Source organism: Giraffa tippelskirchi, chromosome 13 (genome assembly GCF_054371585.1).
Source record: "Giraffa tippelskirchi isolate mGirTip1 chromosome 13, T2T-mGirTip1v1.2.pri, whole genome shotgun sequence".
Lineage (NCBI taxonomy): Eukaryota > Metazoa > Chordata > Mammalia > Artiodactyla > Giraffidae > Giraffa > Giraffa tippelskirchi.
The window spans coordinates 16,170,952-16,292,847 of NC_137287.1; the positions used below are offsets into that span (position 1 = coordinate 16,170,952).

The following is a 121,896-nucleotide window of genomic DNA, read 5'->3' on the forward strand; positions in this document are numbered from 1 at the left end:
AACTTTAGGCCAAGGAAGATTAAGTTCTTTTGAAATATAGACAGCATTGATTTTTTTAAATAGCGTTAGGTCCTGGGCTTCCCAGGTGGCCCATTGTGGTAAAGAACCAGACATGGGTTTGATCGTTGGATCTGGAAGATCGCCTGGAGGAGGGCATGGCCACCCTTCCCGGTATTCTTGCCTGGAGAATGCCGTGGACAGAGGAGCCTCGTGGGCTATGGTCCATAGAGTTACAAAGAGTTGGACACGACAAGCAACAGCACTTTCGCATACATACAGGTCCTTTGATCTCAGAGCTTTGGGTATGATGATGCAGACCAAACAGTTGGAGCTTAATGAACATGCTTTGCATATTTGCAAAGGATTTTACCTATGAAATGAATTTTTATCACTAGAGAGTATTACAATAGTACAGAAGGAAAACCAGTAAGCTTTTATTCAGAGTTAAGGCACAGGGAGTTCCTGGTGGTCACGTAGTTGGGATTTAGCATTCTCACTGCCATGGCCCAGATTCAGTCCCTGGTTGGGGAACTGTGATACCACAGTGTGGCATGGTGGAAAAAAACAAAAAACTTATGGCATAAATCTTTTGGCCAAGGGAAAGTTTTAATCCAACTGGAAAATTTATAAACTATTACTAAAATGTAGTCAAACCTTTTAAGCATTTAAAATGAAATTTATTTGTAAATGTTTATAAATGTATAAAGTTTGAAATAATTTGTCCTTGTCATTTGGCTTAATGTAAGTATTAAAGTCTGGAGACAGTTTCGGGCATCAAGTGGGTTAAACCCACTTCGAGGTAGCCAGTGTTCTTTTTCTCTTTGGGCTGGGGGTACATTTTGTTGTATTGAGCAGTTTTGTTTTTTAAATTCAGAATTTTTATTAATCATTTGTCATAAGAGAGGAAAGAAAGGTGGAGGAAAAGCAGCCAGTCTGAGAACAGCAAAAAAATGTTTGTACTTTTTTTTCCCTAAGCACTGATTTTAAACTGATTAGTTGGTTGCTGATAAAAAGACTCATCTGGACAGAGCAACTAGTACCAAAGAACAACTGTGTTGCTTATGGATTCTTTGAAAAACCTCCGAGCTCAGTTGTGAAGCAGCATGACAGGCTGTTTCTGTCAGTAGTGGCCTAATTAGCATCTCTATATTCTTAAACCAGGCCAAACCTTTCCCTTCATAAGAGTTTCTTGGTGTGATATGGTAACGGACCTTGGTTAGTAGCCTGGCAGATGCAACTACTTTGTAGTCCTTGCTCTGGTGATGGTTATAGTCAACCATAGGTCATTCTTGTAGAGTGCAACTTGGACCCGGGTTTAGGTGGAGAAAAAGAAGTTCTTGGGAGGGAAATGCCTCAGAGGTGGAGAGGGGGCTGATCTTTCTTCTTCTCCTGTGTCTCTTGGCAGGGCCCCCACCACAGAGGAGGACAAGAAGGCGGCTGAGAAAAAACGGGAGGACAAAGCCAAGAAGAAGCACGACAGGAAGTCCAGGCGCCCGGATGAGGAGGAGGAAGACAATGAGGGCGGCGAGTGGGAGAGAGTCCGAGGTGGAGTGCCCCTCGTTAAGGTGAGGATTTGAGAACTAAAATGAATGGGGAACCAGTCTGAAAGAGCATGCGGGTGCCGTCCAGGTCGGATTTGGGAGAAAAGTTAAGGCAGCCTGCACATGATAATGTGTGTGTTATCTAGGAAAAGCCAAAAATGTTTGCCAAGGGAACTGAGATCACCCACGCTGTTGTCATCAAGAAACTGAATGAGATCCTACAGGCACGAGGCAAGAAAGGAACTGATCGGTAAGATTCGTGGGCCTGGGCTTTGTGATTACAGAGTGAAAGCTCATTTTCTCTTGAGATAACGGGGGTGGAGGTTGGTGGGGAAATAGAGCTGTTTGGGGAAGATCTGTGTGTGGCTACAGTAGAAGGAATGAAGTAGTTGGAATACTCCCGGTCCGTTGTCTGCTAGTTGCATTCCCTTTGACTTTAAATCAGTCACTTAACCTTTGGGGGCTGTTTCCCCATTTGTAAAATGGGAGTAATACTCACCTTCTTTAGTTGTTCCTTGACTAAAGAGGATGGTAGATTGTTTGCATTATTCCTGTTTCTGTTTGGGATTTATGAAGGAGAAGCAAGTGTATAGGTGATGAGGCTGGGGGTGGGTGTTGGAAATAAGGTTGCCTTGCTTGTCTGAAGAGGACAAGAGGAAGCTTTTTAATGTGTCTCCTCCTCTTCACCCAATTCTCTCCCCCTACAGTGCAGCCCAGATTGAGCTGCTGCAGCTGCTGGTTCAGATTGCCTCTGAAAACAACCTAGGAGAGGGCGTCATCGTCAAGATCAAGTTCAACATCATCGCCTCTCTCTATGACTACAACCCCAACCTGGCCACGTACATGAAGGTTAGAGCAATACCGAGCATCCCAGGGTGGAGCTGGTGGGTCATGGGAAGGGGCCTCGTGTCTCAGGACTCGGGCTGAGGAAGCAGGCTGGGTGGTTGAGGGCCCCTGGATTCCTGGGGAAAGGCGCTTGGGAGGCATCTGCTCGTTCCACCTGCACACCTGGACTGCCTTCTCTTGGCAGCCTGAGATGTGGCAGAAGTGCCTGGACTGCATCAATGAGCTGATGGACATCCTGTTTGCAAACCCCAACATCTTTGTTGGAGAGAACATTCTGGAAGAGAGTGAGAACCTGCATAACACAGACCAGGTAAAGAGGGGATTCGGCAGCTAACTGGAGATGTGTGTGTTGTCTGCTTTGGGAAGGCCCGTTAGAGACAGAAGGGTTGAAGGCTGGGACTGGAATCTAGACTAATTTATTTCCTCCTTTGCCTTCTCTTCAGCCTCTGCGTGTCCGTGGCTGCATCTTAACTCTGGTGGAACGAATGGATGAAGAATTTACCAAAATAATGCAGAACACTGATCCTCACTCCCAAGGTGAGCTTGAGCAGGCGTGGGCATCAGTGGGAAGAAAAGTACAGGGGTTAAAACGGAGGATTGTACTTAGAGTGTTTGGGAAGCCAGCCCTTCCTTATCCCAGCATTCACACCGCAGGGCCTCTTTAAGATACTGGACCCCACTCCCACAGCTTGTGATTCAGTAGGTCTGGGTGAGGCCTCAGATTTTGCATTGCTAACATGTTCCTAAGTGGTGATGCTGTCTGCCACTTTGAGAACCATTGGGGTATGATCTCTGTCCACTTGTTTGGCTTGGATGCGTTAGGCTGTAGGATGGAGAAATACAGGACATTTACACGGTTAAATGTGAGTGTCCACCTATGCCCGCCAAGTAAACAGTGTAACTATGAATGAGAAAGCCTGCGGCGTTCATGCTCATGAAGCTTACATTTTGATGCTAAAGAAAGGCAGTTCTACAAAAAAAACTGAACAAGGGACTTCCCTGGTGGTTCAGTGTCTTAAGACTCCGCACTCTCAGTGTAGGCGTTCTGGGTTTAAATGGTCAGGGAACTAGATTCCACATGCCGCAACTAAGACCCAGAACAGCCCAATAAATAAATTTTTAAAATGAACCAGTCGGTTGTAGATACCGTAAAAATTCAGATCAGGACCTGTAACAGAGGATGACACAGGTGGTGGCCGGCTTGAAATAATGCTTGACGAAAGCATCTGTAGGTAGGGCCCATTTGAGGAGCGAGCTGAATGAGGAGGATGGGGAGTTATCGGGAGGAGTTAGCAGAAGAGAGTGCCTGACAGAAGGCTTGGAAAGTGAGCTTAACATGTCCCAGGAGAGGATGATGTTTTGATCTCACAATGGGTGCACTTTTCTGATGGGTACAGAAAACACAGCTTGTTTTCTGTACCCATGTCATCATTGGATTGATGGGGGATGTGTGGTTGGGGAGGCCTGGGTGCCTGGCTAAGCGGAGGGTGGGTGCTTTCCCTGCCAGAGTACGTGGAGCACCTGAAGGACGAGGCCCAGGTGTGCGCCATCATTGAGCGTGTGCAGCGCTACCTGGAGGAGAAGGGTACCACTGAGGAGATCTGCCGCATCTACCTGAGGCGCATTCTCCACACCTACTACAAGTTTGATTACAAGGCCCATCAGCGGCAGCTTACCCCTCCTGAGGGATCCTCAAAGGTGAGTGCTCGGCCGCAGTGTCAGAGGGCAGAGGGTGTGTCCATTGGTTCTGCACGTCTGTTGGGACTTGATGGCAGATCTCCTGTTCCCTGGGGACTGTCAGGTGGAGCAGAGATGGTAACCCCGAGGGACTAGGATGAGGCAGGATGGAGTCTCGTCTTTGGTTGCCGAAGCCAGAGCCATTTAGAACCATTATCGTTGCCATATCTCCTCCTCCAACAATATCTCCCCACCCCCACCCCTCCAGTCTGAGCAAGATCAGGCTGAAAATGAGGGTGAGGACTCAGCTGTGCTGATGGAGAGACTGTGCAAGTACATCTATGCCAAGGACCGCACAGACCGAATCCGCACGTGCGCCATCCTCTGCCATATCTACCATCACGCTCTGCACTCCCGCTGGTACCAGGCCCGGGACCTCATGCTCATGAGCCACCTGCAGGACAACATTCAGCATGCAGACCCACCAGTCCAGGTAAGATGGCAAGGAGGCGCTCTGGCCTTGGGAAGACCAGGCTGGGTGCCTATCCTGTCTGTTCAGGCAGAGTGGCTCAGTTGGATTAGCCTCTTGTCTGGCTGATGCAGATTCAGGGAGACACTTGGTTCTTCCCAGGTGCCAGCATTCTTTGGTTCTCCTGCACGGGGCTTCCCAGGTGGCACAGTGGTAAAGAATCCACATGCCAAAGCAGGAGACAGGGGTTTGATCCCTTGGTTGGGAAGATCCCATCAAGAAGGAAATGGCAACCCACTCAAGTATTTTTGCTTGGAGAATCCAGTGGACAAAGGAGCCTGGAGGTCTGCAGTCCATGGGGTTGCAAAGAGTCGGAAACGACTTAGCAGCTGAACAGCTTTGTCAATATTTAGTGTTGTTGGTCTTTTCAGCTTTGGCCGTAATAGATGTCTAATGGCATCTCGTATCAGTTTGTATTTCACTGATAACTGTTGAAATTGACTACTTTTTAAGGTTTATTGGCCTTTTATATTTCTTTCATAAAATGTCTTGTCAACTCCTCCACCCCATTTTTTAAAAGATTGTTCATCTTATTGAGTTGTAGGAAATCTTTATATATCCTGGAGATCGGTCCTTTGTCAGATAAATGTTTTTCAGATACTTTTTCCAGTGTATGGTTTTCCTGTTCACTTTTTTAACCATGTGTTTTGAATGTATGTAGTCAAAATATCTGTTTTTTCTCTTATGGTTATTATTTTGGGAATTCTGTCTAAAGAAACCTTTGCTTACTTGCAATGCATAAAGATATTCTTTTTTTTGTTTTTGGAAGTTCTTATGGTTTTAGCTTTCACATTTAGATTGCAAATGGTATGAAGTCAGGGTCAGACTGTATTCTTTCCCCATTGTATTGCTTTGGTGCCTTTGGAAAACCATATGAAAAACTACATGACCTTTTAAGTGTATTTTGGGGCTCTTTATTCTATTCCATTTCTTCATCTTTTTGTCTTTCCTTATGCCAGTCCCATACTGTCTTGATTGCTGTCCTTTTAGAGTAAGTCTTTGAAGTCAAGCCATATGACTCCTCTGACTTTGTTCTTTTTTTTAAAGAATGCTTTGAATGTTCTGTGACATTGCATTTCCACATAAGTTTCAGAATCAGCTTGTCAATTTGCAAAAATGCCTGCTGAGATTGTATTGAACCTGTAAATCAATTTTGGGAGAATGGACACCTTAACAAGTTTGAACCTTTCAATATGACAAGTTATCTCTTCATTTAATTTCTACAACTTGTCTGCAGTGTCTTATGGTTTTCACTGCAGAGATACACATCCTTTAAAAAATTATTCCTGAGAATTTTTATGAATTTTGATGCTTTTATAAATGTAATTTTTAATTTAGTTAAATTTTTTATTTTGGCTGTGTGGCTTGTGGGATCTCAGTTCCCCAACCAAGGATTAAACCTGGGCCATGGCAGTGCAAGCACCTAACCACTGGACCACCAGGAAACTCCTCTTAATTTCATTTTTTCATTGTTAACTACAGGTATTTAAAAATATAGTTAATTTTTTTACGTTTGGCCTTGGATCCTGCCATTTTGCTAAATTCACTTTTAGCCTAGCCCTCTATATTCAAGGATTCAACCAACTGCAGATTGAAGACATTGTGGGGGGAAATCCAGAAAGTTCCAAAAAACCAGAATTTGCCTTAACTGGTAATATTTACAAAGCACTTATTGTATTAGTTGTTATAAGTAATCTAGAGATGATTTAAATTATTTGGGAGGATGTACCATGTATATGGATTTCCCAGGTGGCTCAGTAGTAAAGAATCCGCTTGCCAGTGCAGGAGACAGGGGTTCGATCCCTCTGTCGGGAAGATCCCCCGGAGGAGGAAATGACAACCCACTCCAGTATTCCCTGGTGGCTCAGACGGTAAAGCGTCTGCCTACAATGCAGGAGACCTGAGTTCGATTCCTGGGTTGGGAAGATTTCCTGGAGAAGGAAATGGCAACCGACTCCAGTACTCTTGCCTGGAAAATCCCATGGACAGAGGAGCCTGGTAGGCTACAGTCCATGGGGTTGTAAAGAGTCAGACATGACTGAGCAACTTCACCAGTGTTCTTGCCTGAAAAAAATCCCATGGACAGAGGAGCCTGGCAGGCTGTAGTCCATACAGTTGCAAAGAATCAGACAACTGAGGTCTTAACACACTGTAAATATACAAATACTCTTGTCATTTCATGTAAGAGACTTGAGCATCTGCAGATTTTGGTGTCTGTGGGGGATCCAGGAACCATCCGCCACGGACACCGAGGGGCAACAATATTTGGTCTAGTATTTTATAGATTACTTAAGATTTTTTACTGAATCATGTTATCTGCACATGGGAACAGTTTTATTACTGTACCAGTCTTTCTGACTCTTTGTTTTTAATGTCTCTTTTACCATATTATAATGATTCAAATCTGTAATACTTAGTGCTGAATAGAAGTGAGAGCAGCCATCTTGCCTTGTTCCCAGTCTTAGCAAGGAAGCAGTGAACATCTCACCATTTAAAATAATGTTAGCTGTAGTATTTTTGTAGATAGACTTTCTCAGATTGATGAAGTTCTCTTCTGGTCCTAGTTGGCTGGGAATTTTTGTCCTTAATAGGTGTTGAATTTTATTAAAATCTTTTCCTCTATCTATTGAAATAATGCACAGTTATTTTGCCATTATTCTGTTTATATGGTGAGTAACCATGATTTTAGATTTTTAAACCAGCCTTTCTTTCCTGAGATATATCCTACTTGGTCTTGCTGTGTTATCTCTTTTATATATTGCCTGGATTCTGCTTGCTAGTGTTTTTTAAGGCTGTTTGTGTTTAAGTTCATGACTGATATTGATGTTCATATTTTTGTTGGTCTTTCCCCCCTACCAAAATCTATACTTACATTGCCTATATATCTTAATTATTGACAAGTCCATCTTTTCAACTGCTTAGGCCAGAAACCTTGGGAGTCATCCTTGATTCTTATTTTTCTCTCATATTCCACATCTTATTCCCCAGGCATTTGTGTTGAAAATCCATATCTGATCACTTACTGTGACTTCCACTCCTGCCCTCTGGTCTAAGCCACTGTTAGCTTCCTCATCTCTCTTTCTACTTCTGCTCTTACATCTCCTCAGGCTGTTCTTAATAAGCAACCAGGGTAATCCTGTTAATAAAGTCAAATTATATCACTTTATTTGCTCAAAACTTTCCTGTAGTTTATCATCTTAAAATCTTTAACATGGCTTACAAGGTCCTGTACTTGCCCAGTTTCTGATCACATCTTTTACCAGCTCTAGCCATATGGAACTTGTTCCTTGAATATATCTGGGACAGTTCTTCCAAAGGGCCTTTGCACTTACTTTTCCTTTTTCTAAAATATTCTTCTTCCCTCAGATATTTGCATGACTTGCTCTTTTTCTATTAGGTCTTTATTTTTAAACATCACCTTCAAAATGAGGCCGTCCCTAGTTATCCTACATAAAATTGCAAGTTGCCACCACTGCTACCACCACACAAACTCCCTTCTTAACTCCTCTGCTTTATTTTTCTCTTTAGCATGAATCACCACCTGTGTGTTATGGCTATTTTGTCCTCCACACCCCTATTTCTAGAGTGTAAGCTCCATGGAAGGGGAGGACTTGGTCTATTTTGCTGTCTGTCCTAGCGCACAGCATAGTCCGTGATGTCTTTTGTATGTGTGACGATTGCCTTGTGGCTGTCACCTCTGAGTGCATCGCCCTTCACTCCTAGATCCTGTACAACCGCACCATGGTGCAGCTGGGCATCTGTGCCTTCCGCCAAGGCCTGACCAAGGATGCGCACAACGCCCTATTGGACATCCAGTCAAGCGGCCGGGCCAAGGAGCTTCTGGGCCAGGGTCTGCTGCTGCGTAGTCTGCAGGAGCGCAACCAGGAGCAGGAGAAGGTGGAGCGGCGCCGGCAAGTGCCCTTCCACCTGCACATAAATCTAGAACTGCTGGAATGTGTTTACCTGGTGTCAGCCATGCTCCTGGAGATCCCCTACATGGCCGCCCACGAGAGTGATGCCCGCCGACGCATGATCAGCAAGCAGTTCCATCACCAGCTGCGGGTGGGCGAGCGGCAGCCCTTGCTGGGTGAGTGGGGGGCTCTAGTGCAGCAGACTCTGCTCGTTTGTTCCTTCACTACTTTTGATCAGAGAATTAAGAGACGCTAAAGGGAGTAACTTTCCCGCAGGATGGTTTAAACTTTCTGTAACCTGATTCCAACAATATTTTTAAATTAGTGTAAACTTACATAGTATTGCCTGGCACTAGATGTTTTATAAATAATAATTAATTTTTTTCATTAGTAATAACCCTATGATGTAGATACTATTATGACCCCCTTTTTCTTGATTAAGGAACTGAGGCACAAAAGTTAAGTGACTTAACCAGGGTAAACACAGCTGATATGTGTCTCTCTGACGTTTTCCTTTTTCATGCATGTTTTTCAGCTAATTAACTAGACCCAGGGCATTAAGAGTCTAGCATTGGCTCCTTTGATTACTTTGAAAGATCCAGTCACTCAGTCCAGAGGTTTATTCGATTTCACTGGGAAAAGAATTTGAATTGTGTCCTTCCTGTGAGGCTGGTGCATGGAAGGACTTGGTGAATGAGCCAGGCTTACTGCCCACAGCCACGTCCCCTTACACATTTGCTCTCTGCCAATTATGTGTGTGGTCATATTAAGTCCATGTGCATTTGGGGCAAATTCTGTTTGAGCTCTGTAGTGGTGCTTTGTTTTTTTTCTAATTGGAAAATTTCCGGTGAAAATCTGTGTGTCCAGCACCTCTTAGGGCTTCTTGGTTCATTCCCCGCCTCTCTCTACTACTGCCTGCAGTGAAACCAAAAGTAGAAAACAACTGAGATGTTAGACTCTTTTAGGTCAGTGAATCTTGTAAGAGTCTGATGAAATCTATGGACCGTTTCCTAGGAAAAGGTACATAAGGGTGCACACAGCGATTTGGCAACATTTTCAGGGAACTGACCAATCCCCTGAGGCATGTCATGGACTGATTTAGTCTAAATAAATTTATTCTGATACTAAGTGACTTGTATAGTCACGTGGCTACTTAACCGAGAACAGGGAGAGTCTCAGTCTGGCTGTTGGCTCTCCTGGTCTGGGTTCCTCCTTAAAACAGTGCTTGTGGGTGCAGGAGCCCTTGTCCCAAGTTTCCCTAGTTCCTGCCTCATTCCCAACCTTTCAGGCCCCCCTGAGTCCATGAGGGAACATGTGGTTGCTGCCTCCAAGGCCATGAAGATGGGCGATTGGAAGACCTGCCACAGTTTTATCATCAATGAGAAGATGAATGGCAAAGTGTGGGACCTTTTCCCAGAGGCCGACAAAGTCAGAACCATGCTGGTTAGGTGAGCTGAGAGTGAGATCCTAGTGGGGGGCAAAGAAAAGACTGGTTGGTCTTCTCTCTGACAGTCTCCCCTTTGTCTTCCTTCTCCCCACAGGAAGATCCAGGAGGAGTCACTGCGGACCTACCTGTTCACCTATAGCAGTGTCTACGACTCCATCAGGTAGGATGGGCCCTGGGGAGGCACGGGAGCCCCAGGTTGTGGTCACGGGTTCTCATTGCTCCCTGCTCTGGGCCTTCTTTCTCCCCAGCATGGAGACGCTGTCTGACATGTTTGAGCTGGACCTGCCCACGGTACACTCCATCATCAGCAAGATGATCATTAACGAGGAATTGATGGTGAGGGCCAGGGGTGGCACCAGGGCAGGTGGTGTCATGGAGAGTTCGGCATGGAGGCGACTGATCTGACCCTTGCTCTGCCTCCCTCCTGTCAGGCCTCCCTGGACCAGCCGACACAGACCGTGGTGATGCACCGCACAGAGCCTACCGCCCAGCAGAACCTGGCCCTGCAGCTGGCCGAGAAGCTGGGCAGCCTGGTGGAGAACAACGAGCGGGTGTTTGACCACAAGCAGGGTACCTATGGTGGCTACTTCCGAGGTGAGTGAGTGCTCCCACCCCCTGTTCGCTCTCAGGATCTTGGCCCCCTTCCTGCCCCTTCATTGGCACTCACCACCTCCCCTCCCCATCTCTCTCCTGCAGACCAGAAAGACGGCTACCGGAAAAATGAGGGCTACATGCGCCGAGGTGGCTACCGCCAGCAGCAGTCTCAGACGGCCTACTGATGACTTGACTTTTATCCCCAGTGCCCTAGACCATTCACCCTTTAGGTCCAACCACACTGCATTAAAGGTCTGTCATTCAAGGTCTGTTTAGAGTTATTGCAGTTCCTGCTTGTCCACATGTTGCCAGAGGTGTGTTGGACGCATTTATTTGCTAATTATGTTTCTGAGTTTCTATCACGTGACAGGCACAGGGCTCAGGATTCAGGGTAGACTTGGGCATATTCCTGACTTCATGAGCTTGCTGCTCTTTGACATTTGGCAAAAAATCGTAAAAACATGACAAGTTACAACAGGGTTTAGTTTGTTTTTTTTAAGGTGGTGGAAGTATTAAATAGGATGTGACTGTGGGCCATAAAGGGGCTTCCCTGGTGGCTCAGACAGTAAAGAATCTGCAATGCAGGAGACCTGGGTTCGATCCCTGGGTTGGAAAGATCCCCTGGAGGAGGGCATGGCAACCCACTCCATAATTCTTGCCTGGAGAATCCCCCTGGACAGAGGAACCTGGCGGGCTATAGTTCATGGGGTCACAAAACACAAAGGGTCAGACACGACTGAGCAACTAAGCACAGCACAGCATGATGGGGCATAAATGGCAGGGACAACATAATGGAGGCAATAGTAATGGACATTTCAGGTGGATGGGTGGTGGTTCACAAGGCAGGGAAACGGGAGAGTTAGTCTAAATCTGTGTGGGGATAAATGTGATAGGCCTGTTATCAATTTAGTCTTTGTGTTCAGAAATACAAGAAGAGCAGGGATGCAGAATGGGCTTTATAATGAGGTTGGTTTTATAAATGTTGAGTTTGAGGTGCCTTTGGGACATAAGCAAGGCAGTTGGAGATTAAGTGTTTGCAATGCATATTAATCAGACTATAGGCTAAGGCTGCTATAACAAAGAGACTCCAAAACAGTGATTCAAAGAAAATAGTTTACAGTCCAGCGATAACCCTATTTTATAATTGGGGAACTGACATTAAGTGATTTGTTGGAGATCACATAACAAGGCAATGAGGTAGATAGATGCACAATGAGGCAACTTGACTCTGTGATCGTAGCTCTTAACCACTGTACTTAGTGGTACTTATATTTCTGGGATGGGCAGCATAGAGGAGAGAGCTAATGACTAAACTCTCAAGATGGGAGTGGTAGGTGAAATGGAAGCCAGGGAGACATGTGGCCACAGAGGTAGCAGAACCAGAGAGAAAGGGTAAGAGAAAGGCTGAAGAGTACATCTCTATAGACAAGGCTGCCCTGTGCTAAATTTGGCCAGCTTAGCATCCTTGGGCAGAAGGTAGAGCCATTGTGTTGCCCATTTCCAGGAGGTACCTTTCCATTTTCCAGTCTAGAAGTAGTAAGCATTGAACAGTGTTGTCAAAGCTTTTTCTGTCTGGAACTAGATGGTAGATATTTTAAACTTTGTAGATTTGTCACATACACCTTTTTTCTTTTGAGCAACTCTTTAAATGTATAAAATCCATTCTTGGCTAACTGTACAGAAACAGTCCATGGACCAGGTTTGTCCCAATCCCTGCCCTACAAAGTTATTGGTGCCTCTTGGAATTGTACCACATGGCGTTATTGGCAGAGGTCTAGAATACGTTCCACATGGTTTTGCCTCAGCCTTACCCTTGTGGAGGGAGGCAAAACATGGCTTGTACCAATGCATGCCCTTCGGTTTTGGTGAGAAGCTCAAATTCACAAGTCTTTTTTACAATTTTCTAGAGTTCATCAATTTTCCCAAGATGAGTTACTTGAACAAATCTAGCTGAAACAATAGTCTTATGAAAATAAGGTCAGATTTAAAAGTTTTTAAGATACTAGCAGTATTTTAAGCAAACCTAGAGGTTAAAAAACAATTTTTATTAAAAGAAACTCCAATTAGAAATATCTCAAAAGTGTATTCAAACAAATCTGGATGAAATAAGAATGCAGCAATTTTTGTGAAAGTTAAGCTGATTCATAAATTTTCCTATTATGAATTTGAGACAGACATTTTTGTGAAAGCAAGCTCCACTTCACACTGTTCTCTGATGTAACTTTCTAGCATCGGTTTGAGCAAATTTAGATGGAAAACAATAATGGCTCTTGTGAAATTGTGTATAAGCACAAACTCATGAATTCTCAATAGATGCTTCCTAGCTTCTGGTGCTGGTCAAGAATTTTTTTTTTTTGGCAGGGTGTAGGGGTGGGGCACACGAAAAACAAAGTTCTGTGGCATGTGGGATCTTAAGCTCCCCGACCAAGGATCTAACCCAAGTCCCTTGCATTGGAAGCACAGAGTCTTAACTGCTGGACCACCAGGGAAGTCCCTGCTGGTCAAGATTTAAATCCACTACAGCATATCTCCAATTGATTATAACCAAAAATTGGAAAAAACACCAAAAGTTAACCTGAGGATTCTGAAAAATAAAAGCAGATTAGGGAGGGGGAGTCAAAACTTACATAGTCCCTGCAGGGCTGAGTTTCCTGGCATTTTTCCTTTTCATGACTTTCACCTCTGACATGTGGCTGCAAAACCCCGTAAAAGAACCCAGCATAGCTTTGACCAGAGGACCAGAAAAAGGGACCCTGTGAGCTGGAGAACATAATAGAAAATCTCACTTCTTTTTTCCTTTCCTGGTCCTTAAGGGCAGGCAAATTTGCAAGGCTGCAGCCAGTTTAGCTCTGACAGCTAAAACTGTTACCTTCTGGGCAGAGGAACCAGGAAAGGGGGACTCTAGACCGAATAAGGGGAATCACCATTCTATTTCTCCCGTTCTGGCCCAAGTATGGCCCCATCGTAGAGCTACAGCTGTTTTGGTGGCATAGGCAGCTAAAAGGTCTAAGGAACCCTATCTTTCTGACAGATTAAATTGCCTGCTAAAACAAAAATATTCTTGAGGGAATTTAGAATCTAGAGTCTCACAACATAATCAAAATGTCCAGGAGACCATCCAGAATTACCATGTAACCAGTTCTCAAAGGAAAAGTCCATTGATAGATGCCAGCTATTAGTACTGCATGAAATGAATAAGTGGATGGAGAGAGACATTTTTTAGCAACAAAATACAAGCAAACTAAATCCAACAGCATGTTAGAAGGATTATACACGATGATCAAAAGGGCTTGTTGCAGAAATGCAAGCATGATTCAGCATAAGAAAGTCAGACAATGTACCACATTAATAGGACAAAGAAAAACTCATGTGAGCAGTTCAAATGATGCAGAAAAGGCATTTGACAAAGCAATGCCCTTTTGTGATAAAATGCTAGAAAACTAGGAATAGAAGGGAATGTCCTTTACCTGACAAAGGGTATTTATGAAGAACTGACAGCCAATATCCTCTGGTTAAAGACTGAAAGTTTTTCCACCAAGATCAGGAACAAGATAAGGATACCTACTATCACCATTGCTTTTGAACATTGTACTAGAAGGTTGAACCAAGCCAACTAGACAGGAAAGAGAAACAACATCCAAATTGGAAAGGAAAAAGTGAAATATTCACCGATGAGGTGATCCTATATAGAAAAAATTCCAAAGAATCCACAAGAAAACTACTTGATCAAATGAATTCAGCAAAATCACAGAGTACACAGTTAACACAAAAGTCAGTTGTATGTGCATCAAAAGACACTACCCACAGTGAAAAGGCCACCCACAGAATGGGAGTTACTGCAAAATCATATATCTGATGAGTTACTATTTAGAATATATAAAGAACTCTTAAAAAACAACAGCAAGATATTTAAGTGAGGACTTGAAGATACTTCTCCAAAGAAGGTAAACAAATGGCCAATAAGCGCATGAAAAGATGCTCAACATTATTAGTAAAACTTTAGGGAAATGCAAATCAAAACCACATCAAGATACACCTTCACACCCATAAGGATGGCTGCTATCTCATAGAAGGTGAGGGTGTGAGGAAATTGGAACTCTTCTATGTTGCTGTAATAGTAGGAATGTAAAATAGGCAACTGTGGAAGACAGTTTGGTGGTTCCTCTGAAAGCTAAATGGTTACTGTGTGATCTAGCAGTTCCACTCCTAGGTGTATACCCCCAAAGAATTGGAAATACCGAACTCAAAGTGATGCCTGCGCACCATTGTTGGTTCAGCATTGTTCGCAATAGCTAAAAGATATGGATAAACAAAATGTGGTATATGGTTGAACCTTGAAAATATGCTAAGGGAAAAGCCAGACGTGAACAAATAATCCTATTAGTCCTCCTACATGAGGAATCAAGAATGGGCAACTTCATAGGGGCTGAAAATAGAGGTTTTCAGAGGCTGAGGCAGGGAAAACAGTTACTGCTAATAGCTAAAGAGTTTCTGTTCTGGGTGATGCAAGAAAAAGTTTTGGAAATAGATTGTAGTGATGGTTACATAACATTGTCAGTGTATTTAATGCCACTGAATTGTTTACTTAATAATGGTTAAAAAGTACCATCTTTTGTACACCTGTTGAAACGACCAAATTACAGACCACTGACAGCAACAAATGCTGGCAAAGATGTAAGCAACAGGAAATTGGATTCATTGCTGGCAGGAAAGCGAAATAGCACAGCCACTTTGGAAGATAGTTTTGGCAATTATGTACAAAACAAAACATTCTTACCATACCATCCACCAATCATGCTCCTTGGTATTTACCAAAGGAGTTGAAAACTTACCTCTACACAAAAACCGGCCCCTGGGTATTTAGAGCAGCTTTATTCATAATTGCCAAAACTTGGAAGCAACCAAAATGTCCTTCAGCAAGTGAATGTATAAATTGTGGTACATCCAGACAAGAGTTTTTTTCAGCACTAGAAAATGAACTATCAAGCCATAAGAAGGTGTGGAGGAAACTTAAAATACATTCCTAAGAAGGAAAGTTTTTACGTATTGTATGATTCCAACTATGTGACATTCTGTAAAAGGCACAGTTATGGTGACTAAAAAGATCAGTAGTTGCCAGGGATTGGGGGAGACGGAAAAATGAATAGATGGAGTATAAAGAATTTTTAGGGCAGTGAAACTATTCTGTGTGATACTGTAATGATGAATACATGTCATTAAACATTCCTCCAAACCCACAGAACGTATAACATCAAGAATGAACCCTGATGTAAATAATGTGCCTTGGGTGATAATGATGTATCACTGTAGGTTCATCGATTATAATAAATGTACAGGGGGTGAGGGGATGCTGATAGGGAGGCTGTACATGTGTGGGAGCAAGGGGTATATTGGAAATTTCTGTACCTTCTGCACAACTTGGCTGTGAACCTAAAGTTGCTGTTAATGGGAATTCCCTGATGGCCCATTGGTTGGAACGCTCTTCTCTGACTGCTGAGGGCCCAGGTTCAGTTCCTGGTCTGGGAACCTAGAATCCCACAAGCTGTTCAGCATGGCCAAAAAAACCCACAAAAAACCCAGAAAACCCATAACACCTCATAAAAATATTGTTTATTTGGTTTTACAGTAAACTTCATCTTATGTATACTTTACCACAATAAAAAAATAAATCAAGGGCCTAAATGTAAAACTATAAAATTTTTAGAAGAAAACAGTGGTCGGGAATCTTTGTGACCATGAGTTAAGTAAAGAGGTATTAGATATAATACCAAAAGCATACTTCAAGAAGAAAAAAAATGATAAATTGGACCATCAAAACTGAGAACTGTTCTTCAAAGGTTGCTGATAAAGAGAACGAAAAGACAAGCTACAGACTGAGTGAAATTTGCAAGTCATTTATCTGACAAAGGACTTGTATCCTGAATATATAAGGAACTCTCAAAACTCTTAAGAAAATTACCCAACCTAAAAATGAGTAAAAGATTTGAAGAGACACTTCACCAAAGAAGCTATATTGATGGCCAATAAGCACATTAGAAGGAGGCTTAATGTCATTGGTTATTACCATGAGATAACCACTGTATACCTAATGAGAATGTCCAAAATTACACGGACAGTAATAAGTGTTGGGGGGAATGTGGAGGAGCCGGAACTCTCCTACACTGTTGATGGAAATGTAAAATGGCATAACTACTCTGGAAAACAGTTGGGCACTTTATCTTAAAAAGAGTTAGAAGACAGAGATCTCAAGAGGTTTAGAGCTTTGAGGACACGCATTCGTAATACTTTCCATGGTTTGTTTGCCTTCCCTGGGCTGGTGAAAACCCTGTGGATAGGAAGGACAGAGAAATGTGAGAGAGAGCAGGGCCTGAACCTGGCCTTGGTTCCTCTGCCGCCGCTTCTGTGTAGTTGTGATCTGGGGTAGGTTTCTCTCAACCTCACGGAGCCTCAGTTTCTCCATGGCTCTGTCACTGACACACTGACAGGATCTTTAACAAGATCTGTGATAGTATGGTTGTAAAAAGCTATTTAAGCATGAAATATGCTATGCTATTATGAATATCGGAGTTTTTGGTACTTCCTTGAGGTCATACAGCTTTTAAATTTAAAAGAAATGGGACTTCTCTAGTGGCACAGTGGATAGGAATCCGCCAGCCAGTGCAGGGGGCACTGGTCCAGGAAGATTCCTCATGCCTGGAAGCAACTAAGCCAGTGTGCCACAGCTACTGAGCCCGTGCACCTAGAGCCCATGCTCAGCAACAAGCCACTGCAATGAGAAGCTCGAGCTCTGCAACAAAGAGCAACCCTTGCTGTCAGCAACTAGAGAAAGCTTGTGTGCAGCAATGAAGACCCAGCGCAACCAAAAATAAAAATCTATTAATTTTTTTAAGAAGCTAGGTAGTTCATTAAAAAATAATAATAAAACATTAAAAAGTAATGCAAAAGAAATGTGTTATGTTAGAACTTGAAGGGATTTTCAGGTGTTGTAGTTAATTCTGACATTTGCCAAATAAGTAAGTTAAAATACAATGAGAGCTATTTTCCCAAGGTCTTTTGCATCCATTTGTGTGTGCTCAGTCGCATCCAACTCTGCGAACCCTTGGACTATGGCCCGCCAGGCTCCTCTGTCCAAGGGATTCTCCAGGCAAGAACACTGGAGTGGGTTGCCATTTCCTTCCCCAGGGGATCTTCTGGACCCAGGATTCAGATCCATGTCTCTTGCGTCTTCTGCACTGGCAGGCAGATTCTTTACCACTGCACCACCTGGGAAGCCCATAACTTGTAGCAGGAAGATAACTTGGGGCTGTGTTTCTTTCCCATACTAAAGGGGGAGAGAATCATGGTGTGAGCATTGGTGGGAGTCACATAGGGATGTGAGGCTTCCCACGTGGCTCAGTGGTAAAGAATCCGCCTGCCAGTGCAGGAGACATAAGAGACCTGGATTCAATTTGTGGGTTGGGAAAATCCCCTGAGGAAGGAAATGGCAATCCACTCCAGTATTCTTGCCTGGGAAATCCCTTGGACAGAGGAGCCTGGCAGACTACAGTCCATGGGGTCTCAGAGAGTCAGACACGACTGAGCACAAGTTACCGATGCCTCTCCTGGAATCTCGGCCACGATTCCTGAGCTGGCATCCCTCAGAAAACAAGCAGATTTCCCCACCCTTGTCTTGACACTTCTCGACCTAGGAAACAAATTCTGGAGCCTGAAAATGAGCATCAGCCTTGTTTATGGTAGAAAGTAGCTACAGAGCCCAAACATTTGATCTGAAGACCAAGGTAACGTGTCTCGGACCGGTAGAGAGAAAGACTGGCCATTTAAAAGCTAAGGGCGTTGCTAACAAATGTCAAGCCACCACTTGGGTTCCATCCAGGCTGTGGGGCTGTGGGAGATAGGGAATGTGGTAGGAAGGGGCATGTAGTCTATAGGTGTGGCAGACCCACCAATAAACATGCAATCCAAGTGATACGTCAAAGGAAACACTTTGACTATAAAAGTCACTCTTGCTTATTGTAGGAAAGTTGGAAGACACGAGAAAGTATAAAAACAATAAAATCACCTATATTTAAAAAATAAATACCTCCCACTACCTAGAGGAAATAAATACTTTAACATTTTAGTGCCCCTTTTTTCTGTCATTTCTATATTAATTTACTACTGATTGGGATCATCCTATATAACTCTCCAGTGAGTGGGGTGGACCAGCAGGAGGGGCTTGGTACATCCATGGGTGTGTTTTCTTGGCCTCTGGATAACAGCAACTGGATCTTTCTAGGGGAATTTCTGACCTGGCTTCTAGGATTTCTGCTCTGAGTCATGTTTGCATTTTTTTTTTTGGCTTGAAACGTGGGAAATTCGTTCCTGACCAAGGATCAAACTCACACCTCTGTGCATTGGAAGCTTGGAGTTTCTTTTTAGATTTATTTTTCATTGCACTGGGTCTTCATTGTTGCACACGGGCTTTCTGTAGTTGCAGAGCACAGGCTCTAGGCACACCGGCTCGAGGGCTCTGGAGTGCCGGCATTAGTTGCCCTGTGGAATGTGGAATCTTCCCAGACCAGGAATTGAACCTATGTCCCCTGCATTGGCAGGTAGATTCTTATCCACTGTACCACCAGGGAAGTCCAAAAGCTCGGAGTCTTAACCACTGGACTACCAAGGGAGTCCCTGAGTCACAGTCTTTTTAACAGGAAAATTTCTTCCCTGAGACCTGGGTAACCACTTCTGGGAATGATGTTTCACTTCCCAGTGTCTTACCAGGGGTCAGGAGAGAAACACCCCTTCACTCTAGTCTAGGGATCATAAGACTGCCTACAGGGACCAGTGATAAGTAAATAATGCAATGAAACAAGATAATGAGAAAGGCAATAGGGAATGGTAGAAAGGTGACAAACGGGAGAGCTTTACCCTGTATCAGGAGGCAGGCCTTCAGAATATGGACCTAGCGTTGCCAAAGCTGATTTTTCAGGATAAGCAGAGATTTTCATTAGGTTCAGCCCCAGGGCTCTCAGTTTGTTGAATTCTGCTCTCATCGTGCAGTTAGAATTAGTTAAGCATTCAGCCACAATTTATTGAGGCTTTCACTCATGGCTTTGTGGAAGGCACTGGGGCTGCATTCAGTAAATGTCATACATTTAAACAGTCATTTTTGGTGCACCTTCTCTGTGCAAGCCCCTGATCTGGGCCCTGTGGATACATTACTCTCCAGAGACCAGGGAAAGGAAGAGCCACCCTGGGCTCTGGAGAACAGATCTGTAGTCAGAAAAGATGAGAAAGATGGTCAGGACGGTCCAGACAGTTGTCACAAGCAAGCCTTAGGAGACTTCCCTGGTAGTCCAGTGGTTAAGACTCCGCCTTCCAATGCAGGGGACGAAGGTTTGATCCCTTGTCAGGGAATTAAGATCCCACATGCCCCCAGGCCATGACAGAGAGCTCACTCACCACAACTGCTAAGCCCTCATCTGGCAACTACTGAGCCCTTGTGCTCTAGAGCCTGTGCACCACAACGAGGACCACAGCCAAGAAAACAAAGCAAGCCTTTGGTTCCCTCTTTAGGACCCAGGATCCCCTCAGACCCAGCCACCAGGCCCCAGATTCCTCTAGTCTGAATGCAGAAGAGTCAATTTTGCTGCCTTTCAGTCCTCACTCTGAACTGACTTCCTTTCTTGACCCAGTGTCTGTCCTCACCTTCTGTACCACTTGTATTTCCCCAGGGGGCGCCATTCCTTAACAAACACAGCCCAAGACCCACTTTGTATATTATAGAGGATACTGTGCAAAAGAAGGGCGATGCCAGCAAATTTGGAAAACTCAGCAGTGGCCACAGGACTGGAAAAGGTCAGTTTTCGTTCCAATCCCAAAGAAAGGCAATGCCAAAGAATGCTCAAACTACCGCACAATTGCACTCATCTCACACGCTAGTAAAGTAATGCTCAAAATTCTCCAAGCCAGGCTTCAGCAATACGTGAACTGTGAACTTCCAGATGTTCAAGCTGGATTTAGAAAAGGCAGAGGAACCAAGGATCAAATTGCCAATATCCGCTGGATCATCGAAAAAGCAAGAGAGTTCCAGAAAAACATCTATTTCTGCTTTATTGACTATGCCAAAGCCTTTGACTGTGTGGATCACAATAAACTGTGGAAAATTCTGAAAGAGATGGGGAATACCAGACCATCTGACCTGTCTCTTGAGAAACCTGTATGCAGGTCAGGAAGCAACAGTTAGAACTGGACATGGAACAACAGACTGGTTCCAAATAGGAAAAGGAGTACGTCAAGGCTGTATATTGTTACCCTGCTTATTTAACTTCTATGCAGAGTACATCATGAGAAACGCTGGGCTGGAGGAAACACAAGCTGGAATCAAGATTGCCAGGAGGAATATCAATAACCTCAGATATGCGGATGACACCACCCTTATGGCAGAAAGTGAAGAAGAAGTAAAGAGCCTCTTGATGAAAGTGAAAGAGGAGAGTGAAAAAGTTGGCTTAAAGCTCAACGTTCAGAAAACTAAGATCATGGCATCTGGTCCCATCACTTCATGGGAAATAGATGGGGAAACAGTGGAAACAGTGTCAGACTTTATTTTTTGGGGCTCCAAAATCACTGCTGATGGTGACTGCAGCCATGAAATTAAAAGACGCTTACTCCTTGGAAGGAAGGTTATGGCCAACCTAGATAGCACATTAAAAAGCAGAGACATTACTTTGCAAACAAAAGTCCGTCTAGTCAAGGCTATGGTTTTTCCAGTGGTCATGTATGGATGTGAGAGTTGGACTATAAAGAAAGTTGAGTGCCGAAGAGTTGATGCTTTTGAACTGTGGTGTTGGAGAAGACTTTTGAGAGTCCCTTGGACTGCAAGGAGATCCAATCAATCCATCCTAAAAGAGATCAATCCTGGGTGTTTATTGGAAGGACTGATGTTGAAGCTGAAACTCCGATGCTTTGGCCACTTCATGCGAAGAGTTGACTCATTGGAAAAGACCCTAATGCTGGGTAGGATTGGGGGCAGGAGGAGAAGGGGACGCAGAGGATGAGATGGTTGGATGGTATCACCAACTCGATGGACATGGGTTTGGGTAGACTCCGGGAGTTGATGATGGACAGAGAGGCCTGGCGTGCTGCAATTCATGGAGTCGCAAAGAGTCGGACACGACTGAGCGACTGAACTGAACTGAACTGTGCAAAAGAAAGCTGAAGTGCTTATAGTTAACTGAGGCAAGATAAACTTTAAGGACAACACAAAAAATGGTTTTAGAGACAAAGATGTTATTTTATAACATAGAAGGATACTATTATGGAGATATAAAAGTTAAAAACATATAAGCACCTAATATTAGAGCCTCACTCTTTGGGCAGGTTCCCAGTTGCTCAGTGGTAAAGAACCCATCTGCAAGCGCAGGAGACTCGGGTTTGATGGCTGGATCGGAAAGATCCCCTGGAGAAGGAAATGGCAACCCACTCCAGTATTCTTGCCTAGGAAATCCCATGGACAGAGGAGCCTGGTGGGCTACCTGGGGTCACAAAAGAGTCAGACACGACTTAGTGACTAAACAGCAACATTAGAGCCTTATCAAGCAAAAACTGACAGCATTGAAGAGAGATATAGACAGTTCAGCAGTAATAGTTGACAACTTGGAAACCTCACCTCAGTAATGTATAAATACCTAGGCAGAAGATTAATAGAAATAGAAGACTTGAACAACACATAAGCAACTAGGTCTAACAGGCATCTATAGAACACTCTACCCAACAACAGCAAAGTAAATATTCTTTTCAAGTTTATTTGGAACATTCTTCTTTAGAGAACATATGTTAGGCCAGGAAACAAACTTCAGTACATTTAAAAAGGCTGAAATTACACAAAATATCTTATCCACCCATAAAAGAATTAGAGGTCAAAAACGGAAGAAAATTTGGGAAATGCACAAATACGTGGAAATTTAAGACCACGCTTCTGAAATGATCGATGAATCAAAGAAGTAATTACAAAGGAAATTTGAAAGTACTTTAAATGAAAGCAAAAATATAACATACCAAAACTTAGGGAAATCATCAAAGTCAATACTTAGAGGGAAATTTATAGCTATAAATATTAATATCTATATTTAAAAAAAGATCTTAAATCAACAAGCTAAATTTCTACCTTAAGAAACTAGAGGGAATTCCCTGGTGGTCCAGTGGTTAGAATGCCATGCTCTTACTGCCAAGGGCCTTGGGTTCAATCCCTGGTTGGGGAACTAAGATCCCACAAGCCATGTGGCTTGGCAAAAAAATAAAAAATAAAAAAATAAAAACAAGGTGACTAATTTCAAGTGATTTTTCTTACCTCTTGATGACTTAACAGATGTTGCCAATACTGTTTAGTTCATGTTGTTAATATGAGGAATTGATGAGTTTTCAGTAACTCAAAATTAGTCTCTATGAATAGCCTGTGTGAAATAACTACAGGTAAGAATATTTGCGGGGGAGCTTCCCTGGTGGCTCAGATGGTAAAGAATCCGCCTGGAATGCAGGAAACCCAGGTTCAATCCCTGGGTTGGGAAGATCCCCTGAAAAAGGGCATGGCTACTCACTCCAGTGTTCTTGCCTGGAGAATCCCATGGGCAGAGGAGCCTAGTGGGCTGCAGTCCATGGGGTCACAAAGAGTCAGACATGACTGAGGGACTAAACCACACACCCAAGACTATTTTTAAAGAAACTGAGAAAACACTAATTCAGTACAAATGACATGGAATATGCTAAGATGTGTTATAAATGATACTGGTAAAAATATTTGGAGAGTAGAAAAAGCCTTAGTTGGATAAATTCAGAAGGCTTGTGAAAATGTGAGGTATTTAAAGCCTGTAATTATTCACTGTGTTATTCATCAACAGATACTTTTCAGAAGTTTTTGAATCTGTTACATGATATGGAACTAGCACTGTCTATTGTGAACTTCATTTGCTCCTGTGGACTTAGCCATCATGAATTTTTGCTAGAAATGGAAGCTAAATATCCTGTCTTAACCTACCACATGGCAGTTTGATGTCTTAGCAGCGCTAAAACTTCATTGTGATTTTTTGAACTCGGGATTTAGATTGAAATTTTTCCTGAATGGAAATAAGCACACTCAAATACTGCTACCCGACACTGAATGACTTTAGTAACTAGCTATGTTGCAGACTTGACAGTGTTTATTAATGAATTAAACCTAAAATTACAAAGCAGAATAGCACTTATATACATACATTATAATGTTGTAAAGTAATTTCAATGACAGCATTGTTGGAATCACAAGTAATGTCAAACTGCATTCTACAGACGATGTCAAAAATTAAAACAAGAAGCAGAAAGATCTCCATTCTCACACCAATTTGTAAGAGCAGTTGTTTTGCAAGCTCAAACTATAGTTTCAGCAGCATATTTTAGGACTTTAATATGGGCAGTACAGAGGAAATTTCCGTATTTCAAAATCCATTGAACTGTGTGATTGAGGGAATTTCACGTAACCTTCCATTGGCAGTGATCAATCTGCAGTATTGTGACATGCTAAAAAGAAAATAATGAGAATTTTTTTTAAAAAACAAATATCAAGAGAAAACTCATAACAGAATTCTTCTGTACAATTCGTGCCTTCCAAATGATGAATATGCTCAAATAGTATGCTTATGTACTGATATCTGTATTTGGCAGTACCTATCTGTGTGAAATACACAGATTAAAAATGCCATTACAGGGACTTCCCTGGTGGTCCAGCGGTGAAGACTCTATGCTGCCAACACAGGGGGCCTGGGTTCAATCCCTGGTCAAGGAACTAGATCCCACATGCTGCAGTTAACGATCTAGCACGCTGCAACAAAGAAGATCCCGAGTGCTACAACTAAGACCCCGTAAGGCCAAATGAATACATATATCTTTATAAAATCTGAATTAAACATAAATATTTGTGAAAGATTTTGATGATAGAGAACACTCACTTTGAACCCCAATTAAAAATGTTACACAAAAAATTCCATTAGTAGACTTGATTATAAAAAGTGTACTCAATTAGTGTTATTATATTTTTAATCTGACAAGTAAAAAATAGTTTTTCTCTCTCATTACACAAGTACCTATAATATCCTCATTTCTGCCTGTTGTCCCACCAATGCCTAAAATATGTACTATTTGGTTCTTTACAGAAAATGTTTGTCAACTCCTGCTCTAGAAAATGCAAACTAGGACTTCCCTGATGGTCCAGTGGTTAAGACTCTGTGCTTCCACTGCAGGGGGCACGGGTTTGATCCCTGGTCAAGGAACTATTAATAAGATCCCAAATGCCAAATGGCACTGGTTGGGGGGAGGGTGCAAAAGCAAACAATTTATAGTGACCTGAAGCAGATCAGTGGTTTTGGGGGGATGGGAGAGCTTGGAGAGGGGCAGGTGGGAGAGATGATAGAGGATCACAAACTTTTGAGGTAATGGATATGTTCACTATTGTGATTGTGATAATAGTTTTATGGTTGTATACATATGTCAAAACATACCAAATTTTGCACTTTGTACAATTTATTGTATTTTAATTATACCTCAATTACGCTGTTTTAAAAATGAATTATTTGAGTTGATGAATTACAATGATAGTTAAATTCAGTTTCACAAATTTCTTACATGTGATTCTGGGCACTGTTTGGAAAAGAACTGGATCCTAAACTTGGAATGTTGTTGTTCTTTAGTTGCTCTTTTGAGACCCCATGGACTATAGCCTGCCATGCTCCTCTGTCCATGTGATTTCCCAGGCAAGAATACTGGAGAAGGTTGCCGTATCCTTCTCCAGGGGATCTTCACGCCCTGGGGACCAAACTCGAGTCTCCTGCATTGGCAGGCAGATTTTTTACTACTGAGCCACTTGGGAATCCCTATCAATTACAGCCTCATGACCAACTACAGAAATGACAGTTGTAGAAGCTTCGCATATTTTCTCTTCCCTTAATATATCCACATGTTTATTTGTATATGCTAGCCAATTTCTTTTTCTGTCTTCATTTTTATTTTTATACAAGTTGTTGGGGGTTAACTTTATAGTTAGTGTTTAGGTAGTAGAATATTCTGGAGGATTGTGACTTTGAGGAGTAATTCATATAATCAGCAAGTTATACAATGATGTTTCCCTCCTTTTAGGCAACGGGAAAGAACTTCACTTGTATGAAGGCTAGCTGTATTTTATATTGTGAAAACAGTGGTATGGGTGCCCTAATGTGTTTAAAAAAAAAAAAAGGAGGGGAGTAAACAAAAGCTGAGTAGCCAAAAAGGTGGCTACGTTGATTGTTATCAATGTATTACCTCTCAGTTTCAAATCCACCCTTCATTGCTCTGGTTGTGGGCGTATAATAGACACTTCATTAATGCTGATGCATAAGTGAATGAATGAATGAGAAACGGGATGGACTAGACGGTTATCGCTGGAAAGAAGAAATAGTTTTGGAATACAGAAGTGAGGAGATAAGGGACATGGGTATGAAGTGAGTCCAACTAAAAGAGAGCTGGAAAGGTTGAAGGAGGAGAGAAGGTAGAAGTTGGCAGAGAACCAGAAAAGAGGAAGCAGACAGAAAAGAGAACAGAAGGCACCTGGGGAAGTGAGTGAAAAAAACTCTAAGTCAGCCTGTGGCCTTTTGGGCTTGAGAGACAGGAGGGCACTGCAGGAATGAACTCAGGTCTGAGAGGCAGAAGAGGGTGTTCATGGAGAAAAGTCTGGGCTTCAGGACTGGACAGGGAATGTTCCTGAATGTGGGTTCACCCAGCCAACATCAAAGAGAAACTGGACAGAGATTTGGTGGATACTCAAGAGAGGGGTCATTTCTAAAGGATTTGAATACTTAGCTAGGGGAAGGGCTTTCTCCTTGGAATAAGTGAGTAAGTTTCTGGGGAGAAGAGTCTGCTCCAGAGGTTTCAGGAAACTGACTCCATTTTTTCCATCCTCCATGGTCAGGAGACTGGCGACAGGGTTTTCAGGGTGATGATGAACCAGAGGGATACTATCGGGACCATTTTGCTGAGCATCACTGCCCTGGCTGTGTGATTTTCTACATCTAAAGAAGCACGGATGTATCTGGGGTAGAGAAGGAGCAAGGTGAAGAGGCCAGAATGAGACAGGAAATAAACACGGCCACCACGATGACATGGACTGAGAGGTTCGGGGCAACCTTGCTGCCTTTCTTGTGGAAATCCTGGGATTCTAGACAGGGAGAGGAGAAAATTAGGCAATTGTTTATTTTAAAAAGTTTTAAATTTATTTTATTTTTGGCTGCCCTGGGTCTTCATTGCTGCGCATGGGCTTTCTCCAGTTTCGGTGAGCGGGGGCTACTCTCTAGCTGCAGTGCTCAGGTTCTCATCGTAGTGGCTTCTCTTGTTGTGGAGCACGGGCTCTAGGTGCTCGGGGTTCAGAAGCTGCAGCACATGGGCTCAGTAGTTGTAGCTCTTGGGTCCTAGAGCACAGACTCAGTAGTGAGGCGCATTCCATGGCATGTGGAATCCTCCTGGACCAGAGATCGAACCCATGTCCCCTGCATTGGCAGGTGGATTCCTATCCACTGAGCCACCAAGGAAATCCCAGGAAATTGTTTCTTTTGAAGGAGAAACTACTCTAGCATCCTTACATATCCCAGTCTCCAAGATCTGAAAAGCAGCAGATGGAGGGGACAAGGAAGAGATGCCACAGAGAACTGAGTTCCTGTCGTTGCAGTGGACTTGGAAGCAGAGTCCCTATGATCACATCGGCTGGAGCTCCCAGTGCTGGACCCCACAGTTCTCTGGATTAGTGGAAGGTGAGGGAGAGATGAAAACATGATAGGCAAATACTGAAGTGCAAAGCCCAGGAAAGTGCGAAGGGATTGGGGGCCAGACACTGCAATGGGAGAGAGAGAGATGGGTTTTGAAGAATGGAGAGGTTCCTAGAAGGAGATGGAAGGGGTGAGCTTGGATTTGTGGGAGCAAATGAGCTCAATCTTTGAGGCTATGTTCAGGACAGAGATAAACAGGAGAGATTGGTCAAGGGAGACAAAGAGAGCCAGATCCTAGAAGTGGAAGGAAAGAGATGCTTTTTTTAAAAAGTTAATTAATTTGACTGCATTGGATCTTGGTTGTGGCACACGCCATCTTTCAGTTGCAGTATGTGGGATCCAGTTCCCTGACCAGGGATCAAACCTATGTCCCTCGAGTTGACAGATTTCTAACCACTGGACCACCAGGGAGGTCCTTTTTTTTTTTTTTTTTAATTGAGATCTCTGGGAACACTAGGATACATCCCTGACTGGCAGAAGTTGGTTGAAGCTGAGAAGTAGGCACCCCTTTTAGATAGGGAACGTGCTTTCCAGTTTAATGGTGCCTCTTTGCTTCACTCTGTTGTATCACCCATCTCATACAGGAATTTGAGAGTGGGATCCTTCCTCTAATCTAGCCTCTCCTTTTACAGATTGAGATGGGGGGGGGGGCCCAGAAGTCCAATTACCAGCCCTTCATTAGTGCTAATGAGACAAAGGCAGAGCCAGAACTCTTGTCTCCTGGGACATACCCTTTATTTCTTCTGCTACCAGATGCTGCCTCTTTTGGGGAAACATTCAAGCCTTTGTGAAGGAAAACTTCCTCTGTAGGATGTGTCAGGGAGATGTAGTCGAGTTTGGACTTAATCATAATGAATGTCTCTTGCTGCCCCAACCACTCTCTTGACAAGTCTTAAGGGGGAATATGGCCTCTTTGTTTGGTATCAATGGAGTCAGGTAACCCTTGAATCTCAAACTGGAATTGCTTCCCAGATGTTGTCTTTGTTTAGTCACTCAGTCATGTCCGACTCTTTGTGACTCCATGGACTGTAGCCCACCAGGCTCCTCTGTCCATGGGATTTCCCAGGCAAGAATACTGGAGTGGGTTGCCATTTCCTTCTTCAGATGTTGCCAACCCAGGGATGGAACCCACATCTCTGGCTTGGCAGGCAGATTCTTTACCCTGTAACCTTAACTTCCCAGATATACTTGAATAAAATGCAGTGAACACTGGGGCACTGCCTAAGGACTCTCATGAGCTACAAACTCCTCACCTAATTCATCAGTTTATGAGTGTTTAGTATATATAATTAGATGGTTTATTCTCACTCCTTTCCCTGACTTTAGGGGTATCAAATAACTTTACTTAATTACATGTAAATTCATTATTTTTAAAATAATTTCAAATTTACAGAGACATTAAAAGGCTACTGCGAAGAACCATAATGTTTACCCAGATTCACAAACTAACATTTTGGCAATTTGCCTCATCATTTTCTCTGCGTGTGTATAAAGAATATCTATAACTTGAATTATTTATTTTTTGGCTGCACCACATGGCATGGGGGAATCTTAGTTTTTCAATCAGGGATCAAACTTTCACCCCCTGCCTTGGAAGCACAGAATGCTAATCACTGGATCACCAGGGAAGTCCCATAACTTGAACTATTTAATAGTAGGTTGCATAAGTCATGTTCCTTTGCCTATAATACACTTTAACACATCTACAGAGTTAACACAATTTAGGAAATTTATCTGCATGTAGCACTTCATAGTCTATATTCCAAATTAATCAATTTCCCCAGTCTTTTATAGCAGTTTTGTTCAGGATTTAGGCCAGGATCAAGTAATTCATCTAGTTTTTAGTCACTTTAGCCTCTTTTAATCTGAAACAGTTCCTCAGCCTTTGTGTTTCATGCCATGGACAGTTTTGAAAAGTACAGTCATTTCTACATTTCTTTTTTTCTCAGCTTTATAGGCATGTACATTTATACGTTAACAGTACGGATTCATGGGTTCTTCTTTTATTCAGTGAGCTATGCATGCGTGCTAAGTCCCTCAGCCGTGTCCAACTCTTTTCGACTCTATGGAATGTAGCCCGTCAGGCTCCTCGGTTCATGGAATTCTCTTTGAAACCCCATGGACTGTAGCCTGCCAGACTCCTCTGTCCATGGGGTTTTCCAGGCAAGAATACTGGAGTGGGTTGCCATTCCCTTCCCCAGGGGGTCTTCCTGACCCAGGAATCGAACACACATCTCACGTCTCCTACATTGGCAGGCATGTTTTTTACCACTAGTGCCACATGGGAAGCCACCAATGAGCTATAATCACTTACTATTTTTATTTGTTTTAATGCTCCACTTGTGCCAGATTTGTCCTCTTCAAGATGGCTGCTATGGCTCTTTGATGCCCTGATAAATGTTTTTAAACTTTATTATATTTATTATTTTTGGCTGTGCTGGGTCTTTGTTACTACAGGTAGACTTTCTCTAGTTGTGGCAAGCAGGGGCTATTCTCTAGTTGTGGTGCGAGGGCTTCTCATTGCAGTGGTCTATCGTTGCTGAGCAGGGGCTCTAAATCACACGGGCTTCAGCAGTTGAGTAGGTGATGCACGTGGGCTCAGAAGTTGTGGTGCATAGGCTTAGTTGCTCCATAATGTGTGGGATCTTCCCAGACCAAGGACTGAACTATTCTCCTGCATTGGCAGGATTCTTTACCACTGAGCCATCAGGGATGTTCCAATAAATGTTTTTAGCACTTACTTTCTTCAAGGATCCCTGGTTTGTTTCTGTGGGATATTTAGAAAACAAGATCTGGGAACTTCTGTAAATATCAGTGTATCTATTTTTTCCCATAAATTTTATTTTACTTAAAATTTGTTTATATATTATTTGGCTGCATCAGGTCTTAGTTGTGGCATGTGGGATCTTTAGTTGCAGCATGTGGAATCAAGTTCCCTGACCAGGGTTTAAACCTAGGTCCCCTGCATTGGGGGAGCATGGTGTCTTAGCCCCTGGACCAGAAATCCCTCCTATAAATTTTATACTGTTGCTTTCCATTCCAATCCCCTGCTTTTGCTCACTTCTCTCATCCCACATTTGCTGCTCCATACTTCCTCAGCGAGAACCCTAGGGCCCAACCTGCCTGCACATTTACTCATGTGCTCAATCCTACAATACACTCCAAATAGCTTCAGAATTGCCATGCCCTTACTAGAACAAACCGACTTAAGAAGTCAAAGTGTAGAGATATTTTTTTTTCTTCAGCAGGTGCTTGAAAGTGACTTGAATTAGCTCCATTTTTTTCTGTTTTGCCCTTCAGGGTGTTATTTTTACTCACCTACAATAGAGTTGGCTTCATTTATTTACATCTGTATTCAGATTTTAGGTACTCTGTTTTTGTTGATTTAATTGAGTATGTTGACCATTAACATTATTTGAAAAGCCAAAACTATAAGAAAGGCTCAAAAAAGTGTCTCCCTCTCCCCATTCAGGGCTCTGTTGTTTCCCTTAACAAGAGGGACGTAACGCAACAACCGAGGAACCTTCATTTTCGCCTACCCCCAAGGGTGCCCGATTTTATTAGTTTTTGGTTTACTCTTCTTGTTCTTACTTGCAAGAATCTGTGGGTACATTTGTTTTATTTCCCCTTCTTCCTTGCACACAAGGAAGCATTCTTTATACTTTCTTCACTTAAAATATATCCTGGAAATCACTCCAGAGTAAATCACAGTGATACTATTTTTCTTTTTAAAAAGTACTTATTCATTTGGCTGTACCAGGTCTTAGCTGAGGCACTTGGGACATTTAGTTGTGGCAATGTGAGATCTAGTTCCCTGATCAAAGATCGAACCTGTACCCCCTGCATTGGGAACTCAGAGTCTTAGCCACTGAACCACCATGGAAGTCTTTATCATTTCTAAATTGTGTATCAGTTCAGTTCAGTTGCTCATTCGTGTCCAACTCTTTGCAACCCCATGAACCGCAGCACGCCAGGCCTCCCTGTCCATCACTAACTCCCTAAGTCCACCCAAACCCATGTCCATCGAGTCGGTGATGCCATCCAGCCATCTCATCCTCTGTCGTCCCGTTCTCCTCCTGCCCTCAATCTTTCCCAGCATCAGGGTCTTTTCCAATGAGTCAGCTCTTCGCATCAGGTGGCCGAAGTATTGGAGTTTCAGCTTCAACATCAGTCCTTCCAATAAACACCCAGGATTGATCTCCTTTAGGATGGACTGGTTGGATCTCCTTGCAGTCCAAGGGACTCTCAAGAGTCTTCTCCAACACCACAGTTCAAAAGCATCAATTCTTCGGCACTCAACTTTCTTTATAGTCCAACTCTCACATCCATACATGACCACTGGAAAAACCATAGCCTTGACTAGATGGACCTTTGTTGGCAAAGTAATGTCTCTGCTTTTTAATGTGCTATCTAGGTTGGTCATAACTTTCCTTCCAAAGAGTAAGCGTCTTTTAATTTCATGGCTGCAGTTACCATCTGCAGTGATTTTGGAGCCCAGAAAAATAAAGTCAGCCACTGTTTCCACTGTTTCCCCATCTATCTGCCATGAAATGATGGGACCGGATGCCATGATCTTAGTTTTCTGAATGTTGAGATAAGATGACAATATTTCATTCATTTATCAACTTATTGAATGACTGTGCCAGCCACTGAGCTAGACAGGAAGGAGAGAGAAATGAGTAAAATACCGCCCCTGACCTTAATGACCTCAGGCTGCAATAGAAAGGGAAATCATACATACAAAAAAACAACAGCAACAACCATCACAGTGCTCTGGGAACTTAGAGGAGAGAGTCAATAACAAGTTGTTCAAAAGGACTAACACCTGAGCTTGAATAATGAGAACTAGGTGAATAAACAGCACTTTCAAAGGCAGAGTTGAACAAGGGCAAGGCAGGTTGCGGAAATTAGAGTTTAATGGGCTGAAACGTAACCGAGTGTGGGAGCAGTATGTGAGTGGGGAGACCGGAGCGCCCATAATGATGCCGAACCACGTGGTATAGTTAATACCAGGAAAAAGCTGGACAGTTATTCAGACACCCAGGAGACATGGTCTTCAAAATAACACTTGAATCTATTCACTTCACAGGTATTTAACTGACTGCCTGCATCATGCCAGGTGACACAGAAGGAGCAGTGAGTAAGAGTAAGATCCCAACCATTAGGGAGCAGATACCAGCTTCCCTGGTGGCTCAGACAGTAAAGAATCCACCTGCTACATGAGAGTCCTGGGTTTGATCCCTGGATTGGGAAGGTCCCCTGGAGGAGGGCATGGCAACCCACTCCAGTATTCTTGCCTGGAGAATCCCCAGGGGAGAGGACCCTAGCGGGCTACAGTCCATGGGGTCGTAAAGAGTCGGACACGACTGAGTGACTGAGCACACATACCAGCAGTAAAACATAATGAAAAGAGTTCACAGAATAAAGTGGGGGGAAACTACTGGCCAAACAGCAGTTTCGGGAACCCAAAATCTCAAAACTAGGAGTGAGGCTGGGCGAAGGAACACTTCTCAAGTAAGGCAGACTTTTAGCTAAGTGTGTGAATGTTCAGGGGAGAGTTGTGAGCTGGAAGAGTTCCAATGCTAACGCCTGGAGGAAAGAGAGACTGAGATATTGAAAGTTTCACCTGGACTAAGACCTATCACTTCTGCACTCCATTCTCCACCTTGCAAAGAGTAATCCTTTAAAAATGCAAATCTGTCCTCTTCATTTTCTGAAAAAGGCTCCCCAATGGTCCCAGGTTACCTATCTTTTCAGTTTCTATTTTTAAAACCTCCTTCCTCTTATTTTATACTACAGACATGCTGAAGTTCTTTTACCTTGTCATGTCCTATTCCCCCTGCCTAGAAATCCATCACCCAACACTGAAGCAGGTGTCACTCTTAGGGCCCTGTGCTTCACCTAATAGATCAAATCTAACTGTCTGAATTCACCGCTAGTTTAAACTCCTTGAGGGTAGGAAGTGGTTTAATTATTAATAGTTATATCCAAGGCACCTAGTCTAATGTCCTAAAGAAAGAAAGTGTAGTCGCTCAGTTGTGTCCGACTTTTTGTGATCCCATGGACTGCAGCCTGTCGGGCTCCTCTGTCCATGGGATTTCCCAGGCAAGAATACTGGAGTGGGTTGCCATTCCCTTCTCCAGGGGATCTTCCCGACCCAGGAATCAAACCCGGGTCTCCTGCATTGCTGACAGATTCTTTACTGTCTGAGCCACCAGGAAGTACCATGTCCTAAATACCCAACTAATTTGAATGACTGAAATGTGTTTTCATTGTAGAGGTGGGTGGAGGATTTTGAACTAGACCCTAGGAACTCTGGTCTTCAGCCTCTTTGTTACTACAGTTTAAGGTTCATTCTGGGCTTCCCTGGTGGCTCAGACGGTAAAGAATCTGCCTGCTATGTGGGAGACCCCTGGAGAAGGGATAGGCTACCCACTCCAATATTCTTGCCTGGAGAATTCCATGGACAGAGGAGCCTGGCGGGCTACAGTCAGTCCATGGGGTCGCAAAGAGTCGGACACAACTGAGCGACTACACTTTCAGTTGCCACTTCCACTTTAAGGGTTCATTCTAGGGCATGGAGAAACCATTAGGTTGAAAATCATTAAAATAATTTAGAATTAGGTATAGAGTTATCGCCAAAGATCAGCATGCTCAAACTGATAACATTAGTGCCTATCAATCTTTTATGGAAAGCAGATAAAGTCCGCATGAAACCTACCACAAGCCTAAAGTAAGTACCAGTTCTCGTGCCGGGACTTTTTTTGTACTCAAGACTCCACCCATGGCCCTCAAATGGCGGAAGAACTTCACGCTACGTCGTGACTTCTCACACTACTGCGGAGGCATCCCGACGCTACGCCGCCGGCGTAGGCGGGGCGGCCGGCTCTTCCTTCCTCTCTGCTTCTTCGGCTCCACCCCCAGCGCTTCACACGCTCATTGTGAAGCGACAGCGGCAGGCAGTCTTCAAGACTGCCTGAGACCTAGAGACCCTAAGTCCTTGGCGCGCGTAAGCGCCCCGCGCTGCTCCTTCCCCACTCCAAAGGCGAGGGGCGCGAGATTCACCTTTACTCTTTCTTCTCCCGCCCGGAGCTAACCGCCCCGGAGCGCGCGGGCATCTCGGGCCGCCGCTCCCTCCTCCCCGCCCCTCCCCCTTCGGGAGCTCCAGCCCGCGCGCTCCTCCCCCTCCCCTTTCCCCGGCGACGCGCACGCGCGCCAAGCCGGCTTGCGCCCTCTCGCTTTCCTCTGGCCTGCGAGACCCCCCTCCCCTTCCGCTTCGCGGTGCTTCCTCGCGCTGCGGTCTTCTCTACCCACCCCCGACTCCGCGGGGCTTGCCCCCGCCCGCCAACGGCGGGTCCCCAGCTTCCCAGTCCCCTTCGCTTCCCGCGCTCTCCGGCGGGGGCCCAGCCCCGGCCTCCTCTCACCCTCCCTTCCCCCTAATTCCCCTTCCGGACGCTGCCATCATGTTGAAGCCTCAGCCGCCACAACAGACCTCCCAGCCCCAGCAGCCGCCCCCCACGCAACAGGCCGTGGCCCGTCGGCCTCCCGGGGGCACCAGCCCGCCCAACGGCGGTCTCCCGGGGCCCCTGGCCTCCACCTCGGCTCCCCCAGGACCTCCTGCGGCCGCCTCCCCCTGCCTGGGGCCTGCAGCCGCTGCCGGGAGCGGGCTCCGTCGGGGAGCCGAGGGCATCTTGGTGCCTCAACCGCCGCCACCGCAGCAGCAGCATCAGGAGAGGCCAGGGACAGCGGCCATCGGCAGCGCCAGGTGAGGATGGTGGGTTTCCGGGCGATAGAGCCGAGGTGGCCGAGACCTGTACACCGCGCCAGGCGGACTTCTAGCCTTGCAACCTTTGAGGGCGCCAGGGAGAGTGGGAAAGCCCCGTGAAGCTGGGGGTGGGCCCTCAGGTCCTAACAGGTCTGAGGAAGAGGGTCCCTGGTGGCCACCGGGGTATTCAGGGGCCGTGCTCAGTTCTGCGAGCGTAGTCAGGGCTCGGGACCTGGGCCCTAAGGGTAGGCAGGGCGCATCCCGCCGGCGGCGTCGGAACGAGGAGTTGGGGGGGTGAAGAGGTGATCGGGGTCCCCGGCTCCATTACCACGAAGGGTCTCGCGGTTCCCGTCTTCAGCCAATGGGGAGTCAGCCGCGGGAAGGGGTCTCTGGCCGTAGCCAATGGAGGGGGGCGCGCGGCCCACAGTTTGGCCAATGGGGAGGGAGGGACTTGGGAGCGAGTTGCTACCTCCCGTCCCAGTCTGGCCAGTAGGAGGGGAGCAGGGTGGGCGGGGGGACGGAAGGAGGGACTGGGAGGACTGCAGGCTGGGAACCTCCAGCGCGTGCGCGCGCGCTTTTCCCGTACGTGCGCGCGGATGCTGTGTCTTATGACCCGGCCATTCTCCAGCCTCGGGTAACATATAGGGCAGCGGCTGGGAGTGTTCGTGGACGGGTTCGCCTGGTGTTCTTGGATGAGTGGTGGATACCCGACTCGGTTTCTTCTGTTTGTGGGTTTATAGATTTGAGAGTGGAGGTACACGCAGGCGCAGTGGGCTCTGATCGCGGGATGGGGGGGATTTTGAAGAGCTTGTGGGCTTTAGTGCGCAGGCGCAGACCGGGCGAGGCCTCTGGGTGGATAGCTTTTGCGGCTGCGCTGTCCCCCAGCCCTGCCAGCGGCCCCCTGATCGCCCTCTTCAACCGCCGGTTACATCAGCCAGCGAGAAGCAGGGTTACTGGGTGATTGGTGACCCCTCCCAGAGTGGGTAACAGGCTGAATGAGTGAAGAAGTGCAGAAGGGTAGATTGTAGAGGGAGTACCTTCACTCCTAGTTTGGGCGTAAGGCTGCGGGAAATGATGGTCTTTCCTGTTTGGGAGGTAATTTACCTGAGCTAGGTAGTTCAAAATTTGCGTTCTCTGAGCTTCCACTGTTATATCTGGCGTGGGTTATTGTCGAATATCGTAAGGTTTGTCATTTGAAACCATGCAGCCCTGGCCCTCTTGCTGAAACGTTGTGTTGAATTGGTTTTTCAAGCAATTTGACAGACGTGGATGATTGGACCTATTTTATTAGTATTTGGAGGAAATGGCTTTTAATATTTTTCTTCCTCTCTGAAGTGAGAATTTGAAAATCTGTTGGCTAATGATTTGTAGCCTAAGTCATCATCTTTGCATAGTATGTGGTCCTCCATAGAGTCCTTTGAAAGCAGTTGAATAAGAGGGCTTGACTGTACTTAAATAACTAGTTTCTTGTTTCCTTCTCTTATAGGGGACAAAGCACAGGAAAGGGACCTCCACAGTCACCGGTGAGTGCCTTTTCTCCCCTGTCTAAGGCACAGATACTTACAAGATACATATGTGGGGATAGAGGGCAGACTAGGTGCAGAAGTAGATGCCTTCCAAAGGGCAAGGATCCCACGTGTACCAGGTGGTTATGAGTGGAGTGTGGACATTGTGAAGGAGGTTAAGGTGTTGACTGGCCGTTTCTTTATTTTTGTCTCTCTCCTGTGTTACTGACAGGTGTTTGAGGGTGTCTACAACAATTCCAGAATGCTGCATTTCCTTACCGCTGTTGTGGTAAGTGGGCCCCTTACTGCTAGGTTGAGGAATGTAATGCGTCGGTTTGCTGGAGGCACTCTTCTGTTCTCTTCCCCCTGCTCTTTCAGGGTTCCACTTGTGATGTAAAGGTGAAGAACGGTACCACCTATGAAGGTATCTTCAAGACGCTGAGCTCAAAGGTCAGTGTACTCAAATTAGCTTGCTTTTTGGAGTTTCATGGGAGAAAGAAGAGAATGAAATAAGTTCATTGAAGATGCAAAGTTGAGTGGTTTTGGACAATATGGTGGCTATCCTTGTTTTTGTAGGCCTCTGTCGGAATAGTGCTGCATGCAGTTAAAGATGTGGGTTTGAAATGTGAGGGCTGGGTATTTTGATGTGAAGTTTTAAGTTTGGGGCTTTGGCTGAATCCCGTGGGTGATGTTGACAAGATAGTGCACGTGAGAATGTGGTGTTGGGGAAAGTTTAGAAAGGGTAAAATTAAAAGTAGTCATATTTTTGTCTTCACGTTTCTTAATACTGACCCTTGGTTGTTGGGAAATGGGACTTTTGTAGTTTGAATTGGCAGTGGACGCTGTGCACCGGAAGGTATCAGAGCCAGCAGGTGGCCCTCGTCGGGAAGACATAGTGGACACCATGGTGTTTAAGCCTAGTGATGTTATGCTTGTCCACTTCCGAAATGTCGACTTCAATTATGCTACTAAAGGTATTTATTGGTGCAGGCTGTTGTGTCAGACCCAGTTCTTGAGTAGAAGGCAGAGAATGTGATGATCTGATTCTCCTCCTTCCTGTTCTTTATCATTTTATTTCTGAGGAGGATGACTGGAATTTGTTTCTTGAGAACGTGTTAATGTCTGAGATACAGTGGGGTGAATTCCAGCCTGTGTTGTGGTTCATACTTTCCCTGCTTTGTTGTCAACTCCTTGCCTCTTTTGAACTCTTGGAACAAGGCTTTTTATGCTGCCCTGCACCCCCAAACTATGACACACAAAAGCTTTTCTTTGCTTCTGTGGTGGGAAGGGTGTTGGAAAGAAGGCTATGAAATACCACCTGACTCCTGATCTTCAATCTACCCTCACAGATAAGTTCACTGACTCAGCCATTGCCATGAACTCGAAAGTGAATGGGGAGCACAAAGAGAAGGTGCTTCAGCGCTGGGAGGGGGGCGACAGCAACAGTGATGACTACGACCTGGAATCTGACATGGTACAGTCTCCCTGCTGGAGAACCCTAGAGCTGGGGGGCTCTGCTGCTGAAGTGTGGGTTGTTGACAGTGACATCATTCTTGGACCCAAGAGTTGCTGGGGTAGGCAGGGGAGAAGTCTTTTTACTGTTGCCTGTTGATGGCAGTCAGATTCCAGTGGAAAGGTATAGAACATGCTCAAACAGAAATACCCGTTCTTCTACTATCAGTAATAGATAACTGTTAAAATTTGCTTCAAATCAGTTTTTTTCCAGCCTGAGGTAAAAAAGAGATAGATGAGATTGAGTATTGTATAGGCCCATTTCCCTTCCTCCAAACAACTACTGTGATTTAAAATTTGTCAGTGAATTGTTACTTGACTGCAGTAATTTGTTTAAAATTTGCTTTTCCTACCTATTTTTGGATTTTTCATGTTAGTATATAGATTCTAGTCATTGCTTTTAACTAAACGTATTGTGCCGTTTCCATGTGTATACTTGTGTGTATACACAGTAAATTGTGTTTATTCCTTTTATTGGTGTTTCTGGGCCATTGTTTTAGTATTAAAAATAGTGCCTTACTGAATTTTTAGAATGTGTATCCTCATGCACATAGGTCAGAATTTTTCTGGGATATAAATCTGGAAATGGATGGTAGGTCCTAAAGACTTCTTTGTCTCGGAAACTGCCGATTTGTGCTGTAGTCAGTAGTAGTAGGTGACCTTTCCATCAGCCCTGTTCCTTTTTTTCCCACTCTTGGTTTGGTCCGATTTTTAATCTTTCAACCTGAAGGAAGAGAAAGATTGGTTATTATTGCTTTCCTTGCTGGGCTTTGAAACATTCTCCCTCTTCCTCTAGTCTAATGGATGGGACCCCAACGAAATGTTCAAGTTCAATGAGGAGAACTATGGTGTAAAGACCACCTATGACAGCAGTCTCTCTTCTTACACGTGAGTGTCTTTTGGTACTTCCCATGTGGTACAGTTTGAGGTATGGGGTCATCAACAGAAGGGAGGTCTCTAGGTGGAACATAGCTTTTTGTACATGTTTTTCTGGGTGTCTGGGTTGCCTTCTCCCCACTCCTGATCTGCCTTGTGAACTCCTCCTGCAAAGGTTTTTCTCTTTCTCATAACCTTGATTCCATGGGTAGAATTAACTGCTTTTTTTGTCCATACTTTTCCCGTAAAATCTTAACAAATTTATACGTGTGTCTCAGTGTCCCTCAGATTCAGAGAGATGCTTTGCTGCTCTGCCTAGGACCCTGCTACATGCCAGATCAGTGTATGCTGAGTTGTTGAGGGTCTAAACACCCACATATCTGAGCTGGTGATAGGACTGATAGAAACGTCTTCCTTTCTCCCCTTCTTGTCCCGTGGGCCTCGGGTGGCGGTGGTCCTCACAGGGTGCCCTTAGAGAAGGACAATTCAGAAGAATTCCGTCAGCGGGAGCTGCGTGCTGCCCAGTTGGCCCGAGAGATTGAATCGAGCCCCCAGTACCGCCTGCGGATCGCCATGGAGAATGATGATGGGCGCACGGAGGAGGAGAAGCACAGTGCAGTTCAGCGACAGGGCTCAGGGCGTGAGAGCCCCAGCTTGGCAGCCAGGTGATTGCTGGGGGCGGCTGGTCTGGGTGGGGCTCAGTGTTTAGGCCGGCAGCTTGGTGTATACTTTTGTTGAAGCCTCACGATCATATAGGTTAATATGTTGTTATTCCCAATTTTTCGGTTTAGGTTAGGGCCAAGAGCTTGTTATATACTCTTGTTGAAGCCTCACAGTCATATAGGTTAATACATAGTTATTCTGAATTTTGGGGTTTAGGACGCTAAGGCCTAGAACTATTAATTTGTCTGAAGTAACAAGGCTAAAGATTAGGGATTAAGACAGATTTTTTCCCCGAGATTTTTGATACTTTTTTTTTCTTTTCCTTTTTTTGCTTTCTGCTACACTCTGCAACTTGTAGGATTTTAGTTCCCCAACCAGGAACCTAGGCCCTCAGCATTGAAAGCTCAGTCCTACCCCTAGGGAATTCCCCATATTCTATTTTTTTTTTTTCCTGCATTTTTATTCCTAGGTATGTCTTAACTTCTCCTTTTATGAAAAGGAAACCAAAGTGTATTGTACCTTAAACCACAATGTGATACTATCTGTCTTGTAGGTCAGGAGGAGGGTAGGATTATGGAGCACTGGCTGCTTTGGTCTGGTCAGGGGTAGCTGCAATCAATGTAGGGTCATAATTCTGGAACCACAGGACAGTTTCTCAAGGGAAATAGTGCAGAGAGCTGAAGTCAGGCGTATTTGTGTGTGTGTGCATTGAGGCAGGAGGTGGACTTTAAGGATGGCTTCACCCTTGGAAAATGTGTGTTTTGTGGCTACTTGATGTTATTTGAACTCTCTCCCCCAGGGAGGGAAAGTATATCCCTCTACCCCAGCGAGTTCGGGAAGGTCCCCGGGGAGGCGTTCGCTGCAGTAGTTCTCGGGGCGGCCGGCCTGGCCTTAGCTCTTTGCCACCTCGTGGCCCTCACCATCTTGACAATAGCAGCCCTGGCCCAGGTTCTGAGGCACGTGGTATCAATGGAGGTGAGTTAGGAAGCCGACTTGTTGGTGGCAGGGAAGGGGATGGTGGTAGGTGGCAAGGAAAAGGATTTAGGTGGGTTGGATGGAAGGTGCATTGATGGTCATGTAATAGCAGGAACTCTGCCTCTTTTTTCCCCATCTTAAAAAAAAAAAAAAAAATAGGCCCTTCCCGCATGTCCCCTAAGGCCCAGCGACCTCTGAGAGGTGCCAAGACTCTGTCTTCCCCCAGCAGCAGGCCTTCTGGAGAAGCATCTGTTCCACCTCCTCCTGCAGGTAAGATTCCAGCAGTGTTACATGAAGGAAAGGATAGGAATGGATAGGGGTGTAAATATGTCAGTTGTTAGAATGCTGGGCTGGGAGAGTTCCAAGATAAAGTTGTTTTGGAGGCTTAGATTTATGCTTTTTAGGAAAGAATTTTTCAGTTTCCCTCAGGGAGAAATTCCAGCATGGCAATCCATGCGTTGCATCTGGCTGGCAGGTGCCTTTTGTATAAATTAGTTGGCAACTAATTTTAAGGGAGGAGAAATCATAGAAAATGTCTAATTTCTTTTAAAATACAGAAAGTTTTGCCAACACAGAACCTGTCTTGCTGTATAGCTCTGGTTGGCTGGAACTGAGTCATGACTGTCCCTTGGAGCATTCTAGTCTTTCATGGTACCCATGAGGCCATTTTACCTGCTTACCTTACCGGCTTTGCCCTTCTAAACATTAGGTTTGTGACCTTGTAGATAAACTTTCCTTGGTGTTTCTGGTGAGTCCCTAGTACTCACTGCTCAGTGACCAGCAGTGACCAACACAAATCACTCTCCCTTTTCTTCCAGTGGGCCGGATGTACCCGCCGCGCTCTCCCAAATCAGCTGCCCCTGCCCCAATCTCAGCTTCCTGTCCTGAGCCTCCCATCGGCTCAGCAGTACCGACCTCTTCAGCTTCCATTCCAGTGACATCAGCAGTTGGGGATCCTGGAGTGGGCTCCATTTCCCCAGCTTCTCCAAAGATCTCACTGGCCCCCACAGATGGTAAGAGCCACCTGATGGGAGACTGTGGACAGTGGGAAGTGTGCTTCTGGACAGAAGGGCCTTCATGTGTCTCTTCTTTCTTGCTCAGTAAAAGAACTCCCGGCCAAGGAACCTGGAAGGACGTTGGAGTCCCAGGAGTTGTCCCGGATTGCAGGGAAGGGTGAGGATTGTTGTTTTTCCTGCCAGGGTCTTGTGCCCCTTTGATTAGGCGAGCATTTCAGGTAGGGAAGTGGTGCAATTCAGAAATGAATGACGTGTATCAGCACTTTGATCCTAACGTTAAGGGTTCTGATAAGCTCAGCTTTTTTCCCTTGGTTTCTTTGTTCTTTGGGTTGCTGTGTAGCCATCTTCAAGAAAAAAAAAAGGTGTGTTTTCTTTTTTGCTCTTTCTCATAGTCCCTGGCCTTCAGAACGAACAGAAGCGTTTTCAACTAGAAGAACTGAGAAAGTTTGGGGCCCAGTTTAAGGTAAGCAAAGTGTGGGAGTGACTAGGATGTTAGCAGGAAGATGAATGAAGGTGGGGGGGTCGGGGGAGAGGTTTATGGAATAGGCACTGGGTGGCATTGAGAGATAAGAGCGCGCAAAGATGAAGAAAGGAACGTGGGTCTGGGGTTGAGATAGGAGAGTACTCTCTATGTTGTGTGTTTCTGTCCTTCTAGCTTCAGCCCAGTAGCTCCCCTGAGACCAACTTGGATCCTTTTCCTCCACGGATCCTGAAAGAGGAGGCCAAAGGGAAGGAGAAGGAGGTGGATGGTCTTTTGGCTTCAGAGCCCCTGGGGTCTCCTGTTTCCTCTAAGGCCGAATCAGTATCAGACAAGGAGGACAAACCATCCCTGCCGCCAGCAGGGGTTGCCGAGGGGCCGGAGCAGCCTCCCCCACCTTGCCCAAACCAAACTGGCAGCCCCCCAGTGGGCCTCATCAAGGGAGATGACAAGGATGAGGGCCCAGTTGCCGAGTGAGTGGAGTGGGGAGCTGGGCGGGTGTCTGGTGACGAGAGGCAGGCCATGAGAATTTACTCCATTTTTCTCTCATAGACAAGTGAAGAAGTCAACATTGAACCCCAATGCCAAGGAGTTCAATCCCACTAAGCCCCTGCTCTCTGTGGTGAGATGGGACGGGAATGTGGGCTGGGGTTTCCGTGAGGAGACTTGGGAGCTGGTTGTTGGGGGGAGTGAGGAGCAGTTATACAAGTGTGTCAGGACCGCAGCAGTTGAGGAAGCAGGTCTTAGCAGTGGCTGGCTGGGGATCGTGAAGTATCTGACAGATACTTACGGGTTCCTCACTGGGACTTGGCATTTGGTTCAAGGGGAGTCAGAGTCTGGCAGTTAGGAGCATGGGCTTCATTTGGGCCCACTGACTGCGCTTGAACCGCTGTACTTGCAAGCTTTGTGATCTTGGATGAACCACTTAACCTCTCTGCCTCAGTTTCCTCACCTGTAATTTAAGATTGCTCATCTCCTGGGGGTTGATGTGAGGTTTAACCAAGATAAAGTGTAGGATATGTTTGGTGCACAGCGCTCTGGATGCCCTTGACTGGGCGAGGAGGGTGGTATGGAAGTCATTAAGATACCTTGTGCATGTCCTCCTTTGCCTCTTACAGAATAAATCCACCAGTACTCCGACTTCTCCTGGGCCCCGGACTCATTCAACTCCCTCCATCCCGGTGCTGACAGCAGGCCAGAGTGGGCTCTATAGCCCTCAGTACATTTCCTACATACCTCAGATCCACATGGGACCAGCTGTTCAGGTGAGAGGAGAGACTGGGTGGGCCCAGGGTAAGAGGTGTGACTGGGCTGCCAGAGGGACCAAGTCCTGCCTGTCCTGAGCATTTACGAGCAAGTCGTTCAGCCTCGCCTGTGTTCTGGTCCCTAGGCACCTCAGATGTATCCATATCCTGTGTCTAACTCAGTGCCTGGACAGCAGGGCAAGTACCGGGGCACCAAAGGTGAGCAGGGTCAGGAGGGGCCGTCCGCGGCGCCGGCCGGTGCCTGCTGGCAGATGGAGCTTGAGCTCTGCACCATCTTCCCCCCACCCGCAGGCTCCCTGCCCCCCCAGCGCTCAGACCAACACCAGCCAGCCTCCGCCCCTCCCATGATGCAGGCCGCCGCTGCTGCTGCTGGTCCACCTCTGGTGGCTGCTACCCCTTACTCTTCCTACATCCCCTACAACCCGCAGCAGTTCCCAGGCCAGCCTGCCATGATGCAACCCATGGCCCACTACCCCTCGCAGGTGATTGAGGCGGGGAGGAAGGTTGGGTACAGAGCCCTGGCATCTTAACAAGCCTCCTCTACCTCCCACACTCAGGAGCTGGCAGGAGAAGCCAGCAAGAGTTCTGGGTGGTGGGGTCCAACTTGGGCTTCAGCCTTGGCTGCAGTAGGACTCTGAGGAGTCAGTGGATTATGGGGCCTTTGTTTTTTCCTTCTGTAAAGTGTAGCATCTACTCAGTAAGGTTGTTGTGAATATGAAGTAAGGTGGTCATGATGAGATCAGAGTAGTATTGTGCCCGGGTTGTCTAGCAGCAGGATACTCTCCTGAGCCCTCTGCTGGGCCAACCACTTCTCTCCTCTTCCGCTAGCCGGTGTTTGCCCCCATGCTTCAAAGCAACCCACGCATGCTGACGTCGGGGAGCCATCCCCAGGCCATCGTGTCATCCTCCACCCCTCAGTACCCTTCTGCAGAGCAGCCCACCCCCCAGGCCCTTTATGGTGAGTTCTGTCCTGTCCCCTACCCAGGCTGTGTTGCTCAGCCCCTCCGGGGTGCCTGTCACTGATTCTTTCCCCTTTCCTGCTGTAGCCACCGTTCACCAGTCCTATCCACACCATGCCACACAGCTCCATGCCCACCAGCCGCAGCCGGCCACCACGCCTACTGGGAGCCAGCCGCCGTCCCAGCATGCGGCCCCCAGTCCTGTCCAGGTGCCTGCTATGGGGCACCCACGTGGGTGGGGCAGGAATGGGTGGCTGAGAGGACTAGGACTCGGGGTCATTCCCTAGCGGGGAGAACCTGGGGGTCAGAGGTGGTACTGGAAGTGGCACTCACCGTTGACTTTGCCCTGATGACAGCACCAGGCGGGGCAGGCCCCACACCTGGGCAGTGGACAGCCGCAGCAGAACCTGTACCACCCAGGGGCCCTGACAGGCACTCCGCCTTCTCTGCCACCGGGACCTTCTGCCCAGTCCCCTCAGAGCAGCTTCCCCCAACCAGCCGCTGTATATGCCATCCATGCCCACCAGCAGCTGCCCCACGGCTTCACCAACATGGCCCATGTTACCCAGGTAAGAGCCCACGCCACCTGCCCTGAGCTGTGGGGTGCCCCATCCTGAAGTCCTCGGTGCACCTTTTCACTCTGTGCTGCTGCCTTGGGTTCTCCGAGCCTGTGTGGAGCTCCCGTGGTGCCCGCAGCTCCTTTTCTGTTCTCTGCAGGCCCATGTCCAAACTGGAATCACAGCAGCCCCGCCCCCTCACCCTGGGGCTCCCCACCCGCCCCAGGTGATGCTGCTGCACCCACCCCAGAGCCATGGGGGCCCCCCCCAAGGCGCGGTGCCCCAGAGTGGGGTGCCTGCACTCTCAGCTTCCACACCCTCACCCTACCCCTACATCGGACACCCCCAAGGTGAGCAGCCTGGCCAGGCGCCTGGATTTCCAGGAGGAGCCGATGACAGGATTCGTGAGTTCTCGTTAGCTGGGGGTATTTGGCATGGAAGAGCTGATGGGCTGCAGGTGGGGCAGGATGCACGGGTTCTGGGTGGGGAGTGAGGGGTCTTGGAGGCAGGGCTGTCCCACAGGGCGCCTGCCGACCTGCACCTGTCTGTGAAGTATGTAGGGTGGGCAGAAGCCACAGTCGCCGCCGCCAGGGGCTTGCTCCTGGCTCTGTCCTTTGCTTCCCTCCGTCCTCGCTCAGTTGTGATCCAGCAGCCCCCCTCCCCACTGCCTCCCCAGCTCTCAGTGACCCCGACTGTCTCCTGACTTAGCCGAGGTAAGGTCAGCGCAGTAGACAGGGCCAGGCTGGGGTGTGGGGGGCTGAGCTGGGCACGTGAGGAAGGGCTCTGGCTCACGGGGAAACGGCGATTGATCTGTGCTTCTGACAGCCCCATGAGACACCTCGATGCGGCCGCTCCTACCAACACTCCCCCCACACCCCACACTGGACGGCATTGGATGAAGGGACAGCTGCTTGGGTTCTAATGCTCCTGCTCTCTTCTCTTTCCCCTCCAACCAGTTCAATCTCATCCCTCCCAGCAGCTCCCCTTCCACCCCCCGGGGAACTGAAGATTGTCCTGGCCGCGACCTGAGACCTCCATGAGTGGAGGGAAGAGTGATCTATGTCTCTTCCCCCAGCAGCTCGGACCAGTCCCAGCCCCCCACCCCCTTTCCCCGCCCCTGGGGAGCTGGGGAATTCCTGCCAAGCACCTTGAATGGGAAGGGCCTCAAAGTGGGCAGGGCCAGGGTCCAGCGGGGGTGGGGGGGTTCCTGCTCTGCCCCTGCCCATCCCCACCCCATCTTGCCCTCCCGTCCTCATCTATCCCCCCCTCCCCGCTGGAGACGGAAGATCTTTTATTTTCTATTATTTATAATCTTGGGCCCCCTGTTCTTTCTTCCCTATTAACTTGAGTCACCTGCGAAAGAGAAACAGACATGCCCCGCAAGGATGGTTGGACAAGGATTTTACTTTTTATTACATAAAAATATTTAAAAAAATTAAAAAAAAATAAAATTTTAAACTAACTTAACCTGCCTGTAGTTTCCTCTTTGAAGAATAGTAAGATGGGAGCAGTTGGTTTTATGAGGTTTCCAAGGTGGGGCACTGTAGGTGCCCATCCAAAGTATCCAAAGATGCCCTTTCTGGCTCTGTTAACTGCCGTGCAGGCCCACCATTGTCTCAAAGGCTGTTTTCTCACCTCAAAACTGGCCTCATCATGAGGTAAGACTTGAGGTTTTCATTTCTAATGTAAGTACTTCATGAATGATGTCTAGCTCTTTGCACAGAAAAGTACAACTGTATTTTGGGCCACCTGAAATAAGGGCCAGGGTGGTGCACAGCTGAGAGGTCTTGGGTGTGGGTGAGAACTATAGGATGAAGCTGGAAGTGAAAGGGAGCGAGGGGAGGGCTGGGTTGAGCCAGGCTGAGGAAAGCAGGGGCTAGATTAGATGGGGGCCAGGTATGGGATGGAGAAAGAATAGGCTTCAGGAGGTGTTTGAGACCTGGCATTCATTTCTTACCTGTAAAGTGGAGATTTCACTGGTAGAGGATAGAGAATGGGTCTGATCTGTGGCTTCTAATTGGTGGTTAAAATGGGGCAGGTTTGGGACTTCTCTGGTGGTCTAGTAGCTAACACTGTTCCCCATGCAGGAGGCCTGGGTTTGATCCCTGTTTAGGGAACTAGATCCTACATGCAACTAAGATCCGGTGCAGACAAATGTTTTTTAAAAATGCAGATTTGCAGTCCCAGGTGATAGAGCTCTCCAACGGGTTGGGAGGCCTTGAAAGTAGCAGCAGGAAAGCCTTCCGGTGGGCTCCAGATGTCTGCAATGCAGATGGAGAGCAGTTTCTGTAGTGCTGGAGAGGTACGTAATTGCAGGTATTCCTGGGTAGCCCTCTTAATTATTCCTAAGAGCAGAAATGTTATGAGCTGGAAGGAACTTAGCCTCCACCCTGACTGAATCTGCCTGAAAACTTTCAGCCTCTCCTTGCACACTGAAGAAGGTAAAACAAGTAATTATGCTTTACTGTTGGGCAGTACTTTTCATGAAATTCCTTTATTTGAAGTTTGCTTCTGTTTGCCTCATTCTGGGCCTAAGAGCCTCCATTCTCTTGAGCTGTTTGTGAGTAGGTTGTCTGTCCTGAGTATATTCATTTGTCAGGATACAAGTCTGAAAGGGTGCCATTAATCCCTGTTGAATGCTACCTATGTTACTGGGGGTCATCCCCAAATCTCAGCATTTTACTCCCTGTGTATTTGATAAACAGACATTGTTAATTTTAAATCTCAGTAATTAACATTAAAAATGAAACTTTCATTCTACAATTTCTCACTTCTGTTTGGACTTAGTGACATGGTGGGGATAACCCATCAAGCCTACAAATTATTTACCAAATATAATATTCTTTGTGCTGGGTCTAGAGGCAAGATAGAGCCCCCAGTATCAAGATTAAATAAGGGTAGCTAGACATGAACAGCCTGGTGACTACTTGAAGAAGAGACCAGGCACCTGAACTGGGCCCAAGCTACAACCGTTTCACCAGTATCTCTAGGAATACCCAACATTTAGCCTATTTTACGTAGCATTTTGCTAAGCAATCGAAATTAAGAGACACTTGCTCCTTGGAAGAAAAGCTATGACAAACCTAGACAGCATATTAAAAAGCAGGCTTGACTTTACAGGTCCGTATAGTCAAAGCTGTGGTTTTTCCAATAGTCCTGTATGGATGTGAGAGTTGGACCACAAAGAAAGCTGAGCGCCAAAGAATTGATGCTTTTGAACTGTGGTGTTGGAGAAGACTCTTGAGTCCCTTGGACAGCAAGAACAAACCAGTCAATCCTCAAGGAACTCAGTCCTGAATATTCATTGGAAGGACTGATGCTGAAGCTCCAATATTTTGGCCATCTGATGGGAAGAGCTGACACACTGGAAAAGACCCTGATGCTGTGAAAGATTGAAGGCAGGAGAAGGGGACGACAGAGGATGAGAAGGTGGGATGGCATCACCGACTTGATGGACATGAGTTTGAGCAAACTTGGGGAGTTGGTGATGGACAGGGAAGCCTGGTGTGCTGCAGTCCATGGGGTCGCAGAGTCAGACACCACTGAGCAACTGAACTGAACTGAACTGAAGCAATCATACAAAGCTCACTAGGATAGCTTTCAGTCCTTTAGTTTTTCTACCTTCCTCATGTTGTCACAGCAGTGTTGACAGCTTTAAGACAAAAGCTCTTCCACCATGTACCAGAGATGAACTCTTGAGGCTAGAGAAGTTACTCTCAGTTCAAATGGCTCAGGAATCACTCCCAAGCTTATGTATCCTGGGCTCCAGCTCCATTTCTATACCCCCCCCCGCCCCCAGAGTATAGATGACACAAGACACACAGGCTAGCTTTCTATTCACAGAACAGTTTATTGACCTACCTCACCTGGCTGGCCACACGGCCCTTGGGCCAGGGGAAGTATCAGTCTAGCTGCAATTCGGCTGGGCCGCAGCCTCTGCCCTGCAAAGAGGGCCGCAAAGGCAGGAGAGAACACTGGCCAGTGCAGCCCTAAACACAAGAGAGCCCCTGCAGAGGTCCAGACTCAACTCCACTTAATGTTCTTGTCCTCCTCGGTCATGGCCGGCGTGTCAGTGACGAGGCCGGTGCCGATGGTCCGGTTGCCATCCCGCAGGGTGAAACGCTGGCCTTTCTCTAAGATCATTGGCTGCCGCAAGATGAGGGTGAGCTTCAGGTCCTCTCCGGGCATGGCAAGCTCCTGAAAGGCAGAGACAAAGACCATGCATGTTTCAGGGCACTTTCACTTCCTAACTGTTGGTTACCTGTTGGGAGCCGCGTTAGGCATTATTGACAAAATGGAGGCATGGCCCCAACCCTCTCTCCTCATCTCGCAGGCACGGTCCCAGGATGAAGGAGTTAGGTCTTGTGATTCTGACTTGTCCTTTCCTTCCTTCGGTTGAGTTGGCTGGCAAGAATGTTAAGGTGCTTATTGTTCTTGCAAGGAGCATGAGAAAGCACAAAGCCTTCTGCAGTTAAGCCCAGGAAATAATCCATAAAGAACTACTGACATTTGTTCAAAGATCTTTACAAAGAATGTTCCAGGATGAGCACATAAGCCGCAGCCTGAGGCCATGGGAAAGATTGTTATATGAGACCTGCTTGTGAGGGAAATGTTTATGGCAAAGGAAGTTTGCTGAGTATAGGGTTTAGGAATAATTAAGAATAATTAGAAGCTAAAAGTTTAAGGATTGTTGTAGTGTTGGCATATTTTACTATAGCTTATAGAGACTAGGAATTTTAGAGATACTAATAGCTAGAAGCCTTTTTAAGAGATAATGAGCTTAAGATACTAGGGGTTGCTGCTGCTGCTGCTAAGTCACTTCATTCGTGCCCGACTTTGTGTGACCCCATAGACGGCAGCCCACCAGGCTCCCCCGTCCCTGGGATTCTCCAGGCAAGACACTGGAGTGGGTCGCCATTTCCTTCTCCAATGCATGAAAGTGAAAAGTGAGTGAAGTCGCTCAGTCGTGTCTGACTCTTAGCAACCCCATGGACTGCAGCCTACCAGGCTCCTCCGTCCATGGGATTCTCCAGGCAAGAGGGCTAGCAGGATTTAAAAAGATAAGAAATAAACTGAGGAATGTGGTATGCAGCCCAGAGACAAACATGAGTTACAATGTAATCACAAGGACACTTAAGAGGAAACTCTGAAGGACAACAATGATTTATGGAGACAGTAAATCTGGGTGAGGGGAAACTGAAGATGTCAAACCTCTGACCTAATGCTTTTGTAAAAGTATAAAAGAAAACCTGATGCTTAAAATAAATATGCAGTCCTGCACTTGGAGTCAGAGGCTGCATCATTCGCCGCCGACACCGCTCATCCCTTCAGGCCGATTCCCTGGCTGCTGGAGCTGGACTCCAACAGTTACCAAGGTTAAAGGTTATGGGAAAATGCAGCAGGGTGATTCTTTCTGGGGAAACTTCTGTCCCAGCTGTTAGGCACATGCAAACAGTATATGCAAAGGCAGAAAAGGACTGATGGACTTCCCTGGTGGTCCAGTGGTTAGGAATCCGCCTGTCAATGCAGGGGACATGGATTCGATCCCTGATCTGGGAAACAAGATCCCACATGCCACGGGGCAACTAAGCTCCTGTGCCACAACTACTAAAGCCCATGTACGTGCCCCAGACCCTGTGCTCTGCAACAGCATAAGCCACCGAAATGAGAGGCCTGTGCACCGCAACTAGAGAGAAGCCCCCACTCTCCCAACAAGAAAGCCTGCACAGTGCAACGAAGACCAGGGCAGCCAATAAACAAATAAACTATAAAGATAAAGATAAAAAAGGACTAGCGATTAGCATCTCTAAAGTTTTTCTTGAGAAAAAAAATGTTTATAAAATTTTGGGTTATGCAGGTCTTGGGCTCAAGACTTCTTTTGAGCCTTTACGTAAAATACAGTGGAACTCTCTACTAGAGGAACTCTGCTGGGGAATCTTTGTGGGTCAGTGCTAACACAGTTAAGGAACCCTGAATGAGGATTCATTCCGCCTGAATCCACTGATCCGACCCTTCCATCACCAGCTCTCCCCTTGCATCATCAGCCAGGCTTTCTTTACCAGGGAAAAGTCACCCCTGCTGTCATATACATCATACCTTCCCCGGAGGCAAGATGATCCGACAGGCCATGTCCCAAGTCAGGGAGAACATGACAGGCATGAAGTGGGATACAAAAGGCTTGTGGCGACCACCCTCTTCCTTGCTGAGAATGTACACCTGTGAGAGGGAGCAAGAACATGGGTGGAGCTGGGCCTGGCTGGAAGCACCGACCCTCCACAGTGCCTGCCCACCATCACCCGGAGCCCTCACCTGTGCCTCCACCTTCTGGTGGGGCTGGATGGAACCTGGCTTGGCCATGACCAGGCCACGTCTCAGGTCCTCCCGCTTCAAGCCTCGGACCAGGGCCCCGAGGTTGTCGCCTGCCTCTGCTCTCTCCAGGCTCTTATGGAACATCTCGATGCCTAAGAGAAGGGAGACACGCGGGAGAAGGGTGTGGGGCAGAGGGAAGGCACGGGGGGTCTACAGGTGGGAGATATCATCCGGGAGGCCCTGGGTCCCAAGGCGTCCTTCTGTACCTGTCACTACAGTGCGAATATTCTTGCTGTGTCCCAAGAATTCACACTCGTCTCCCTTCTTCAAAATGCCACGTTCAAGCGTGCCTGTCACCACTGTGCCCCGGCCTGGGAGGAAACAGGACAGGACATCAGGGACGCCGGATGAAGCAGCAGTGAGGGGAAGGGAGTACGCGTGAGCCGGGTCCTCACCAGGGATCGAGTACACCGACTCCACGGGCAGCAGGAAAGGCTTCTCCAGGTCCCGGGTGGGCACCGGGATGTACGTGTCCACAGCATCCAGCAGCTTCTGCACGGACTTCAGGCCTAGCTCGGGGTCACGTTGCTATGAGCGGGAGGTGACAGGACTCTGAAACTTCCATTCTGTTCCTCTTACTTGCCCAGAGCCAGGCCCCCGAATCAGAGCAGAGCTCTGGGTGTCTATCCAGCCCCATCCCCAGCCTGACCCCGCCCTCACCTCAAGGGCACAGAGGGCAGAGCCAACGATGATCGGAGTCTCCTCCCCTTTGTAGCCAAACTCGGTCAGCAGTTCCCTGATCTCCAGCTCCACCAGCTCCACCATCTCAGAGTCCTGCACAGCGTCCGCCTTATTCACATACACCACCACGTGGTCAACGCCAATCTGCAGGTGAGAAACAGACAGAGATGATGTCCTGAATGGCCCAATACCACCCCTCCCTTCTCCCTCCACCCTTTCCCAGGCTCCTGAGTACCTGTCTCGCCAGCAGTAAGTGTTCTCGGGTCTGGGGCATGGGGCCATCATTGGCTGCCACTACCAGGATGCAGCCGTCGAGGGGGGCAGTGCCTGTGATCATATTCTGGGGAGAGAGGGAAGAGGAAATAGTGTAATTCCATAACCTCTTCAGCTCCCCACCCACCCAGCCAAGCACAGCCACTTCCTTACCACCTGCTGTGACTGGCCAGGCCCACAAATCCAGGATCTCCAACCCATACATCTCAAATATCTTAATCTCTTGCCCACAATCCTAACGTTTTTCCTGAGGGGGGCAGTTCCCAAGCCCTGTCCCCAGCAGCTCTCTCACCTTAACGTAATCTGCATGACCGGGGCAGTCGGTGTGGGCATAGTGGCGGGCGGCTGTGCTATACTCCACATGAGCTGCATTGATTGTGATACCTCGGGCTCGCTCCTCTGGGGCGTTGTCAATCTCTTCGTACTTCTTAAACTTGGCCCCACCTCCCTCCGCTAAAACTAAGGGAAGGAAGGGAACACACTTTTCAGCAAGGCCCTTTCCACTTTAGAAATGGACAGCCTAGGAGAAGCAACCTTCCAAGACGCCCTCCTTCAACTCCTGGGGCCGAGTAACTTCAGATCAGAAAGAAAAGTTATAGAGCCTCAAGGGCTAGCCCTGTGACTTCTCTAGGCTAACAGTTCTGCTTACAGGGCACCTTCTCAGGGCTGGAGGGAGGCCACTGGGGGGGTCCCCCAACTTATGCATCAAAAACTTCATGTTCACAGGAAATCTATCTTCTGCAGCCTGCAGTGTACTATCCGCCCAATTTCTGGCGCCTTGTGCCCTGCTAAGCCGCTTCAGTCGTGTCCGACTCTGTGTGATCCTATGGACTGTAGCCTGCCAGGCTCCTCTGTCCATGGGATTCTCCAGGCAAGAATACTGGAGTAGACTGCCATCCCCTTCTCTAGGGGATCTCCCCGACCCCAGAGATCGAACCGGCGTCTCTTACGCCTAACCTGCATTGGCAAGCGGGTTCTTTACCACTAGCGCCACCTGGCAAGCCACCTGGCACCTTGCGGCCGCCCTGAACACCTAAGCAGTTGCTCCGCGGGCCCCGCCTCCCTGGCTCCAAATCCCACCAGCAGAGCAGGCGCTGCTGGAAGCCCCCCACCCCAACCCGACATACTTTTCGTGATGGCTGCGGTCAGGGTGGTCTTGCCATGGTCTACATGGCCGATGGTGCCAACGTTCACATGGGGCTTGTCACGCACATAGGTCTTCTTGGCCTCCACAGCCAGGCCGCGGCACAAGATGGGCAGCGCCGGGGACTTCAGCGGCCGCAAAAGACCCTGCAATAGTGGTGCTGGGCCGGCGCCGAGACCTGCCGGGGCAGATGCCTGGAGTCACTGCACGGGTCTGAGCCCGGCCGCTCCCGACGACCCCCATGTAAACCCGGGCTGCCATCGCCCTCCCCGCCCCCTCACCGCTGAAAAGGGGCGTCGCGCGCAGCAGGGTAGCGGCCGCCATTGTGGTCGTGCTGGCGCCCGTATAGAGTACCGGGCACGAGCGCCGGGCGTGTGCAGTAGCGAAAGGGCAATTGCGGATGGAAGTCGCTTCCGGCGGAAGTTAGGGCCGAGAGGGCAAGTCTTGGCGCCTCTAGCCTCCAATCTCTATGGCCCTGTCAACTTCCGGGCGCGGGACGGAAGACGTCCAGGAAAGTGCTGATGGTGGGTAAGGGTGGGGAAGCTTTCCGAGGCGCTTTCCGACCTCGCGGGCTCAGGAGCCACGCAGTTCTCTCTGGTGGCGCCGGGGGGCGATGTGGAGCATCTCATAGCGCGCCTACGCCCCGTAGGCTCATGGGCGTTGTAGTTCCCAGGGCCGCGAGCTGTGCTGGCATGTATCGTGGGAGGGCGAGGCCGGGTCCGGAGGGACGGTCTAGGCCTTCTTGAAGCAGAGGCAGCGGCCCCGGCGTGGATGACTCCGGAACGTCTTGGCCCCGAACCACTTGGAGTCCAGTCCGACCCGCCGCGCGGGTCTGACGACAGATCTGGCGGCCTTGTGTCGCAGCTGGAGGTAGGAGCAGGCGCTGCGACCAGGCTGAGGAAGACGACCAGGAACCTGTTGGGTGTGGGCCTCTAGTGTGACCCATCTCTCTTCTGAGCCTTTGTTTTCTTATCTGTAAAGTGGGAATAGTATCTACTTAACAGGAAGACCCTGACATCTGGCTCTGAGAGGAAATGAGCTGGGCAAGAGACAGAAAAGGGGTCCAAAATCCTCCGGGTCCCACAGTCTTTGGGACCCTCCCCTGGCTCAAATGCCCACCCCGGTGGCTCACAGCCTGCGGGAACAGAGTTTCCTGTCCACCCCTGTAGCCCCTCAGCAGGCCAGAGAGTAATTCTCTCGATCGTCGTTCTACCCACCCAGTTTTACAGATGACCAGGTGAAGGACCAACTTGTGCCTTTAAGGGCAGCCTGAGTCTTGTTCCTGCTGTGTCCCTGGCACCTGCCACAGGGCGGGGCACTCAGTGAGTGCTCAATAAATGTCTGTTGACTGAATGAATGAGTGCAAGGATAGTAAATGACCTTTAACTTTCACATCCATCATCTCATCACTGTGGGATGATAATAGCAGCTGCTTAACTTTGATTAATGTTTCCGAAACTCATCAGCTCCTAAGACTCAGTTGATGGTGTCTGTTTCAAATAGATTCCTTAATTCCGCCCTTGGAGATTATGATTCAGTAGTGTCTGGGTACAGTCAAGGAAACCATATTTATTTTTAACAAACACTCTTCTTAAACTCAGAGGAGTTTGGAGAACTCAGAATTAGAGCTTTTTATCGTTCAGGAGTTGTGCTTCATATTGCTTCACATTCAATATTGTCACATTCAGTGTTATCCTGTGTGATAGGACCACATTTTATTAGTGAGAAAACTGAGCATCAAGGTAAATAAGGAACCCAACACAGCTAAACTCCAAAAAAGTGTGCAATTAGCCACTTCACCATTCTGTAATTTAACTGTCATTTTACAATGAGAAACTTGCTAAGGCTTCTGTCTTCCTGGCCCTCTAAACCCATCAGCTTTGATGAGGAAGGGCTTGTACAATATGAAAGGGTTCTCCTTGTTACCAACCTGAACCTTAGTCATTCCGCTTCTAGAAGTTTATCCTAAGACACTATCAGCCACCACCAGGATATGAAATATTGGGGGCTGGTGCTTAAATTAATGGTTTCTTTTTTAGTGGTGCTACATTTATTTTAATGTGTATCAGTTTGAAAGAAAGGCTGGCATTCTAAATGGTGTGTTTAAAAAAATAAATCAATTTAAAAAAACAACACTTGGTAGATAAAATGGGTGATATGAATACATGGCAAATCTGGGGAGAAGTGTACATGAATGACTGAAATTTGCAAAACACAGTGCTCAGAAAAGAGTCCAGAGGGAGAGAATTTTTTGTAGAGCTATTGATTGTGGCACCCTATGTCTTGATATGCAGATAACAGAATTTACATGGGAGTCTTGATTTGCAGATAACAGAATTTACATGGGCTGGTTGGAAAAGAGGGGATTTGTGTCAAGGTGGTAGGCAGCTTACAGAATTGTGGGGTGGGCTGGAGAAATGGATCCTAAGCCATAGGTCTGATCTGATCTGATAAGAAAACTGCTTCTCCCGCCACTGCCACCAAACACTAAATGCCAGGACTTAGACTTGTCTGCAACAGCAACTGCTCATGGTCCTGAAGCTACTTCTACACCAAGAAAGTGACCTTTGGGACTTCCTGGTGGCCCAGTGGTTAAGAATCTGACTTCCAGTGCAGGGGACTTGAGTTCAATCCCTGGTTGGGGAACTAAGATCCTACATGCCGCAGGGCAACTGGGCCCATGTGCTACAACTACTGAGCTGGTGGAGTGCTCTGGAGCCTGTAAGCCACAGCAAGGATACCACGTGCCACAACTAAGACCTGACACAGCCATAAATGAATAAATATTTTAAAAAGAAGAAGGAGACACCGAGGAGACAGACCACCTTCTGACTCTGGGAGTTGTTGCATCAGGATGGGAAGCCTGGGACTACTGTGCCCATCACGCTTCCATCCTTGGTGAAGCCAAAATCTAGAAGAGAGCAAAGCGAAGAGGATCTTAGAAGCCTGGACTCTACATGGTGTGAGATGACAAATGTCTTTATTGTTTAAGCCAGATGGTGTCAGAGTTGTCTGTTACTTGCAGCCAAATATACCCTAACAGATAAGTCTGCCTTACAGCACCTGGATGTATTTCTTGGTGTCACTTGTCTGAGACTAAGTGACTTGAGTAGGGTGAGGACTGGGCTTCCTTAATCTCCATATACTCTGTGCCTGGCCACAGCAGGCCTGTGTGAATGTCTGCAGTTGAACTGTTCATGAGCCTTCCAAATTGAAGGGTGCTACCACTGTGATGCTATGAACCGAACATATCCCAAACAGGACACTTTGTTTCTCCCACACTCTCTTTACACATCTGAATAAATGGCACCACCTTTGTCCTTTCCCCCCACCCCCACATCTATCCATTACCGTGACCACTTCTCTCTCGCCACTGTCAACACTGTGGTTCAAACTGGGATCATCTCTCGCCTAAGTTACCTCATGACCTCTCCAGTAGGTCCTCCAGCTTCTGTCTTTATTCTCGATATCTGTCAAATCCATCTTCCACACAACCATATCAGTCTTTAAAATGTGAATCAGAAATGAATCCCCCCTCAATGACTCCTTAGTACACATGGAATAAAATCCAAACTCCTACTTTAAATGGGTGAATTGTATGGCAGGTAAATTATATCTCAGTAAACCTATTATTAAAAAAAAAATCCGATGTCCTCCCTGTGGCCTGGGATCTGCACGGGCTTGATCTAGCCCTGGCCACCTCTCTGATCCCCATCTGGTACTTTCCTTTCACTCTCTCCAGCCACACGGGGCATCCTTCTGCTCCACAAACACCCCACGATTGCTTTTACCTCAGGATCTTTGAAAATGTGCTTCTGTCTTCCTGAAATGATCTTCCCTGGAGCTTTCCCCATGGCTTGTTCCTTCTCATCTTCCAACCTCATATGTCACCTCTTCTGACACCCTCTTACCAATGGCCCTCTTTATTTTCTTCATAGCACCTAAATATCCAAAATTATCTTAGTAGTTTGCTTGTTTGTTGGGTTTTGTTTTTTGTTATTTTTTTCTCTCTCACCAGCTCATGACACTAAGAACTTATTTTTTATTTTAGGAATAGTGCCTAACACTTAGGTCAAGAAACATTTGTTGAAGGAAGAATTTGTTGAATCATTTCAGTTGATCATTCAGTGAAGCACTGTGTTAGGCTTAAGTTTCTCAGTGTTTTCAGTGGAAAGCAAATTTTGTATTTACATTCATTTAAAAAATACAAGTGAGTCACTGTAACTTCTGGGGCCTCTGCTTTATAAAATGGGGGTGAGTGAAGAGGTTAAACTTTTTGATCTGTAAGGATTTTTTGTAGCTGTAACTTCTAAAAGGTGGGGTCTGCTGTAATTGAAATGGGTTCTGGGCTGACCTATAACTTAGTGGCAAACTGGGGACTAGGACTTAGAGCCTTGTCCTTGGTACCACTCAACAGACTTATTGGAAGCTCAGGGGCATCCTTCACTCTTCTCACCACCAGCCAGCCTGGCAGTGTCTCCTCAGAAATCCCTCTGGACATTCTCCTTGGAATTAACCCCACTGCACTGCCTTGGCCGGGTCAGCATCACCCCCGTCCTGGACCACTGCACCCATCTCCTCTCGATGTCCAGTCTCAACGCTCCCATACTGGCCCTGAATATCCTTCCAAACACAGAACTCCGATCACAGTCATGTCCCTCAGATGTGACTGGAGACATTCCAGTTGCAAACACTCTGTGAAGGTCACACAAAAGCTACTAAATAAAAGGCACTTGAGAGGCCGCCTAGGTGCACTGGCCTTGCATAGCTTCTTAGAGGAGGCTACACTTTGGAGCCTGAAACCAGAGGGAGGAAGACTGGCAGAAGTGGGGGAAATGGCGTGTGTAATATCAGAGACAAACGTAAGTGAAAGTGGAGTATGTTAGCTCTCAGAATGTACTGATTGAGCAAAGCATGATTTGCTTGGAAGGGCACGAAGTTCTGGCCAAAACACCAAGGCTGAATTTGACATCTCGGAAAAATGAGACATCTCCATCTCTTGGGGTGGGGGAGGGTCCAGATGACCTCCAGAAGAAGCCTGTAAGCAACCACTTCCCCCTCAGTGAGAGACTCTGGTTTTCCTTTGAAGAACCACCCTCTGCTGTGCTTAGCCCATGGAGTTTGATTGGAGCTCAGCCCACCCCAACCTCAAGTGATCGATCAATCCATGATCCAGTGTTTACCAATCAACCTAATCTATCCTTCACAGTCACAACTGTCCATTCAGGGTTAGTATTGTGTTTCAGCCCCCACTGGTGGCCTGAAGTTCAGTTCTGGCACTTACTGCCCAGAGTTAGCAGAGACCCCACAAGGTAAGGGCTCACTCCACAAGACTGCCCCCACTTCAGATGCCAGCTGCAAGTGGGGTCCCCTGGCCATCTATCCTTGCCAAGCACCTACAGACCCAGGAATGTCCATGAGCCCCCTCAGGTTTGATAATTTGCTAGAACAATTCACAGGGTACAGGAAAGCACTATACTTACACTTTAGTACAATTACATTTTATAATTAAGGATACGTCAGGAACAGCTAAATGAAGAGCTACATAGGGGGAAGTCCTGGAGGGTCCAGATAGACTTGGGGCACATCACTCTCCCCACACATCAGTGTATTCACCAACAAGAAGCCCCACGGAGCTTCAGTGTCCAAAGTGTTTTTTAGGGGTTTCATTACTTAGGCATGGTGGAGTAAATCACTGCCATGTGACTGAACTCAATCTTCAAGTCCCCTTCCCTCCCTGGAGATCAAACTGGCTCAAAATCCCAACCCTCTAATCATAAAGCTGGGGCTTCTGCTGACAAGCCCCCATCTTGAAGCTATATAGAGGCTTGCCACTAGTCATTTCATCAGCAAAAACTCAGGTGTGATCGAAGGGGCTCACAAGCAACAGACACTTCTGTCACTGAGGAAATTCCAAGAATTTTAAAAGGTCTGTGCTAGGAACCTGCCACAAAGACCAGACAAATTCCTTATTATACAAAGATGGGCACTGGGTGACCTAAGCTGAGCTGATGAGATGCAGCCCTACTGCACTTGAGATGGAATTATTGGAAAAGCTATGATCTATCTCTACTGGGATCATGAAGCTAGTAGAATGTAAGCTTGGAACTCTGGTGGCCATCTTGCTCCCTAGGAGGGGACAATCTGCTTGAGAAGGAAGATAACCCAGAGGAAAGCAGAGCTAAGAGAGCAAGTTACATGGACCCTGTTTGAGCCTCTTGGCTCCTGCCATGCCTCATGTCATTCTATCTCTGATTTTTTTTGGCCATGCCACATGGGATCTTCCTAGACCAGGGATGGAACTGTGCCCCCTGCAGTGGAAGCACGGAGTCTTAACTGCTGGACTGCCAGGGAAGTCCATACCTCTTACTTTTTAATTCTGTGAACCAACAAACTCCCCCTCTTTTAGGACCTTAAAAGGAGTGGGGGAGGTGGTGGTCCTATTGTAGCTGAAAGCATCCTGAATGTTACATCCCCTGTTCCTAAGGAGGAAGAAGTGTTTTGCTTTTCACATTAACAGCTTGGCTTAACCTGGGCTCTGGACTTACCCTTCCCCTGGGACGGTAACTGAAACTTCAGTCCTTCAATTACCATCCCTTCTACTGGCTCCTTTCTCCTAAGACTTCAGACATAATCAGGCTTCCCTCAGGATGTAAACAAACAAGCAAACCTTTCCATTCTCTACAACCCTCCATATCTCCCCTTTTTGGCCAAACCTGTGTAGGACAACTCTCCACATTCCCAGCCCCACTTGTTCACCTCCCATTCATCCCTCAGTCTGCTACCATTGGCTTCTGCTTTCTTCGCTTCCCTGAAAATGACTCTCAACAAAGTCACTAAGCAATCTAAGTCAATGTTTTCTATAGGAGACAATAGCAATGCCCAGTCCCACTGGATCCCTTATCACTTGTGTATGAAGTGTTTGCCCAAACCACCCCACCCCACCCAATTGTGCGCATGCACACATGCACATGCTCTATTACCACAACCCCTGGTCTTTGGTGTGTGGTGTTTTTTCAAACAATTAGCCCTTCTAGATGTTTTTTTTTTTTGAGAACTGTCCTGTCCTCAGGCTACTGGAAGCTTTGTCTTGATGAAGTGCCTGAGAATTGACATCTCCCAGGGGAAGCCCCAGTTAACAGCTGAAGAATGTTGGTACAGGAAAGGCCCAGCTCCCTTGTTTCTGGATAAATCTGAGTCACAACTTACATCCAGAACTTCCCTGAGGAATCAAGCTGAACTACTCTCCTCCTGAGATCACACATTCTCCTGGTTTCCTCTCCTGCCCCTCCCACTCCTTTACTAGTTTCTCCTGGTAGCAATTTTAAAATAAATCATTTGCACACAAATTCTCATCTCTGGGTGTGCTTCTGGAAAACCTGATCCAAGACATCATCTCGGCACTTTCTCTTTTTTTTTTTTTGCCTGCCCGTTAAATGTGGTTTGTTTCCCAAAATTAGGTTCTAGGCCCTCTTCTCTCTACAGGTATTACCAGGACAATCTAATTCATGTCCATGGCTTTAACCACTACTTGTGTCTGATCACAACCACACTGCTCAGCTGAGACTGTAGATCTGTCTCTGCTGGACAGCTCCACCTAGTTGTCCTCAGACGTCTCTTACACCAATACAGTAAGTCATTAGGCACATGTGACTATTTTAATTAACTAAAAGGAAAACTTTGGTTCCCTAGTCACATTACAAGTGCTCAAAACCCACATGTGGCTAGTGGCTACCACACTAGGCAGTCCTGATAGAGAGCATTTCAGTCATTGCACAGTTTATTGGACAGTTTAGACAATATTTCCAAACCTAATTCATCATCACCAGCCCCTTTCTGTATTCCTCACCTTGTCTCTCTTCTGGATAACAATGGGCCAACTACAGAGAAAGGGTGTGTGAACCTGTCAGGGAGGAGGGAGGTGATCACAGAACTAGAGTCCTTTCCACTGACATCTTCTGAATTGGAAAGATGGATGGACAAAGATGGTGACAAAGACCTTAACAAAGGCCATCTGGTGAGCTGATGCTAATTCGGTTAGAGCTGGGGACTAAGACTGGCTAGGCCAAGACTTCGTGTTTCAGGAACAGCAAGTGATCCAAGCCAATCAGCTAAAGTCAGTTCTGGAAATTTTACTGCAAATCTCAGAGGAAAAACACGCCCCAACAAGAGTTGCTAGGCTATTAGGACTTAAGTTTGGAGCTATAGAATTCCATTTTGCCACTAAGAGAGACACGGGGAGAGCTCAGTCTAGAGGTAAACTACAGGTTCCTGATGTCTTTTGGCCCTTTTATTCAGCTGTTCCTGAAGAAACTTTATCCATTCTTTTCAATGGCTTGCGTCCAAAGACTCCCTTATTGCTTAGGCCAGTGGAGCTGGGTCAAGGAGAGATCTGAGTGACTAGGATCTCATCGTGCTCATGATTTCAACTGCCCTCTACTACACCTTAATACCGTCTCAATTTCTATATCTGGCCTTGATGTCTCTCCTGAAGTCCAGACCGTGTGACCACCTGTCTCCTGACGTCCCACATACACGCCCAAAACTGACCTCATTATTCCTACCGCCCCCACTTCCATTTCCCAAGCTCAGAGATGGAATCTCCTGGAACTTCCAGTATTTTCGTCAACGAAACCACCAAGGTCGTAAGTTCAGGCTCCGCCTCCTCTCATGGCCTCACCAAGGTCACCCGCATCTTCCCTCCCCCAGCTCCTTGGGGGCGGTGTCCCCGAACCCCTCAGCGGCCCAGCAAGGCGCTCTAGGCTGCGGCGGGCCCTTCAAAAAGCCTTCTCAACTCGCTGGTTTCCGGTACCGGTGGCTCCTCTAGCCTCCGTCAGGCACTCGAGACTCTACTTCCCTAAAGTCCCTTCTCTATGGTTGACAGCTCCCCTGTGTCCCGACTTTCCTCCGGGAGGATGCTCTGGTAGGACCCAACCCCTTCTTACGGCTGCTCCTGCCGTCCCTGGTAGGCGCAACTGGAGAAGTCACTGACCCCTCTAAGACTCACATCCTCTCAGCTCTGGAAGGGCAGCACGGAGTGGAGGATGGCGGAAGTGAGTGTGAAGGTGCCCTTCCTTCTCCCCGCTCTTCTCTATGGTCGCTTCCTACGGTGACGGGAAAAAAGGGGTCCCGGCGCCTGCGCAGAACCGGGCTGGGAGCATAGCCGCGGAGGGGGGGTGGGGCAGGGAGCGGGAGCTGCCGCCGACGCCGGAGCTAACCGCGGGGACCGAGATGCAGGTGGGACCGGAACCGGAACCCCCCTCTTCAAGTCCCTCTTCCCTCTCCGCGACGCGGCCCCGGCGCTTGCGAGGAGCCCTGGGTGGGGGCGGGCGTGGGGGGCTAGAGGCAGGAGGGGCGCCCGGCCCCGGAGAGGGTAGCAGGCAGGGCTGCTTCCTTGGGGGCTTCGGCCCCGGGGAATGGGCGGTTAGAGGGTGTCCGGGGAGGAGGGTCGGGTCGGAGTGGATTGACCACCGGGTCCGGAGGGTCCGAGCCAGGAGCGGAGCCTGCACCCTCCACCACCCGCCCTTCGAGAAATATCAGAACTGAGCCAAGAGGCAGGTGCAGTGGGAAAATGTGTCTGAGTCCCGCTTGGCGAAAGAGAAACTGAGTCACCAGCTTAGGGCCCGCAGGGTCAGCGGGTCTGAAGGGGGCTGGGTCTGCCTGTGGTGCAGAGGGTTGGGTGGGCCGGTGTGAGCTGAGGTGGCCCTCTGCCTGGAGATTGGGCTCTCTGCTGTGTCTACACCTCTTGGCTTGGTTCCCCCGTGCTCCATGACTTTTTCATCTCCTGGCGTCTTCTCGTTGGTTTGGCATTGCCCCTATGGTTGGAGCCATCTGAGTGTGTAGGGTCTAAGCCAAAGAGAAAGTGGAGGGGGTGCTGGCCTGGGTCTGAAGAGGAGTCCGGGGTTTGGGGAGATTGGCCTGAACTGCCTTCACCCCCTTCTTGGTGCCAGTCATCTTCAAGTATAACATGGGGGAGGAACACTAACAGAAGAGCTATAGGTTTGTAAATTCCCTGCCCAGCTTTGCCACTTGCTAGTTATAAGACCTTGGGAAGGCTCTTCCTTTTGCTGATTTCTCTTTGAGAAAATCAGAACCCCATAAAGATAGTAATAATGACTGTCATTTGTTGTGTGCTTACTTTGTGTCAAGCCGGGACACGTCCTGTTTAATTCTCCCAACAGTTCTAGGGGTTAGGGATCATTAGTCCTGTTCTATAAATACGAAAACCAAAGCTCAGAGAGGACGTGTAACTTGTTCAAGATCACCCAGCTAATAAGTGGCAGTGATGGAATTTCATCCTAACTCCAGAACCTATGGCCTTAACCACCAAGCTAACCAGCCTTTAGGGCACACTCCTCTGTGAGAGAAGAGGAAGGTGAGAAGCCCAAGGCCCCAGCTCCCTGTTTTGTTTTACTTTGTGGCCAGCAAAGACTTGCCCAGACCCAGCCCACACTCTGCTGCTGCCTTTGGGCCCCAGACTGGAGGGCCACCCAAGAAGTAGGCTCTGGCCCTTCCAAGCCTCCTTCACACAGTGCTTGGGTACTGAGCCCTGGGGTTGGCTTTCATCAGTCTGTCCTTAATAAGCAACCTCCGTCCTCAGTGATGGACCATGGGAGGCAGGGTCTCTTAAGCTGTGCAGGCCTGGCTCCCCTGCGAGCTGGGGCAGTGAGGGGCAGTGACTTGAGACTGGCACAGTCAGTGCCTGGGGACGAGGACTGTGCGGTGGGAAAGACGGGAGACTTGGAGTTCTGAAACTTTCTGAGCTCCGGGTTCCTCTTCTGTTACAGAGGTTGTTAAAACCTCTCGCAGGGAAAGGTAAGAACGGCAACTGGGAAGCAGGTGATAAATATCGAAGGATCATTTTAGAGAAGGGAGGGAACGTGGAACAAATTCCTTTTTAGAGGAAGGCGCTGTCCAGCCGTCCTTCACACCTGGAGCTGAAGCCAGGGAATGTGGATCAGGAAGGCAGCAGGAGGCGGGGTGCAGGCTAGACATTGGAGTGGGGGGCGGTTGATTGGCTGGGGCTTGTGGGGCGCAAGGACCTGGGGAAGGGCAGGGAGGCAGTGTGGTGTGTGTCCCAGTTGCACTCTAAGGAGTCTAGACCAGAGGAGGGGGTCTGGCCCCGTCCCACCTCAGCAGTGACTCCATATATGTGCCTCTTCCTTCTGCAGCTGCTGCCGCTCACCCCGTGTCTTCTGGCCGCTTCCCTCTTTGCCGCCCCTCCCCACAGGCTCCCCCTCTCCGCCTCCTGGGGGCCATCATGAATGGTGCCCCTTCCCCGGAGGATGGGGCCTCGCCCTCCCCTCCCCCGTTGCCCCCACCACCTCCCCCAAGTTGGCGGGAGTTCTGCGAGTCCCACGCCCGGGCGGCTGCCCTGGATTTTGCCTGCCGTTTTCGCCTCTACCTGGCCTCTCACCCCCAGTACGCGGGGCCCGGGGCCGAGGCCGTCTTCTCCCGCCGTTTTGCTGAGCTCTTCCTGCAGCACTTTGAAGCTGAGGTGGCCCGGGCCTCCGGCTCCCTGTCGCCACCCCTCCTGGCTCCTCTGAGTCCTGGTGTGGACCCGCCACACGACCTGTCCCTTGAGAGCTGCAGGGCGGGCGGGCCCCTGGCTGTGCTGGGCCCTTCTCGCTCATCTGAGGACCTGGCCGGCCCCCTCCCTTCCTCGGTCTCTTCCTCTTCTACGACCTCCTCGAAGCCGAAGCTCAAGAAGCGCTTCTCTCTCCGCTCAGTGGGTCGCTCTGTCCGTGGTTCGGTCCGCGGCATCCTGCAGTGGCGGGGGACCGTTGACCCTCCCTCTCCAGCGGGGCCCCTGGAGACGGCTTCGGGGCCCCCGGCCTTAGGTGGGAACAGCAACTCCAACTCCTCTGGCGGGGCTGGGACCGTCAGCAGGGGACTGGTCAGTGACGGGACGTCCCCCGGGGACAGATGGACTCACCGTTTCGAGAGGCTGAGACTCAGTCGGGGAGGGGGGGCCTTGAAGGATGGAGCAGGCGTGGTGCAGCGGGAAGAGCTGCTGAGTTTCATGGGGGCTGAAGAGGCCGCCCCTGACCCCGCCGGAGTGGGCCGGGGAGGAGGGGCAGCGGGGCCTACCTCAGGGGGAGGGGGGCAGCCTCAGTGGCAGAAGTGTCGCTTGCTGCTTCGAAGTGAAGGAGAAGGAGGAGGAAGTCGGCTGGAGTTCTTTGTACCCCCCAAGGTGAGGCCCAGTGGAGGTGGGGTGGCTGGGAGCGAGGGGTTGAACAACCAGGGTGGTGGCTTGGCCCACATACTGAGCTTTGCCTACTTGTTTTGTTTTGTGTTTTTTTTAATAATTTTTATTTATTTATTTGGCTGTGCTGGGTCTTCGTTGCTGCATGGACTTTTCTCTAGTTGCGGCAAATGGGGGCTACTCTCTTGGTTTGCAGGCTTCTCACTGCAGTGGCTTTTCTCGTTGCGGTGGAGCACATGGCTCTCGAGTCCTCCGGGTTCCGTAGTGTTGGCTCGCGGGCTCTAGAGCACAGACTCAGTAGTTGTGGCGCACGGACTTAGTTGTCCCACAGCATGTGGGATCTTCCCGGACCAGGGATCGAACCTGTGTCTCCTGCACTGGCAGGCGGATTCTTTACCACTGAGCCACCCAGGAGGGCCTGGGTTTTTTAAAGCTAGCTCCTGACTCTGGGTTAGTCACTGTGGGCAGGACAGAGAAAGCAGTGTTACTTGTCTAACTCCCTTTGGGTGTGGAAGGAAAGCTGAATCTCTGGAGGGAGGGGAAGAGTTGTCTCTCCACACCAACAGTCTGGGTCTTGTTCTCTCTCGCGACCTAGGCATCTCGGCCTCGACTGAGCATTCCCTGCTCCACCATCACCGACGTGCGGACGACCACAGCCCTGGAGATGCCTGACCGGGAGAACACCTTTGTGGTTAAGGTAGGAGGCCTGGACTCCCTACCCTCTCGGAGCACTCATGTTAGAGAGAAAGCTCTTTTAGGACATTGAAGCAAGGGATACTCGTGCAAGGAGGGGCACATATGCCAGGTGCCTTAAGAATGTGTCCCCAGGGCGGTGGCTTTTCTGGGAGGAGGGGTGAGCAGGAGGATGTCCTTGCTCCTGTTAGGGGTGCATTAAGGCCTCGAGACCTGGAAGTGGCCTGTGGGCCTCCTCTCATTCCCATAGGTGGAAGGCCCCTCGGAGTACATCCTGGAGACAGCCGATGCGCTACATGTGAAGGCCTGGGTGTCTGACATCCAAGAATGCCTGAGCCCGGGGTGAGGAGCCTGACTTCTGTCACTGAGGGGCCCGGGGTCGGGGTGGGGAGCAGCTGTCTGCTTCTCCACGGTGACTTTTCCTCCCAGCACCGTTTTCCCTGTCTCTGCAGACCCTACCCTGCTACCAGTCCCCGCCCCATGACTCTCCCCCTGGGCCCTGGGACCTCCTTCCTGACAAGGGAGAACATAGGCAGCCTGGAGCCGCCTTGCCTGAACCACTCGGAGAGTCTGCCCAGCCAGGGCCTGCTGCTGGGGCCCAGTGAGAGCAGCGACCGCCTTTCGCAAGGTAAGGGTAGGGCCTCAGAGAGCTGAGGACCCTGGGACCTGCTACATAAGCCCCCCAGCCGGGAGGCCCGGGCCCTGGCCCTCTCTCCAGGCTCCGCTGTGCACCTCAGCTGCCACCCACCAAACATCTGACTTTTGTCCCTGAACAGGCCCAGCTGCGGTTTACCAATTAGAACTGTCATCATCACCGTCCCAACCCAAGCCCCAAGCCAGCCCATCTCCAGCCTTCTATCCCCGCCCCATCACCTTTTCCATAAGCCTTGTGCTGGCCACCACTGTGGCCAGAGATAACGGTCCTCTTCTCCAAGCTCACAGAACACTGTGCACATCTTTGTTGTATTCTTACTCTGCATCTCCATGCATATGTTGATGGAACTAGGATCTCTTTTGAGTCCCAACTTTTAAACGCACATACACTGCCTGCACACATAACACAAAAAGATGTGTCTACCTGGCCCCAGCTCACCTTTCTAGACTCCACTACACTCTTCTGATCCTCCATTCCTAGCTTCAGTTTCACTGTTCCTTGCACACAGCCTGTGTGCAGTGAGTAAACAAATGGATTAAAGAATCTAGGGACCAGAATGGGCCTTACCAGGTGATCAATTCTGATCTCCTCATTTCTCAGGCAGCTAAGAGCAGAGAGGAGAAATGGCTTTTCTGAGGTCATCCGAGGATCACTGACAAAGACAAAGGTTATGCCAGCTTGTTCCTGAGCCACAGCGCCCTGCACCCCGCATATTCCTGAGTACTCTGAGTACAATATGTACGATGCGCCTATAGGTTCCTGCCTGCTGCTTAGCAGACACTCAGGAACTCCTAGTGCATCCTTGACCCTGTTCTAGGCTCTGGGCAGGATGAGGAGCTCAGAGCTGCCCTGTGGGCTCACGGTCTAGCTGAGTTGACATCACTCCTAAAAAGCAGGGCTCCCACCTGGTGAGCCTGAGCAGCACCAGCAGGAGGCCTTGGGAACTCAGGAGGAAGAGAATCAGGGGAGGTGGGATAGATGGGGAATTCTGCACAGTGGAGGAGAAAAGAACGTGGCTTGCAGAAAGGAGATGGCGAGAGCAGAGACCTGAGATGGGGAGAGCCCTGGACATCTGAAGAAGTTAGGTGGGGTAATTGGGCTAAATCAGAGGACACAGGAATACAGGTTAACATGAAGATCAGGTTGGCTAGGTTGAGAGACTTCACAGAAGGAGAATCTTTGATGCCCCTGAGAGTTGAGGGCTTTGTGCTATAGGCAAAGGAAGTACTTATTTTTAATGTGCAAATATTTGAGGGGGTTCTACCCCCCAAATTCTGCAACTATAGAGCTGCTGTAATTTCAACTGTTGATTCGGAAGAGATGTGGGCACATTAGGATTCTAAGACCTTGTTGGGATCATTGCAGCCCTTTCAGCATTGTGTGAAGCATAAGTTAGGAGCTACTGATGAAAACCATCAGGCTCAGTGCCTGAAGAAGGAGCCAGCATATCGGCTGGCTGACGCCAGTGCCCACAGGGTAGCCTGGCCGCTGGGGAAGTGGGTCCGGCAGACCAGTCCTCCCAAAAAGAAGCTTCAAGTTCTCGGTTTTGCTCTCCCTTTTCTCTTCCAGGGGCGTACGGGGGCCTGTCAGACCGCCCCTCGGCATCCATCTCCCCCAGTTCTGCCTCCGTCGCCGCCTCCCATTTTGACTCAATGGAACTGCTTCCTCCAGAGTTGCCCCCCCGGATCCCCATTGAAGAGGGAGCCCCAGCAGGGACCGTTCATCCCCTCGCAGCCCCTTACCCACCCCTGGAAACTCCGGAAACAGCCACAGGTACCAGAGGTGTGAGTGTGTGTCTGCTTCCAGGCCTGGTGCCCACCAGCCTGAAACTCTTGTCTTGGGATCCTCAGGGGTCCGAGCTGGGGGGCTTGGGAGTGACCCATGAGGGAAAAGCAAGGCTTTTCTTCTCCTTGGGATTGGGGTGGCTTCCCTGACACCCGGTTTCCTTCCCTCTCTCTTTCCTGAAGGGTCCTTACTGTTCCAAGGGGAGCCAGAGGGAGGTGAGGGGGACCAGCCCCTCTCAGGGTACCCTTGGTTCCACGGGATGCTCTCTCGACTCAAGGCCGCCCAGCTAGTGCTGGCTGGAGGCACTGGCTCCCACGGGGTTTTCCTGGTACGTCAGAGTGAGACGAGGCGGGGTGAATATGTCCTCACTTTCAACTTCCAGGGCAAGGCCAAGGTGAGTGCCCGAGGAGGAGGCTCTGTCGCAGGCAGCAGGCCTGCGGGTCGAGTTGGGGAATGCTGCCATCGGGGGAGGAGGGTTCTCTGACTGGTAGGGCTCAGGCTTTCATTTTATCCTGCTCTTGCCGCCCTCAGCACCTGCGTCTGTCGCTGAATGAGGAAGGTCAGTGCCGGGTCCAGCACCTGTGGTTCCAGTCCATCTTTGATATGCTTGAGCATTTCCGGATGCACCCCATCCCCCTGGAGTCGGGAGGCTCCAGTGACGTTGTCCTTGTCAGCTATGTCGTGTCCTCCCAGCGACAGCAGGGTGAGCAGAGCAGGTCTGCAGGGGAGGAGGTGCCCGTGCACCCAAGAAGTGAGGAGGTGTGTGTGCCAGCAAGACGGGGTGGGGGGCCCGAGGAGGAGAGCGGGGGCAGAGGAGATGCCTGTGTGTTGGGTCTCTCGGGGGAAAGGAGCCCATGGGGATGTAGGAAGGCAGCGGGCTCCGTGCTGGAGCCGGGAGGAAGTGGAGAGCTGGGTTTCGCGCATTGCCATTCCATCGGCCCGTCTGTTCCATCGTCTGTCTGTCTCCTAGACGCATCCTCCCTGGCCTTGTCTTTGCCCTCCATCACAGCCTCGCCTTGGGCCTGCCCTTCTTGGGGATGCTCGGTCTGGTCCCCCTCCCTCCTCCCTTGATGTCTGATGTCCCTGTCTGATCTCTCCCTTTTCCCCACCCCCAATGTCCCATCTGTCCCCACGTTGCCCCTCCCCTCCCCCCCCAGGCCGGGAGCAGGCCGGGAGCCATGCAGGGGTGTGCGAGGGAGATCGATGCTACCCCGATGCCTCCTCCACCCTCATGCCCTTCGGAGCGAGTGACTGTGTGTAAGTGTGGTCCTCCTCTCACCGCCGCCCATGATCCATCTTCCATGGATGGGGGGATTGCTGAGACGGGATCCGGGGGAGATAGCACATGGCTCCGGGGAGGGGATGAGCGAAGGGGAGGCTGCTCCAAGAGCTTGCCTCCCTCCACCATCAGTCTGTCTTCTTACCGTTCCTATCCAGAACCGAGCACCTCCCATGACCCACCCCAGCCCCCTGAACCCCCTTCATGGACAGATCCCCCACATCCTGGGGCAGAAGAGGCGTCGGGGGCGCCAGAAGTGGCGGCAGCAGCCGCAGCAGCCAAAGAGAGGCAAGAGAAAGAGAAAGCGGGCGGTGGAGGGGTCCCGGAAGAGCTGGTCCCCGTGGCTGAGCTGGTCCCCGTGGTTGAACTGGAAGAAGCCTTAGCCCCAGGCACGGAGGCCCAGGGAGGCGCTGGATCGGCTGGGGCCCCCGGGATGACCCTGATGGTGCAGCTCCAGCAGTTACCACTAGGGGGCGACGGAGAAGAAGGGGGCCATCCCAGAGCCATAAATAACCAGTACTCCTTTGTGTGAGACACCCTACCCCACCCTCTCTCTTCTTGCTCCCCAGCCCTCAGTTGGTGAGATTGGGGCTGGGTGGAGACATAGAGGAGCAGTGGGAATCCCTTCCCCACATGCTTCCTGACCCTTGACGGCCAAGGGCATGTATGTTGGTACAAAAAGGTTGAAGAGCCCTAACTCCCCAGTTCATACACTACAGGTGCCCCATCCCCTGGGCAGGGGGTTCAGGCTCCATTACCTCCCTAAGGGGCTCTTATGGTCAGCCCCATCCCTGGGGGCCATTTCCCCATTCACCACCCCTCAGCCCAAGGAAGGGTGAGGGGGAAGGGCTGTCAGTTATATTAAGGTGGTTGTTCTTGTTGTTTTAAACAAAATGGAGAAGCATAAATAAATAAAAGGGTTTATCTCAGTTTCATTGTGATGGCTGTGGCTAGTGTTTGCAGTGGGGGGCTGGGACAGGCGGGTCAGGAAGGTAGCCCAGTCAGTGTTGCCAACTTCAGAGCTCACAGGCCAGAGGCCTGGGTCAGCTTGAGTCCCTGTTGCTCCCAGATCTGAGCTTTTGGCCCATTGCTCCCGGGGGGACTGTCCTGTTTCTTGAGGGTTAAGTGCGGAGCCAAATGGTGCCCCTTGGGGTCTCCAGCCACGTTCACTTAATGGGACAGGACCGTGAACAGCAGGATCGACGACCTCCAATCAGTTCAGACCTTCCTGCTCTGAATTCTTCAGTTAAAGCTTCCTACCCTGGGGAGAAAGCAGGCCGGGAGAGATTGTGAGGGGCTGGGCTAGGGGCACAGTGTCTGTGTTGGGAGAGATTGAATGTGGCCACCACAGCCTAGCTGCAGAGGGGCCCAGGGCAGGCTGACCGCCCCCTTTCTCAGAGCCAAGCTGGAAAGCTGAAGGCTGGATGATAAAGAGCGCTGGCTTCCACTCTTGCCTTTGCTTCTCATTTGCGGGGTGTCCTGGGCAAGGTGTAACCTCTCCAGGCCTCAGTAGCCTCATCTGTAAAATGGGAAGGTTCATCTTGGTTGAAGCTGCTGACATGATTTACTTGGCCTGGATGATGTTTCCATTGGAATTTCACATAAAAGTTCAGATCACTGGTTCCTCCCAAAAGTCAAAAGATCCAGCCTCACGTGGTACCTGCCTTCCACATTTGCTCCATGCCCAACGGCCCACTTTACTCACAGGAGGTGCCTGGCTGGGCCTGTGAGTGTTTGAATTTGCGATGTCTCCCTCTCCTCCCTGTACCCCTCCCCCCATAGCACCCAGGCTCTGCTCTCTGGACTGAATTGCAGCTGTGCCCTCCTCCAACTGAGGGCACCTCTGGGCTTCCCAGCTCTGCAGGTGCCAACAAGGAGGAGCCAGGTTCTAAAGAATCCTACCTGTTCTGTTGGCCCTCTCCCTCCCCCACCTCCATCCTGCTGGGCCCCTTCCCATTCTGCCTCCCACTTCCCCTCCCGGGCAGTGTGGAGGCTCCACGCTCACGCCCCTCAGCCTCTGCCCCCACCTCCAGGAGGCCCTACCCATGCTCATGACCTTGCTATTCTGGGCCTTGCGTCCTGTTGGGAGATGGACAGGAGACAGCTGGGCTCATGGGCCACCCAGCCTGGGGGCTCGCCGGGGGAAGTTCTCCTGGTTTGGTCTCATCCCTGGGGCTCCCCCAAACCTGGACCTCGGGAGCCTGGGGATAGAATTGGCCTTGCAGAGGGAGGGGGATGGATGCTGTGTTCTCAGAGTGAGGTGGCAAGAGAAGGCTGTGGCGCCCCAGGGTAAGCAGGAGCTCATCGTCTCCTAATCTAGCAGCAACTGGTGCTGCGAGGCTCCCCCGCCCCCCTCCACCCCCAAACCCTGCCAGCCTTCAGGGCCTCGCCTTCTGAAGGTGGGTGGGCGAAGGGTACCAGGACCCCCGTCACTCCCCCTCCCCTACCCCCCCAAGATGTGCATGTCTTGGCTGGAGGAGCCTAGGAGACTGTTTCCCTCTAAGCCTGTCTATGGATGGTTCGGCCGAAGTTCCGAACTGATGGGGAATGGCCAGGCGGTGCCTCAGTGGTCCCTCAGAAGTCCTCCGCTCCCGTTCTCAGCTCTAGCCCTCAGGATGGGATGAACACCTTCCAACTCTGGGCCTGGAGACCCTGGCGTAGTGGTGTGTGTGTGGGGGTGCTCCAAGAGAGCATGTGCCTCCATCCCAGTTCACACCCAGCCTCCCTGACGGTGATCCTTTTGCAGCTCTTGGCTGGTGGCTTTCCCTTCCTGGCTGCCGTTTCCCCTCTGGGAAGTTGAGGGAAGCAGAAATGAATAACCTTAAAGGGCCTCGTTGGCAGCGGTGCCCTGTAAAGCCTGCGTCCTTCCTTCAGTCTCATGGTCTGAGTCCCTTGAAGCCGCGATCTGTCCAGTCTTCTCCCCTTTCTCCATGTTTGGGCATTCCTGCTCCTTTAAGACAGTGCCCCTGTCACTCCTCCAGGTGGTGGTGGGGACAGGCCAGCCAGCACCGAAAGGCTTGATACTGGCCTAAGAAGGTGGGTGCTCGGCCAGGTGGAGGTGCCTGGCAATGTGACCTCCAGCACACATACCCCCTTGTCTGAGCCCCCCAAACTCTCCCAGGTCACCCCAGGATTCTCCTTCAGGGAGGGATTTATTGGACCCATGAAAAGAGGGAGGCAAGGAGCACCGTGTCCTTAAGTCACCTGAGAGGCCACCCTCCCCCCAAGTGCAGGCAGAAGAAAGGATGAGTGTGGGCGGGGGGCTAAATCCTGCAGTGCCATCCACCCCTGCTGGTCTACCCACCCCCCAAAAGTGGGGCTTCCCTTTCCTTTGCTCCACTGTCTCCTATACCACTGTCTGCTTGGGAACTTGGGTGCCAGACAGGGAAGCAACCGTGAGAACCCTTGCAGCAGTCCATGCGCCTCACTGTGCACTTAGGAAACAGCCCCAGACAGAAGGACTTGAGGCCAGGGCTGCTTCTACGAGGCTGCTGCTTCACCTCACTGACCTCGCACCATTCTCTCACGAAACCTTCCTCCTCTCTGCCCCCGTTTCCTCTCCTGCCCACGCCCCACGCCACCCTCTGTCTGCTCCTCCCGCCGCTGCCCTAGTAGTGACCAACAGACGCCCCTATCCCAGAGCAGGGGTGGGGGCGGGGGGTTCGGAGCAGCTGCTTCTCCGAGGAAGCTGACACCGAGGCCAGCCGCTCAGCAACAACTTGTGGCTTTGCACCCAGTTCTGGGCCCCCACCCACCTGGCTGCTGCCTGCCAGCTCCCTGCTGTCCGTTTTCCCCACTGCTCCTCAGACTTCCCTCTGACCCTAGCAGCCTTGTCTCTAGTCCCCCACCTCCGTCTGTCCTTATTTCCCCTAGACCTGTCCCCATCAATCTGCCCATGTCCATTCCCTGCGTCTGGAGCCTCTGCTTCCCCGGCCCCTGCCTTTGATGCCCCTTTCCTCGCACCTCTGCCCACAGGGTATGCCCAGCGCCTGAGCACACAGCTCCATCTTCACTTCCCTTGAGCACAGCTCCTTCGGGCCCAGGGTGGAGTGCAGACCACACACCATCCGGGGTCTGCCATGTAAACCCTGTGGATTGAAGAGAGCACAGTGTGGGATGAGGTGACCCTCATTCCGTGACTTGGGGTGACCCCTGCCCCCATTCTGAAACTTTGATCCCTCTCTGTCTGCCATCAGCACATTCTGTAGGCTCTTGGGTTTCCCGGATGCCTGGGTATCCCATTTTCTTGGGGGGGGGATTCCCTCTCAAGGATGGGGGGGCCCTGAAGGCTCTGTTCCCAGAAATTGAGTTAGAGCCATGGGGAGGTGGGGGTTTAGGGGAGAGACAAGCAGTCTTGGCTCTGCTCACCAGGGCCTGGACACTAAATCCCTTGTTGATGGCTGCAGCAACCCCTCCCTAGGGTAGGGTTACCATCTTCTGCCCTGTCCCCTTGACCCTCTCCCCTCCCTGCTTCCCCTTGTCCCTCTAGAGCCACTTCCTTTTGCCCCCAAAGGATGTTCTCCCCCTTTTCAGCCCCCTGAGGGTTGGGTATCTCTGCTGCCATTTCAACAAACTCAGTAAGGAAGGATGAGACTGCAGCAGTAGAAGTAGGTTCAGGGGGGATGAGATGGGAAGGGGGTTGGAGGAAAGGGAATAGAGAGAAGTGGGCTGAAGGGAAGAAATGGAAGGGGTGACGCTAGAATAAGAAATTCAGTGCAGTTGAAGAAGTTGGGGTAATTGGGGAAGGGCTCAGCAGCAGAAGACAGAAAATGAGGTCTCTCCCTGCCCCCCCTTCCCTGGGGCTGGGGCCACCTTAGCTTCCCTCATGAGTGACATCTCAGGCTGCAGCCCCACTGTTCCCCCTCGTCAGCAGAAATATCTCTCTCTTCTGACCCCTCCTGCTAGAGTCCCAGCCAGCCAATCCCTGGTCTGAGGGAGGGGGGAGCCTGCCCCCCCCTCCCTCATAAGGACCAGCTGGGGGCTGGGGGGTGGCCGGCTGCTGCAAGTGGAACGGGGGTCAGAGCTTCGTGGAAGGAAGAATAACCTGGGGGGGGCAAGGAAAGAAGAAGGAAGAAACCTAGACAAACAGGCAGGTGGACACACTGAGGAAGGCCCCCAACGTGTGAGAACCCCCCCAGAAGGAACACACCGCCCCCTGGCCCCCAGGAAGGGAGCACCATGGAGGCTGCACACTCCAAGACCACAGAAGAATGTTTGGCCTATTTTGGGGTGAGCGAAACTACAGGCCTCAGCCCGGACCAAGTTAAGCGGCATCTGGAGAAATATGGCCATAATGGTAAGTGTTCCCTGGAGGAAAAGGCTGGTAATGACCTCCTACATCCCCACAACACACACACACACACACACACACACACACACAGACTCACACACACAGACTCACTCACACTGAAGCCTCTCCCTCCAGGGTATCCTAAGGAAGAGGCAAGACCTGGTCCAGTGAGGGCAAGGGAGGGGAGGATACTGAAAAAGCAGGATCCCTGAGTCTCTGAGTTTGGGGAAGTTTTTTGGGACAACCTTGGTGAACCTCAGCTTTTTGGTGGCCTGATTTCTTACCTTAGCCACAAAGTCCTGGTTGTGGGCAGCATTAGACTGAACACCAAATGAATAATGTCCTTTTCTTCTTTTTCCCTGGGCAGAGCTCCCTGCTGAGGAGGGTAAGTTACTGGAAGCCCTGAGCTCCCATAAATGACACCTCCTTCCCTCTGTGCCCCACTCCCTTCTCCCTGTCCTCTCCTTCCAATTCCTGGGGCAAATGTTCCTCCCCAAAGGTTAGAGTCTGGCTGGGGGCAGAAGTTTCCAGGCACGCTCTCCTTGAGGCATCCAATCCTTGAACAACTGCCCAACACTTTGAGGAGCCTGTTTCTAGACTGTGGGCCAGCTCCCTCAGCCCTTTTCTCAGTACCAAATGGCCTGCCCATCATCCTAGACCTTTCCTGCTCCAGGCTGGACCCCAACCTGCACCTGGAGTCCCTGCATTCATCCCTTAGACCTTAACATACCCCCTCCCCTCCCCTTGCCTCTGCCCTCAGGGAAGTCCCTGTGGGAGCTGGTATTAGAGCAGTTTGAAGACCTCCTGGTGCGGATCCTTCTCCTGGCCGCCTGCATTTCCTTTGTAAGTGTGTTGGGGGCGGAGGGGGGGCGCATCTAGGGGCTAGCCTAGGCTGTGGGCTGGGGGGATCTGGAGAATCTGCTCGTGGGTAGCCCCAAATCAGCGGCTCCTTTGGTCCAAGCCCTCAGCATCCTATCCTACAGACTAGAACTGAGGGAGTGGGGTGACGCTGACTTGCATACTCCTCTGTCCTCCCCCACACTCCGCAGGCAGGTTTTATTTTAAGCTTTAAGGATGTTCTCAGCCAAAACACAGAAGCTAAGCCGCCCCCGGAGCTTCAAGGGCTCCTAGGGCTCGGGTTACCCCCCAGCGCCGGGCTCCGGGGCTCAGATGCTACTGCTGTTCCCAGGCCACCGCAGCTCCCAGCATGCCCCGGGGCTCACACACGGCTCCGCCAATCCCCGAGCGTCCCAGAGCTCCTGCCCCTCCCTCCTGACGCTGATTGGTCGAGACAGAGACGCCCTCCTAGAGGCGGGAAAGAGCTGCTGGTGCGAGGGGATTGCCAAAGCCGCCCAAAGGCCCAGACCCCTCACCTGTCCCTGGGCCTTGCCTCTCCCCTCCCCTCATCAGGGCTGGAACTCCTGGACCCCCTTCCTCGTCCACTTGGCCTGACCCTCCCCTTCCCCCTCAGCCTCAGGGCTGCCCCCACCCCCCCTCTCAAGGGCCTGCCTCCGCTCCTGCCCTGGAGCTCCCCTGCGCACCCACCAGCCTAGCAGTCCCGCCTGCATTTTGAACTTCCTTCCTTAACATCGTAGTCCTCCTAGAAGACAAGACTCTGGAGGCCAAAGCGTCTCCTTGTCCTCTGGTCTCTGTAGTGGAGGCCCCGTGGGCCCCTGAGTACTAGCTGGCAGAACCTCACTTCTCCCTTCTCAGATTTGCTCCTTGACATTTGCCTGTGGTTGTTGCCTGGCAGTGGCAACAGCTGGGATGGGGTGTGTTCAGGAGGCCCCGTAACACTATCCCCTCCTCCTGCTCCCTCATGAAATTGGAGCTTCCCTGCCTCGGGCTGTGGGGGAGGGCTGTGGGTGGGCAGGGCGCCTGCGAGGACCACAGCGTTTTTTCTATCGGGTTTTGGCTCCTGTGGGATGGATGTGGCTTGGGGGTAGTTGGCCTGGGTGTCCCCTGAGCTTCGTTTACAAGCCAGCAACTTGGTCAGGGAAACCTGAAAGCATTCCCAGTTAATCCCCGAGCTGTGCATGTCTGTGCCCGCCTGTTCCTGCTGAATAACAGCAGTGGCTGCGCTTGTGTGAGTTAAAGGAGTGGATCGTGTAGGCACTTAAAGGGATGTGGGGCTATAGTGCCTCCGTGATGCCCCGCCCCCTTTGCTCCTGCACATGTTCTCATCTCTGTCTGCTTCCCTTAACCACTTGAGGGGCTTTATTATCTGTTGATCTCCTTCCCTTGCTCCCCAGGTGCTGGCCTGGTTTGAGGAAGGCGAAGAGACCGTCACTGCCTTTGTTGAACCCTTTGTCATCCTCTTGATCCTCATTGCCAATGCCATCGTGGGGGTTTGGCAGGTTAGCTTTGACCCTCCCCCTCCATTCTTTCACATCCTGACACTGGACCTGAGGCCAGCCTCCTTCCCTGTCTCCTCCTCCTCCATCACTTACCCTGGGCTTGCCTAGTATCTGGTCCTTTTGCCCAGTTCAGGAGACTTGGTGTTCCCACTGTCACTTGCTGGTTGTTCAACCCTGGGCAGGTGCCTTCATCTGTCTGAGTCTCAGTTTCCTCATCCATAAAATGGGGCTCATAATGCTGTCCCTTGAGTTATGGTGAAATTTAACAAGATGATGAGTGTGCAAGAACCCAGCCCTGTGTCTGGCATGTAAGAGGATTTCAGTAAATGCTCATTTGATATCCTTCTTCCTCTTGCCTTCTACCACCCTCTGCTTTTCCTGTCCCCTGCTTCCTGATTTTCTTTGATTCTCCTTCTTTCTCTTCCCAAAACCTTCTTAGTAGTAGCAGCAGTGTTAGTCACTTAGTCTTTGCGACCCCATGCACTGTAGCCCGCCAGGCTCTTCTGTCCATGGAATTCTCCAGGCAAGAATACCAGAATGGGCAGCCATTCCCTTCTCCAGGGGATCTTCCCAACCAGGGATCAAACCCACATTGTAGGCAGATTCTTTACTGTCTGAGCCACCAGGGAAACCCCTAAACCCCCTTACCTATTCTCAGCTATGGGTGACGGTTTCCTCACTGGTCATGTGAGGTTTGTCTGCTCCCCTGGGCCAGGAGCCAGGACCACATAACCTGCCTCCTTCTCTGTGATGCCCCAACTTCCCCCACGACTCTGGCCCCTGCTTTCCAACTCTACCCCGCCCCATCCTCCTTGACCAGTCCCTTCTCACTCCACCACCTTCCTTTCTCTGCTGACCCTCCTCTCCTCAACTCTATTCCCTCCAGGAGCGGAATGCAGAGAATGCCATCGAGGCTCTGAAGGAATATGAACCTGAGATGGGGAAGGTCTACCGGGCTGACCGCAAGTCGGTACAGAGGATCAAGGCTCGGGACATTGTTCCCGGAGACATTGTGGAGGTGGCTGGTGAGTGATGGGAACGGGTGGTCCAGGATGGGTTCGAGGCCAAGAAGATGTTAATATGGGGGGTGGGGGCTGCTCAGCCCCGATCCCGTGTCCAGGAGGTAGCCAGGATGGTGTCTGGTAGTCTCCGCTTCTCCTTCTCAGACTCCTTGGGGGTCACTCCAGGGCACTGTGGCCACAGCACATCCTCTCCATCAGAGTCTGAGCAGGAACAGCCAGTCCTGTCCCCGAAGCTGCAGGCAGACCCCTCGTTCCCCCTCCTCTCAGCCAGCCCTTGCGAGCAACAGGTGGAACCCAGTCTCTGCCAAGGGCCCCGTCTCCACCCCCTCTTGAGGCCTGGCTTCCCTCTCCTTCCACCCACCCCCAAGCTTGGTCAGCTTTAAATCTTGACCTCTCAGTGCCCTTGAGGCCTCTCAAAGGGGAAGGAGCGATGGTAGAAGGGAAGGGGGGGCCAGACGCTCAAGCCCCCGACCATGTAAGGGAAACTCAGGCCCCAGCAGAGAGCACGGGACCTAGAGGAGGGGAGCTCAAGGAGGGCCCCGCCTCTCCGGCGAGGGACACTTAATGCCTGACCAGGGAGGGGTGGGGGCCAGGAGGCTAAGATTACTGGGATTCTGCCCCCTTCAGCGGTTTTTATATTTGCCCCACACCGGCCTTCCCACGTCTCCAGGCCCCTGGCATAGGGAGCCGTGTCTTTCTAGGGCCTGCTTCCCTCCACCAGACACCCAAGTTGCCACTCTGGGAAGCTTGGCGAGAGGGAGGGCGGGCGGGCTGAAGACCCCAGTGCTGCATCCTAGGGCCCATCTGCCACCGTGACGCTTTGGAGTCAGCGCCATGAATGTCTATAAATATCCCTCGGCTTGAGTGACAGGGTGTCCCGCCCAACTCCATTGCTGACCTCCTCCCTCCTCCGTCAACTTCCTCTGGCATGGGAGGAGGAACCTTGGGAGCAGGGAAAGGAGAACAGTCAAACCCCATCCCCAGGACCAGCCTTGGGACCAGGCAGGATGAGGCTGGGGGGCGGTTCTCTTCCTTGGAGAGGTCTCTAAGTCTGATGGGGCATCCGCCGTGTCTCCCAGGCAGTCTCCTAGGCTGACCCCCTCCTTCTGTGTACATCCCTTGGCCTCCCCGCACCTTTCTCAGCTCCCTGCTGTCTATGGTTCCCCCCTTCCCCCGTCCCCCACTCCCCACAGCCACCACCACTGCCTTGTTTCCTGCAAATGCCCCTTCTCCCCAGCCCGTCTCCCAGCTCACTCACACTGGCTTCCTGCCTTCCCTTGATGCTCAGACCACGGCCCAGCAGGCTTCTGATGTGCATCCATCCCCTCCACGTGGACCTGGTGGGCCTGCACCCTCTGCCTCCACCGCTGCCCCCTCTCCTCCGGCATCTTCTCTTCTCACACTTCCCTCTCCTGTCTTCTTACTCCACCACCTCTTGTCTGGGTTGACATTGATTTTTCTCAATTCCCCATTTTTTTTTCCTGTTTCTTGCTGCCTTCTCCAGCTGTTCCACTTTGTTCTCATCCATGGATACACGTCTATCTGACTTACCGTATTTTTTTTTGAGGTGGGGGCTGCGTCGTGTGGCTTGTGGGTCTTAGTTTCCCAACCAGGGATTGAGCCTGCAATCTCTGCATTGGAAGCATGGAGTCTTAACCACTGAGCTGCCAGGGAAGTCCCTGACTCACCCTATTTACTAAAGTTCTTTTCATGCCTGTCCCTTCTCGCCTTTCTCCCTCTCATTTCCCTCACTGTTTTGCTGTCTCCCATCCTCACTTTTAGGGCTTCCCTGGTGGCTCAGTGGTAAAGAACCTGCCTGCCAATGCAGGAGACTTGAGAGTTGTGGGTTTGATCCCTGAGTCGGGAAGACCCCCTGGAGGAGGGCATGGCAACCCACTCCAGTATTCTTGCTTGGAGAATCCCCATGGACAGCAGAGTCTGGTGGGCTACAGTCCATGTGATCGCAAAAGAGTCGGACACAACTTAGCCACCAGCAACAGGAAACAATCCTGTTTTAGTTTCTCATTAGAAGACAAGATTGTCCCATTCCCCCTGTATCACACAGTGTACATGTATTGAACACAAACTGTGTGCCCAGCCCACCCCTCACCAGGCTCACAGCCTAATAGGGAGAAGCACATTCGGCAGGGGGACAATGGGAGTGAGGGTTAGAGGGAGAGCCTTGCTGGGATGACAGGAGCATAGCCCAGGCGACCCCCCGAAACCTGAAGGAGGAGGTGAGGTCTTCAGACAAAGATGTTTTTTTTTCGGAAGGGAGAAAACTCCCTTCTCTGCTGACTTCACGTTCCTCTTCTCTCTCCACAGTGGGGGACAAGGTCCCAGCAGATATCCGCCTCCTCACCATCAAGTCCACCACCCTCCGGGTTGACCAGTCCATCCTGACAGGTCTACTGGCCAGGGGGAGGGGGGCGCATCACAGGAGGATTTGATGCAGGAAGAGCTGAGTGGACAGAGAGAAAGGGGACCCCTGGCCATAGGGCCCCCGTCCTGGCCCCAATGTGGCAGTGATGTCTTCCCTGGTCAGCTTTGCTCACAGCCAGAGCCTAGAACACAGGGGGTCATGGGAGACAGTAGGATGTTTGTGCCCATCTCCAGATGGCCAATAACCTATCCCTTCCACACAGATACATGGGCACAGTCACCCAGAGAACCATCCTGCCTTTTCAAAAGCCCCCAAGTGAGGAAGCATAGGTTGTAGGATCAGATACAGGGTTCAGATCCACTTAAAACCTCAGCTGTTTCCGTTTCTGCCCTGGGAAAGAGAGAAGAGAGCCAGTGAGCTTGCTCTGTGGTCCAAGGAGGCCAGCTGGGCTGGCTCAGGGTGATTGCCTGAGCTCCTGCCCTTGCGGTGAGGGAGGCAAGGTCCCCAGGGTGGGAGCCTCTCCCTTCCAGGAAAGCGCTCTCCGATTGAGAACGCACTTCCACGTACATCTGCTTATTTGATTTTCACCAAGACTGTGTTCTGAAATGTACACATCATTGTCCCCATTTCACAGAGGAGCAAGCCGAGGTTAAGTCATCCAAAGCCATGCTGCTCGTGAGTAGTCAGGCGGGGATTGGGGTCAAGGCCTTTTTACTCTAAGGGCAATGAGTTTCCCATCTGCCTCCAGGGGCGTCTTTCTAGAGTCCAGACGTCCTCCAGGATTGTTGCCTGGTCCTTACTAAGCTGAGAAGGGAGAGTTAGGGGCGGGAAGTCTGAGAGAAGGACATAACGTCATCTGAAAACCCCTCCGGCCCTTCTCCACAGGCGAGTCTGTCTCTGTCATCAAGCACACAGAACCTGTTCCTGACCCCCGAGCTGTCAACCAGGATAAGAAGAACATGCTTTTCTCGGTGAGCCCTCAAGGGCCAGCTGTCCTGTGCTCCAGCCGGGGGTGGGCCTAGTCTAGGAGAGATGTGATGGCAAGGGAAGAGATGAGGCCCACAGCTGGGGGGGTGGTGCGTGTGAGCATGAGGGGCGTCGCCTGACTCCCTGCCTCTTCTTCCCCTTCCCAGGGCACCAACATCGCAGCCGGCAAGGCCATCGGCATTGTGGCCACCACCGGTGTGAACACCGAGATTGGGAAGATCCGTGACCAAATGGCTGCCACAGAGCAGGACAAGACCCCTCTGCAGCAAAAGCTGGATGAGTTTGGGGAGCAGCTTTCCAAGGTCATCTCCCTCATCTGCGTGGCTGTCTGGCTCATCAACATTGGCCACTTCAACGACCCCGTGCATGGGGGCTCCTGGATCCGTGGTGCCATCTACTACTTTAAGATCGCCGTGGCCCTGGCTGTGGCTGCCATCCCCGAGGGTAGGGTGACCTCCCTGTCTCCTCCCATTTGCTCCTCTCATCTGCAAAAACCCTTTATCCGAATAAGATACATTTAGCAGTCCCAAGGATTAGGACCTGATAACTTTGGGGGCTGCTCTTCAGCCAGGTGGCACAGTTGGTAAAAGAATCCATCTGCCAGTGGAGAAGACGGGCTGAGACATGGGTTCAATCCCTGGGTCAGGAAGATCCCCCTGGAGACGGAAATGGCAACCTGCTCCAATATTCTTGCCTGGGAAACTGCGTGGACAGAGAGGCCTGGTGGGCTACACAGTCCATGGCATCCCATAGAGTTGGATATGACTGAGCATGCGCGCGTGCACACACACACATACACACAGACACATTCAGCCTACCCCACTAGGTCTCCCTCTGTCCCCCAGTTTAGTTCCCTCACCCCCTCTCCTTTTTCCCCACAGGCCTTCCTGCAGTCATCACCACCTGCCTGGCCTTGGGCACCCGCCGGATGGCAAAGAAGAACGCGATCGTGAGGAGCCTGCCCTCCGTGGAGACTCTGGGCTGCACCTCTGTCATCTGTTCCGACAAGACGGGCACCCTTACCACCAACCAGATGTCTGTCTGCAAGGTCAGGGCAGGTTGGCAACTCCCACTCAGATGGGAGGTGAAATGGTGAGGTGACCCTTCATCACGGGCAGCTTCTCATTTTGGCCTGAGAAAGAAATGCTCAGAGGGCACAGAGTGCCATCCTGCCAGCTATGAGAGGGAGCAGAGAAGCCTCCCTGTCCTGGGCAGACAGCTCTCTGTAGCCTCCATCCATGTGCCAGATGCTGCTGTGTGTTATCTCTAATCCCCCACAGCTGCCCCATCAGGGGAAGGTTTTGTTACCTAGTTTTCCAGAGGAGGAAACTGAGACTCTGGGAAATTCCATGCACAGTTAATAAGGAGCAGAATTGAGTTTCAAACCCAAGTCTGCCTGGCCCTAGAGTGCCTGCCTGTGCACCAGACTACCCTCCAGAGTGGTCCTTCATGATGGGGCAGGAGGAACCTGGTCACATGAATCCCAAATGGCATTTCCTAAACCAGGGCCCTTGATCTTTTCTGTGCCTTGGACCCTTTGGCTGTCTGGACCTCTTCATTTAATATTTTCAGTGTATAAAATAAAACACATAAGATCCTGTTTTTAAAATACACTGGATTGGGAATTCCTGGCGGTCCAATGGTTAGGACTTGATGCTTTCACTGCCATGGCCCGGGGTCCATCCCTGGTTGGGAACTAAGATCCTGTCAAGCCGCGCACCGCAGGCAAAAACAGAAATAAAATACACTGGATTACAGAGGAAACCACTGATTGAAATACAGCAATCAAAATATTTTAAAAAGAGATTCATGATTTGGTAACACATATGCTCCTTTAATAACGTATTAAGTAGCAAGTCCAGCAGTAGTTCTCATAAGCGCTGTAACGCTGAGGCAGGGATGAGTATAAATGCTATTTTGAGAGCCCTGAAACAATGCAATGTGATAGGAGAGTGTTTATGATTTTATTAGTGGCCAAGTCACAGGTTTTGCTAATGCTAACATGGTGCATTGCCCACATTCATAGCTGGGCGGAAATGCTAAATATCAGAGAGAAAATGAAACATGTAATTTTTAAATTTTTATTCATTTTTAACTGAAGGATAATTGCTTTACAGTATTGTGTTGGTTTCTGCCAAACATCAACATGAATCAGCCATAGGTATACCTGAAAAAGATGTTAGTTTTGTTTTGTCATCAAAGTTCACAGGGGTCATCCAGGGACCCCAGGCAAAGAACCCCTGACCTAAACACAATCCTCTGGAATAGCATGTCTGTGAAATAGAAATTACTGTCCTAAGAATCAAGGCCTCTCAGACCAGGCACAGAAAGGCTGTACCACAGGCCTGCTGGCATTTGAAAGCCTCAGAGAAGGCTGACTGTAGAGAGGATGGATTTCACTCTGTTTAACCCAGATTTTCCCAGACATTGCTGGCCACAGAACCATTTTATCTTGGAACGTGTCTTAAGCCCCATCCCTTCCACACTTGCTCTGGTTCAGGGTGGGCTGCTCGCCTCTGTGCTGCGTGACCTACATTCCCTCCAAAGCACAGGCGTCAAAGCCAGGCCACTGGGCTCCTGTCATGTTTCATAAAAATGAATTCATTGCCCACGTTTGAAAAGTTAAGAGATTTCATAGAAAAATAACCTGAGTTTCTAGTTCTTCCTGAAAAACTGGAAGATCTGGCTGCAAGAAGCCAGAGCTGTAGATGGGTCACGTGCTGACAGGTGGACCGGTGGCCACAGTCCCCAGAACCCCTTGTGATGCACCTCTTATTTTACCAGTTGATCTGGAGGGACCTTCAGTGTGACCTGCAATAACTTAAAAAAAACAAAATTTTTATTTGTTTATTGGCTGTGCTGGGTCTTTAGTTGCGCGAGCGGGGGCTACTCTCTCATTGCAGTGTGCAGGCTTCTCCTTGTGGTGGCTTCTCTTGTTGCCAAGCTTGGGCTCCATGGTATGTGGGCTCAGTAGCTGTGGCTCCTGGGCTCTAGAGCACAGCTTGGCAGTTGTGGCACACGGGCTTGGTTGCTCTGTAACACGTGGGATCTTCCTGGATCAGGGATTGAACCTGTGTCTCCTGCATTAGCAGGCAGCTTCTTTACCACTGAGCCACCAGGAAAGCCCTGCAATAATTTAAAATATATATATATTCATTTTATTTATTTGTCTGCGCGGGGTCTTAGTCGTGGCACCCGGGATCATTGATCTCCATCGCGGCATGTGGGCTCTCAGTGGCAGCAAGTGGGATCTAGTTCCCTGACCAGGGAGCCAGTCCAGGCCCCTGCATTGTGAATGTGGAGTCTTAACCGCTGGACCACCGGGGAAGTCCCATAACTTTTAAGGCTATGGACACAGAATAAGAAGAATGATTTGCAAGGGAGTGGTGGGAAAGAGGAGGATGCAGGAAGGAAAAAGGAAGAATGAGTGGGGGGGTGGGGGGGGGAGTTGGGTAAGTGTGTGCAGCTGGCCGGACAGGGATGCTCATGGCCTGGGCCTCGCCTCGGTGCAGACTGCCTTTGGACACAAGGAGAGTTAGCCATGTGTGTGTACCCCCTTCTCCTCTGCAGATGTTCATTGTCGACAGGATAGATGGGGACCTCTGCCTGCTGAACGAGTTCTCTATCACTGGCTCCACTTACGCTCCCGAAGGAGAGGTGTAAGTGACCTCAAAGGTTGTCTTCCAGTTCTGTGTGCCCCTTCCCCACCACACACACACACACACACACACACACACACACACACCTCCTCTCTCCCCCAGGGCCCTCCCTCTAGTTTTGTCTTCCTGTTTCTCTCCTGTTCCTTCCCTGACCTCGTTCTCTCTCCCCCCACTGTTCATCACCATGTTGATGCCACCTGCTCATCACCACGTTGGTGCCACCTCCTCCCCGTCCCTCGCTGCTTTCCCCATGCTCTCTCTGCGTCTCATTCCCCATCTTCTCTACCTGTCTCTTTCCCTTCCTTCCTCCCCGCCCCGCCGCCAGCTTGAAGAATGATAAGCCAGTCCGCTCAGGGCAGTATGACGGGCTGGTGGAGCTGGCCACCATTTGTGCCCTCTGCAATGACTCCTCCTTGGACTTCAATGAGGTAACCTCTCCTCTCCTGAAGCGGCCCCTCCTTCCCCCTCAAGCTGGCTGCATCCAGGCCTCCCCGACAGGCCGCAAAGAAGGGGTCTGGGGGAGGGGGTCCCTCGTACCAAGCCTCTCCTGGGTGTAAGGGGAAGAGAGTAGCTTGCTCCCTTCCCGTTCTAGGTGGAAGGTGGGAGCAAGGGGCCAGGAGCCCAGGGCACCTACTTCCTCTTCCTTCTCTGCCCTCTCAGACCAAAGGTGTTTATGAGAAGGTGGGAGAGGCCACCGAGACGGCCCTCACCACCCTGGTGGAGAAGATGAATGTATTCAACACTGAAGTGAGAAACCTCTCGAAGGTAGAGAGGGCCAATGCCTGCAACTCGGTGAGTCTGGGCTCTCCCTCCAGTTTGTCTCCACCCTGTACAGGCCAGGACCTAAGGAACCTCAGGAGATGGGGCCCCGCAGGGCTTTGTGCTGGGAGCCAGCCCGAACAAGCAGTCAGCCTGTCCACAGCTTTCCCTGGTGAGGCTGGCTTGGGATGGGGCCTCCTGTCCCTCACTTACACCACTCTTTCTGGTGCCCAGCTGGAGCATCCCTGGATGCACCAACAGTCACCTTCCCTACCCTGTTCCTAGTGGAAAGGGACTGAGCTGGTCCCAGAAACCATAAGTGACCCATCCTGGGACAGCCCAATGTCAACTGCTACCCATTGCCTCTAGGAACACACTCATTTTTTTTTATCAGATCTCAAGACTTGATTTGTGGCTTCTCTGGTGGCTCAGATGGTAAAGAATATGCCTGCAATGTGGGAGACCCCAGGTTCAATTCCTGGGTTGTAAAGATCCCCTGGAGAAGGGAATGGCTACCCACTCCAGTATTCTGGCCTGGAGAATTCCATGAACAGAGGAGCCTGGCGGGCTACAGTCATGGGGGCGGGCTACAGTCCATGGGGCCGCAGAGTCAGACACGACTGAGTGACTAACACTTTGAAGACCTGATTTAGGATTTGAGAAATATGATTACCTCATATGTGTCTGTTTCCCTGATACACAAGTCCAAATCTGAGATTATTACTCTAAGTTCCCACTGTTAATATTTACTGAATGTCTATATTGATTTCCTCAGGGATGTCTTATTATATTCCCCATACCACTCATTCTTTTTTTCTTTTTTTGGTAAAGGCAAGATGCTCATTGCTGTTTTAATATAGCAAAAATATTGAAAACCACCTAAGTATCAATAGAGGAGTCATTTTTAAAAATTTACAAATGATAATATAACCATCAACGTATTTAAAATTTTATTTATTGTTGCTATTATTGTTTTGTGGAGAAGCATCCAGACTGCATTTGGCACATTCATTTTTATGAGGTGCTTAGGACTGCATGCCAGGCACCACCTCCCTACTGTCTAACAACACACAGACCCACACATGTAGTCGCTTACATTTAAATTATTAAATAAAGTAAAATCTCAGTTCTTCAGTTCCACTAACCACATATCCTGGGCTCAGTAGCCATTGTTCAGTTGTACTGCATTTGACCACTTAGATTATTAAATATCCCCATCATTCTGGAAGGTTCTATTGGACAGTGCTGCACTACGTCATCTTGTTTCTATTGTGCTTTCAATTGGACACTAAGACCATAGCAGCACTAGCCTTGGAATTCTCTCCATTTCTGCTGTAGGTAGCAGACTCAGCTTTATCTCAGACTCAGCTTGCAGTCTGCTCTGACCTCCAGATCTTTTTTGGCTATGCTTTTAGGGGTCTGGGACTCGTCCCTTCTAGCACAGCATCATCGCTCTTTCCCCGTCCGTCTCAAGTGTGGCCTTTCCCTCCCTGTCTCCTCTCTCCCAGGTGATCCGCCAGCTAATGAAGAAGGAATTCACCCTGGAATTCTCCCGGGACAGAAAGTCCATGTCTGTCTATTGCTCTCCAGCGAAATCCCGGGCTGCTGTGGGCAATAAGATGTTTGTCAAGGTCAGGAATTTCCGAGTGTGCCTTGGCCCCCGTTCTTCCTAATCCTGAGCCCCTCTCTTCGGCCGTGCCGCCTCACTGTGCGCTGGAAAGAATCGTGGTCTCTGAGTGTTGTTCTGCTCCACTAGGGTGCCCCTGAGGGGGTCATCGATCGCTGTAACTACGTGCGAGTCGGCACCACCCGGCTGCCCATGACAGGGCCGGTCAAGGAGAAGATTCTGTCGGTGATCAAGGAGTGGGGTACTGGCCGGGACACCCTGCGCTGCCTGGCGCTGGCCACCCGGGACACCCCCCCCAAGCGAGAGGAGATGATCCTGGATGACTCTACCAAGTTCATGGAGTACGAGGTGAGTCACTCGCCTCACCCTCCTCTGCCACCCGTCATGTCCTACCTCGTCACGGGGCCTGCAGTCACAGGACGTCAGAGTTTGAAAGAATCTTAGGAGTCTTCCAGTCCAGGCCGCTTGGCCTGTGGTCCGTGGACTCATCTGATACGAGGGTGAGGCACTTGTTCCAGAACAGAAGCCAGCCGGCTCACTGAGCACACTTGGGTTCAGCTGACGTGTTTCCACAGTGAGGTTTTGTGCGGTTTTTTTTTTTGTCTTTATTGAATTTGTTACCATATTACTTCTGTTTTATGTTTTGGGTTTTCTGGGGCCCCGAGGCATGTGGGATTTAGCTCCCTGACCAGGGATCGAACCCACACCCCCTGCATTGGAAGGCAAAGTCTTAGCCACTGGACCAACCAGGGAAGTCCCACAGTGAGGTTTTATTAAGAGGTGGATCGACCTGTATTCTGGCACTGGCTCTTTATCTTGTAGTGGACCTACTCTCTGAGGAGCATAGAAATCCACTCCATTTTATAGAGAGAACAGTGTGGCCTGGCAGGTAACACTCAAAGCTGTAGACCAAGCAAGTGCTGAAAGCAGAAAGCACCTCCCTCACTTCCAGGTCGAGTTCTTTCTATGAAAGACAGGATCTGCCACCTAGTATGGGCCCGATTCCAGGCCCACAGGCCCTCATGGGATCAAGGAACGTTTCCTGCCCCTGAGCTTAGAGGCCTGGCTAAGGTTTGAGCACCAGGTGTAGACACAGCTCTCCCGCCCGTGCTCTGCCCAAGCCTCCTCCCCTGAGCCCGTCGCTCTCTGCTCTGTCCCCCTAGACGGACATGACGTTTGTTGGCGTGGTGGGCATGCTGGACCCACCCCGCAAGGAGGTCATGGGCTCCATCCAACTATGCCGAGACGCCGGAATCCGAGTAATCATGATCACTGGGGACAACAAGGGCACGGCCATTGCCATCTGCCGACGGATTGGCATCTTCGGGGAGAACGAGGATGTGGCTGACCGGGCCTACACTGGCCGGGAGTTCGATGACCTGCCCCTGGCTGAGCAGCGGGAGGCCTGCCGACGCGCCTGCTGCTTTGCCCGCGTGGAGCCCTCCCACAAGTCGAAGATCGTGGAGTATCTGCAGTCCTATGATGAGATCACGGCGATGGTGCGGGGACTGGGGCACGCGGGGCCTGCTTAGTGTCTATTGAGATGTCGGTCTTGGGAAGCTGGGGGCCCAGGGAGGACATGGCTGAGCGGGGGGCCCTGGTGAGATGGGCAGAGGGGAGGAATTCGGGCCCGGATGGAAGAGTGTCAAGGAGGATACAAGGAAGGGGCTGGCTCCCACTTTCTTTCTCTCCCTGCAGACAGGTGATGGCGTCAATGACGCCCCTGCGCTGAAGAAGGCAGAGATTGGCATTGCCATGGGATCCGGCACTGCCGTGGCCAAGACGGCCTCCGAGATGGTGCTGGCTGACGACAACTTCTCCACCATTGTTGCCGCCGTGGAGGAGGGCCGCGCCATCTACAACAACATGAAGCAGTTTATCCGCTACCTCATCTCCTCCAACGTGGGCGAGGTGGTCTGGTGAGCAGCGGGAAGGGCGATCAGCGGGGAACCTGGGGCTGGTGTGGGGGACGGGGTGACCACAAGCCTGGGAGGCAGGACAGACCTGTGACCGCCTCCTTCTGGCAGCATCTTCCTGACAGCCGCCCTGGGGCTGCCTGAGGCCCTGATCCCTGTGCAGCTGCTGTGGGTGAACCTGGTGACTGACGGGCTCCCGGCCACAGCCCTGGGCTTCAACCCCCCAGACCTGGACATCATGGACCGACCCCCCAGGACCCCCAAGGAGCCCCTCATCAGTGGCTGGCTCTTCTTCCGCTACATGGCAATTGGGGGTGAGCAGGATGGCACCCCAAGTTTCTTCCCCACCCTCAGCTTCCCCACGGCAGCCACACTGGCTGGCGGGCCCTCTGCCTCCACCAGCTGTTCATGGCCACCAAGCCCTCTCAAGCCCTCCTATCTCCCCAGCCCTGGCCCCCCCAATTCCCATCTCCTCTCCCCCACAGGCTACGTGGGTGCAGCCACCGTGGGAGCAGCGGCCTGGTGGTTCATGTACGCTGAGGATGGGCCTCACGTCACCTACAACCAGCTGGTAGGGCAGGACCGAGGCGGGAGGAAGGGGCAATGGAAGAGGGTGGCGTGGAGGCGTCTGGGGGATCCCAGCTTCTCCCCTCGCCCCCGGCAGACTCACTTCATGAAGTGCACGGAGCACAACCCCGACTTCGAGGGTGTGGACTGTGAGGTCTTCGAGGCCCCCGAGCCTATGACCATGGCCTTGTCTGTGCTGGTTACCATCGAGATGTGCAATGCTCTCAACAGGTGGGCCCACGCCCCCTCCCCTTGCCTGTCTGGAGACCACCGCCTTTGTCCGCTGGCCCTCCCGCTCATCACTTCTCTCCCCTGTGCGCCCCCCACCCTGGCTCCGCCCGCCGCCCCCTTGCAGCCTGTCTGAGAATCAGTCCCTCGTGCGGATGCCACCCTGGGTGAACATCTGGCTGGTGGGCTCCATCGGCCTCTCCATGTCCCTCCACTTCCTCATCCTCTACGTGGACCCTCTGCCGGTGAGCCTTCTTCTGGCCAGGAGCTGCCTGCCCCCCACCCACGGGGGCCTCTGCAGGGGTCCAGAGGGAGGGATGGTCAGGCTGGCGCAGTGGTGGCTCTGCTAGCTCCTTCTCACTGCCATTCCCGCCTCCCCACCAGATGATCTTCAAGCTCCAAGCCCTGGACCTGTACCACTGGCTCATGGTCCTCAAGATCTCCTTACCAGTCATTGGGCTCGACGAAATCCTCAAGTTTGTTGCTCGGAACTACCTGGAGGGTAAGAGGCTCCCCGCCTCAGAGCCCCATCCGCCCCCCAAACCCCGGCACAGCCCCCTCCCTCCGCGCTGCGAAGGCACCCACCCCCCCACTTCCTTTTCAGGTGGGTGAGTTCCCGGGGTCCGCCGGCCCGTGCCCTTTGCCGAGTGGCCCACCCTTCCCTCCTTTCCCCCCGCTTGCCCCTCTGAGCCCTGTGCAGACATGGTCTCCTAGGCACCCCCACAACCTCCCCAGCCCTCTTGGCCCCTGCGCCCGCCTCCCTCCCTGGATAACGGTGTCTCTCTGTCCTCTCTGGCCATAGGATAACCCGTTTCCCCCTCCTCCATCTCTTTGAACCGTGTCACAGGTATCACCCCTCTTTCTGCCCTCGCCCCAGCTGCTGTGCCCCTTGCCTGCCCCTCTCCCTTCAGGTGGCACTGAGGTCACTTGCCCTTGCAGCTCCACTTGGAGCCACTGCCGCCGCCACCACTGCCACGCTTCCGAGTGGGGGCGGGCACCACTGTCTGCTGGGCTGCGCTGCGTTGCGCTGGCTGGACGCTGACATGTCTGCTGCTGGGGCTGCAGTGGTTGGGAGGAGGGGGGCTGGGGACACAGCTGAGTGGGGGGTGGCGGGGGGGGCCCTCCAGGTGAGTGTGCCGGGGGACAGGCAGGGAGCTGGGAGGGACTGTTCTTCTCGGGTCCTGCCCAGCCCCCCAAGATGAGAAAGTCTCATCCTTCCCTTTCTCTTTGTAGATCCAGAAGATGAAAGAAGGAAGCAACCAGGCCTTTTGCCGTCCCTCCCCACCCCATAGTGACACATCTTTGGCCAGAGCTGTGGCACAGGCCCCCCACCCCCCACAACGTTCCCTACTCCTCCCACCCTGACATTCTTGTTTATAAATACAATGTCCCCTTCACTTTTCCTCCCCCCTCAGCAACCTGTCCCCCTTTTGCCCTTGTGAAACCTCCCCTCCCCGACCCCATGGGGCTCGCAGGGACAAGGCGACTGATTGAGCTGAGCTGCTTATTTATTGAAAATAAATGACAGAAAAATCTGGCCTTGTCTCTGTGCACACATCTTGGGGCCTGGCTTGGGCCCCTGGGGACAAGCATCTTAGTGTCAACGCAGTCCGGGAAGCAGCCACCTGGCCCAGGGCGCGGGTGCGGAGGGGCCTGGGGATGCACCCCAAGGCTCCTAGCCACCACTCGCAGCTGTCCCTGGGGGAAGGGGACGTGAGGTGACGGGTGTGGCTGTTAGTCTGGGTGGCAGCGGGGACAGGAGGGTTGGAACCCAGGAGGCAGCATGGCAGCTAGAAAGCCACAGGGCTGAGCCGCCCCGCTGGCTCACGGAGGGGCTTGGGACCCTCGCCTGGGTGTCATCTTTGGAAGCAGAAGGCCCAGCCTCCCTTGGGAGGAGCGCTGCAGTGGACGGGGCAGCGGCGGCCCCGTCACCTCAACCCCGGCCTTGGAGAGGGTGACGACTCTATCCTGAGACCACCCCCCCAAGCCTCGGCCTCACGGTTCAGGAGTGGAGAAGGGCGGTATCCCCCAGGGTGGGCGGGCGCCGGCCCCTCAGGTGTCCTTGATGTCCCTGACGTCCCGAAGGGGCACCTCGTCTATGATGCCGCGCACCTGCTCCAGGCTCTCTGCCTGGCGGATCCGTTCCAGGCGCACCTGTGGGGGCCAGCGAGGGTGGCAGAGGGCCCTCGGTGGGAAAATGCAGCCTCCACCCTGCTGGCCAGCCGCTCCCCCCACCACGAGGGGCAAGAGCTCAGGACTCCTCCTCCCCCAACCCACAGTGAAACTGGCTTCAAGGGAAGAAGTGGGTCCTCAGACAGCAGGCCGAGGAGGGGCGGGCAGGGGCAGGCGGGACTGACGTGATGAGCACACGTTACGCTCACATGCCAGGCCCTGGGCCACGGGCTTCGCGTGACCAAGAAACATGGACACACAAGATTGTCAGTGTTTTTTGAGCAACAGCTCAGAGGAAAGGACGGTGCCAGCCCCAGGGGGAGGAAGAAGACTCCTCTAGCTGGGGGCCTGTCCTTGCGAGACCTAGGACAAGTCGCCAGGAGTCACGCCAGCCGGGTGGGGAAGGGACACGCCGTACCTGCAGGGCCTGGGACAGTCGTACGAAATCCCGCTGCACCTGCTCACTGGTCTCCAGCTCCGCCTGCAGCCGCAGCATCTTTGCCCGCTGCTCCGAGAGCAGGTCTGTGAGCTGGGCCTGGGGGCACAGGACATAGAGCTGAGGTCTTGGATGGGATGTCTGGACGGGGTTACCCCTTCAGTACCAACCCTGATCCTGACCTCTTCTGTGCAGCCTGAGCCCTGTGGTGGCCTGAGGACTTCCTGCTGCTTGGCCTGAGGGAGACATAAAAGGCAGCAGGGACCAGTGAGGGTCTTGTCCGTGCTGCCAGCCTCCCCCGTCACCCTGGCCTGGCCCGGGTCCTGTCTCACCTTGCTCTGTTCCTCCTGGACGCGCTCCATCTCCATCCTCAAGCTGCACAGGGAGGCTGGGGAGTCAGGCAGGGCCAAGACGTCAGGCCCACACCCTGGCTCCTTCCCCTCCTGGCCCGGTCGGGGACAGGCTCCCGCCCATACTCACCCTCTAACACCTCTGTGGAGGAAGGAAAGAAAGACAGGTCAAGCAAGGCTCATCCGTCTCGCCCTGCACCCTCTCAACCCTCCCAGAGCCTGGGGGGGAATCCTCGTGGGAGCCAGCCTCCTGGGGGGGGGGTGGCTGGCACCCTCTCTCTCACCTGTCTCCTCCCGCTGCACCCTCAGCTGCCCCTCCAGGCTGGCCCTCGCCGCCGTTTCCTCGTCCAGTGCCTCCCGCAAGGTCACGATCTCAATCCGTAGCCTCTCAGCCTCGTGCTCCTGGGCCTGCTGGCGGGCCCGTGCCTCCTGCTGCGTGCGGCGCACCAGCTGCTGGAGGTCCTGGGAGGAAGCAAGTCACTGGCTGGTTGCAGGGCGGGGAGATGCAGAGGCCCTGGGGGCCAGGGACTCAAGGGGGATGGTGGGGAGGGTGGACATACACTGCCTTGGATGGGTGCTTCCTGCAGCACAAGCCCGGGGAGGAGGACCCTCCGGAATGAAGTAGAATACAAGTTCCAGATTACCCAGAGCAAGATTTGGAGCTCTTGAAAAGCTCAAAAACAACTAAAGTTATGAGCACTTCACAGTTTAGGCAGACGTGTGTATGTGTTGGGTTGGCCAAAACATTCATTTGGGTTTTTCTAGGCGCTGTTATGGAAAAACCGGAACGACTCTTTAGGCCAACCCAATAATAAAAATGACACCAAAGAAGGGCAAAGGAATGATAAAGCTGGGGATGGCAGAAGCAGAGCCAAGGAATGTGGGGCAGGGTCGCACGTAAGGAGAAGTCAGCCATAGTTCTCATAGTTCCCTGGGCAAGGGTTCCAGGTGATCTCATATTCTTAATAAAGTCAATTGATGGACGGAGGCCACGTATGGATCAATGATGATAGGTTTCAACAAACCAAAGATTCTGATGAATTCAATTTTGTGGGTCTCCTGTCACTTAAAAATAAGTCAGGGACTTCCCTGGCGGTCCAGGGCTTCAGAAGTGGTGCTTCCACCGCAGGGGGCGCAGGTTCAATCTCTGGGTGGGGAATTAAGACCCCGCATGCTGTGTGGTGGGCTTTCTAGGTGGCACTAGTGGTAAAGAACTCTCCTGCCAGTGCAGGAGACCTAAGAGACATCGGTTTGATCCCTGAGACGGGAAGATCCCTTGGAGGAGGGCATGGCAACCCACACCAGTATTCTTGCCTGGAGAATCCCATGGACAGAGGGGCCTATTGAGTTACATCCCATAGGGTCCTAAAGAGCTGGACATGACTGAAGTGACTTAGCACACAGGTATGCTCTGTGCGGCCAAAAGAATTGATAAATACAGTAAAAATAACACGCCAAATGACTGCTTCCTTTGTGTCAAAGTGAAAGTGTTAGTCGCTCAGTCGTGTCCGACCCTTTGCGATGCCATGTACTGTAGCCTGCCTGCATTACGGGCAAGATTCTTTATCTTCTGAGCCACCAGGGAAGCCCCTCTTCATGTCAAGCGCTCTGTTAACTCATTTTCTCTCTGTGCCAATGCTGGGAGGGGTCGTGGTCCCATTTTGCAGAGGAGGAAGCTGAGTCTTAGCAAAGTTGCATGAGTTGAGGACGGTGATGCAGCTGACACACTAGCCTGGGTCTGTCCCTGAGTCCCGTGGCCCCAGGCCAGTGCTTCGCTGCGCATGGAGACGAAGGGCCCACACCCTCCTTACCGGCAGCGAGCTGGGCAGCCCCTCCTCCCGGCCCTCCTCCTGCTCCAGGCCCCGGGGGGCTGAGGATGGTGGCTGCTCAGCGCGGAGCCCTTGGTTCTCCTCCGTCAGGCGCTTTACCTCGTGGCTCAGGCACTTGTGGGAGGTGGCCAGCTCCGCCTGGGGGTGGACAGTCAGGACGAGGCAATGAGGGGATGGGCGTCTCCTGTGAGGCCAGACCCTGAGCCCTCCTTCCAGACACTGGAAGGAGAACCAGGAAGCCCACGCCCTCCTTCTCAGCCAAGAAAGGAAGAAACACCCTTCAGTAAGCGTCTTTGGCTCCCAAGCTCATTGTTTTTTTTTTTTCTTTCCCTTGTTTGCTTGAGGGATCTTAGTTCCCCAAGCATGGATGGAACCGGGCCCTCTGCAGTGGAAGCATGGAGTCCTAACCACTGGACCACCAGGAAGACCCTCAAGCTCTTTCTACAGCCTCTTCGATGACTTCGAGGTCGCACAGTGGCAGCCACAGGCCACATCGGTTGTTTTATGTGGTCCCTGGATATTCATTGGAAGGACTGATGATGAAGCTGAAACTCCAATACTTGGGCCACCTGATGCGAAGAGCTGACTCATTAGAAAAGACCCTGATGCTGGGAAAGATTGAAGGCAGGAGAAGGGGAGGACAGAGGATGAGATGGTTGGATGGCATCACCGACTCGATGGATATGAGTTTGAGCAAAGTCCAGGAGACAATGAAGGACAGGAAAGCCTGGCGTGCTGCAGTCCATTGGGTCGCAAAGAGTCGGTCATGACTGAACGACTGAACAACAACTTTAAAACCTGGGAGACCACACACAAATATCCGGATCTGGCTTCTCCTGACAAATGAGAAAACCAGGCAGCATGAAGCCTGAATTCCCACATGCCACGGTCAGCAGAGTCAAGGGGCATGAAGCCCCCTTTATAGGGTCTCCGTTCGCCTGCTGCTCCTTCTGGCCGTATACCTGGCCCTGTTCAATCATTTGCCTCTCTTGTCTCGTCTCGAGAAGCATCCAAGTTTGCAATCTCTGCTTTTCATCCTCATGACTCTGCAAGCTAGGACCTATTATCTCAATTTCAAGGCGTCAGACTGAGGCTCTGGGCTTGTGGGATTAGCTTAAAGATCACTGAGTTGAGTGTGTGGTGGGCTCTGTCTGAATGCAGTACTGGCTGCCCTGGAAGCCCTCTTATCTGCCTGGCACCAACTCCAGGGCGAAGCCAGAGCGGATCGGGGTGGGGGAGGGCAGTAGGACAGGTGCCTCGACCTTCCACATGGCCCCTCAACCAACTCCCCTCCCACTCCTCTCCTGGCCCCCCCTGGCCCCCCAGCCCTCACCATCTGCAGCTGAACTCGTTCCTGCGCCTGGCTCACGGTTCCCTGCAGGGTCCGCAGCAGCTGCTCTGAATTCTGGACCTGAGCCAGGAGGACTTGCATCTGTGGGTAGAGGGGGAGGCAAGGGTGAGGCAGGGCCACAAGGAGGCCGGGAGTAGAGGCCCCATGGGGCTGGAGCTGAACCCACCTGCTTGGCGCAGTCCTCATTGCTCCGTCTCAGGCCCTCCTGCAGCTCGTCCCGCTCCCGGCTGACGCTCTCCAGGTCCTTCTGCAGCTGCCGCCCCTGCCATAGATGCTGGCCTCAGCCTCGATGGTCAAGGGAAGGCCTCTCTCCTCTCCAGGCCTCTCACGCCTTGCCTCCTGCATCTCCCTGGGCAGCACCAGCATCCGCCCAGTCGTTCCAACTAAAAGCTCGGGAACGGACGTTGACTCTTCTCTGTCCTCCACTCCCTGGGTCCAGACCACCAGCAGGCCCTGCCCGGCGGCCTCTAGAATGAATTCCAAATCCACTCACCTGTCTCCATCTCGGCCGCCACCTCCTGGTCCCAGTCACCACCTTCCTCTAAACTATGTCAAGAGTCACCCTTCCAACCAGCCACCTTACTTCCCCCGTTGTCTCTTTCCCCGATTACAATCCATTCTCACCCAGAGACCTCAGTGACCCATTATAAGCCTAAAGCAGAGCAGGCCTCTCCCTGCCTTAAACCCCACAGAGGCTTCCCACAGCTCCTGGTCTGAAACGCAAACTTCATGGCTGGCCCCGAAGCCGAGGCTGACCTTGTGGCCCCTGCCTGCCTTTCTGACCTCATCTCTCTTCCCCTCCTTGGCAGCCTTCCAGCTCTTCAGACACATCATAGTCTGTCCATCCTCTGGGCCTTGGAACCAGCAGTTCCTTTGGTCTCCGATCCTCAAAAAGCACCTCTCTTGCCAGTTAGGAAGATCTGCTCTGTCAGTCTCTACCTCATAAGCCTATTTTTTTTAAAGATTTTTTTTTGTATGTTGATCATTTTTAAATCTTTATTTAATCTGTACAATGTTACTTCTGTTGTTTCCGTGTTTTGGGTTTTTAGCTGCAAGGCATATGGGATCTCAGCTCCCTGACCAGGGATCGAACCTGCAGCCCCTGCATTGGAAGGTGACGTCTTAACCACTGGACCGCCAGGGAAGTCCCTCTACAACCCTGTTGAGTTTTGTGGTGGGAGTCTCACTCTGTGACACCGTCTTCCTCATGGGCCCATGTGCATGTCTGGGCCCGGCTCCCTCACTAGCAGAAGCTCCAAGAGGGTAGGAGTTTTCTTCTTCACTGCAGGATGCCCGGCTCTAGCCCAGGGCTGGGACAGAGCAGGTGCTCAGTAAAGACTTGAAGGGAGAGATGGATGGATGGATGCGTGCGCGTCGACAGCCCGCCCTGCCCTCTCCACTCACCTCCAACTGCAGCTGCTCCCACTGGTTGTCTGGCACCAGCTGGTAACCAGGAGGGGGCAGGTAGATGCCTTCAGGGACCAGGGTGCCCGTGGACACCAGAGAGGCTGTCTCCTCCTGCTCGGGGCTCAGGCCCTGGCGGCTGCGAGGCAAGGAGGCGCTGCCGCTGGCCCCCCCGCCGAGGGAGAAGGAAGAGATGGAGGCGCTGTCGTCACAGTTGTGGGCGAAGGCCTCGGCTGCTGGGCCCCCGTCCTCACTCAGCTCCTCGAGAGGCTCTAGCGGGGGAGATGGGTCCCGGGACAGGAGCAACTCCGTGGAGCCGTGCAGGGAAGGGGGATGCCGGGGCCGTCTCTAGGGAGAGGGGGCAAGGAAGAGACTGAGGGGCCGGGGTCCCGCAGCGCCCCTGCCTCCCTCAGCGCCCCATGGCCACCCCCTCACCTGGATCTCTTGGATCAGCTCCTCTGCCCTCAGCAGTTTCGCCTTCAGCTCCTCAATCTCCTGCTCCATGGGCAGCACAATCTCCCGCAGCTTCTCCGAGTCCTCGTGGGCCTGGGGAAGGGGCGTTGGGAAGTGACAGGCAGTCCTCCCAACTGCAGGACCCTCAGGACTGTTCAGAGCTTTCCCTCCAAGCATATCACCTCTTCTAATCCTCCCAGGCACATGCTATCACCCCCATTTTAGAGAGAGAAACACAGAGGCTCGGAGCACTTACAAGGCTTATCCCAGTTCACATGGTAGGTGGCCAAAGTCACAACTGCCTTCCTTTTGCCCACTTGTAGAGTGACATACTTTTCTCCCCCAATATCATGTGTCCCTTTTTTTAATCATAGAGCTTCACATTTTTAGCTGGGCTCATGACCCAAATCCTAGAATACCATCTAAATTTCTCAGCTTCCCTGTAACTAAGCATGGTCATGTGACTAAATTTCAGTTAATGAGATGTAGGCAGATGTGCTGTGTGTAACTTCCAGGTCAACTCCTCAGGGGCAAAGGGTGTACTTTTCTTTACTCCTCTTCCTTCTGGCTGGCTAGAATGCAGATGTGATGGCTGGTGCTCAAGCAGTCATCTTGGACCATGAGGCAGTATACTACCTATGGCGAAACAGCAACATAGGAGGAGCCTGGGTTCCTAACGACTTGTTGAGCTGCCACATCAGTCCTAGAATGTCTATTTTTGAACTCTAAGAAAAATAAAAGTGAAAAGTGAAAGTTGCATCTGACTCTTTGCTACCCCATGGGCTATAAAGTTCATGAAATTCTCCAGGTGAGAATACTAGAGTGGGTAGCCTATCCCTTCTCCAGCAGATCTTCCTGCCACAGGAATCAAACCGGGGTCTCTGCATTGCAGGCGGATTCTTAACCAACTGAGCTATCACGAAAGCCCAAGAAAAATAAATTTCTACCTTATTTAAGCCACTGATGATTTGGGTTTTCAAACTTTGTCCTACCTGTTATGTCTTCCCACACTCTCACCACTGCCATACTGCTGGCCACTTCTTTTTGCTCTCTTTTCAAGTTTGGGATTCTGTTGAACTTGCAAAGTCAACAGCCTCTGGACACCTCGACTTAGGTGTTGGACGGGCTCTTCTGTCCTTGTACAGCCAATCTAAACCAACTCACGCTGCTATTTCTCCTCTCGTTTGCACTAGGTCCACAAAAGTGACCCTGCTAACCACCCAGCTGTCCAAGGCAGAAATTGGCCAGTCATCCATCCTCTTCCAATTCATATAATTTCTGCCTCTTGAGTAACTCAAAAACCCATCTCAGACAAGTTCAGTGTAACCCTCCAAATCTCTTATACGAACATTGCCAACAGGTAGGGTAAGCCTGTGTGGCCCAAACAAAACACCTCCGATCCCATCGGAAGCCCTGAAGTACACGCTATGCAGATGCCCACACAGTGTATGAATGATGGCTGGAGATGCAGGGCCAGGATTGGAACTTTCTGACTCTGGGCCTGTGCTTCTTTCCACCGTACCCTGGCAGATTTAATTTAGCAGAGCCTTCTCCTTCACCACCCTGTGTAACCACTCCCTGAGGAACACCTGGAATGCAAGTATAGTGGCAGCCTCTGCAGGCAAATTGTGGGTTGGAAGCCTTCCTTTCTTGGGTTCCTGTTGTATCTTTGTCCTTCTCACCAGGAGATTTACTCCATCTCCCTGAGCCTCACGTATAAGGTGAGCCTCACATTCCTCATGTATAATGTGAGGTAAGTACCTACCTCACAGGGCAGCTGTGAGGCTCAAATGAGGGAAGATGTGAACTTGCCTTGAAAGCTAAAGAGTTTGGTATTATGTGTTTCCTATGATTGTTTATGACAGTAGGAATAAAAGTGATGAAATACCATAGAGATTAAGAAGAAAGCTTTAGAACTAGACTGCCTAGATTTTAAAATCCCAGATCTGCTCCTTTTTTTGACTGTGCTGGCTCTTCCTTGCTGTGCATGGGCTTTCTCTAGTTGCAGTGAGCAGGGGCTACTCTCTAGTGGTGCGTGGGCTTCTCATTGTGGTGGGTTCTCTTGTTGTGGAGCATGGGCTCTAGGGCTCTTGGGTTTCAGTAACTGTAGCACATGGGCTTGGTTGCTCTGCAGCATATGGAATCTTCCGGGACCAGGGATCAAACCCATGTCCCCTCCATTGGCAGGAGGAGGATTCTTAACCTCTGGACCACCAGGAAAGTCCCAGATCTGGTCCTTTTTATGTGCATAAACTGGGGAGAATGACTAAACTTCTTTGAGCCTCACCTTACTCATCTGTTAAATGGATCTAATGGACCTGTCTTTCAGAGGAAAGACTGGGGAGACTAAGTCTGTCCACAGTACCTAGTGCGTAAGAGGTATCCTTAAATGTTAGCTGCCCCCCACACATGACTTTTCTTAATTTTTCTGAGTCATGCCACAGCATGCTGGATCCTAGTTTTCCAAGCAGGGAATGAATCAGTGGCCCCTGCAGTGAAAGCAAGGAGTCTTAACCACTGGACCACCAGAGAAGTCCCAATTTTCCCGTGCTGAGTACAGGGTTAGTACCTAGAATTATTGCTGGGTGCCCTGCTCCCAGTGATGTGGCAGTGGGACATCAACAAACCCTGTGCCCCAAGGTCACCTTTGGCTGCCTCAACTTCTTCCCAAGTCCCTGGAGAGGGGGCGGGTAGGCTATCCCAACCCCAACCTTTTCCATCTGCTTCTCCAAGGAGTCCAGGGGGTGAGCCCGAGACAGCAGCTGCTTCAGGCGCCCCAGCTCCCGCTCCTTCTCCTCACAGTCCTGCTGCTGCTGCTGCCGCTCCTGCTTCAGAGACGTGATCTGGGCTTCATAGCTGCTGATGGAGTCTGGCAGGGCAGGAAGGGCAGAGGAGAGGGAGGGTCAGTGCATCAGCCCTACCTGGGGGCAAACAGGGAGCTCTCCATCACTGCCGCTCTCTGCAAGGCAATTTACCATAGCGGTGATGACAGTAGGCTTTGTGGTTGGACGGAGGAGATGGCTACCCACTCCAGTATTCGTGCCTGAAAAATCTCCATGGACAGAGGAGCCTGGCGGGCTATAGTCCATGGGGTCGCAAAGAGTTGGATATGACTGAGCAACTGAGCACAGCACAGCAAGGTCCTGGGCAATCTGTCTCTCTGCATAATATCCTCAGCTAATGATTACCCTGCTGGCTTGTTACAGGATCAAATGACATGATATCGGGAAGGGCTTTAACCCTCTTCCTGGTGCATAATAAATGCTAAAGATAGGCTATCTGTTGCTATTAATACATAAGAATAACAAGCAATATCTAATAACAGTCATAAATATTCATTCTGGACCAGACTCTGAACTGGGCTCTGGAAATAGAGAAATTAATCAGACACAAACCCTGACACCAGGAGCCCACAGTCCAAGGAGAAAGACAGCCATGGAAAGTTACAAAGCAGTCTGAGAAGAGCTTGTGAGAGGTCCACTCCTGGGCTTGGTGGTCCCAGAAGAAGGAGACCCTCGCTCTGCCTGCCTGGCCAGGAGAGACACCAGCAAGCGGTAAAGGACAGAAAGGACACATTAATTAAGTAACAGGCGCAAAGGCTCATGGGTGGGAAAGTGGATGGTGTGGCTGGGACATAGTGGACACACTGGAAGAACAGCAGTGAAGATGCAAGATGCCATGTCAGGATTTAGAATTCATCTTAACAGGTCAGTGGGAGTTAAAGGTGATGTTGAGTGGAACATGGTCACTTTTCATTTGCATAGCTATTTATTTTAACTCATACTAACATCAGAAGTAAAGGTTCTGTTGTCAGACTGCCAGGGTTCAAATCTTCTCCTTTCCAGCTGTATGACCTTAAGCAAGTTATCTAACCTCTCTGAGCCTCAGAGCTTCCTCTGTTAAGTGGAGATGGATAACAGTTCCTACCTCATAGAAATTCTGATGAAGATTAAATACTTATCAAGTATTTAGTTCAGTGAAAGTGTCAGTCACTCTGTAGTGGCCGACTCTATGCGAACCCACAGACAGTAGCCCACCAGGCTTCTCTGTCCATGGAATTCTCCAGGCAAGAATACTGGAGTGGACTGCTATCCCCTCCTCCAGGGGATCTTTCCAACCCAGGAATCAAACCCAGGTCTCCTGCATTGCAGGCAGACTCTCAACCATCTGAGTCACCAGTGAAGCCCAGCACTCAATAAATGCTGGTTATCGTTATTATTTAGGACACAGTTTCTTATATGGATAGGAAGTTTCCTTTAAAATAGATGTATGTAAGTTTTTAAAAAGTGGATCTATTTGAAGAACAAATATCAAGTAGATTACAAGGTAAGTCATACAAGGAGACAACCACGTTGCACAGATGGGGCACGGTTGCCTGAAATGTGAGAAATATGGGCCCAGAGAAGTCTGGAGCCAGGAGTGGTTATTAGAAAGGGAAATGACATGGTGGGATGGGAATTGGAAGTTTACTCTGGAAGCCAAGGTCAAGGCCAGACTATGGAGGGAGACTTGTAAGAAGGCTGGGGCAACAATATGCGGGAGCAGACAGAGAGCTTTGCTACAGCAGTGGCCATGGAAGCAGAGGGGTGGGACGTGACTGGAAGCTATTTCAGAGAATCTGGCCTCTGACTAGGGGAGAAGCAGAAAAAGAGGAAAGACGCTGGGTGATCTGGGACAAGCAGAGTTGATGTATCCTAGGTACAGAGAACATGAGGGAAGAGGGAAGTTGGTGCATGTGGGGGGAGGCGGAGGCTGGGCGAGGATGCGGGGGTGCTTGGGGAAGCAAGGAAACCAGATAATGAGATTTACAGAGATGAGGCCCAGGGCTGAGTCTGAAGGCCAGAGACTCAAACGAGTTCTCAGGGAACTGAGAAACTGCTCACTTTCAAGGTTGATCAGTCATTAGTGAGGGACAAGAAATGACATGAGGCCCGGGAAGAGGTAGCCTTCTGAGCTAAACTTAGCTGGAACTGACAGAGCTGCTGCTGGAGCCCAGGCTGGGGTTCTATGCAAATTAAAAGAGCACGCTTCTTCTGCTTCTTCCTCCGAGTCCCGAGCCTGCCCGTGCTACCCCCATGGGTGTAGGTCATGACCCTTTTCTTGTCATGCACTCCCCCTAATGGGGCCGAGGGAGTCTGGGAGGACCGCCTGCCTCACCTTTCAGGATGGCTTGCAGCGAGGCCACCTCCTCTTGGCATTGTCGCTGCACCGCCGCCACAGCCTCGGCCTTCGTGCTCTCGCTCACTTCGGCCACAGCCTTCATGGTTTCCATTTCTGCCAGGGCGCCTGCTAGCTCAGCCCGAAGCCGCTCGAGCTCCCCGGACTCAGCCTCAACTCTTGCCCCCTCCTGGGGCTGGATGTCCAGCGCTGTGGAGGACAGAGATCAGCCTCTTTTCTCATCACTCTCGGATTCCCAATATTCCCAAGGTATCAAATCCTCAAGTTCTGCAACTTAATACTGCAGCCAAGGTCTCCGCACCTTTACCTAACCCCGCCCTGCTCACCTGGCCACGCCCCCTCCCCGCCTCCTCACCTAGCTCTGCCTCTTGTTGTCTAGAGCCCCGCCTCTTCCTCCCTCGGTTCACCCAATCCCCTCTTTTCTCTGACACGACCCCTCCCTTCCAGTGGCCCCGCCCCTTGCCCACCTGGCCCCGCCCCACCCCTCCCACACTGGGGCCCCACCTCTAACCTGCCACTGGCCCTCCACCTCGCATCGCTAGACCACGCCCCCTCCACCTTTTTTCCCGGCGGCGTGGTCCCGCCCCTTTCTCCAGGCTCCCCTCACTCCCCCCCCATCCAGCGACGCCGAACTAGGCCCCGCCTCCGGCCTCACCGCCCCTCGCGTGCACGGAGGAGCCCTCACGTACCGGCCCCCGGCAGCCGCCGCCGGCCATCCTCGCCCGCGGCCGCCGGCGCAGCTGCCGCCATTGCCTCCGCGCAAACGGCGGGTTCCCGCACTCCCTGGTGACGGCGCTCACCGCTTCCGGGTCTTCTCGGCTGTTTCCGGATCCGCTCGGCTGTTTCCGGATCGGCCCTGGGCTCGAGGCTGAGGCCGGAGTTGGAGGGGCGGTGGCCGAGCCTCAGCCGAAGATTGCCGAGTGGACGCCCGGCCGCGGCCCCCGGTCCCGCCGGTCCCCGCCTTCTTTCTTGAGTTGCACTGTTGGACAAGGACGCCTACCCTTCAAACCCCAAAGTAGCTCTTTCATCAAAGGTCTCGCGCGTCTCCGCGTGACCTTGGAAACTCTGCTCAAATTACACGTCCTCCGGGACGCCCGCCGGCTTCTGCCTAAGGAGGACAGAGCTCTCGCGGTCTCACCCAGTCCCCGGAGCTGACCCCTTTGATCCGTCCCTGGCCGCCCTTCCGCCGGAGCTTGGCTCAGGTTACAACGAATTGTGGTCGAGCCTTCCTGCACCTCCGCTTTCGTGGAGCGTCCCTCGGAGCAGGGCTGCTGGGTCGACTTCACTTTTCTGGGCGCCTGGGCCCCCGCGTCGTCAGTCGTGGAAGTCAGAAACTTCCATGTCCCAACCCTAGTTTGATATTCAGCCAGTCACCGCTTCCTGCTAATCTTCCCCTCCCGGTGCCGCTCAAATCCCTCCTTTCCTCTGTCGGCCACTGCCCTAGGTCAAGCCCTCATTATCTGTGACCTCTCCCTCCAACAGCCGACCTGAGATCTCCCCTAGTCAGTGACAGGCAACTCACACTTAAGTCTAGAGTCTTGATTCCCCTTCTCCCAGACCCGCTTCTCCTTCTGTAAAGTACATTCCAGGAGCCTGCAAGTCTTGCAAGCTCTACCTCCAAAGGACTGAATACTCCTGAATGGGTCCCTATTTCTGCATCTTCAGCGCTGACACCCAGCCCCAGTCCCCATCATCTGTCTCCTGAACTTCTACACTGCCTCCTGCTCCGTCTGTGTCACCGTTTGACCCCCTTAGTTAATTCTCAAAGCAGTTAGAGTGATCTTTCTAAAACAGATCATGTCTCATCCCTGCTTAAAATCTGGTTCAATCCAATTTGAAAATGGGCAAAGGACACGAGTTTCACTGATGTAGATGGCAAATTGAGCATGAAAAAAGGTACTCAACCTCATTAGAGAAGTTCAGATTTCCTAAATTTTCAAAGAGTAATAATACCAAATGCTGGTGAATAGATGGAGAAACTGAGTTTCTCAAGTACTCCTGATAGGAATGTAAAATGGTATAGCCGCTTTGTGGAAGGGTATGACAGTTTTTTTAGAGACTAAACGTGACCTTAGTTGAATACACCAAGCTTTTCTCCATCCCAGGTCTTGGCTTAGAAGGCACCTCCTCGGACCTCCCTGATGGTGCAGTGGATAAGAACCTGCCTGCCAATGCAGGGGACACGGGTTTGATTCCTGGTCCTGGAGGATACCACAGAGCAGAGCAACTACACCCATAAGCCAAAACTACTGAGCCCTGATGCTGCAGCTACTGAAGCCCAACTGCCTAGAGCCTGTGCTCCACAACAGAAGCCACTGTAATGAGAAGCCCACACACTGCAACTAGAGTGTAGCCCTTACTCTTCGCGACTAGAGAAAGCCTGCACGTGCAATGAAGACTCGATACAAACAAAAGTAAAAATAAATAATTTTTTAAAAAGTCACCTCTTCAGTGAAGCCTTCCCTGACCATGCTGTCTAAAGTCACCAACTCAATAACCTGTCCACCATTAGATCACATTAGAGACATCTTACCATTTGTTGATTGGTTAATAATAAACAAACCAATTGTTTATTGGTTACCTTTATTACCTGGCCCCCTTTAGCCTTCTGTGGCCCCAGGACTTGAATCAGAGCTCCATGAGATTAGGAATCTTGTCTTTCTTGTCCCCTGTTATTTTCCCAGCACCTAGCACAGTGTCCAGTAAATAAACAGTAGTAAACAGGACTTTCCTGGTGGTCTAGTAGTTAAGAAGCCGCCTTGCCTTTCAGGGAACATGGATTCCATCCCTAGTCTGGGAGGATTCCACGTGCTGTGGCACAACTAAGCCCATGTGCCACAATTGCTGAAACCCAAGTGGTGCAACTACCGAAGCCTGCTCGCCTTAGGGTCCATGCTCCGAAACAAGAGAAGCCACGGCAATGAGAAGCCCGAGATCCACAACTAGAGAAAGCCAGCACAGCCAAAATAACAATAATAATAAATAAGCCATAACACTGACTATTAAAGTAGTAAATATTTGGTGAATGAATGAATGAACACTTCCCTTTCTGATCTTTCTGGACTCCCTCCAACCATCTCCTCTGCCACTGTGGCAAGGAGAGTTTTAGAAAATATAAATCTGACCAGGTCAACTCCTACCTTACAAATCCCCAAGAGCCTCTTGTCCTCAGAATAAAATCCAGACTTCCTGTATATGCAGCAGGGTTTCTTAGGAGAGGCATGAAATGAGGGCATGAAATGATGCCTGTAAGTAAGTCGACTATCAAGTTTGTATTTTAACCTGAGACCCTGGGAGTCTTTGAAGGCTGTTGAGCAGGGGAAGCACCCGGCTGATTCCAAGGAAAATCTCTCTGTGAGCAATGTGGTTGGGAAGTAAAAGGTAGAAGACAGAGAGCCCAAAGGAGAAGCTGTTGAGGGACTTTCCTTGTGGTCCAGTGGCTGAGACTCCGAGTTCCCAAAGCAGGGAGCTGGGATTCAAGTCCTGGTCTGGGGACTAGATTCCATGTGCTGCAACTAAGAGCCGATGCAGCCAAATAAATAAATATTTCTTTAAAAAAGTGAAGCTGTTGAAATTATTCTTGTTGAGAAGAGTCCAAAATAGGGAAAAATTGACACTAGAAATATTGAGGATCAGAAATGGACTAGCTTTGGTGACTTTGTACAGGGGGGAAAGGAAAAAGTTTCCTGTCACTATTCCTAACTTCCTTTCCTTTTTATTTAAAAAATTTTTTATAATTGATTTACGATATTGGATTAGTTTCAGATGTATGGCAAAGTGATTCAGTTTTATACATATTTTTTTCAGATTATTTTCCAGTATAGGTTATTACAAGATTTTGAATAGTTTCCTGAGTTATACAGTAAATCCTTGTTTCTTATCTATTTTTTTGTATAGCAGTCTATACCTGTTAATCCCATACCCCCTCACTTTCCCTTTTGGTGACCATAACTAACTTCCTTCCTTTATACAACCAACACTTATTGAGCACCTACTGGATGTCAGTGAACCAGGCAGTAAAGACCCTTGCTGTAGCACAGTGAATAATCTAGGGCAGGAGGCCAATGAGAAGACTGAAAAATAAACAAGCAGACTTTGGGACTGGGGCAAATGCTGTGAAGGAAATAAAACAGAGGTGTGAAATTAAAAGTCCCGGGGGTGGGACTTCCTTGGTGGTCCAGTGGCTAAGATTCCATGCTCCCAATGCAGGGAGCATGGGTTCGATCCCCGGTCAGGGAACTGTTAATAGATCCCACATTCAGCATCTAAGACCCAGCTCAGCCAAATAAATAATTGAGAAAAAAAAGTACCTGGGGTGTCAGGGAAGGTCTCTGGGAGGAAGTAATGTTTGAACTGAGACTTGAGTGATGGAAAGGAGCCAGTGGAGCGCAGAGCCGAGTGTCGATCCAGGAAGAAGAGCAGCAAGTGCAGAGGCCCTCAGTGGGGGCAGACTGGCAGAGGGTTGAGACAGCAAATGTAGTCACGGGTAGCTTCACTCAGACCTTTGGAGGCCATGGTTTGGAATGTTGACTTCAGGCAGATGACCGTCACTGGAATGTTCTAGGCAGGGGGCTGACGTGCTTTAGCAAGAAGACTCGGCGCGTGAGGCAGCTGAGTAGCCAGTGAAGGGATTAGAGAGATTCTGTTGAATGAAAGGCACAAGGGGTCCTGCTCCCTCGCCCCCTCCATTCTCCCAATGCCCCAGTCTTTCCCCTGCAGCCACCCCAACCCGACCAAAGGGAAGTGGGGGCCCTGGCAGCTGGAGGGTCCCCTGAGGTTCGACTCAGGCAAACAGGAAGCCACAGCCCAGTGAGACGGGCCTGGGAACCGGCAACTGAGAGAGCCGGTCTCCTGGGTCCCTGGCCCTTTTCCCTGCGTGACTGCAGCAGTGACAGACACAGAGCTTCACATGCAGGGGTGGGGCAAGGTGGGAGAGAGAGAAAAAGCAGGGTGGGAGGAGACGGGGGTTGTGTGAGGCAGAGAAAAGATTTAAGAGTCAGGACCCCTGCATTCTGATGTCTAATTATACCATCAGCGGAATGTGTGCTCTTAGACACACCCTGCCCTTTGGGGGGCCTCAGTCTTCCCATTCCTGAATGGGTTCCTCCCATAACTGAAGCAGGGGCTTCATGGGGGGAAATCTGGAGGCAAAGGGGCATTAACCATTAGTCATTTCTCAGGACCGCTGCAAAGGAGCCCCAGTGGCAAAATGACTTGAACCCTTAGCTCTTAACGGACCCCATCTCTCACGGACAGAGAGGGCTTGCTATGTGCTGTGCTGGGCTACAAATGCCGAATCTATATCATCCGGTTTAATCGCCACAAACAATATTTGGATAGTACTATTATTATCCCCAGTTGATAAAGAGAATGAAGCTCAGGCTTAGAAAGATGAAGACATCTAGCCAAGCGGCAGAAGCAGAGGATTCAAACTCGGGTCTGCCAGATCCCACCTTCTGTGTGATGGGCTCATTGTACAGAGGTGGAAGAAGGCCCAAGAGATATTGGTTGAATGAATGAAGGGGGGTGGTGTGTGTGTGTGAAAGGAAACGAATTCAGAGCCTGAGGTTGAAGGAGGGAGGAGGGGGAGAAGGAAGGAGTCTGAACCCACTCATTCAACAAATATTCCTTGGGCAACCACAGTGTGCCAAGCTCTGTTCTGGGGCACCGTGTGTACAGTCTGAACCGGACAATCTCTGCCACAAGAGGCTTACATTTTAGGGGGGTAGGGGACAGAAAGTGATCAAATAAGGAAACACACAGACAAGGTCATTCACATGGTGGTAAGTGCCGAGATGAAGATAAAGCAGGGTAGGAGGGAGGAGGCGAATTTTGTGGTTCTGGAGGGGTGCGTGGAGACTGGGCCTGAGGCGTGACCACCTCTTCCTCTCCAGGGGGACTGCCCGCCCGCCCCCACAGACGCCCATGGTTCAGTGCCCACCGGGTCCCCGCCTGCCCCAGCATCCCCCGCGCGGCGAAGCTGGGCGCCCCGGGGAGTCTGGCCATCATGCCACCTCCTCTCCTCTTCTTCCTCCTCTTCCTTACCCCTGTGGGAGTCAGGCCTGAGGATCCACGCCTAGTGGAGGCTAAAGGTATGTCCGGAGGGCAGAGGTGGATGGAAGGGCTGGAAATCTGGGTTCCGGCTGGGTGCCCTTGGTCGAGTCACTTACCCTCTCTGAGCCTCCATCTTGTTATCCGTAAAATCCAAGGGGGGATTGGAAGGACTCTGAGGACTCATCCACTCCCGGCTGTGGGGGTTGGGGGTTCCTCACCCAGTGTGAGGAGTGAAGGGGGCTAGGGATTCCTTTCTCCCCGCTTCCACCCACCCACCCACCCCACCCCATCCCTCTCTCTCTCTCCACAGAGGGAGGCAATGCTGTGCTGCCATGCCTCGAAGGTTCCTCAGATGGTCGCCCGGAACAACTGGCCTGGTTTCGGGGCCCCCAAACAAAACCCTTCTTAGAGTTGAGCCTAGGGTTACCAGGCCTGGGCATCCATGTGGGACCTCTGGGCACCCTGAAGGAGCCCCAGGGAACCCTGCTGTTCCTCTTCAATGTCTCCAAACATATGGGGGGCTTCTACCTGTGCCGGCCAGGCCCACCTTCTGAGCAGGGCTGGCAGCCCGGCTGGACGGTCAGCGTGCAGGGCAGCGGTGAGGTCCGGTCTGGGGCAGGGAGGGCTGGGTGAAAAGAGGGAGGCCCCCCAGAGATGGAGGAGGTCCAGAGGCTGAAATGAGTCCAGAGGGAGGGGCCGGAGGGGCCGAGGGACAAGCTGGGAGCTAGTTTTAGGTGGCTTCTAAAAACCCCTGTGGCTTTATGACGTCAGCGCCGTGTGGCTTTGTGTCTTTCACTCTTTTCTCTGAGTCACTCTTTGTCTTTCTCTGGGTCTTTGCGTCTGCCTTTCTGGGTCTCTGTATCTCTCTCCCTCTCCTGGATGTCTCTGTATTTTGGTTCTGGGTATCTTCCCAGGACAACTGTTCCGGTGGAATGCTTCAGATCTCAATGACCCAAGCTGTGACCAGGGGGACAGAACCTCAAAGGACTCCAGGCCCACATGGTCCCAGCTGCATGTGTGGAGCGGGGACCACTTTGAGATCTTACACAAAGACCTGCCCTGTGCTCCACCTAACAGCACATTGAACCAGAGCAACAACCGTGGTAAGGTGATGGAGGGAGATGGTGACTGGGAACTAGATGATCTGCAGGGAGGAGGACCCCCCACCCCAAGGATTACACCTTCCTAGCCGTGGCTCTCCCTGCCCCAGACCTCATTGTGGCCCCGGGCTCCACGATCTTGCTGTCCTGTGGGGCCTCCCGTACCTCCCTGGTCAGAGGCTCCGTCTCCTGGATCCACAAGCATCCTATGAAGCCTGAGGTCAAATTGCTGAGCCTAAACGTGACGAATGATGCCCAGCTCAGAGAGATGTGGGTCATGGGCACCCTTGGGGGAAAGGTGGTTCTGTTACTGCCCGAGGCTACAGCTCGAGATGCTGACATCTATCGTTGTAACCATGGCAACAAGACCACCCAGATGCAGCTGAAGGTCACTGCCCAGTCAGGTAGAGTTTCTCCCAACTGTGGCTCATCTGAGTGGCTGGGGCAGGGAGGGCTGGCTGAGAAGAGGGAAGAACTGGATGCAAGGCAACCTTGGCCCCTTGACCTGAGACCTAGTACCAGCCTCATCATCCCGAACTCCAATCTCTACACTGAACACCGACCCCAACTCTTTTCCTCCCTCGCTTCCAAGACACCCACTTTTCCCTGTCTTCTCCTATCACTGGTTATTTCTTCCCATAAACTATGGGAGAGTCTTCCTTCCTCCCTCTCACCTCATTGTTGAAGCCCTGAGCCCTCTTCTTACATCTGTCTACACTCCCGCATCCTTGTCTACATACTCTTCCTGTTTGACTTCCTTTACTCCCATGCCTGCTTAGGCCACCATGCCTTGGTGACTCAATTTCAGGCTCCATCACACCCCACACCCAGTCAACACCTGGAATTGCCATTTGATATCCCATGGACATTGCAAGCTCAACCTGTACAAAATCAAACTCGATAGTCTTCTGGGTGGCCCTGTGTAAGTGAAGGACACCTGCCCACATGCCCAAACCAGGAACCTGGGCATCCTTCCTTTTTTCTTACCTGTCCATCAAATTGGTCATAATGTTCTGCCCATCCTGTCTCCCTTCATTCAATCCTACCGTGCTACTGCAACCACAACTCTCATACTCAACCTGAATTTTCCCTGCTAACTTAACCTCAGCACATGGCCACATCCCACTTCTAACCTTGTGAACTCCATTCTGCCCTTCACACTGACCATGACTGTTCTTAGCTGCATCAGGAAGCTGATCATCTTGCTCCTCTAAATCCTAACATAGCATCTGATAATAGTCATAGTTTGTCCATGGTTTGCTTAATAGATGCCGCTCCAGGCCCTGTGCGAGGTTCTGGGTCCTCACAGGGAGGGAGGAGAGTCCTCCATGTAGCTTGGGATGTTGAGGATCTGTACCTGGCCAGGGTCTCTCAGACTTATGGCGCTTTGAGGAACTGAGGCTGAAAAGCAAGATGCCAGCCTGGGGTCTTCATCTCATAGCTCCTTCCCCCTACCAGTATGGCATTGGCTGCTGGAGACTGGTGTCTGGAAAGTCCCTGTTGTGACTTTAATTTATCTGATCTTCTGCCTGACTTCCCTGGTGGGTTTTCTTTATCTTCGAAGAGGTGAGTCATGTTTGTCTTCCCAAGCCTTACCCCTCCTTCCTCAGGAGAGCCAACTCTTGCCAATCTGACAACCATTTTCCCTCCCACACCTCCCCAACAGACCTCAGAATCCCACCCTCCCTCCTTTTCTACGCTCCCCAAACTACCTGAGCCCTTTGGAATTTGAACTCCCATCTCCTCTAAGTTATCTCCCCAGCATCTCCCAAATCTTCACTCTTGACTCTCTCCTCTGATCATTCCCTTTAATTCCCACCAGCCCTGATCCTGAGAAGGAAAAGAAAGCGAATGACAGATCCCACTAGAAGGTAATCATTCCAGTGCCCTCTAGGCTCTCACTCCTACACTTTCACTTTACGCTTTGCACTCAGTTTCCTCTGCTCATGGTGTCTTTTCTCCATCTCTATGGTTGAAATGCTGCCCAGCCTTCAAAGACCAGCACCAAAGCTACCTCCTCTGTGAAGTCCTCCTTGGATGATCACAGATCCCTCTGTAGGCTATGTCAGAAGAGAGGTGCTAACTAATAACAAGTGACCACAATTTTCTTTTTTTTTTGGCTTCACTGGATCTTAGTTCAGGCATGCAGGATCTTTGATCTTCTCTGCTGCATGGGGAATCTTTAGTTGTGGCATGCATACTCTTGGTTACAACATGTGGGATCAAGTTCCCCGATCAGGGATGGAAACTGGCCCCCTGCACTGGGAGCACGTCTTAGCCACCGGACCACCAGGGAAGTTTCAACAAGTGACCACATTTTAACCTCTAAGGGTTTAACCTGAATCTTTTTTTAAAATAGTTCTATTTATCTATTTTTGGCTGTGCTGGGTCTTCGTTGCTTTGCGGGCTTTTCTCTAGCTGCGGAGAGTGGGCGCTACTCTCTAGTTGTGGTGCCCGGGCTTCTCATTGCGGTGGCTTCTCTTGTGGTGGAGCACTGGCTCTAGGGTGAGCGAGCTTCAGTAGTTGCAGCGCGTGGACTCAGTAGTTGTGGTTTTGGGGCTCTAGAGCACAGACTTCATAGTTGTGGCGCACAGGCTCAGTCACTCTGCCGCATGTGGGATCTTCCAGGATCAGGGATCGAACCCGTGTCTCCTGCATTGGCAGGCCTATTCTTTACCACTGAGCCACCAGGGATGCCCTAGTCTGAATCTTGAGGCCTGGCCTCAAGTGCAACTCCCTTTTCCTCCCCCAGGTTCTTCAAAGTGACGCCTCCCCCGGGAAACGGGGCCAGCAGCCAGTACGGAAACATGCTTTCCCTCTCCACACCCCACTCTGGCACGGGTAGGTACCTGACCCAGAGCGGGCATCCCTCCCATTTTCCTCCAATCTCCTGAGCTCCAAGTCTTCCCGAGCTCGGAGCGCCGCCTTCAAGTGAAGAGCCCGCCCCCGCGACGCTAAGTCCCGCCCACATCTGAGACCCGCCCCCAGGACTAAGGCCCGCCCCCAGAACGCATATCCCCGCCCCCAGGACTAGAGACCCTAAAGTCTGGTTGCGAGAGCAGAACGTCGCCTCTAGATTTAGGTCCCGCCTCTTCCCTCGCTCAAGGCTGGGTACCAAGACGCTGAGTCCTCCAGCAGGGCCTGGAAGCATCCTCTGCCCGTACCCCTGACCGCCTCCATCTCTTCTCACCCGCCAGGACGCGCCTTGCGGTGGGCTGCGGGCCTCGGAGCCGCCGCGCCGTCCTACGGAAACCCGCGCAGCGACGTCCAGGAGGCCAGAGCCGCGGGGTCCCGGAGCCCGCCAGGAACTGGTGATTAATGGGGGTGGTGATTACTCACATGAGAGGTGTCGGAGCGGTCTGGGGTAGGAATAGTGGACTGGGACCTAGAGGAGGGGGCCCGTGACCCGGTTCCCACCTCCATCCCCGAACCCCAGGCCCAGAAGAAGAGGAAGGGGAGGCCTATGAGGAGCCGGACAGTGAAGAGGGCTCCGAGTTTTACGAGAACGACTCCAACCTTGGGCAGGACCAACTCTCCCAGGGTAAGACTGCCCTCCCCCACCCTCACCTCCTCAGGGCCGTGGGCTATGGGCCCTCGTTGGATGCCCCTCCTTTCCCACCAGATGGCAGCGGCTATGAGAACCCTGAGGAAGGGAGCTTGGGTCCTCAGGATGAAGACTCCTTCTCTAACGGTAATCTGGAGACCTCGTGGGGCCTCAGAGACTCGGGAGAATCCACAGGGCTGGGAATCCCCTACAGGGCGCAGTGGTCCCTGGAGTTCTGTTTTTCCTGCAGGAGCTGAGTCTTATGAGAATGAAGATGAAGAACTGGCCCCGACCGTCACCAGGACAACAGGTGTGTGTGAGGATGGTCACGTTCCTGTGGGGTGGGTGGGGGTGTGTGTGTGACCCAAAAGCCAGAAATGACTTCCCTCTTCCTTCTCCAGACTTCCTGAGCCCCCATGGATCAGCCTGGGACCCCAGCAGGGAGGCAGCCTCCCTTGGTGAGAAGTGCTTGGGACCTGCCTGTCTTGCCCAGATTGGGTTGATGTGGCCTTGGCTCTGAAGTCAGGCCCCACCTTGACCTTGGCTCTGACCCCCAACCCAAGCCCAATCCTGACCTTAGACTTGACTCCTAACCCTAACTTCAGCACTGACCCCACAGCCTATCCTGACCCCCAGTATCCACCCCCATCCCTCACCATCAACAGCAGCCCCAGTCTCAATGCACTTCCAGCCTGGACTGTGACCTCCAGCTCACCCCAGCCCCAGTGCAGACCTCAGCTTTGATCCAAGCTCTCTCTACAACCTCCTGACAACTCTGACTCCTTCCAATTCTGTTCTTGACTTTTTCTCTGACCATGAATGTGATCTAACCCACATGTGACCAAACCTTACAATGAACAAGGGCCCAGAACCTGGTGCTAACCCTTCCTAGCACTATATTGCTCAAGCCCCTAAGACCCCCCCTCCGTATCTTAGGCTGCACTTCCCTTCCCCAAGTCCCCAGGATGGCTCCTAGGCCTCCAACTCTCTGTGCCCTGCCCACACAGGGTCCCAATCCTATGAGGATATGAGAGGGATCTTGTATGCAGCTCCCCAGCTCCGCTTCGTTCGAGCCCAGCCTGGCGCCAATCATGAGGAAGGTGGGTGCATCTCCTGCCACCTCTTGTGGTCCTTTGAGACTTCCTCCCTCCTGGCTGACTTCCAGCTCTACTTACATCTTACTCCTTCCTGGTTCTGACCAGATGCAGACTCTTATGAGAACATGGATAATCCCGATGGACCAGAACCGGCATGGGGAGGAGGGGCTCGCATGGGGTGGAGCACTAGGTGACTCCCTTCAGGTGAGCTGGGAACTGCCTTCCAAGGATGCGAAAGGAGGGAGATGAATAGGGATGGAAGTGGGGTGCTGGCTGCTGGACCTGTTCCCCATCACCCTTTCTTCTGCATAGCCTGGGCCTCCTCAGGGTCCTGAGGTCCTCACCGAACTTTGAAATCTGGGACCCCAAGAAGACAGGGTCAGCCTGTGGAGCGATGTTATGTCAGCCTTTGGATGCGTGTAACTCTGTGTGTGTGTGTGTACAAGCGAAACTTCAGCCCCCTTGCACTCCCCAAATAAACTGTGTGTGTGTGTGTGCTCAGTCACTCAGTCATGCCTGACTCTTTGCAACCCCATGGACTGTAGCCCGCCAGGCTCCTCCGTTCATGGGATTTCCCAGGCAAGAATATTGAAGTGGGTGGCCATTTTTCTCCTCCAGGGGATCTTCCCGACCCAGGGATCGAACCCACGTCTCCTGTGTCTCCTGCATCTCCTGCATTGGCAGGCAGATTCTTTATCACTGAGCCAAAGTTTGAGAAGCCCAAACTCAGTGAGCTCTTCCAATCCTGGGACATAGTGCCCTTGTGGGGGAGGGGAAGAGAAGATGCGAACGCTTGTGCTCCCAACCCCTCTGGAATCCAGCGGAGAAGGGAGAACTGTGTCTTGGGGACCACAGAGCCTTTTCCCCCATGACTTGGCTTGCACTCATCTCCCTTACTTGCCTGCCATTCCTGCCATTCAGGCATTCAGTCATGGTTCATTCAGCAGTTGTATGAGGGGCGCCAACTGAAGAGGAAGCAATCCAGGAATTGGCAGTCATCACTTCTATTTATTATTTTATTTATTTGGCTGTTCCGGGTCTTAGTTGCTGCACTGCAGATCTGCAACCTTGGATGTAGCATATGGGCTCTTTAGCTTTGGCATTTTTCCCCCTGCTGTGTAGGCTCTTCATTGCAGAGCATGGGCTTCTCCTGTTGCAGAGCATGGGCTCTAGAGGGTTCAGTCATTGCAGCATGTGGCTCTCTTTAGTTGTGGCACATGGGCTTAGTTGCCCATGGCTTGTAGGATCTTAGTTCACTGACCAGTGCTCGAACTCTGGTCCCCTGCTTTGGGAGCACAGAGTCTTAGCCACTGGACCACCAGGGAAGTCCCATCACTGCTATTTACTGAGCATCTACAATAGTCTGACATAAATGAACGCATTTAATCTTTCCAGTCACCTCACAAGGTTATTAAGCTCTTATGTGTCAAGACTGTATCAAAGTATTTTATATTTATTTCATGTGTATGTATGTTTATGTATATTAACTCATTTTACCTTCACGAACAACCCTGTTTCATAGATGAGGAAACTGAGGCAGAGACACTAAATTACATGCCCAAGGCTTGCCTAGTTAATAATTCCAGAACCTCTATCATTCTTGATACCCTCCCTTCCTAAGTGCAGTTTTGTAGATGGAAAACTGAGAGAGAGGCCAGGTCACATGACTAGCACTTCACAGAGCTGAATCCAGAAAGAAACCTGGTTCCTGTTCTAGCCACTGTGCCTATTACCTGGTAAACTGCCTGTGATGTAAACCACAGACACAAAGACTTCAGAGCTAAAAGTCTCCAGGCCCTGAAACTCTGATATAGCAAGCTCCACCACACCCAAATTCCTGTCTCAGGCAGAGATGGACTTGGTCATTGACAGTTTTGGTATCTTCTGCCTGGCTGCCCCAGTTCCAATGCTCTTCTGAAAATTGGTATCTGAAACCTAGTCCCTCTCCTGCTCTCTGTAAGACTGCCTAGACTTTTTCAATACCTATATTTTTATTTCTAGAATTCCTTTTCTTTTTCAATTAAGCTTTTTATTTTGTATTGGAGTATAGCTGATTAACAATGTTGTAATAGTTTCAGGTAGACAGCAAAGGGACTCAGCCATACATCTTTTTTTAAAAATTTTTTGCTGCACTGGGTCTTTGTTGCTGCGAGCAGGCTTTCTCTAGTAGCGGTGAGTGGGGCTACTCTTCATTGGGGTGTGCAGGCTTCTCATTGCAGTGGCTTCTCTTGTTGCAGAGCACAGAGCTCTAGGGCGCATGGGCTTAGTTGCTCTGTGGCATGTGGAATCTTTCTGGACCAGGGATTGAATCCGTGTCCCCTGCATTGTCAGGGGGATTCTCAACCACCTTAACCACAAGGGAAGTTCTAGAATTCCTTTTATTAATGCTCCAGTTCTTTCTTCATAATGTCTTGTGTTTATTGTTGAGACTCTGTTCCTTCTTATCTCTGAAACTTTAAAACTTACTTTTTCCCTGGTGGCTCAGACAGTAAAGAATCTGCCTGCAATGCAGGAGACCCGAGTTTGATCCCTGAGTTGGGAAGATCCCTGGAGTAGGAAATAGCAACCCACTCCAGTATTCTTGCCTGGAGAATTCCATGGACAGAGGAGCCTGGCAGGCTGTTTTCCATGGGGTCGCAGTGTCGGGCACTACTAAGCAACTAACACTTTCATTTTAGCTATTTTAGTATACCTTCCTCATATAATGATATATCAGGCATAGTTCTAATATTAATAAATGCTTTACAAGTAGTATCTTGTTTTATCTTTATGGCAATCCTATGAGGAAGGTACACTAAAGTTATTGTTGTCTTAAAGCTGAGAAGACTGAGGCACAGAGAAATTAAATACTTTAATTGCTAACCAACTTTAAGTAACTTACTCAAAATCACTGACCCTCAGTGTTCCCAGTTATAAAGTAGTATTAGGGAAGAGGTGATTACTGTCATCTGTACATGGCAATGTCACCATGGAAGCATTCTTTATGTCTCCTGCAAGAGTCCCCTGAGTTCCCTGGGCCTCACTCACATCTCCTGGGGCCAGCTTGATTTGCCTTCTGCCAGTTTTACAGGCTACACAGGTTTCTGATCATTTTATTCAGAGCAAGCTTTTACCCTAGAGGTTTGGTCTGAATCCAAACCCATACTCCGATGGCTCCGGGAATTCTGACGGCTTTTTCCAAGCTGTATCCCAAGGTGTGTGGATGGATTTTTTCCCCCTCTTGTCTTCTGTGCCCAGGAGAGACAGTCTTTTCTCAGCTCCCAGCTTTGTGCAGGGAGCTTAGTTTCAGCTTGCTGGTCTTCCTGAAACTGCAAGCTTGACCTCTGTCCCCAGGTGGTCATTAAAACTCCAATCTTAGGGACCCCAGCATTCCGATGGGCTTCTGTTTCCCTGCTGTGACTTTGATTTCCTTCTTGATTTCTAGCACTGGGAAAATTCTGCCCTGCTTTTGAGCTCAGGTATGTACTAAGAGAAAGAAAAAAAAGAAAGTGATGCTTCCTGTTATATTTGCATAGTGTATGTTTAGAGTGTGGGGGTTGGGAAATGAACCTTCAGCATTTCCTTGGGCTTCCATCTTGGACACAGTACATGTGGCAAAAAATAAAATAAAACTCCCACATCTAGCTCAAGGATCACCCTCTCCCCCACCTTACCCTTCAACTAATGTAAACTTTCCATATTGCCATAGGCCCCACCATTCTCTATTGCCTCTCACCGAGCGTGCTTCATTCATGTAGGTTTCCTGTCTATGCCTGAAGCATGTAAATTTGTGACTCCTGGTGAAAGCATGCTTCCTCCTTGAGGGTGAATTCAGATCTGGGTCTTCTCTGTGCCTCTGGTACCCAGTCAGAGGCTGGCAAAGATGAAGAAATGAGTGGGGAAGGAGGAGTGAATGAAGGACTCTGGCAAGTCCTGAGATTTGGGGGGCAAAAACAGGAGTCTTGTGAGCTCGGTTACCTGGGGAATGCTTGGGGGAAGAGAGGAACCAAGGTGTGCCAACTCCAGCCCAGTGCTCTGGAATCAGACTATCTGGGTTTGATCCCAGATCCACTCTTTTCTGACTGTGTGACTCAAGCTGTCTGTGCTGCAGTTTCCTGGTCTGTAAAATAACCATCGTTAAGGATAGCTACATTAATGAGTCTTAAGTGAAATATGAAGCATGTGACAGTGGCATAGTAGTCACTCGAAAGTTGGCTATTGTTACTATTATTTTTAAAATATGTATTTACTTATTTGGCTGTGCTGAGCCTTAGCTGTGGCACATGGAATCTTTGATCTTCGTTGCACCATGCGGGATCTTAGTTGGGGCATGCGGGGGTCTAGTTCTCTGACCAGGGATTAAACCCTGGCCCCCTGCACAGGGAGCACGGGGTCTTAACCACTGGACCACCAGGGAAGTCCTAACTATTATAATTATTTGGCATTTATTAAGGACCTCTGTGTCCCAAGAGCCAGAGGGCACCCAGAACATTTGGGTCAGGACTTCCTCCAGCGTAGGGACCTGCTCAGAAGATGGCCACGCTCCAAAGTTTCCCAACTTCCCACCCCATGATCTGTTTCTTTGGCAGGTACTGGACCACTTATAGCTCGTGAACAGGATTTAGGGAGACGGAGGCTTGAGGGAAATTTCAGGCCCTCAGAGTCACCCCTAGTTTGCAGGAGGCTCTCAGGTAGGGAGGGGCTTCCCAGGTGGTGCAGTGGTAAAGAATCCCCCTGCCAATGCAGGAGACACAAGAGACGTGGGTTCAATCCCTGGGTCGGGAAGATCTCCTGGAGGAGAAAATGGCAACCCTCTCCAGTATCCTTGCCTGGGAAATCCCATGGACGGAGGAGCCTGGCGGGCTACAGTCCATGGGGTCGCAAAGAGTCGGACACGACTAAGCAGCTGAGCGTGCTCAGGTAGGGACCAAGGTGATAGAAAGACTTTTGGTGCAGTCTCTATTCTTCCAGCTTTGCTGCAAAGAGATGATTTCCTGGGGCTGGGAAGTCCTTGGAGTCCACACTGCCAGAGCCAGTCTTTGTCCCTTGGGAAACAGCCCCACCTGCTGGGCTTGTGTGACTTCAGTCTTGACCTTGGCTGAGTCTATTTGGAGGACTTAAGATGTGGGCTAACTTGAGGTGTATGTGTAGTGGATATCAGTGTGGCAGAGGAGGGGGATGGGATAGCATGTGGGTGAATGTCAAGATGCTGTATTGGATGGGTGTGTGAAGCACAAGCCATATGAAACCTGTGTGTGTGAGAAATAGGTGGTATTGGGTGTATGCTGTGTGGGTGTTCTGTGTGAAATGTGGTATGGCATGTATAGTGTGAGGTGTCAGGGGTGTGAAAATTAATAAAGAGAACCCTCACTAAAATGCAGTTGAAGGGGATGCTTTCATCAATTACAGGAACAGTTGTCAGTTGAAGATACTCATCATCATTTACAGGAAGAACTGTCAGTTAAAGACCCTAATGGAAGAACCATGGACCGGAAAGAATCATCAGTTAAAGGTCTCAAGAGGAAAAGATGTATATTTCATCTCCTAGAAGAAATCCATTACCCCAGCAACTTGGACAGTGAGAAACCATCATTACCCTGAACTCTCACTTTTCTCCATTGGACATGGAGAAAACAACCCCTCCCAATGTCTTCCCTTTTTTTCCTATACAATAACCTTCTCTGTTTGTTGGCCTTGCCTATGGCTTTTACTATAACTTCCTTCTTCTCTGTTATTCCTGAATAAATCTATTCTTGGTGCTAAAAATAACTGACTTTGGTTTTGTTTGTCTTTTTGGCTGTGCCACTCCCCTTGAGGGATCTCTAACCAGGGATTGAACCCTGGCCCTTGGCAGTGAAAGCGAGGAGTCCTAACCACTGGACTGCCAGGGAATTCTCTACAATAACTGACTTTTATTTAGGTCAACAGGGGTCATGCGATTGGAGGCAATGTGGGAGGTGTGACATGTAGGAGGGGGTGTGTCCGTGCTGTGTGTGTTGAGGTGCATCTGATACAGGAGTTGTGAATACTGTAGTGTGTGGAGGGTAGGTAAACTCTGAGGTACGCAGTGTCATTGCTGGGTCAGTTGGGAAAATATAATGAAAAAACAAAACCTTCTTCCAACCCAGAAAACCTCTCTACAGAGGTGGTAGAGA

General features: G+C 50.6%; 7 protein-coding genes and 3 long non-coding RNA genes across 119 annotated transcripts in view; 5 read left to right on the forward strand and 5 right to left on the reverse strand.

The window, feature by feature from the left end:
• The window catches only part of LOC145531267 (eukaryotic translation initiation factor 3 subunit C), a 19,851-nt gene extending 9,037 nt beyond the window's left edge, over nt 1–10,814 (forward strand). For both annotated transcript variants that reach the window (XM_081553233.1, XM_081553232.1), the window contains exons 9-21: nt 1,406–1,565; nt 1,688–1,791; nt 2,249–2,390; nt 2,572–2,697; nt 2,831–2,924; nt 3,895–4,085; nt 4,333–4,557; nt 8,317–8,680; nt 9,793–9,952; nt 10,046–10,111; nt 10,200–10,287; nt 10,383–10,545; nt 10,648–10,814. In XM_081553233.1, the coding sequence (XP_081409359.1) occupies nt 1,406–1,565; nt 1,688–1,791; nt 2,249–2,390; nt 2,572–2,697; nt 2,831–2,924; nt 3,895–4,085; nt 4,333–4,557; nt 8,317–8,680; nt 9,793–9,952; nt 10,046–10,111; nt 10,200–10,287; nt 10,383–10,545; nt 10,648–10,730 (1,966 nt within the window). In that variant the 3' untranslated portion in view covers nt 10,731–10,814. The remainder of the gene's footprint in view (nt 1–1,405; nt 1,566–1,687; nt 1,792–2,248; nt 2,391–2,571; nt 2,698–2,830; nt 2,925–3,894; nt 4,086–4,332; nt 4,558–8,316; nt 8,681–9,792; nt 9,953–10,045; nt 10,112–10,199; nt 10,288–10,382; nt 10,546–10,647) is intronic.
• Nucleotides 10,815–23,702: 12,888 nt separating this feature from the next.
• On the reverse strand, nt 23,703–34,492 carry LOC145531270 (uncharacterized). The gene is made up of 2 exons (XR_014072299.1): nt 34,066–34,492; nt 23,703–24,075 (listed from the first exon to the last, which is right to left on the reverse strand). It is a non-coding gene; the product is annotated as an uncharacterized LOC145531270 (long non-coding RNA).
• Nucleotides 34,493–34,662: 170 nt separating this feature from the next.
• On the forward strand, nt 34,663–46,379 carry ATXN2L (ataxin 2 like). Of its 38 annotated transcripts, none has more exons than XM_081553235.1 (24): nt 34,663–35,109; nt 36,596–36,632; nt 36,847–36,903; nt 36,993–37,064; nt 37,438–37,588; nt 37,964–38,088; nt 38,923–39,014; nt 39,467–39,667; nt 40,465–40,640; nt 40,800–40,910; nt 41,459–41,653; nt 41,742–41,813; nt 42,049–42,119; nt 42,312–42,607; nt 42,687–42,756; nt 43,253–43,399; nt 43,525–43,597; nt 43,691–43,881; nt 44,228–44,357; nt 44,446–44,567; nt 44,715–44,927; nt 45,076–45,319; nt 45,469–45,628; nt 45,872–46,379. In XM_081553235.1, the coding sequence occupies exons 1-23, from the start codon at nt 34,808–34,810 to the stop codon at nt 45,621–45,623; spliced, it is 3,303 nt and encodes a 1,100-aa protein (XP_081409361.1). In that variant the 5' UTR covers nt 34,663–34,807; the 3' UTR covers nt 45,624–45,628; nt 45,872–46,379. The 38 variants fall into 38 exon arrangements, with proteins under 38 accessions (XP_081409361.1, XP_081409373.1, XP_081409375.1 ...); XM_081553247.1 differs by having other exon boundaries at nt 45,592–45,628; nt 45,741–46,379; XM_081553249.1 differs by having other exon boundaries at nt 45,592–45,628.
• Nucleotides 46,380–48,745: 2,366 nt separating this feature from the next.
• Nucleotides 48,746–53,791, reverse strand: TUFM (Tu translation elongation factor, mitochondrial). Its single transcript, XM_081553342.1, has 10 exons — nt 53,664–53,791; nt 53,366–53,560; nt 52,531–52,697; nt 52,201–52,305; nt 51,945–52,109; nt 51,680–51,812; nt 51,491–51,595; nt 51,225–51,376; nt 51,012–51,131; nt 48,746–49,112 (listed from the first exon to the last, which is right to left on the reverse strand). The coding sequence occupies exons 1-10, from the start codon at nt 53,704–53,706 to the stop codon at nt 48,939–48,941; spliced, it is 1,359 nt and encodes a 452-aa protein (XP_081409468.1). The 5' UTR covers nt 53,707–53,791; the 3' UTR covers nt 48,746–48,938.
• A 1,200-nt stretch (nt 53,792–54,991) lies between these two features.
• LOC145531277 (uncharacterized) lies at nt 54,992–62,086 on the reverse strand. Its single transcript, XR_014072317.1, has 3 exons — nt 61,933–62,086; nt 57,174–57,323; nt 54,992–56,293 (listed from the first exon to the last, which is right to left on the reverse strand). It is a non-coding gene; the product is annotated as an uncharacterized LOC145531277 (long non-coding RNA).
• Nucleotides 62,087–62,177: 91 nt separating this feature from the next.
• Nucleotides 62,178–70,928, forward strand: SH2B1 (SH2B adaptor protein 1). 13 transcript variants are annotated; one of them, XM_081553306.1, is made up of 11 exons: nt 62,561–63,757; nt 64,170–64,197; nt 64,554–65,575; nt 66,183–66,284; nt 66,531–66,622; nt 66,733–66,908; nt 68,505–68,708; nt 68,903–69,114; nt 69,252–69,479; nt 69,878–69,977; nt 70,158–70,928. In XM_081553306.1, coding segments are annotated over exons 3-11 (2,049 nt in total). In that variant the 5' UTR covers nt 62,561–63,757; nt 64,170–64,197; nt 64,554–64,642; the 3' UTR covers nt 70,160–70,928. The 13 variants fall into 13 exon arrangements, with proteins under 13 accessions (XP_081409437.1, XP_081409439.1, XP_081409430.1 ...); XM_081553314.1 differs by lacking the exon at nt 64,170–64,197 and having other exon boundaries at nt 62,561–62,936; nt 63,564–63,757; nt 69,252–69,423; XM_081553309.1 differs by having other exon boundaries at nt 62,561–62,936.
• On the reverse strand, nt 70,910–76,496 carry LOC145531278 (uncharacterized). Its single transcript, XR_014072318.1, has 4 exons — nt 75,574–76,496; nt 73,963–74,087; nt 72,820–72,949; nt 70,910–71,260 (listed from the first exon to the last, which is right to left on the reverse strand). It is a non-coding gene; the product is annotated as an uncharacterized LOC145531278 (long non-coding RNA).
• ATP2A1 (ATPase sarcoplasmic/endoplasmic reticulum Ca2+ transporting 1) lies at nt 74,994–92,331 on the forward strand. 36 transcript variants are annotated; one of them, XR_014072304.1, is made up of 23 exons: nt 74,994–75,295; nt 75,657–75,674; nt 76,050–76,132; nt 77,542–77,646; nt 78,533–78,671; nt 80,994–81,074; nt 81,937–82,022; nt 82,185–82,482; nt 82,920–83,086; nt 85,609–85,697; nt 86,023–86,125; nt 86,358–86,489; nt 87,965–88,087; nt 88,213–88,431; nt 89,247–89,582; nt 89,782–90,002; nt 90,111–90,313; nt 90,485–90,570; nt 90,664–90,797; nt 90,922–91,091; nt 91,145–91,296; nt 91,597–91,641; nt 92,028–92,331. XR_014072304.1 is itself a non-coding variant. In XM_081553292.1 (23 exons), the coding sequence occupies exons 1-22, from the start codon at nt 75,178–75,180 to the stop codon at nt 91,599–91,601; spliced, it is 2,982 nt and encodes a 993-aa protein (XP_081409418.1). In that variant the 5' UTR covers nt 74,994–75,177; the 3' UTR covers nt 91,602–91,641; nt 92,028–92,331. The 36 variants fall into 36 exon arrangements, 25 of the variants coding, with proteins under 25 accessions (XP_081409418.1, XP_081409412.1, XP_081409402.1 ...); XM_081553292.1 differs by having other exon boundaries at nt 90,922–91,039; nt 91,179–91,296; XR_014072309.1 differs by lacking the exon at nt 75,657–75,674 and having other exon boundaries at nt 74,994–75,322; nt 90,111–90,363; nt 90,447–90,570; nt 90,922–91,039; nt 91,179–91,296.
• On the reverse strand, nt 92,285–104,758 carry RABEP2 (rabaptin, RAB GTPase binding effector protein 2). 9 transcript variants are annotated; one of them, XM_081553321.1, is made up of 14 exons: nt 104,657–104,758; nt 103,947–104,156; nt 101,501–101,658; nt 98,772–98,882; nt 98,337–98,684; nt 97,099–97,194; nt 96,915–97,013; nt 95,564–95,719; nt 94,037–94,214; nt 93,883–93,894; nt 93,735–93,790; nt 93,585–93,638; nt 93,385–93,501; nt 92,285–92,948 (listed from the first exon to the last, which is right to left on the reverse strand). In XM_081553321.1, the coding sequence occupies exons 1-14, from the start codon at nt 104,715–104,717 to the stop codon at nt 92,847–92,849; spliced, it is 1,758 nt and encodes a 585-aa protein (XP_081409447.1). In that variant the 5' UTR covers nt 104,718–104,758; the 3' UTR covers nt 92,285–92,846. The 9 variants fall into 9 exon arrangements, 8 of the variants coding, with proteins under 8 accessions (XP_081409447.1, XP_081409449.1, XP_081409451.1 ...); XR_014072312.1 differs by lacking the exon at nt 93,883–93,894 and having other exon boundaries at nt 93,735–93,777; nt 94,025–94,214; XM_081553323.1 differs by lacking the exon at nt 93,883–93,894.
• Nucleotides 104,759–109,938: 5,180 nt separating this feature from the next.
• CD19 (CD19 molecule) lies at nt 109,939–121,507 on the forward strand. Of its 17 annotated transcripts, none has more exons than XR_014072314.1 (17): nt 109,939–110,059; nt 110,332–110,619; nt 110,936–111,124; nt 111,232–111,525; nt 112,580–112,687; nt 112,944–112,992; nt 113,874–113,962; nt 114,319–114,432; nt 114,558–114,662; nt 114,744–114,812; nt 114,916–114,975; nt 115,067–115,123; nt 115,673–115,765; nt 115,868–115,966; nt 119,187–119,220; nt 120,331–120,661; nt 121,151–121,507. XR_014072314.1 is itself a non-coding variant. In XM_081553328.1 (16 exons), exons 1-14 carry the CDS (start codon nt 109,975–109,977, stop codon nt 115,954–115,956), a joined length of 1,689 nt encoding a protein of 562 aa, XP_081409454.1. In that variant the 5' UTR covers nt 109,939–109,974; the 3' UTR covers nt 115,957–115,966; nt 119,187–119,220; nt 121,151–121,507. The 17 variants fall into 17 exon arrangements, 13 of the variants coding, with proteins under 13 accessions (XP_081409454.1, XP_081409458.1, XP_081409459.1 ...); XR_014072313.1 differs by having other exon boundaries at nt 120,488–120,661; XR_014072315.1 differs by having other exon boundaries at nt 120,488–120,661; nt 121,190–121,507.
• Nucleotides 121,508–121,896: the final 389 nt, after the last annotated feature.

What these genes read in the sequence shown, in the direction of transcription:
- ATXN2L (XM_081553236.1), top strand. Translation starts at nt 34,808, where the DNA reads ATGTTGAAGCCTCAGCCGCCACAACAGACCTCCCAGCCCCAGCAGCCG. An exon ending in AGGGACCTCCACAGTCACCG is followed by an intron (nt 36,633 to 36,846) that starts GTGAGTGCCTTT and finishes TGTTACTGACAG; the next exon opens with GTGTTTGAGGGTGTCTACAA. An exon ending in AGCAGTCTCTCTTCTTACAC is followed by an intron (nt 39,015 to 39,466) that starts GTGAGTGTCTTT and finishes TGGTCCTCACAG; the next exon opens with GGTGCCCTTAGAGAAGGACA.
- TUFM (XM_081553342.1), bottom strand. Translation starts at nt 53,706, where the DNA reads ATGGCGGCCGCTACCCTGCTGCGCGCGACGCCCCTTTTCAGCG. An exon ending in CTGCCCTCTGTGCCCTTGAG is followed by an intron (nt 51,813 to 51,944) that starts GTGAGGGCGGGG and finishes TCCCGCTCATAG; the next exon opens with CAACGTGACCCCGAGCTAGG. An exon ending in TATTCGCACTGTAGTGACAG is followed by an intron (nt 51,377 to 51,490) that starts GTACAGAAGGAC and finishes CCCTTCTCTTAG; the next exon opens with GCATCGAGATGTTCCATAAG.
- SH2B1 (XM_081553304.1), top strand. Translation starts at nt 64,643, where the DNA reads ATGAATGGTGCCCCTTCCCCGGAGGATGGGGCCTCGCCCTCCCCTCCC. An exon ending in AGAACACCTTTGTGGTTAAG is followed by an intron (nt 66,285 to 66,530) that starts GTAGGAGGCCTG and finishes TCATTCCCATAG; the next exon opens with GTGGAAGGCCCCTCGGAGTA. An exon ending in CAAGAATGCCTGAGCCCGGG is followed by an intron (nt 66,623 to 66,732) that starts GTGAGGAGCCTG and finishes CTGTCTCTGCAG; the next exon opens with ACCCTACCCTGCTACCAGTC.
- ATP2A1 (XM_081553276.1), top strand. Translation starts at nt 75,178, where the DNA reads ATGGAGGCTGCACACTCCAAGACCACAGAAGAATGTTTGGCCTATTTT. An exon ending in TGGCCGCCTGCATTTCCTTT is followed by an intron (nt 76,133 to 77,541) that starts GTAAGTGTGTTG and finishes CTTGCTCCCCAG; the next exon opens with GTGCTGGCCTGGTTTGAGGA. An exon ending in CGGCACAGCCCCCTCCCTCC is followed by an intron (nt 91,361 to 91,508) that starts GCGCTGCGAAGG and finishes ATGGTCTCCTAG; the next exon opens with GCACCCCCACAACCTCCCCA.
- RABEP2 (XM_081553319.1), bottom strand. Translation starts at nt 104,717, where the DNA reads ATGGCGGCAGCTGCGCCGGCGGCCGCGGGCGAGGATGGCCGGCGGCGG. An exon ending in GCGGCGGCTGCCGGGGGCCG is followed by an intron (nt 104,157 to 104,656) that starts GTACGTGAGGGC and finishes TGTCCTCCACAG; the next exon opens with CGCTGGACATCCAGCCCCAG. An exon ending in TGGAGAAGCAGATGGAAAAG is followed by an intron (nt 98,883 to 101,500) that starts GTTGGGGTTGGG and finishes CCCCTTCCCCAG; the next exon opens with GCCCACGAGGACTCGGAGAA.
- CD19 (XM_081553328.1), top strand. Translation starts at nt 109,975, where the DNA reads ATGCCACCTCCTCTCCTCTTCTTCCTCCTCTTCCTTACCCCTGTGGGA. An exon ending in CACACCCCACTCTGGCACGG is followed by an intron (nt 113,963 to 114,318) that starts GTAGGTACCTGA and finishes CTCACCCGCCAG; the next exon opens with GACGCGCCTTGCGGTGGGCT. An exon ending in CAGGGAGGCAGCCTCCCTTG is followed by an intron (nt 115,124 to 115,672) that starts GTGAGAAGTGCT and finishes CTGCCCACACAG; the next exon opens with GGTCCCAATCCTATGAGGAT.